Raw genomic sequence first — 121,896 nt, forward strand, 5'->3', positions numbered from 1 at the left:
GTCTCAGAGGATTATACTTTTTCCAAAAACAGCCAGTTTGTACAACAACCAGAACACACTGTGTATCAGTTAAAGGAGTCAATTTGTGGAGTGAATGCAGTGAAAAAATGAAAACATGCAGATCACTTTAACAGTTCAAACAGATGTATATAAATCTTATTCTAAGTAAATAAAAGAGTAAGATGGAAGCAAATTTAAACAAATAAAAAATGTGTTGTGTTTTTTTGTTTGTTTTATTGTAATGCACTTTATTTTCTTCATTTTTTTTCTACACATGCTCTAACAGATAAGACTATAAATGTGCAAAAACTAAGACGTAGGACTAGAAAAGTTTTCTGACTTCATCCTACACCCTTTCCAACAAGGTATAATGATCTATGTTATTAGAGTTGTCTCTTTAATTTTTTTGTTTTCTCTGTTTAAAACACATCATACAGCTTATTTATCTCTGTTTTGTTTTGTTTTGTCTTTAACCTGTTCAAAAAACAAATGAATGAAATTAAATAAACCAGATGTCAGTGCCAAATGGCATGAACCAACTGTCTGTACGCCTGAGCTAGAAGCTAAAACACAGGCTAAAATGACATAAAGGGCTAAAACATGAGCTAAAAGCTAAAACATTAGCAAAAGGCTGACACAAGCTAAAAGCTAGAGCACAAGCTAAAGGTTAAAATGCATGTTCAAGGCTTAAAAAAACAGAGAGGCTTAAACATGAGCCAAAACACAGGCTAAAAGCTAAAGCATGAGCTAAAGGCTAAAACACAGGCTAAAGGCTAAAACACAAGGTAAAAGCTCAAACACAAGCTAAAGGCTAAAACACAGGCTAAAGGCTAAAACACAAGCAAAAAGCTAAAACACAAGCTAAAGGCTAAAACACATGCTAGAGGCTAAAACACAGCCTAAAGCCTAAAACAAGAGCTAAAGGCTAGAACCCAGGTAAATCTGTTTGTGCTGATGTTGGCTCCAACCCACAGTCAGCAGTTATTCTGCAGTGGTCTGTTCAAACTTGAGAGTCTATCAATAAAATAAAGAGCCAGGTTACGTTAGCTCTGCTTGGTGAGGTTGGAGTTGGTAGATGAGCTCTGGTAGGACAGAACCAGGATTCACTAACGTTACACGTTACAGACACGTCTCAGAGCACCGGGCTGTGAGGAGAGAGAAATATAGCAGCTGCTAAACTACGCTACAAACTGACAAACTGTTAGCTTGTTGTCAGGTTTCAGAGTGTAGCTCTACCTAACTGTTGATAAACACCTTACCTCGTGGAGCTGGATCTGGGAAAAAGTTGACTTGAACAAAGAAAAGTCAAGTTAAAAAGAAGATCTGACTCCGTGCCAAAAGGTGGCGCTGTAGTCTGTTTACAACAGACCCTCCTCCTAGTACCTTTAAATAAACACTATGAGTTATATTGATCAGACACTTAGTTTTATATTTTTTGAGTATTTATAAGTTTCATTATGGCTAGGGTTAGATTTTTAACATTCAGGTCTGTCCATAGCACCACCCCCTGCCAGACCTCCAGAGGGCTGACCAATCAGAGGGAAGAGGGTTTGTGGAGCGGAAAAGAGATAGCAGCTAAAACAAAATGTTTCAGACGGAGGCTGAAATCAAAAGAAGAGAGAAAAATAGGGTTTTTGTTGAGCTGTTAATCCTGTTAAGATACTACGGGGGCACCAGAGGGACAAAATAAAGAGTAAAAAAAGCACGATACCCCCTCTTTAACATCCTCTCAAGGAATTTATTCTTACATGAGAGTACAAAAAGTTCAATTATAGACTTAATAGTTGGCAGTTTGCTTCAATTCCATTATAATTTTTTTTAATATTCAAGTAAATTAAGTTTTCTTTATCTTGGGACCAAACTGAGGTCAGATAAATGTCAGAGTACGATGGATCCAGGAGCTGCCCAGTATTCCTCATTAATTGCTGGCGTTGAGCCTGTAAAATCATATTTCTTGTGTATTTCACCTCTATCCTTCATTGTCTTTGCCGTGCTGTTTTTGGCCGGCGTGCTGCCCGGACTCGGACACGATGACGCGTGGACCACCTGTTGACTTACGCACAGAGCCAGGCAGCGAGCTGATAGGATCACGACCCCTACCAGCCTCATATATGGGAACACACGACGGCTGAGGCAGCGCCTGCTGCCTCCTCGATGACCGTAACCACAGAAGAGGAGAAAACCCGTGTGTGTCTCGTGTGTGTCCTCCTTCAGTGGTCTTTTACTCATCCAAACCGAGCAGACACGCTCCCTGAGTCGTCAGAGGAAGCTGGTAGCAGAGGTGCTTTGATTCCATCAGGAAACACCCTCCATTGTTCAGCACTGGTAGCAAACCCACGCCCAGGCTCTGGCCTCAAATAAAACCGTCATGTTACACCATCGCTCATCCTCTGACAGCTGCTGCGTGCTTTAATATAGCCTTCACATTTCCGGTTTGCATTCCATTCCCATTTTGGGAATTTAGGGAATATGAAGCAACAACGTTCATCACTGAAGGTACAAGTCTGAGAATCAGTCAAAACGACAGAGGAGGCCTTCTTTGGGTGATTAATGATGATTTAGGGGGAGTTTTTAAGACATTTTAAAAGTTTAAGGTCGAGTCTGCAGGATTTTCCTAAAAAATAAAAAAAAAGTCGTCAGTGTCTGTGTCTGCCTCAACCCCTCCTCTGCCTGGATGTTGATGTTTTGGTTGTATCAAGATGTTTCTTGGCAAGAAGTAGGCGTGGTTACCTCAGCCAATCACAGAGTAATTACAGGGTAAGGCTTGGCTTGACTTTCACTCGCTTTCAAGAGCTTGGGTCGACGCGAGTTAGCTTTCTGCTAACCAGGTATGTGTCAAATACACGTGGTTAGCTTGTATTAACATGTTAAGTCAGGTGCACGGCTCTCGAGTCTCTCCCATGTAGAAACACAATGCTACAGGTGGTTGCTGGGGTAGTGAGTGCATTCACATAGTTGCGGTCGGAGGCTGTGGGTGTGGGCTGCAGCTGGCCCTGAGCCCAGGAGGAGGAGCCCAGTTTGAATGTTGAGTTTATGAACAAGTAACGGAAATTTCTAGGGGTGTAACGAAATGGTCAATTCACGAAACAATTCGAAATACTCACGAAATAAAGATTATAGAAAATCCCAAACAGAAGGAAATTGTGCAAAAATCTTATTTTCTTTATTTTCTTCCAAATATACAATAAATATTACTTTATCAGTAGATAAATGCTCTTTGAAAAAAACAAATTTTTTGTTTTTTTTTCCCCTTAATTCATTGGCTATAAAAAAGCCTATACTCTGTGTTATGTCTTTTGCTCGCTAACTAGCTTTCCGTGTAGCTTCCAGTAGCTTCTCTTTGTGACGTTGCAAGTGGTACACCATGGTTGTTGTACTCCCTGTAGTATAGGGCGAACTGTAGCGGCATATTTCGCACACGGTTGTTGTTTTGTCCACAATCTTCTCACCGTTCTCACCGTCTGTTACATGGGAAGCCAAATTAGGTCCACACAACCAATTTATTTGACGAAGGAGCGTCAGCTAATTCCTCCACATCTTCCTCCATTTTGAAGCGAGTGTCAGGGTACGGTAGGCGATTTTATTTCATCATTTTTTATTTCACACCCCTAGAAATTTCTGCAGACCCTACCTTTAAACTATAGTCTTTCTTCATAGTAGTTTCTTTGAGCTAGCGTGCTCATCCTCCAAACCTCTGGATCATTTAAGATGCACGGGGATGCAAAAGAGGAAAAAACTGAGAGGGAAGAAAGCAGGAGCAAGACGACAGAGTTTGGGGGATGCAGTATAATTTTTCCTGTCTTGTTTCTGTCTTGTAGGCATCCTGGTTCATCAAACGACTTGGACCACCTACACTAAGCTCAGACAAAAATCACATCCCCATCACGTTATGAAATCCACCTACAGAGCGTTTACGTGAAGTGGGGGGAGGATGTGTCATGACTTCAATCAGCTGGAGGCAGCAGGTTTACAGAGGACATGGCAAAGATCAGGACGGTTAAGCCCTTTAACACCTCTCATGTCCCTGGATAGCTTTAAGGATGTGAGGCTTTGACTAAAAGAAGCTCAAACACTCATTTTATAAAAAGGCACCAGATCCTCAAAGATCCTCAAAGATCCATCCTTGAAGTGAAATTCATCTTCATCGCGAGGCCTTTATCTTTGTCTTCTTTGTTAGATCTTTGTTGTCATCTCAAGATCTTTACACGGTCCATCTACGTGTGGAGGTCCATTTTTGTTGCAAGATTAATCTTTGTCAAGTGATTTTTGTCTTTGTCATGAGATCTTTATCTTCATCCTGAAATCTTTGCCTTCTTTATCCTGAGATCTTCTTCATTGTCACGCCATCTTTGTCGTAGTTGCTGAAGTGATGAGATCATCATCCCCTTACTGGTTGATGGCACTTTTTGGGGGACGGGGCCTCAACGACAAAGTCTTTTGTGTCCGTTGCTCCACCCCTTACAGGGTTCCAATGGGCTGGCTAATCAGAAGGAAAGGGGTTTGTTGAGCAGGGAGCCTTAAAGAGACAGTAGCGTTTCAAACATCGGCTGGATGTTTGGGCTCTAAATCGTGTTACTGTACTACAGGAGCTCTGAAGGGACACTGAAACACTGAAAGAAAACACTTTTTTTTTTTTTGCAAGAGTAAATGTTGAAACTATAACACAATTAACTACTAAAGTTGCCAAATTACTGACCCGTACCATCCCACTTTTTGGGACCCTTCTAATGGGGTGCCAGACCCTGATCCAGCCCCAGAAGACTGAACACTGTGACAGGCAGGGGTGTGCCTAGAATTTTCAGACTTGGGTGCCCTAACCACAGCACTGGGGATTATGTGAGTCCAAAATCCAATACAGTTAATTTTACTTGTTTTAATGACAAATACAGGATTAACTGGCTACAGTTTTAACAAAAAATAAATAAACTAATAAAAAGCAAACTAGACTAAAACAAAATATTAAAATTAATTTACAAACGCAAGACATACTGTATGTCTTGGGTTTATATTTGTTGTGCAGAATCACCCCATGTAACACAGATTTTTTCTTATTATGTGTTTTTTTTCTGTTATGTTTTTGTTGTTTTTTATTCACTTTTCCTGACTTATCCGCTTTTTCCTTTTGTTTATTTATTTATTTTCGTTTAGATTTATTCTGTTTTGTTCTGCATAAATTTATAAAAACGTGAAAAGACTAATCAATCTATGGGCAATACGTACAAATGCTTGTGAATGTGTGACCCTAAATAATTTTTTTTTAAATAAGAAAAAGAAAAAAAATAATTTAAAGCTTCAAAATGTAAAAAAAAAAATGAAAAAAAAGATTTTATTTATTTTTTCCTTCAATTTGATGTCTAGGTTTTTTTTATATTTAATGTGAAAATTTAATTACCAAAAAAAATAAACTTGGTAAGTTTGCCTAACTTTCAAAAACTTGCAAAAAATTTGCAAAAAATTTAAACAATTTTAAAGTTTGCAAAAATTTGCAAAAAAATAAAGATTCAAATTTTCAACAATTTGCAAAAGTTTGGAAAATTTGTTTGACATTTTATTCATTTGTAATTGCTTCAAAACTTTACAAAATAATATTTCAAACAATTTTTATATTTTAAAATTTTTCAAGCAATTTTGAATTTTTTCGTTTTTCCATTACAATAAAACCTGTAGACCAATTAATATTCATTATAATCACAATCACACAGTTTTGGCAAATCATGATCCTCTATGAGGCCGTGGTGGGTGTTGGCAGCTGCTGAATGTAATTAATAAAGTCACTTGTAATCTAATTTAGCTACTGTTAAAATCAAGGAGTAATCAGTAATCAGATTACCTTTTTAAGGTAACTGCAGTAACACTGGCTGCTTCTGTTTAACTCCAAACCGAGGACTAAAATACTCCCCATCGTGCTCTCAGATGAACTCTTAACGGTTTAACGTGGTTACACAATCACTGGGAGCTTGGACTCTAATGAATCAGGACTGGGTTTTGGACCGAGCCCTGTTGTTGTTGTGATCCGGGCCCAGCAAACTGTAACAAACTCCAAAGTAAGAGCAGCTTCTGAACTAATCCTTTGTTCGGAGCAGCGGGGGGGGAGATCGGGTACAAAGTCGTGCTCTCCATCGCTCTGAGCAAAGGCTCTCATGCAAATCTCAGGCCGCTGTGTCCAAACACCGCTGCAGAAACACACTCACTCATTAATTCCCGTTCGTATCCCGGGCTGTGGGAAGCAGGGATCTGGGTGCAGAGTGTGTAAAACGAGGCCTCTGTCTTTTCATGTGCGATAGAGTTTCCTCACCTCTTACCGCCATTCAGAGGGATTAGAAGGAGAAACCAGTCAGTGGTTACTCGTCTGGCCTTCCCCCCGCCGAGCCAATTCTCACTCTCTCAAGACGTACGGTCGCTGCAAAGCCTCGGGCTGAAACATAATCTGCAGCTCTGCGCAGCAAATCACACGGGCTCTCTGGGAAACAATGCAGCCAGGTACTGTAAGGTGGGGAGGGGGTGAAAGGGTGAGGGCTCACAGGATGGAGTGGAGGGTATGAGCTGAAATGGATACACGCTGCGTTTGACAACTTCAGGATTGAAACAAGACATCACCGTCGACGTACAGGCCTAGAAACAGGAGGAAGGGTCACATCCAGAGGATTTTATTAGTTATCAGAGAGTCACACGACTGGAAACACAGAACAAGCCTTCAAAGAGGCGAAGATTCAGCTTCGCAGGGTCACTCTTTGCACCAAAACACCGGTCAATCTCTGCTGTTTTATACCCACAGTCGAGTGTTTCAGCCATGGTAATGCAACTTTCTCCATACATCAATGCTCTGATGCTCATCCCATCTGTCAATAAAGCCTGCCACCGCTCTACTTCACCTCCTACAACATCAACAGCCCACCAACTTTCCATGCACCTGTGGCTAACCTCAAGTTTTACAGCCCTGGGAAGATAACTACATCTACAAAAAGACTAATCTGGAAGAAAATACAGATTTTAATTCTGTGTGGATGGATTCATTTAACTGACAACGTTAAATTTTTTTAAATGTATTGCAATAAAAAAAAAATTCAACAACTTTTGCAAATATTTAAATTTGACAGATTTGATGTAGGTCACAAGTTGTGATACCATCATTTTTTATTTTTTGAAAACTTTTAAAAAAAAGCAATTTTTAAAAATTTCTAAAAATAAAAAAAGTTTGAACATATCTTTTAAATTTCACAATTTTTTTCTAGTTTTTTTTTTTTCAAATCCTTGCATATTTATTAAAGTTTTATTTCAAAAATTTTGATTTTTGCAAAATTTAGCCATTTTTTGAAATGTAAAATTGTAGAAACTTTTTGTAAATTTAAAATGTTAGCTAATTTTTAAATGAGAAAGTTTTAGCAATCTAGTGAAATGTCAAAATTATTTTGCAATTTTTTAAATTTTTTTTTTTTTTTTTGCAAATTGTTTAAAAAATATTGTTTTATTTTTATTTTTTCAAAATTTTTGCTAATTTTGAAATTGACAGTTTAACAATTTTGCAAATTTTTTAAGTTTTAGAAATTTCTAAGTTTTAATGCTGCAGAAACCAGTGGTTTTGGGGACTAAAAGGTCCTGCGAGAGGCGGCATGAACCCTGTACAGGTCACCAGCCTATCACAGGGCAGCGAGCAGCAGCTCTTTACCAATCAGACGTTCAGAAAGGGCGGCTCTGAAACCCTGAACCTGTGTTTTTAAGCTCTGATACCTCACACTTCAACATCACAGGGAAACGGCGTGTAGGGGTTAAATCCTGAAAGAGGAGATAAGTAAGAACAAAGAGAGCTGTCGAACGCTGTCAAAACAAAACCTCCTGTCTCACCCTCATGGACGGAGAGCAGACACTCCTCAGCCTCTCTGAGATTAGGAACAGAGACTTCTGTAGACTAAACTATCACACAACCTGCTCCGGCACCAGGCGCGGCCTTCAGGCGTGACGGCAGCGTGTGTGTTTCTGTGCTTCGTTAATATTTGGCTGCGTCTGCTGCATTCCACACATGTTGGGAATCTGGAGAATCAGAGTTTGCTCAGGGACAAAAGAGACTCAAGCCGATTTACAACAAAATGTCAGCATCCAACAGTCTGTCTCTGCTTGAACTAATTTTCTCCAAAATAAACCTCTGAAATTAGAAAATGCATGATTTACTGTGTGCAACGTGCAATCGAAAATTGGATTTATAATAGGAGTAGATGGGACAATTTTTGTCCTCCAGTTACCTGAAAGGTGAGTGAATTAAGAATCTGACACTGAAAAACTTGCAATGCATCTAAAACCAGTTTAACTACTAATCTTATACTTATTTTAAACTGATCTTGAAAAAAAATATCTCCAGCCCTCCAACGTTTATTCTCTGCATAATAACTCTTTTTTTTGTGTATTTAAAAAAAAAAAAGAAATGATATCATGCAATCAAATGGGCATTAAAAGTGTTAACATAAGAGAAAAAAAACAACAACTGCTGTCTTCTTCTCTGCCTGACTTCAGGTAGATTTCAGGACCTGTATAGAAAACCCTCGTGGTGAGACATTAGCAGATAAGAAATGATTAAATTGTCTGGTATTATCAAAACGTGTTACCAAATTCAAAATTTCTTCAAAAGTTTTTAAGTTTTTGCAAATTTCTGAAGTTTCAAGCCCTAAAATATTTTTTGTAAATTTGAAATAATAACTGCATTAATTTCTGAAAAAAATTGGGTATATATTTTTCAAAAAAAATATTTTTTTTTAAGATAAAAATTTCCATTTTGCGTTTCTTAATTCAAAATTGTTTAGTACTTTTGTAGATTTTTGCAAGTTTTTAAATTTTTTTTTTTTTGTGATCACAAGTTTTTAAATTTTTGCAAATTATTTAAAAAGTTAAAAAATGCAATTTTGTCATACAATAAAATTGTAAAAAAAAAAAAAAATTGGTTTATTCAAATGTTTGCAAATTTTTAATGAGAAAGAGTCTGCATTTTTTTTTATTTCAAAATTGTATAAAATTTTGCAATATTTGAAATTGAATTGTTCAAATTTTGCAAATTATTGAAAAACTTTTTTTTCGGAATTTTTGGCAATTTTTGCAAATTTTAAAATTGTTTGAAAGTTTTTTTTTTCTTTTGGAAAAAAACACAGGCCCTATAGAAAACCGTGTTTTGCTTTTCTGTCCCTGAAAACCTGCCGTAGCCAAACATGGCCATTCGTTGCCTCTGCCTCAGTAAACAGGACCTGCAGTTTTGTAAATATAAAAAGCTTTTTTTCACTTAATAAAAAGAAAACTAAAGTTTAGGGGGATTATTCTTCACTTATTTTAACATACTTCACAAACGTATAAACATTCAATCTCATTTCCACTGTTTCCACTTCTACGTACTGCTCCTTTAAAGGAGAAGCTCAATCCAAATGTTTTGCCCTGTAGTGACCTCCATGCTGTGGTTTCTGTCTCCTTTGTGCTCACCTTTCTTCATTATAATCTACCATTAATTCATTAGACCAGTTTGGTGGGATGCTGTTTGGAAACAGGGCGTGATGATTTTTCCAACATGATTTTCTCAAACCGCACACAGCTCCACCCACTGAGCAGCTCTTTAGTTTGTCTTTATGCAGAGTTTATTCGTTACAGAACCATGAGGATAAATAATGAGCTGAAAATGCATCACTGAAATATCCAAAGACATAAAACCTGTGACGCCCTCACTGCGCTCATATAAACCTTATGATGTCGACTTAACTGTGAGTCATGTGCTCTGGAAAAAGGCGGGAAAACACAACTATCAGATCATCTCACCAGGACTTAATCTCCTCTTTAAAAAGTCATTTTCCTCATGCTTCCTGTCTGAATTCTACCCCCTGCTTCCTGAATTTGTTCCTCTCCAAGCTGCTTCCTGAAATTTATGAGGTTCATTTCAGAGCTGCTTCCCTCAGACTCTTTTTCTTTCTCTGGACAAACTATTGACCATGCATGATGATTTATACCACCATGGAGATGTTTGTTTAAAGAAGGATCTTAAAACATGGCTTTCATTTAGCTTTTTGTGCCACCTGTTCAGTGACTTTGCAGAAACCAAGTTTCAAGTGCAAGTTTCTTTGAGTTTCTACAGCAAAAAGTGGAATCAAAGCGCTAAAAGTCTTTGCAGTGATTTTCTCTACATAAATGAACACCATATCACAAATAACAACAGGCTGCATGCATACAGAGCAGCTCTTGACGAACTCTCTCTTGTTCAGGTGAATTTGGGGTAATACTATGCAGGACGAAAACTGCCAAAATAAGAAATAAATAAATCTAGTTAAAAAAATAAATTAAAAAAAATAAATAAATAATATATATATATATATATATATATATATATATATATATATATATATATATATATATATATATATATATATATATATATATATATATATATGGGAATAAATTAAAAGATAAATTAAAGTGAAAATAGAAACAAAAATAAAAAAAAATATAAAATGAGTAAATTATAAATTAATTAATCGAAGTAAAAATAAAAATAAAATATATTTATACATTATAAAATCAATCAATTGTTAATAAAAGTAAACAAAAAATGTGAAAATATAATTGGATATCAATAAATAAATTCAAAAAGGGCTCTGCTCTCAAATTTAGTTATTTTCTGGCACATCTAGTCCATTCCCACACTCACTTGTTGACCAACCAGCAGGCGAACAGTATGACCCCGGACACATGTAGATCACCCCCTCATTTTACTAAATCCCTTCTGTGTTTCATGCCAACATTCTCTGCAGCAAAGGAAAAAAAATAAAAATAAAAAAACAAGACCACAGTGCTTTTATTTATTTATCTATTTTTATTGATATTTAATTCTACTTTTTTATTTACTTCCACATTATTTTTTTTATTTATTTCCATATTTATTTTTCCACTTATTTTTTATTTTTTGTTTTATTTCCATTTATATATATTTTTTTGTATTTAATTTTTTTTTTTAGTTTTTTTGTTGTATTCATTTTTATTTTCACTTTAATTTTATTTTTAATTTTGGCAGTTTTGATACTCCATGTAATAACAGCAGAATTTGCTTTTTTGTCTTGCTTACAAAGATGGAGAAGTCTGAAATTTCTTCCCTGGTACGACATAAGGATCTAAAAATAAATCCTGAGAAGCACATTGTCTGCTTTTTAAATAATTAATTTGCATTTTTTGCATTTATTAAGTATGTTTTACAATGCAAAAATAGAATGATCCAAAGGAGGCATGTGAGAAGGTCATGTGGTCTGATGAGACCAATATGGAACTATTACATAGTTAGCTGTAGCTTTGGCAGAGTTAGCTAGGTCGTTATAACGAGTGATTTCAAAATGCAACCAACAATTCACAACATGGCTAATAATTTTTACACTTTATACTTTCTTGTTTTGCTGCTGTAACTCTGAATTTCCCTTCAGGGAGTAATAAAGTACATTTTATTCTATTCTACCAGAACTCTTGAATCTGAGCAGCTTCTCGTCTTTATCTTCTGGATTTCTGCAGAGCGCCTCAGCGATCATCATCCCACCATGGCTGAGCATCTCTGCCTCCTCTGCTCTGCTCTCTGCTGGGAGCCATCTCCTGCTCACACAGGAAATCTGTTCACGCTCAGAGAGCAGCACATCTTTCCAATAACTCCACTGTGCGCTGAAACTTCTGCCTGGGTTTGTTCTCCGGGTGTCTTCATAACGCACGACTGGCACGCCGAGACGGTTTCCAGGAGCTTGTTACTTCCAACTTATTAGCAACCTGAGAAAGCGCATGCAGCTCTCGTAGGAGAATAATTGATACTAAGTGGTGGGATTAAATCGGTGTTATGGTGACAAATTAGTTTTGGCTTTTCTTTCTTTGACTCGGCGCTCGGAGGACGACGAATCCTGAGGAGCAGAAAACATGTCAGCGCTGCTCGAGCACTCTGAACACAAGTTGCTTCATACGAACATGTCTCATGTATCAGCTGAAGAAGATCCCTGAACAGGCCGACAGGTCCGGACACATTCAGGGATTCTCTTCGCCATCGGGGACGTGTGAGGGTTGTTAATCACCGATGCCAGCCGAGGGAGGATTTCTTCACTCCACCCGAACTCTGAGCGGCGTCCAGGCCTTTAAAGTCTCCTCTTCTCTCTTACAGGTGGTTTGTCAACGTCTGCCAGACACCAAATGTTTAATTACACAAAGTGTTTCCAACAAGCCTGTAAATCAGTGATTGGCATGTGGTCTGGTTTCAGTACAGGTGCTGAAAACGTCTCAGAGCGCAAATATGAGAGTGTGTTTGTATGGTGTAAGATGTGTGTATTCTTCACACGTCTGAGGTCAGCAGGAGCTGGGTTAACACGATGAAGGCCTGTAATTTGTTGCTGAGCACGTTTGTGACTCAAAGTGATGCTGAGGGCACTCAGCAGAAATGGAAGTGAGATGGTTTTCCTCTCCTTTACGTTGTCCTCAAACAAACTGACGAAGCTCGAATTCACAACAAACTCTCCAGGAAAAACATCCCAGGAATAAACGACCAAACCATGGCAAAGAAAGCAGATCTGTTGACTCACAGCTGATTAAATCAAATTAAAAGACTTAACCTGTGTCAATAAACTGATCACAGCTGAGCCAGGAATTCCTGCAGGTGTTGGAGCCCGACAGGAAGCTACAGGTGATTCTTTAAAGAGGGGTACTGTAGGTTTGTCTGAAATGCTTCATTTTAGCTGCTGTCTCTTTAAGGCGACCCTCACTCTGATTGGCCAGCCCTCTGGAGGCCTGTCACAGGGCGGAGCTATGGGCAGACTTCACACAATGATATGATGCAGTGATGTGAAGAAGATTTGTTTTTATCAGACTGCAGCGCCACCTTCTGGCCTGGAGTCTCACACACACTGTGGTGAAGACGTGAGTCTGAATGAGGCGTTTGTTTGTTTTGAAAATGAATGGAGGTCAGATCTTCTTTTTAACTCGAATTTTCTTTGTGCAATACAGAGCTGACGAGACCTCACTTCATTTTTTTAATACTTCATCAGCAGGCGTGGTGCTGTCATAGATCAGGGGTCTGCAAACTTTACTTTAAAAGGAGCCATTTTTCCTCATCTCAGCTGGATTAAAGTCATTCAGGAGACACAAAATCCGCTTTATCTTCACAATAAAGACAAAAAAAGTGTGCAAAATTCTTTACATAGTAAAAACCTGGTAAATAATTATCTTAACAAGATGTTTTTTGTGTTTATAAAATTTTACATGTGGTGTCTTAGTTCTTTTTTTTAATTTAAAAATACTTTTCAAAAATGATTTGTAATGTCATAAATTCAATAAATTTGCAAAATGTATGAAGTTTCAATAAGTTGCAAACTTTTTATTCTTTTTAATTGCTAAATGTTTTTAAAAAAATAAAATGTGCAATGTGCAAATTTTGCAAAATTTCTGAAAATGTTGATTTTTTTAAAAATTGGCAGAATGTCATAAATAATAACATAAATAAAATAAAATGTTATACATTGTAAAAATCTATTAAATAAATAAACTTTTTTTGTTTATAAAACTGTACATGTAATGTCTTAACTTTTTATTTTTAAAAGAGTTGCAAATATTAAAAAAATACAAATTTGTAATTTCATAAATGTCCGTGATTTGCAAAAGTAATTCAATTTCAATATGTTGCAAAATCTTTTTTTTCTAAATAAATAAATTGATTAAAATGTGCCACAGTTTGCAAATGTAAAACATTTTGAATGTTTAAAAAAATGCTAAAATTTTGAACATTTCCAAAATTTTAAGAAATTCAAGAAAATTTCAAATTTGCATTTTTTTTAAAAATGTGCAAAATATTTTTTTTTTTATTTTGCAAAAATGTTTAAAAAAGGTTGCAAAAACTTTCCCAAAATGACTAAAAGTCTCAAAAAAAAGTTAAAGCTCTATTGCAAGAGGTGATGAATATTTAGTTCAACAATTAAAAAAAAAAAATTAACAAAATTTTAATGCATACTTTATTTAGTGTCAATTCTTTAACCATCAATATCCTCTGTAAGAAAAATAAAAATTATTTATTTCAATAATATTTTTAAAGCTACAAGGAGCCACTGCAGAGGAGTCAAAGAGCTGCATGAGGCTCCAGAGCCACAGGTTGAAGACTGTTGTCATAGAGACATTGATGTGCCATAAATCAGTCTGCCCTGATCGGGAAGTGAAAAAGTAGCTTTCAGGAATAATCAATATTCTCCATCATTTTTGGATCAAGGTTTCATGACGACTGCGTGTTACTGGAAGGAGCTACAGTGACATCATTTCCCTCAGTGAAGCGAATGTCGTGGACATTTATCATATTCTGCAGCAGAAGTTGCCTCTGTGCTCTTTTTTACCCACATCCTGAGAGTTTATTTTATTGAATGTATTAAATGTAGAGGAAAGAGTGTGAGGTGTTACCTGTGTGAGCTCAGGTCTTTAAAGGAAACATTTGTTTCTCTCTCACCGTCTCCTCTCAAACATGTTCAGACTGTTTCTGTCAGAGCTGCACCGACGCAGTAACCAAACAGTGAATTAACACCTCTTCAGTCCTGACACACAGAGAAAATTACAGCATAATCACATCAAGTGTTTCCTCCCCCACCTTTACTACTCAGCAAACAATTACATGGATTAGCAGCTACGCTTTGCATAACGCACATCTGTGCCTTTAATGGACCTAATATCTGTGGAAACACACGGCCTGGCGTCGGCTGATTCGCTCGCAGTCTGTATGAGCGGAGACAGGACAAAAACCCTCCTCTCAGAAACACTTCACATGGATTAGACCAGGACCAGTCACAGCTCTGAGTGAGTTTCCTCAGAGTCAAACCCAGATTTATCCTCTCAGAGCGGAAATCAGAGTTAATTTCTGAACAGGACGGAGCGACAGCTGCTTCTCTCAGAGCGGGCACAAGCCGTCCTCTGATGAAATATAAGAACATTTCCTCTCATCAGGTGAAACGCTCGTAAAAAGAAGAGCAGAGCGACTTGTTTTAGCATCAGATGATTTACTCTTTATGTGCTCACAGCCCACTGTTTCCTCTTTCCAGCCATGAACGGCGTTTAGCTCGACTCACAGTGATTCATCAGATCATCTCCGATCGTTTGGAGGAATGAGCACATTTCCTGATTTTACTACACTTCAGATTGAGTCAAACCCTCTCACTTCCTTTTTAAAGAGGGGATATTCTGCTTTCCCATGTTTCAAACATAAGTTTAAAGAACCAGAGCTGGATGTTCAAACTGAGCGTGTGCAGATTTTCAAACCTCTACATGTTCATATGTTGTATCCACAAACTCCGATCTGAAAATAGCTCCAGATCTTAAAGTGATTGGTGACACATTAGAAAGGTGGGCCTCAAACACCAAGGTCTGCCCATAAATCTGCTCCCTGACAGGCCTCGAGAGGGCTGGCCAATCAGAGGGAAGGGGGTTTGTGAAACAGGGAGCTTTAAAACGACAAATTTTTTTGAGCTGGCAGACAATAAAAGCATTACAAAAAAACAACATACCCCCTCTTTAAAGTCCCTGTGAGGAGTTTCTAAGTGATCTTAAAAAGTCTCCCTTCTAGATATTTTCCTGATCCTGATCCACACTTTAAAGTAAGATCAATAAGATCAAGGGTCTTCAACCTGTGGCTCTGGAGCCTCATGCGGCCCTTTGACTCCTTTGCAGTGGCTCCATTTTATTTTTCTTACACTTTCTGACACTAAATAAAGTGAGTGAACATGCATTACCTATTGCGAAAAAGCTTTATATATTTTTTTAGACTTTTGTTAATTTTTTGGAAATTACTGCAAATTTTTTAAATTTCATTTTGTTGACATTTTTTTGATTTTAGCAAATTTCAAATTTTCTTGAATATCTGAAAATTTTGCTTTTTTTTTGCAAATTTATGAAACTTTGGCAAATTTTTGTACATTTTGCAATCTTTGGCATAACTTAATTTTATTTGATTAAAAAAAAAATTGCCAATTTTGAAATTTTAATTTTTTTTAAACGTGTTGTAACTTAATAAAATTTAAATCATTGTGCTATTTTCTGAGATTTATGAAATTACATTTTTTTTTACTTTTTTGATATTTGCAAATCTTTAAAAAATAAAAAGACATCACATCCACAGTATAATAAACACAAAAAACTTGTTAAAATGTATATTTATTAGATTTTTAGTATGAATAATATTTTTAACTTTCTGACTGTAATCTACACTTTTTCTTACAGGGGGGTCATGATGATTAAAGACACTGACACTAAATAAAGTATGCATTAACATTTTGTTGAACTTAATATGCATCCTTGCAATAAAGCTTAACAATGTTTTTCGATTGTTAATTTGGGGGAAATTTTAGCGAATTTTTTAATTTTCTTTTTTTTTTTACATTTTTGTTTTTTTAAAAAAAGGTTAATACTTTGTAAATTTTTTAAATTTTAGCAAACTCCAAATTTTCTTGAATTTATGAAAAGTTTTTTGTACTTTCAAAAGTTCTGTACTTTTTGCAAACTTTGGCACATTTTTATTTTACTATATTTAAAAAAATATTTCCAATTTCAGAAAGTTTTTGCAACTTATTGAAATGTAATTAGTTTTGCAAATTTCTGACATTTATTACATTATGATTTTTTCTGTTTATCAATATTTGAAAATCTTTCAAAAATAAAAAGATACCACATGTACAGTTTTATAAGCACAAAAAAACTTGTTTAGATATTTATTTACTAGATTTTTACAATGATTAATATTCTAACCTTTCCAACTGTAATCTACACTTTAAAAATGAGATTATCAGCTCCAATAAAGATTATTCCTAAATGCTACTTTTAGCTTCCTAATTGGGTCGGACAGCACCGGGGAGACTCTGGGCCAGAAGGTGGCGCTGCTGACAACAATAAGCCACAAGAACTAAAAGTTCAAAAAGCCAAAAGCTGGTGAAGTATTGGGATGAGGGGTTTCTAAGAATAAAAATGTAATGTTTTTTTTTGTTTGTTTGTTTTTAAACAGATTCCAAGTTTTCAGAAGGATCTTTCTGGACCTGGTCTGAACCTGGCCTCATGTGGAAAGTCCCTCTGACGTAACTAAAGGTTTGTGGAATTTAAACTACAATGTTTGTCACTGAGAGAAGAGTTAAGATAACCAAAACAAGCTAATATTTAGCCCGAGCGAGGGCCAAAGGTAAATTCTTTCAGTCTGGGGAATGTAGGGAATGCAGGAAGCGTTACTGGATGAGTTACCACGGCTCACTAATCAACTTTAAATTAGCTCACACAGAGTCAAACAGAGATAATGCACAGTTAGGATCTTTATTTTGACTCTTTCACAGCTGATAGTCGAATCATTGGATGGCTCATTGTGCTCAGGGTCAGGAGCTGGAGTCACGACTCACACTCCATAAAGAAAGTCTCAGTGAAATGACACAGACAGAAAAACAGAGAGCCTGTTCCTTAATTTTCTTCAGACTTGTCTCTGGAAATCCATAAGTTTTTATCTCAGCTGTGGATCGAAACAAACGCTTTACAGCTCATGAACAGAAACCTCCGCGGCGTCTTAAAGGAACAATGTTCGATACACGGAGAATCAATTACTGTGCCTGCGTTGTCTTTCTTGATCTGAGCGGCTTTGCTGTAATCCTTGAAAAGCTCTGCTCTTGTACGCCGTCGACCCTTCAGGTAACAAGCTGCTGCTGCTGCTCGAGGCTTTGTGTGAGAGGAGCAGAACGTTCAGCACAACAACAGATGCTGATCACGCTGCAGCTTCATCCCCTCATCTCCTCATTTCTGATCTTTCCCTTTAGTCTTTCATATTCACTTCTGTTCAATTCAAAAAGGAAACTCATGTTCTATATAATCAGAACACACAGAGTGAAACAGCAACCATTTCTTTAAATTGTGATAATTATGGTTCAAAGTTAATGAAAACACTACATTTAGTTTCTTAATAAATGAGAATCTAGTGGAAAAAGTTGAAGGGGGTCAGCTGCTGCTGTTAGTCTACTGTGGTTTCTGAAGTCCAGAGTCAACGCAGACCTTTGCCAGGACATTTCAGAGTGCTTCATGCTTCATCTGCTCACAAACTTTGTGGGGGTTTCATTTTCCAACAGGACTTGGATCTTGCCGACAACGCCAAAAGAACCCAAACCAATTAAATGACTACAATGTGTTAACGTTTATACAACGTATGACAAGGGTCTTCAACCTGTGGCTCTGGAGCCTCATGCAGCTCTTTAACTCCTTTGCAGAGGCTTCTTGTAGCTTTAAAATGTATCATTGAAATAAAGAATTTGTATATTTTTTCGAGATGGAATGATGATTAAAGACACTGACACTTAAAAAAAACATGCATTAACATCTGTTAAACTAAATATGCATTATATCATGCAATGTGGCTTTCATTGTTTTGATTTGTTTTTTTTTTGCCAATTTTTTTTTAACTTTTTGAAATTTTTGAATTTAATTTTCATCTTTTTTTAAATAGAAAAAAAAACATTTTTTTAAAAATATTTTGAAAATTTTTATATATTTTTTAATTCCATTTTTTGAGTTTCTGCAAATCTTTGCAAACTATGTAATTTTTATTTTAAAAAAGGAGACCAAAAAAAAACCTTTTTTTCAATTTTCACAAAATTTGAAAATGTAGCAATTTTTGCAAAATACTTTTTTTCATTCTTTTTCCAACTTTTGACATTCTGGCAAATTTTTTGAATTTCATTTTTGATTTTTTTCAAACAGAAAAAAAAAACATTTTTTTAATATTTTGGAAAAAATTTCTATTCCTTTTTTAATTCCATTTTTTTTAGATTCTGCAAATCTTTGCAAAATACTTTTTTCTTTTTTTTCCCAACTTTTGACATTCTGGCAAATTTTTTGAATTTCAAAATTTTGGGAATTTTCACTTAGTTTTGCACCTTTTTTAAATGTAATGTTTCAAAATCATTATGCTATTTTTTTAATTGTAACTTATTTAAATTTTATAAATTCTAAAAAATGTATGAAATTTATGACAATTTTTTTTTCATTTTTTAAACAAATACAAATAATTCTAAAAATTAAAAAAAAACTAAGACACCACATGTACAATTTTATCAACACATGAAACATCTTGCTTAGAAAATTATTCAACAGACTTTTTACTATATAAAGAATTTTATACATTTTTTGTCTTTATCGTGAAGATAAAGTTGATTTTGTGGCTCCTGAATGACTTTAATCCAGGTGAGCTGAGGAAAAAATGAGTAAAGGTTGCAGACCCTTGATCTATGAGTTTCACTCTTTCACTACTGAAATAGTGAAACTATTTTTCCATTATATCCCAATAACCTGAGATGCCTCTGTATATAAACCCTCAAACTGCCACTTTAGCACCTGAGGTTTGTTATTCAGAGATTCAGAGGTGTCTGTACTTTCCCAGTCATCCTTCAGCTGACTGTGACAGTGTGTTATAAACCACTGATGTGTGTTATCTGGTGACCATGTGGGTTTAGTATGTGACCGTAATCATAGAGCTGTAGCTGGAGTGGGACCTTGAAGACCGAGCACATGTCCCTGCTGTCAGCGGCGGACGTCACTCTTTGTGATGATTCATAGAGACGCTGTGCTCAGATAGAGATCAGAGGGATCGTGATTCACAGCTGCAGTCGCTGTCATCAGCACAGCGTGAGGACAAATCACACCGACGTTTGTCTGGATCACAGATTCAAGGTCGTGGTGGTGACACTGGATTCCCGTAGTGCTGTTGTTCATTTCTCATGAGTTCTCCGAAAGTTTTAAAACAATCGGTGACAAAGTTCTGTATCAAGCTCCAACTCTTAAATTTAACTTATTTTATCATTTTAACCACACATTTAACATTTAAGTTATCATCTCAATTAATTTGACATCAATAACACTTTAACCCACAGATATAATGCTCTGGATTTGTGTTAGCATGTCTGTAAAGGAGTCCATTCGTCTGTTTCTGCAGAGAGACAAACACTTATCAGTCTTTCATGAAATCTGCAGAGAAACACATGCTAAAACCAGCCTGATCCTTTAAATGCACTGAAGCTTTAACCAATGAGAAATGTTGGCTGGAGCCAAACGACGTATGCCAGCATGTAAAGGGAAATATGAAAGCAGCCATTGTTGCGCAGCTGCTTGTGCAGCACTTTCTCTCTGACAGATTTATGGAGCTGCTTTATAAACTTGTTGGAAATCATTCAGGAGCCGCTTTTGAAACCTGACGGCAGAGTGTGTGTATGAGTGTGTGTGTGTCTGTGTGTGTGTGAGGCTGAGGAGGGGTTCTGTGGTTTATATCTCGTCTCAGGATCCTCTGGCTGACCTTATTGTTTTCAGTGAATCTGCATCTTAAAGACGGCGTGTTGTTGCCAAAGGAGGTCAACACCCAACTGTGTCTGTGTTTTTCTTTACACAACCTGAAAACAAAAGACACTGTTCAGCTAAAAAAAGATCAGTAATTAAAATATAAACAGTTTAATTTGGTGACTTCATGAGACGTAACAACATCAGGAGAATGAATGAATGAATATTAGATCTTCTTTTAACTCCACTTTTCTTTGTTCAACTTTTTCCCAGATCCAGCTTCACGAGGTAAGGTATTTATCAACAGTTAGCTATAGCTACACTTTGAAGCCTGACAACAAGCTAACTTTGTCAGTTTGTAGCGTAGTTTAGCAGCTGCTATATTTCTCTCTCCTCACAGCCCGGTGCTCTGAGACGTGTCTGTAAAGTGTAACGTTAGTGAATCCTGGTTCTGTCCTACCAGAGCTCATCTACCAACTCCAACCTCACCAAGCAGAGCTAACGTAACCTGGCTCTTCATTTTATTGATAGACTCTCAAGTTTGAACAGACCACTGCAGAATAACTGCTGACTGTGGGTTGGAGGCTACATTAGCACAAACACGTTAACCTGGGGTTTTAGCCTTTAGCTTGTGTTTTTGTCTTTCGCTCATGTTTTAGCCTTTAGGTAATGTTTTAGCCTTTAGCCTGTGTTTTCGCCTTTAGCTTGTGTTTAAGCCTGAAGTTAGTGTTTCAGCCTTTAGCTTGAGTTTAAGCCTTTAGCTTGTGCTTTTAGCCTTTAGTTAATGTTGTAGTCTTTAGCTTTTATTTTTAGCCTTTAGCTAATGTTGAAGCCTTTAGCTTGTGTTTTAGCCTTAATATCATGTTTTAGCCTTTAGCTTAAGTTTTAGCTTTTGGCTTGTGTTTAAGCCTTTAGCTTGTGCTTTTAGCCTTTAGCTTGAGTTTTGGCCTTCAGCTTATGTTGAAGCCTTTAGCTTGAATTTTAGCCTTAACATCGTGTTTTAGCCTTTAGCCTGTAGTTTGAGTTTTAACCTTTGACTTGTTTTGGAGCTTTAAGCCTCTGTTTTAGCCTTCAGCTTGGGTTTTTGCCATTGAAGCTTGTGTTTTAGCATTTAGCCTGTGTTTTAGCTTGTGTTTTAGCTTTTAGCCTATATTTTAGCCAGTAGGTTGTGTTTTAGCCTTTAACTTGTGTTTTTGACTTTAGCTTGTGATTAAGCCTTTAGCTAGTTTTGTGGTTTTTGTGAGTGTTTTTGCCTTTAGCTTGTGTTTAAGCCTGAAGTGAGTGCTTTAGCCTTTAGCCTGTGTTAAGCCTTTTAGCTCATGTTTGAGCCTTTAGCTTGTGTTTTAGCCTTTAGAATGTGTTTTTGGCTTTAGCCTGTGTTTTAGACTTTTAGCTTTTGTTTTAGCCTTAAGCTTGTGTTCTAGCTTTTTAGCTTGTGTTTTAGCCTTTAGCTTATGGTATCAGCCTTTAGCTTGTATTTTAGCCATTGGCTGAGACTTTTTCCATTACACTTTAAAGGTCCCATGAAGTTTATAAAAAAAAGTAGGTATCTGGAGAAAAAAAATGTTATTGCAATACACCACCAGACCAGTAGAGGGCAGTCAGATAATGAATAAGGTTAAATTTTAACCCTAGAAAGGGACATAGTTCTTACATCAGTTTCTAGTTCCTGATTTATTTAATTTATACAAACGATCTTTTTTAACCATCTATACCGAGCTGTGTGTCTGCTGACGTCACCTTGAGGCAATTTGAATCTCAGCTGCAGATACTCCTAAAAAAAAAATGTTTTTCTGTGTTTTCTTTTCTGTGTGTGTGTGTGTGTGCCGATTCCCCCTGAAGTGTGAGTGTATTCAGCAGGTTTTAAGAGCCCATTCATCCCCGCCCGTGACCACGAAGCTCATTCCTTACAAACTGAGAGGAGCCTGGATGTGGTGGGAGAGTGTTGGAGTGTTCATACCCACACATCCCCCCCTGGGCCCTCTTACAGTCACAGCCTCTAAATCTGTTTGGAAAGCTTACGTAAGCCAGGACGAGGCCACAGTGCCAAGTCCCATCAAACCCGAGGGGGTACCCTGTTTGAATAAAAATTCAGAGAGGAGACGGTGAATATGTTTGACCTTTTGTGAGGCGCGCGGCGAGGAGCTGCCTCCTGAGCTCTCCGGGGCATTAACCTTATCGTACAGTCTCATAACGGCCTGTTGGCTGCTCAGAATATTTATCCTGTGGCTCAGGTTCATCGGATGCTGATGTTTCTCTCCAGCAGGGCTTCAGGGAACAGGAAGCATCTCTGAGTCGCTCACGTCTTCATGGACTCAGCTGGTCAGAGACGGATACTACCAGCATGACACTGCCCTCCAGCATCATGGCCTCCAGCATGTTGGTCCTACAGAGCCAGAGTCTCAGAGTACAGACCTGATGGTTTACAGTCAGCAAAGACAGGATGGATCAGAAACCAAGGTACAACACCATCTGCTCTCAGATTTCTGTTATGAATGATCTACAACACTGAGGTGTTTTTCTCTGCTTGCCCTGCAGCAATACAAGCAAAAGAAGACCATCAACACATAACACACCACTTTCCTAACCCTAACATAGCTACAGAGACAGAACCAGACTTGCAGATCTGCACCCTTTATTTCCCTAATCACAACACTACAGCAGTTTTGAACCCTATCAGGGGTTGGCTGTCAAACATCCTAGGCCAAAGCTTGGTCCCCACTGTCCCAAGAACTCTATCACTGAAAACACATCTCTTAGAAAGCAGACACCGCCCAATTACCTCCCGACTGTTTCTTCTCTTCCAAAGCGAACATGTTTTTAAAAAGTGATGATAAAGTGATGATACAGTGATGTCAGATTGGGGCGACACATTCACAGCAAACAGACTTCACTACCATGTACTGCATTACATGAGTGAGACAATTAAGCTATTAAAAGCTAAAGTTAAGCTAATGTTACAGTATTCAAAAGCTATATTATGTAGCGTCTGAATACTGTAACGTAAGCTTATCATAGCTCATGTAGCTAATGAAGCTCCTGAATGCAGCTTGTCTGTCTAATCATTCATGAAATGCAGTTCATTATAGTTAAGTCTGTTTACTTTTGGTATTCTTCAAAAAGTTGTAAAGGTAAATTAAATTTAAAAAACTTTAAAAAAAAAACTTTGCAAATGTATTCGATTTAAAATTGTTTAAAATGTTGCATATTTTTTAGGTTAAAAGATTTTTATAATTTTTGCAAATTACTGTTTATTTTTTAAACAAACATTTCCAAAATTTTATTTATTTATTAATGTAATTGTGTACCTAATTATTAATTTATTTATAAATAATTTTTGAAATTTCAAATTGTTTAAAATCTTTAAAATCTTTTAAGTTAAACTTTTTAAAAAATGTTTTGCTAATTATTATTATAAATAAAAAAATAACAATTCCAAAATTTTAGGTATTTATTTACTTTTTAATTTAGTTATCTTTCATTTTTCAGATTTCAAATTGTCAAAAATGTTTGCATATCTAAGTTAAATGATTTTAATAAATCTTCCCAAATCATTGTTTTTTATAATTTTTATGTTTTTTTGTACTGATTTATTTATTCATTATTTTGAAATTTCAAATTGTTTGAAATTTTTGTAAATTTTTTAATCCAAGAAAAAATGTTTGTTGTTGGGGGTTTTTTTTTCAACTTTGTTTTGGAATTTGAAATCCCAATTAACTTTTTTGCTGTTATTTTTGAATGTTCAAGATTTGTTAAAGGTTTTTGAATTAGCTTTAGAAATATTTGCAAATGTATCAGTCATTTTATTTAAATCCATGCAATGTTTTAAATTTTAAAAGTTTTAGAAATATTTGCTATGTTTAAGTTTAATTTTTCCTTCAATTTTTTAAAATTTCAAAAACGCTTGAAAAATTTACTAATTAATATAAAAGTAGTTACCTATACATCACAGGTGTTATTTAATAAATTCAAAAAACATCTCATTTAGGTAACTTTTCACTACATTTTAACTTTGAACAGAATTTTATACAGTCTTTATTGGTAAGGTAAAGTAGATTTTGTGGCTGCTGAATGATTTTAATCCAGGTGAGCTGAGGAAAAATGGCTCAGCTATGGGCAGACCTTGGTGTTTGAGGCCCATCAGTTTTAACATGTCGTGAACTAATTAAAAGATCCTTTTGAAGATTTTGTGAAGACGTGGTGATAATTTTAGAAAGGAGGTGTTTTGATCAGTTTTCAGACAGATTCAGGGATTTCTACAACATGTGAATATGGAAAGGTTTGAAGATCTGCACATGCTCAGTCTGAACATCCAGGATTCTTACTTTATATCCATTTTTAACACATGGGAAATCAGAATACCTCCTCTTCAAGGCATAGCAGGTGTGTCTCAGTCATGAGACGGGATCAGCAGGAAGTTTTTAGTTTAACACACCTTTACCTGTGAGATTCTCCCAGTGGGTAATATTAGGATGCTAACAGGAGTGTATAGCGCTCATGGGCTGGATCTTATGTCACACAACAATGGTTGACATACCTTAAAACATTCACCTGAGAGACTCACAACATGCAGCCTACACCTGCCCTCTCTCATGTTACAGGACATACAGGTTTTTCTCCTCACCCTGGGTACCTGATAACTGAACAATGAGGGCTGGATTTATTCTGTATCATTCTCAACGCTGCTGTTACACAAGGATGGTTTCCTGAAACACGTTGCTCCGGTCCGTGCCAGACCTGCTGGGCCTCAGCTGTAGCTGTGCTCTCCTGAGGATCCTCCTCTGCGTGAACGGACTCCAGCAGAAAGCAGAGCATTAGGATTCAACATGAGACCCACAGACGACGATCAGCTCGTCCAATAACATCGGCACATTATCAACCATTAGTGGAGTAATGTGTGGACGGAGCGGGTTTCAGACTGGAGCTCCTCGTAATGTAAAGAAAAAGACACCTGAGCCAATCCTGGGCGGTCTGTACGACCCAAACCCAGAGCGACGCTTTAATCTGGCGAGGAGGAGCAGAGATGAGCCTGTCAGCAAGTCGGGGCAATTATGGAGTATTTACAGTCTTTATGTGCTGAGATCGCTCCGTAGCCTCCAGACAAACCAAATTGGCTCGGTCTAGTTCTCGGGTTTACGTTCTATTAAAACACAATTAAAGATAAACCCATAATGACATGTTTAAATCTGACTTTCTGATGTTACAGAGCGGCTAACATTACAGAGGGAGCAGCCAAAGAAACGTCAGAGAGGATAAAACCAGAGCAGACGATCAAACAACCAACTCTCCCACGTTAAAGATGTCATGTGATGCTTTAAATTAGCCTGGAGGGAAAGTATTGATAGGTAAGTGCACCAAAGTGACATGATAAAACCTGTTCGTTAAAGCCATTATATAGGCTGACTCTTACTTTTTGTTAGACATATGGGATTTTATATATACACCACACGCAAAGGTCTATATCAGCATAAACAGGTATAAAAAGTAGATATAAGGTATTAAAGAGGCTTAAAGTAGCTTAAAGAGGGGGTATTCTGATTTTTCACGTGTTAAAAATGGATATTAAGTAAGAATCCTGGATGTTCAGACTGAGCATGTGCAGATCTTCAAAACTCTACATATTCATATTGTTGTAGAAATTCCTGATTTTGTCTGTAAACTGATCGGGCCTCAAACACAAAGGTCTTCTCATAGCTCCGCCCCCACTAGGCCTCCAGATGGCTGACCAATCAGAGGAAAGTAGGTTTTCTGTCAGCTCAGTTCTCCTCTCAGGTTAAAGTGTCAAACAGTCAGACACTAACTCATTTAAAGAGGGGGTAGTTTGATTTTCCATTAAGTTAAAAAAAATGATAAAGGGCAGGCCTCAAACACCAAGGTCTGTCAGGACAGAGGGAGTTTGTGGAGCGAGGAGCCTTAAAGAGACAGCAGCTAAAACAAAGCATCTCAGACAGAGGCTGAAATAAGAGTTTTCTAAAGTAGTGGTTTTCAAAGTGAGGGGCGTGACCCTCTGGAGGGCCGCCAGGGAACACAAGGGGGGCCTCAGAAAATTGGAGGGAGGGGGAAAATAGAATTTATTTATTTATTTAATTTTTATTAACATTTACATTTATTTATTTTCATATTTTTTAATATATATTTTTTTACTTTTTATATTTATTTTATTTTTTATATTAATTTATGTATTTATTATTTTTTAATTTATTTATCTATTTTCTTTTCTGTTTTTTTTTTTTTTTATTTGGTAAGCGTTTGTCCTGGATATGTAAATATCTGTTCCAACCTGGCAGTTTTCACCTGTTATTAAGTTATCTAAAAAACTGTACTGAGCTTTAAGGCTCTTCCCCTGTCAAACTACTGACTACATGTCAGAAAGGAGTATCCCACCTTGGCTCTTAAGTGCTTCGTCCTTTTTGCAACAACCTACTTGTGTGAGTCTGTCTTTTGTTTGTTAATTATTTCCCAATTTAAACAAATGTAGTAATTATTGAAAAGTGAATAAAAGTTAGAAAAAGTATTCTTAAAGTTGATATTTCTTTATATTTTTTAAAGCGTGGTCTGTTGGTTTTCAAAGGGGGTCCCCTGGCAGAAGCAAATGCTGTTTAATGGGCCTCGGTATAGTAGAGTTTTGGAACAGAGAGGGATTATTTTTAGCTAACATGTGTAAAGATACTATGGAGGCACCAGAAGGACAGAATAAAGACTGAAAAAAAACAAAAACAATAACCCCTCTTTAAGGTTTTTAGGGGTTGAAAATGTGAGGTTGAAACTCTGAAAGACCTCACAAAAAAAGAAATAAAACATTTTTTTTTTCAATTTTTTAGACGAAAAAAAAAATTTTTTTTTCATTTTTTAATATCTATTTTTAATTATTTTTCTATTTTTTATCTACTTTATCTATTTTTTGATTTTATTTTCATTATTTTTATTATTATTATTATTATTATTATTATTATTATTATTATTATTATTAATTTTTTTTTTTTTTTTTACTTTTTTTTTTTTTCTTTCAAGACTGCTTGTTTCATGCACCTCCATATCTGATTTACCTTGTTCTCTGGTGTCCATGAAAACAGTGAGGCTGGAATCAAACCAAGGAAAATCTGCAAATGTGAAAAGATAAACTGTTTCTTTACTTGTTTTTACTGTTTGGGTAAAAAATATATGCTTTGATTCTCCGCTCCTGGAGTCAGAGGCCAAACTGTCACATCCACAGACATTTCAGACACACCCATCAGTCATTTGTTGCCAGCAACAGTGAGCAGTGTTTACCGGGACAAATGGTCTGATTAACGTAATCTCTAAAAACAGCCTGTCAGGAAAGTGGATTTCATTAGTCCGGGTTTCAGGAAACAAGTTTGAGTTTTGATGAGTTTATTTGCTAAATGATCCGAGCTATCCACAGCCAGCTAATAGCCTGCTAAGATTTATCTGAAGCTTTGTCTGACTTCACTTTGGACCAAGAGGATGAATCTAACCCCTCTGCTGCTGCCTGCAAAGAAAAAAAGAAACACAACATTTCCCCTATCCTCCTAACTTTTCTCTATTCATTGAATCTTTCTCTTCATCATCGCTTTGGGTTATTTTTACTCCTCTCCTGAGCTCGGTAATCTTTCTGTTCATCTGGGCTGAAGACGCATTATGAAGGAGCCGCTCATCCGAGAAATGTACGTCGATGATTCATCTTAACTTATTTTGCTGTACATCTCCGCGAGAGGCATGAACAGCGAGTTCTTCAACAGCACGGCGGTGATATAAGAGGATGACAAAGTGATTCTGTCAAACGCACGACGCCGCTCTGTTTGTCACTGTCCTGGATACTTTAGCGTGCATCATACTTTGATGCTTGTTCCCTTCACTGTTGGCTGCGTGCACGGCAGTAATCGAGGAAGTTTAACTTGTTTTTATGTACAATAAACAAGAAAAAAACCTTACATGCTGTAGTGTGGTGTCCTTGTCCTCATTCTACGTTACTCAACCTGGATGCTTGTAGGTAGTGTGGTATCTATATCACTCAGATCTCCTGTTTCTGTGCCTTTATATACAGAAAAAATCACACAATAGATGAATTATAAAACTCCTATTCTGTAGTGCTGTGGTGGAACTCAGCTAAAAGATTGGTGAGTGCCATATGTGCAAATAGAAGCCATCTGGATGCCCTTCCAGTGGATAAAATCTACATAAAACCCTCCTCTATGCCCTTCCATTGGATAAGGTAAGAACAAAGTACAAACTGGATGCTCTTTCCAGTGAATAAAATGCAAACAAAGTGCCAACTGGATAACCTCCCTATGTTCAAATAGGAAAAGTGCCCTCTGGATGCTCTACTGTAAAAAAAATTAACTAACAAATTGCCTACTGGGCTGACTTCCAGCAGACAAAATGAACAAAATGTCCCCCACTGGATCCCGTTCACTAGGGCTGCAGCGATTAGTCGACGTAATCGACTAGTCGACGATAAAAATTCATCGACGCAAATTTTAACAGTCGACGCGTCGTATTATTGTTTTTATTGTGGTTGTCACATGGTGAAATCAAATACCAGGGGGTAATACTCATTTGTAACTTCAGTTCACAGCATGAGGTGCTGTGTTATTGGATACTTCTATGGGAAAAGATCACTAAGTTCATACGTGAGGAATACTGATGAGGAAAAATCTCCGCTTCCAGAGAGCGCTGTGCGCTGACGGAGGCTCTGCATCTCCGGCTTGGACAGCCTGACAGCTCCCGGAGTTTAGCGTCTGATAACGTGATTTAGAGAGTCTCCTTCACTCTCTGTTACAGACAGTTTTTCAGGATCTGAGTCACAAACTAGTGTCCAAACTCCCCGAACTTTTGAAAAGAGAGGACATTTATCTGATATGGATCTCTCACTCTCAAGCTCACACTGCACCAGTAACACTCAGCGGGGAGGAGGAGGGGCGGAGTGCGCATGAGCGAAATAGCTCACGTAGAGAAACGAAACTAAACGCGTTGTCATGGAGAGCTGGGAGAGAGTCAGGTGGGATCATACAGAGAGCAAAGCCCCAATGAGCAAATAAACATTAGAAAACAAGCACAAAGTCACTAATAAGCGGTCTGTCCAACACTGAACAACAAATTCATTTCCCTCTTACCTGCTTCATTCATTTTGAGATTTATTTAATTTTTTTGTACAGTAGGCTACTTAAATTTTTTATGCCATCATGAATGAAATAAAGACAAACAAACAGACATGACACAGGGCTGACCAATCAGAGGTGAGAACCTAAATCTGGGTAAATGCAGTGAAAATGCAACACACAGGTTGAATTATAAAGGTCTGCACATTTTAAAGGACAAATTAGGTTGAAACACAAAATAATTGTGATTAATCAAAAAAATAGTCGATAGATTAGTTGACTTTAAAAATAGTTGTTAGTTGCAGCCCTGTTGGACTGTAAGAGTAAACAGACTGGCCTTTTTTTTTTTATAATTTTATTCTATATTTTGCATTTTGCTGTTTAAAACGGTGTTGTTTAATCAGCTGTTATGAGAGAGATCGTTTTGGCATGTATTTGGATACATTATGGTTTTGAAATAATCGAACAACAGAAAAATAATCATTAGACTAATCGTCCAATTAATCGTTAGATTAGTCGACTAATTGATAAAATAATCGCCCGATTAATCGTTTTAAAAATAATCGTTTACCCCCAGCCCTACCGTTCACAAGTATAAATATCTAGGAAATACTTTCTGGATGCTCTTCCTGTCAATGTGTAATCAGAAGGCAAACTTGAAGTGCTCTCTGGATGCCTTTCCAGCAGATAGAGATCAAGCAAAGAGTCATCTGGAAGATTTAAGTGGAAACATATGCAAATAAGGTACCTTCAAGACAGCCTTTAGTTGATAAAGTTCAAAGAGCCACCTGGATGCCCTTACAGTTCATTAATAGACACCCATATAATGGAAATAATGCAAACAAAGTGTCTTCTGGATGCTTCAAAAATATACAATACAGATTGCCCTCGAGATGCCTCTACAATGTAAAAAACATACACAAAGCAGCGTCTGGATGCCCTTCCAGTGGATAAAATCTACATAAAAATTCCCCTCTATGCCCTTCTAATGGATAAAGTGAGAACAAAGTATCAACTGGATGCCCTTCCAATGGATAAAATGCAGATATTGTGCTCTCAAGATGCCCCCTACATGCCCTTCCATTAATAAAGTTTAAACAAGAGCCCACCGGATGCCCTACTATAAAGAAAGATCCAACAGGTTACCATCTAGATGCCTTTTCTGGTGTAGAAAAATTTAAACAAACACCTTCTGGATGCCCTTCCATTTTATTAAGTGCAGTGAACGTGCCCACGTTTTAAAAAAGTAAATAATTAATTAAAAAATTAATTAACTAATTAATTCATCAATTAATTAATCAATTAAAAACAACAACAACAAAAATGAGTGGTTATTTAATTTTCATTTTAAGATTAAAAAATAATTTGAATTCCAAGGCATTTTTCTTAATTAAGGAGAAGAGATAAGCAAAACGTAAAATTCTGGTTGATTTTCATATTTTGTTTGTGAAAAGAAGAAATAAAATGTTGGAGGACAGAAACAAAATTAACACTTTTAACACTTTTTTGAATATTGTACGACCAGAAGTTGTAAGATATTTTACCCTGAGCTACGGAAACCACACATAGAAGTCATTTAAGTCTTGTTTTGTGAAGAACTGTTAAAGGCCACGTGAGCGTTGATGAGGGAGTGAAAATATTTGAGCTAAGTGTTGATCCCAACACTCCTGCTCCTCTGTAACACCTCACAGCAGACGAGAATAAACCGTTTTTCACAACCACTGGAGGTAAGAGGATAACGTCAACGTCATCCTAAGGACACATGACCCACGCTGCTGTCATTTCACTGAGAGCTCGTCACGGTCTGAAGACGACTCAAGAGGAGATGGAAGTGTGCGGGGTTGGTTATTAACGTTTCGGGTCTCTGATTGGTGGTCTGTTACTATCTTCAACGCCATCACATGTCAGCATATTTGTGCAGTTTAAGGCAGAAAACACAAGAGAAATAAAATGAGTATCTTTATTTCTAGGACGTGAGGTTTTGGTGCGTTACCGTGGCCTCGACCGAACATTGGTTTCTCAAATCAGAACGTCTTAACACGGACACGAGCTGATAAAATGTCCCAACACCAGCTGTTATTTATTGATTATAATTAATCCAATGTTCCCAGGAATAATGCTCTGATGAGTTTTTGGTGGTGGGGGATCTATACTGCAGAATCTCATTAAACCAGACGCAGAAAGTCAGGAATTAAACAGCACACGTGATGAGACTCAGTGAGAGCTGACAGCACGCCAGGCGACACTTTCACACATTTAACAGGACGAAACACAAAGGGAGATGAAGCCACCTCCTCTTCACACCTTTACACTCAGTTCCACCTCAAACTGAAGCTAATAGGGTTTCATGGGTTATACATCAGCTCCAGGTATAAATAACATTTTTATTCATCAAACGTTGGACGGGCTGATCAGTCACCTCCTGCTGTGACTGAAGGGTTTAAAGAAAGAAGATTTTTTTAGGCAGAGAGACCAAAACCATAGATTTAAAGCAGCTATATGCAGCTATAGATATCTCTTAATTCATTATACACAACCATGAAAACCGAGTGTGAGTCCAAATTTGGGTTATAGTGACTCACTGAGGTTACGCCATAATTTGGGATTAGTCTTTAAAGAGAGTCTGATCTTTTGCCGAGAATCCCTCATTTTCTTTTCTTTGTCGTGATGTATTTTAGTGTTTTAGCGATTTTAAGTCTCATAATCAGCAGGATCACGTTATGAATGAACACACACAGTCACACACACAAAATGAGATCAGACTTTCCCAGAACTTCTGAAAAAGACCAGACACAAAACACAAAACAAAACCAAAGCTCATAAAAAGATTTTTATCTTAAAGCTCCTGCGAGGAGTTTGAACTGTTTCTGAAAAAGGCTGAAATTAAAATGTGCGTTTCAATCAGAAAAACTCTTCCAACGGTTGTACAGATCAGGTCTGTATGGAAGCTCATTTATGCCAGAAGAAAAAAAAATAAAAAAGCATAAGCATTCATAATTAGAAATCATAAAAACTTATAATAATTATGACATAAAAAGTCAAAATGATGAGATTTACAAAGTCATAATTACAAGATAAAAAATCATCATGGGATGAAATGTTGAAATTATAAGGTCAAAATGTCATTATTTTGAGATTAAAAAGTCAAAATTATTGGAAAAAATCGAAATTATGAGATAAAAAAGAAGTAATAAAATAAAATTGAAATTATAAGATCTCAGAGCCATGGGATAAAAAGTCAAAATTATAAGATTTAGGTCATAATAATGAGACTGATGTCAAAATCGTAAGTTAAAAAGTCCAACTCACAAGATTAAGAGGTAAAAAGTCACATTAATGAGATAAGTAAAATCATATGTATGGAAATTGGAAGTTAATTTTAGGAGATTAAAAAGTAGGAATTATGAAATTAAAAAGTAATAATTATGGAATAAAAAGATGAAATTATAAGATAAAAGTCATAATAAAGGGATAAATAGTTAAAATTTTGAGATTAACAATCAAAATTATGAGATTAAATTGAAACTGTGGATTAAAAAACTGTATTTAGATGATGAAAAGTCCAAATTATGAGATGCAAAAAGCCATAATCATACGATTAAAGTTGCATTTGTGAGATAAAAAGTCAAAATTGCGAGATTAAAAATTAAAAATATTAGAGAAAAATTCAAAATTATGAAATTAAAAATTCTAAATCATTAAATTAAACATCAAAATTATAAGAGAAAAAGTGTAAATTATTAGAGAAAAAGTCATAATGTCAAAATTATGAGATAAACAGTAAAAAATTATGAGAAAAAAATGTATAATTATAAGATTAAAAAAGTCATTATGAGATAGTACAAAGTCATAATTACAATATAAAAAGTCATAATGAGATGAAATGTTGAAATTATGAGGTCAAAATGTCATTATTATGAGATGAAAACATCCAAAATATGGGATTAAAAGTGAGATATAAAAGTCATGATTACGTTTTTTATGGTCAAAAGTCATATAAACGTTGAAATTACGAGACAAAAAGTCCAATTTTGAGATTAAAAAATTTGTAATTATGAGATAAAAAGTCATAATTGCGAAAAAATTGAAATCAAAAAGTACAAAGTCACATTGATGAGAATGATAAAGCCATAGTTATAAGATTAAAAGTCAATATCATGAGATTCAAAATTCAAAATCAAAAGATAAAACATCAAAAACAAGATAGACAAAGTGGTAATTATGAGTTTAAAAGTCATAAATATGAGATCAATGTCAAAATTATGAGATAAAATAGTGAATTAAAAAGTTGTAGCGAAATGATAAAAAGTCAAAATTATGAGATGAAAAAAGTCATGATCATAAGTTAAAAAGTCGATATAATGAGATTAAAAATTTGGGTTAGAACCTGAAGTCCACTGATCTACTTTTTGTCTGATTCTTTAATTAATCGAAAAGATCTTGGCCTGATTAAGTGATTATTAAATGATTGATCGTTCCTCTACTGAGAATATCTGAGCAGTATTTCCAAACCTTTCTCAGCTTTTTGTTTCTACCTGACTGAAAAACACTCTGAGTGTTTGGTGTGAAGTGGATTCATCTTTCCTTTCATGCTCTCCTCCTCGGACTAAGTGCCCGAGCGTCACGCCCACGCTTCGCCATCTTCCATCAGCCCTGATGAAAAAGGTGAGAGGGCGCAGTCCCAGCTGGTGCCTCCTCTGCTTGGTCTCTGAGAGGTTTCAGAGCTGCTTGATCTGTGTTTTAAGAACAAATAAAATCACTCTGATGGAGACAGGAAGGACGCGGGTCCTGCTGAGTCCCTGCTCCGACTAAAAACCTGCACAGCCAGGGAACAGCGTCCCAGTCTGCTGTGGGCGACCTCTCTGGATTTAAAGCCAATAAAAGATGGAGGCATCAGCTGAGACATGAGCAGTCTGTCCTTACATATAAACCAGAGCGTGCTGTGACTAATTACCACCTTTGTCACGTTGGTGTCGCTCACAGCGTGTCAGTGGAGAGCTGCACCACGGGCGGCGTGATCAGGCCGTGGAGAGTGAAGAGACGCTCTGATTGAAGCCGAGGAGCGAGAAGCGAGGCTGTGAGGGCGAGAAACAAGTCAAGTCATCCTGGCTTTATGAAAGAGGGACTTCAGGATAATGATGCACTAACACCAGCAGATGGCGCTGTAATCCAAGTAATTCTGAGACGCCTCATCCTCTGTTGAGTCTCTGTTGAGTGTTTGGAAACAAGCTTCAAACAGGAAGGCAGACCATACTTTTATCATCCAACGAAAGGAAAATTTTATGTGCCTTTCTTTCGTCTTTATTTTGTCCCTCTGGGGCCACCATAGTGTCTTAACATGATTTAAAGCTAAAAAAAAAAATCAGTATTCTCCTCTCCTTGGTGTTTTAGAAAACTTTCACTTCAGCCTCTGTCTGAAACACTCTGTTTTAGCTGCTGTCTCTTTAATGTGAACCCCCCTCACTCTGATTGGCCAGCCCTCCAGAGGTCTGCCAGGGGGTGGAGCTACAGGCAGACCTTGGTGTTTGAGGCCCAGAATCAGAATCAGAAATATTTTATTAACCAGCCCTCTTAAAATACATAACCTACCTTTGGATGACAAAGAGTTTTATTATTTGTAGCATAAAAATAATTAAATAAAAATAAAGAGTCAAATCTATTCATAAATTATGTTGTAGTTTTGTTTAAAGGCTTATAATTCTGTTCTTTAGAGTTAAATATAAATTTATTTACCTTTTTTAAAATTAGTTTTAACTTAATTTTTTTGTCTATTTTACTAACTTCCCTGCTTCAATCAGTTTTTTTAATTCTGTAATTTAAATTTTATTTTTTACATTATTGTCCTCTTTTATTGCTTTAGTCTTTTTTTTAATGTTTTAATTGTCTTATTTGTTTCCTTACGTATATTTTTTTGGGTTCCGTTTTGTTTTTTGTGTTTTGTTTTTTTGTTTGTCTTTTTTTTGGTATTGTTTTGTTATCCAATTTTATTCTTTTTCTTGGTCTTGTTCTTCCTTACATTTTTCGGTTCGCTACCCTGCCTTCAAACTTTGTCCGATTTTTATTATTCAGATTTTAAAATGTTAAAATATTCAGCTCCTTTAGAAGAGGATTAGGGCCACTGAAAAAGAAAATAAATACTTTTTTTATTAGAAAAAAAAGTCAAAAGCCATTAAAAAAAAATTAAACTTTTTTTTTTCTCAGAACTCATAATTCTGACTTTAATCTCAAAATTCTGAATTTTTTCTTAGAAAAGAAAATCAAAATGAAAAACAATGGCTGTAGTATTGTTTTATGTCAGTGGCCCTAATCCTCTTTCATATGATTGCTGTGATTTTTCTCATCTCTATCCTCTAAACCTTTTGATATATTCAGCTTTTTCTAACTAAATTTGCCCCATTAAAATGAATGGAAATTTCAGCTTTACTGCCTAAATCTGTCACTTACTTACACACAAACTTTAACATGTACTTACTTGTTTCTTTCATTTTCCTGTTTCAGCTTCAGCTTTTGCTGCAAGGAAATGCAGTTTCTCAGGTCTTGAGTTTATATTTTTATTTTACCCTCAGTGCCAGTGTTTCCACAGTTCCTCAGTTCATTCTCACAGATTTTAATCATGTTGAGCTTTTTTATGCACTAGGAGTGTGTGTGTGTTGGGGGGAAGGGTTGTGTGTTGATGTGTGTTTACTAGGGGGTTGTTGGGTAATTTCATTTTGATTTTATCCATTTCCTGTTGGTCAAGCACTTGGTGTTTTCATGTTTCTATTTGAAAAGTGTCATATAAATAAATCTGATTGATTGATTGATTGATTAGAGCCACAGGCAGAATTTCTCATTAACCTTTAATTATTTCAGTGTGAAGCTGTTTGAAGTATGTGAACATTGATCCTTGAGGGAAATGATACTGAGACCATGCCGCTCCCTAGTGGACTCATCAGGAACTGTCTCAATATAAACCCCACTTCTTTGATTTCTCCCATCCCAGCCTCCCTCCTCTGACAGCTCCCTGCTCTCCTGTATATTTGTATTTATTGATAGCGTCTGTGTAAGAAGCACCAGGAGGTGGAAACCAAACTCTGTCCTGTCAGATTTATGGACCGCCGTGGACTGCAGGGAGCCCAGAGAGCCGGGCTGCAGTTTGTTTTGGCCCCATACAGCAGGAGAAAACCTCCTGGTCTGTCTGCTTCTGACTGGAGGAGGAACAAGATTAAACAGTGATTGATCCGTGAGTCTCTGAAGACCAATATCTGCTCCTGAAACATGCAGATTTATTTATTTTATTGATATAATGCTGTTCTTTATAGTATTGTTCTTTCTATACCTGAAGCTAACGCGGTCTGGCTCTGAGACAGAACAGATATCACTGCGTTTAATGCAAAGCAGCGACCTTTTGACCTGTTCTTCTTTTCAGTCCTGACAATCAGAGCTCATGTTTAATCTTTTTGAGCCAAGCTCGTTTGGATCTGGACTAGAGAAATGAAGCAGGTAATGAAGTTTCAGAAAAACGCAGTTCCTCAAGTGTCCACTAGAGCCTGGCTGCAAAAGCACCACAAACTGTACACACACACACACACCCATTCAAAGCAATTCTAAGCAAAAGAAAAAAGAAATACAGCTTGGTTAAAAAAGCTAATTTCCCCATCAGCACCAACTGTAAGATCTTAAGATTTACGAGTTTGTTCAATCAGAGGCACAACTGACCTAGCTAACAGGTGGTCAACCCTGCTTCTTTACCTCACACCATTCCTCCATCAAGGTCCGGCTGAGTTCAGCATCCTGCGCTGAGAGGCTTCAGTATTCTGTATCAAAAACAGATGGGTGACATCACACACCACATCCGTTTATTACACAGCGTATACATGAGTTTCATTTCAAAGTCACAGCCAGGATACCAAAGGAGTGGCTTCAGGACAACTCTATGAATGTCCTTGACCAATGCTGTTGCTGGGTTAGCACAGCTAGCTCGTCCATCTTATTGGAGATAGATCTTACATTCCCAATAACGATGGATGGAAGGACAGGTCCATGTCGTCACTTCTCAGCTCACACCTGAGAACCAGCACGTCGTCCTCACCTCCTTCTCCTCACCTTGTGGGTAACATCCAGCCTTGCACTAGTTAGCATTGACATGCTACAGGCTGCTAACAGCTGATTTCACATGTAAACAATGCAGCCATGGTTACATGTAGGATCTACAGACAAACACAGGAGAAAAGTAGTAAAAATATCACCGAAGACAAAACTAGTTTGGTGTCCATGACCAACAAATGAGCCATACAAAGTGATGACCCACTCCAAATACAAAGATGACGAAAAAGAGACAAAAAAAATTACAAGAAAAGGACAGAAAAGAGAGAGCTGCTGCAAAAGGCAGCCATAGCCAACAGGCGCCTAGCAACAATTTAACAAAATGAAAATCTGTTGCTCCACTTCTGCTCTTAGCATTCACCAACACACCAGATGATCGGCCCAACTCTACTTCAGTGGAAATCTATCAAAAGCGGCTTCTGGACAAGACAGTTATAGCGCCACCTACAGTCCCTCAGTGTATCCGTCTAAATACAGATTTTTTTTCTCTGCGTTTTTGCTTTTTGGGGTGAAACGTTGAATAAACAGGCCTTTAGTTAAATAGTTATGGCTAGAGAGCACGTACCTGGGGTCTATGGTTTTCAGCAGGTGGATTAACAGTTTTTACTGTATATATGGGTACAATATCTTTGGCGATGTGCAACCAAACATCTCATTCTTGTTAGTTAATTTGATTTTTCTGTTTTTTTTAAATGGTCTCCTCCAAAAAGCTTGAACTAATCAATGAAATTGATTTATTGTCCTGGCCGAACTGAATATAAATTATACACAAGTTAAAGATATTGAAGAGACATACTCTTGAGAACAAGATGAGTGTTCCTGTTCTTCCTGAAGAAACAAAGCATGATTGTGTTTTGTATCAAAGAGCCACATGCAAATCACAAAGACAACAAAATGCTGGATGTTTCCATCCGTTTGCTTTTTGTTTACTGTGACATGTTTTTCTTTTTTGTTGGAATTATTAACGGGAATCGTTGATCTAAATAAGGGCGGCTTTGCTGCATGTCTGCTTCTCATCAGCTGTCTTTCTGGCAAAGGTAAAATGCCCCAAAAGTAACTTAAAATCAATTTCTGTTTACCTGAAGCTAAAGAAAAAGTGATGATTTTTTTCAAAACCATCCTAGTCCTGGTCCGGCACACTGGATTACGGCTGTAACTGAGTCTGTGTTTGATGGATTAATGAGTCTGTGGCAGCCGTCGGTCTTGTGGTTAAACTCTGAGGAGCGGCGGCCTGACGCGGTGTCAGTCAGAGCTGGTGTGCAGCGCAGAGATGAACTCACTGATTGGGTAATCGTTGGTTGGATTCTGCGTTGGTCACGGTGGATTGGACTACATTTACCACGGGAACCCTGCATGAAGCTTTCCCACAATAACTCTGCCAGCAAATGCCCTGCATGTTCAGGGTCCACGCCAACACACCGCCATGCACACACAGGATACACTTCCACACACCCTCACACACACACATACATCTCTCTGGGAACTGGACTCCAGCTCTGACTGACAGGCAGCAGCACAGACTCCAGTCCAGTCCGGTCCCGGCTCTTCCTAATTGGATTTGTGAGGCATCCCGCCGCAGGCCTCTAATAGCCTCTTGTAAGCCACCCAGGGCCCAAACTTGGCCCACTTACTCCCCACTCAGAGAATAAGTTACCTCCTGAAAAGCCTTTTTGGCTTCAGAGCCGCGTCCTCTGGGATATTAGGCTCTTGTAGATTTTGAGGAACTTTGACAAAAATGTCAGAACAACAGGACAAACACACGGAGGAGAAAAGGAGACGAAAGGAGGGAGAAAGCCAAGTGTTTGTGGTCATAAAATTTGGAACATTATTTATCTGACTTCCTGAACAAGCCGGCGTTTAACGTTTCAGCCCACATGAGACAAGAGACGTGGATGTGATGTCAAGAGTCATCAGAGAGGTTATCGTTCGCTACATCAGGCTTCATGGAGTTTAGCTCTGAGAGGGCTTTGGATACGGTCGGGCAGGCTGTAATTTAGAGGCAATTACCAAGAGCTATTAACTCAAATACGAGTCAAATTTCCCTCTGATAGCCGAAAACGAGAACACTTTATGAACGGACTAATCAAAAACAACAAATTCCTGCAGCTGTTACACTGACACGGGTAATTGGTGAATGACTTCAGGTCAATCAAAGGAGATAAATCAGTGAATTCCATGATAAATTTTAAATTTTTAAGCTTTTTTTTTTAAACTGAAACTCTGGCACTGTCGCCAGTCCTTTTATGCTTGTTTCACCTCCAGTGTCAAGGTTTCACCCCTTTATAGTTCTTTTGTCTGAAAAAAAAAAAAAATTCCCGCCTTTATTGAGTCACATGACCAGCTGCACGGAACCCCTAATCAGTGTGACATCATCACCAACTGCTGCAGAGTGAGGAGTGAAACTGACTAAAGTTTTAGAAACAACAACTCATATAGGCTACAATTTTCACCAAATCTCTAATAAAAAGGTATTTTTTTAGGAAATTTTTCAATTTTTCAGAAATTTTCCATGTCATTTTTTAAGCTGTACGACTTTTAATTTTTTGTGTAGATTTAGATTTAGATTTATTGTGTAGATTTATTGTGTAGACACCCAAAGGCAGCAGCTTGTGTGGTGCTGCATCCTCCTTTCCCAGTCACTATAATTGGGGGAGCTGAAAGGGCTTCACCAACTTTAAGAGCTCGTCATTCGAAAACCATTTCTGAAACAACAAATTCCCACACAGCTTTTGTGAAGCGGGGTTCACGCTGTCATCTCAACGAATTTCAAGCCAATACCATTTGTGGTGTCAGAGAAGATCATTTTTGTTGCAAGAGCAAAAATGTGGCCAAATTTTATATTGAAAGGCAAATTGCTGGCTTCCTGTTTGAGATAGGTCTGGGATGTCAATGTATGATTTGTGCGTCTCAATGAAACAAACGTTTTGACGTGGGTTTGATCTCTTTACGACATTTCTTCTGCCCGCTAGAGCCATTTTAGTGTGCCTAGGTGGCGTTAGAGAGCAAATTATGAGATGCTGGGGTTCAAGTTTGGTATCATAAGTCCCTTCAGGCATGGACCCCAAAAAGCACTTATAGAAAGAAATTGAACTCTAATCTAAGAGTTTATGTCTTATTTTTACTTAAATTGTCTTTTATCTTTAAAGTATGAGCCACATTTACCTGACAAGTCCAGAAAAACATCTGATTAAAGGATATTTAACGACAAAATAAAGCCTGAATATCAAAATACAAGAGACATAACATAAACCTTGACTGGTCAGATCCTTAATTTTATTCAAAATTTAAATTGAGTTTGTCAGTTTAAACAATGAGAAATTCAGTTTCAGACACTCTTTTAATTTCTACTTCATTTAAAAAGACTTAACAGCTTTTTTGTGTATCAATTCCCATGTATTATCAATATAATTAGTATAAATTTATTTTGGATGATGATCAGTGTTTGTTGACATGAATTTATAACCACCTTTTAGTAGGGATGGGTACTGAGTTAGTTACTGTTATAGGTACCAACTGAATTCCACCAAGTACCAATTCACATAAAATCAAACGATACCATGTTTAGGTACCTGAATACATCCTTGTGACTGTGAGGGAGTGGAAGAGTAGAAGATTTTCCGAGCTGGACGTGAACACAGCATTGCAAGGTTAAATATTGAGAAATAAATGTTAGATCTGAGATTTTAGTATGAACAAATTAATATTTATTGCCACTTTAACACACACAAAATTGCTGCAAATTGTTGGTGTATCGTTTCAAAGGTAAAAGGTCCCCATCTCTACTCCCCCACATATAAAAAAAAAGTATTCTTTTTAGATTATTTGAAACTCCATGAGTTACTATTTTAAAATAAAGAACAGGGAGGTCTGACAGGCAACAGATTGATGAGCAGCATGCTGACTGAGGTGTCACACTTGAGCAGTCCACTAGAGGGCAGCGAAGGGTAAAACAGTCAGACCTCAGGAGTCCCAGACATGAAACCTCGTCCTGTTCTCTCCCTGCACAGAGCAGTGAATCAGGGGCATTTCATTGACACAGATTATTACATAGACCAGAGCTGCAAATCCAGTTAAAGCTGTTTGTGTCTCCCACCCAGTTAGCTCCATTTAACATCTGTTTGTATAAAAGGAGGATAAAAGTAGTAGTTTAGCAGCTGCTATATTTCTCTCTCCTCACAGCCCGGTGCTTGGAGACGTGTCTGTAACGTGTAACGTTAGTGAATCCTGGTTCTGTCCTACCAGAGCTCATCTACCAACTCCAGCCTCACCAGAGCTAACGTAACCTGGCTCTTCATTTTATTGATAGACTCTCAAGTTTGAACAGACCACTGCAGAATAACTGCTGACTGTGGGTTGGAGGAAACATTAGCACAAACACATTACCCTGGGTTTTAGCTTTTAGCTCGTTTTTTAGCCTTTAACTTCTGTTGTAGCCATTAGCTTGTGTTTTAGCCTTTGGCTTTTGTTTTAGCTATAGCCCCTGTTGTAGCAATTAGCTTGTGTTCTGGCTGTGAGCTTGTGTTTTAGCCTTTAGCAAATATTTTATCCTTTACCTTGTGTTTTAGCCCTTAGCCTGTTTTTTAGCCTAAAGCTTTTTTATTAGCCTTAAGCCTGTGTTTTAGCCTTTGGCTTGTTAGTAAGCCAATAGCCTGTGTTTGATCCTTTAGCTTGTGTTTTATGCTTCACCCTGTGTTTTCGCCTTTGGCCTCCATTTTAGTGTTTAGCTTGTAAGTTAGCCAATAGCCTGTGTTTAATCCTTTAGCTTGTGATTTAGCCTTTAGCCTGTGTTTCTGCATTTGCCTCGTGTTTTAGTCTTAAGCCAATATTTTTCCTTTACCTTGTGTTTTAGCCTTTAGCTTGTGTTTTATGCTCTACTCTATTTTAGCCTTTAGCCCCTATGTTAGCATGTATTTTGGCCTATAGTCTGTGTTTTAGCCTTTAGCTTGTGTTTAGTTTTGAAGTTTTTTAACCTTCTGTCCTTTTTCTGTCTGACAGTTAGGCTCCAGTGTCCACCATCACTACAAAATTAATCACAGAAATAGTTTTCAGCTGTGTCGTAGATCGATCTGGTCCTGCTCGACCCGATCAGGAAGCTAAGAAGTAGCATTTAGGAATAACCTATATTGGTGCTGGTAATCTCATTTTAAAGTGTGGATCAGGATCAGGCAGAAATCTAGAAGAGACTTTTTCGAGATCACTTGAAAATATAAATAATTTAGCAAACCTAATAAAGCCAAAGTAAAAGATGACTTTTTGATATGATAAACAAGTAGTCGTGCTGGTTTCAGGAGGTGAAGTTAAAGCTGCACCCAAACAAAAACAGAGAAAACAGCTCAGTGAGGAAATGTGTTCTCTGTTGTTCCCGCTGTATGATTTAACCACAGTTTGAAGAGTCTTATTTTTAATGGCATCTTAACTGCGGTCAGAGATTATTTCCCTGAGCCTGAGCCAGGCTGATGATTCATAGACATCCACGCAGAGTAAAGAAGAAGAAGAAGAAGAAGAAGAAGAAGAAGAGGAAGAAGAGGAACATCAGCGCTGAGTGATTCAAAGAACAACAGCGAGCAGACAGCCAGCGTTCATCTCTGCTGTGGAACATACGTGACCGACCGCTCCATTTCTCAGCCGCCACAGCGTTTGATCTCAATATTTCTTCATGTGTGTGAGTCTGTGAGAGTGTGTGTTTGCACATACACACAAACACACACAGGCCAGTCCTCCCCCACATGAGGTGGAGCGGGAAGTAGGGAGGCAGGGGAGGGGAGCTCTTATATTAATGGCTGCGGTTAACCTGAGGGGGTCAAACCCATTGGAGCTGTTGATGGATCTGGTCTGCGGGAGCTTTCTCCCTCAAACTCTCTCTGTGCATCTCACACACACACACACACACACTGGATCATCAGTTTCTGGTTGCTCAGTCTGTGGCAGAGAGATGAAGATGAAGATGAGGCAGGAGATAAGAGGAACGAGGTGTCAGAGATGGTGGGAAAAGAACACGTTTAGATACAAAGATGTTTTTCAGAGGCTGAGGAGGAAGACATCATGTGAATCAGGGGTCTCTGCTAACATTAAAGAGGGGGTATAGTGCTATTGTTAATAAGAATCTCGTCCTGTCCCGATCCCCAATATCGGATTGGGACGGTTTTTGCATTATTTGTTTCTTAAGTATCGGTGATCGGCGATTCTGGCCGATCCTCTCAACCGATCATTCACGTTAGCTGTTATAAAGCCAAAATTGCTGCCGAGCGCTATAAGTGTGCCCAACCTCATTAAGCAAGGTATGGTACCGTGACGTATACAGCAATAGCAACTGTTTTACAGCACCCTACGGTAACTCTATGGGGACAAACGGCTCAAAGGGCGCAAAGCCTGTTAGCTTAGCGCTAACAACTCTGTGGCTTCAGTGTCACAAGTGTGGAAATAAATCAAAATAGAAAGCGAAGACAGACCAACAACCACATTTAAACTCTGCAATCTTTTCAAGAGTCGTTCAGGTCGACCGAAACATCCTGAAACAACATACAATGGTCGTTCACTTACCGAGGAAAGGCTGCTCCGCTGTTTCTGGGGTGTAATAGAAGGATAAATATCCACAGAGAGAGGACGACAGCGGCCAAAAAGCTCTGAGAAGAAGGTGGGACGCAGGTTTATGTCAGCTCAGTTATCCACGGTAAGTCCTTCCGTTCAGACACTTGGTTTAACAGCCTGCTTCACTGCAGCAGTTGATGGTGGTATCAGTTTTACACAGAAGTTTGTCCTGTGTTTCTGCTGAGCCTCACAGCACACCAGATTGATCCCTTGCAATGGAAGGTTCAAGTCAGTTTAAGTTGAATAAATATTTCCATTAAAGTGGAAAAACATGAGATAGTTCCGTTGGTGTCTAATATGAACGTTCGAAGTCTCTCACCGTCTTCTGAGAGATGCGTTCAGGGCAGCCTCTGATTTTAGCGTGCTGTATCACATGCTAAATTTTGTCCACCTTTCAGGGTTTGCTGAAAGCCTTAAGAAACGTAGATTTTTTTTTCAACTAAATTTAGCAAGCAAACAGGTCATTTTCTGCTAATTTTCTGAGAAGACATGAAATTCAAAGCAATGTTGATGAAATTCTCCCGCCTCATGCGTCATGTTAAGACACGTTTCCAGCTTTGTATGAGATACATTCAGGTACCCTTGGAAATTTGAGAATCTGACGATTACCCCAGTGTTTTCAGATTTTAGACAGGACAATTGGTTGTAAATGCCAGTCTTTTAAAGATAAGTGGTATTTTGATCCCGCCGACGGGTTTGGGATCCATAGGGTTCTAACCTCAAAACTAGCTGGACTTAGTTCAATGGACTTAATAAGCTTTAACTATTATTTTTTACAATTCAGTATTGTTAACACACAAAAAAAAAACTGTGCTGCTTCACTTTCTCATTTCTTCAGTAGAGTCTATTGCCAAACCAAAAATGCAGATCCCTAATTGTTAGTCTTTATTCTGTCCCCCTCTTGCCCCTGTAGCATCTTTACATGATGCACAGTTTTAAAACAAATTTTAAATTAAAAAATCCTAATTTTTCTCTCTCTGGTGTTTTAGAAAGGCTTTATTTGAGCCGCTATCTGAAATGCTTCATTTGAGGTCCCGTCTCTTTAATGTGAACCCCCCTCCTTCTGATTGGACAGCCCCCCTGGAGGCCTGTTGGAAGGGACAAGCGATAAGAAGAGCTTGAAAGCCACGCCCCTTCAAAGTGTCATAAACCAGTTAGGAGCTCCTTATGTGATGACCTCATCATTCCAGCAAGCAAATTTAATTAAAAAAAAAATAAAAAATTAAGTGACAAAACCAAAAATGTAAAAATTAGTAAATTTGTGGCACAGTAATTTTGTTACATTATCAACAAGTTTTAACATTTGGGGCTTATTTACATTTCTTTTTAAAATTTTAATTACATTTCAGGTTGTTGATAGATAAAGGGCTCTTCAACATGTTGAACTTTGCTTTTGATATGGGACCTGATGGGAAGAGACTAACTTTTGGGACCCGCCTCTAGTGGCAACTCGAGGAACTGCAGTTTATTAGGACCACTTTTTCAAAGGCTAGCTTTTTAAGTCGTCTTTTAAGTTACATGCAACCATTTGTAATCCAGTTTAATGCTAATAATTTAAAAAAGCTCTTTAGAGTGTGGAAAATATGGGAATTATTGTTCATTTATTTTAAGATAATTCAAATACAGATGTAAACATCATATCTCATTTCACCGTTTCTGTTCGGACACATGCTGAAAACTTCTACACACTGCTCCTTTAAATTAAACCATGAGGGTTAGCAATGCAGCAGATGTTCACCTTTAGAAAACAGCCAACTGTTCCCATGGAGACTCCAGGATGAGATCCTCCTTGTTTTGATGCCTGCTGATAAAATACTTGTGTTTGTGCGCTTTAAACGGCAGTAACCAGGAAGTACGCAGAGGAAACAAACTTGTTTCTTAACTCAAACATCTGACACAAGTTAGAGTCCTAATTAAATCAAGCCTACCGTTCCTATAGACGTGGTTTCCTTCAGATAGCATCCAGCGCTCAGCGTGATCTCAGAGCCAAACAAAGGGATGAAGTCAGAGGAAAGGGAAGAAGACATGCTCCCAATTAGGTGATAGTGTGATGGATTAAAGCGCTGCATGTTTGAGCAGGAACGTGGAGCGTTGGGGCCTAATGGGAAAGGCTCGGCTACTATTGATGAATGAAGAGATTAACTGTGTTTAATGAGCTGACAGCACTCTTCCAGACTACAAAGTTGAGCCTGATTTCAGATGGAGCTCACCGGCTAACGCTGCTCTCTCTGTGTATTTTTCTTGAGTGGTCTCTTCCTACAAGTAGCATCTGTGTAACCAGGGCTTCAGCTTTGTCCCAGAGCAAATTAATGAGCCTCAAAAAGAGTTTCAGGTCCCCTGATCCTCAGCCTGGAGAGTGATCTGATCGACGACTTTCTGTCATGTGATGCAGGATGTGCTGACATGCTTTAAAAGACGTCTGTAGCTGTGCTAAAACATGCAGCAGCTGGACGCGCTAAATAAAATAAAATAAAATGAAACACACACCACCTTTGAATCATTTCTCTGGAGCACCTGGCTTAAGCTGCTAACTGTTTCAAGAGCCTGCTCCAAAGTGTTTGAAAGGACAGTTAAAGATTTGCTGTAGTTTGATTAGCTGCACCTGCTAGCTTCATTTGTACGTGGTAGCTTAAAGAGGGGTATTATTCACTGATGCCATAGTTCAAACATGGATAAAGTACCAGTGCTAGTGAAGCAAAACACTTGCTATATACAAAAAAGAAAAGAAGAACAGAAACAGATATTCATGAAATCCCAAAATAAGGATCTATGGGCCTCAAACGCCAAGTTCTGCCCTTTGCTCCGCCCCCCACAGGCTTCAAAAGGACTAGCCAGTCAGAGTGAAGGGGGTTTGGAGGGGAAGGGCTTTAAAGAGACAGCTAGCTGAAACCAAATTTTTCAGAGAGAGATCAAAATTATAGATACTACAGAGCACCAGAGGGATCGAATACAGGCTTTAAAAAAAACACAATACCCCCTCTTTAAAGTGAAAAAGATTAGACTTATGCTAGTGTAGAAATATCAGTCAGATTTATGAAAATGTGATTTAAAGAATGATTCTGTTAACCCAGTAAAGGCAGATTATAAAGCTCTGTCTTTTTTGTCCATTTCTTGTAATTTTTTTGTCAAACTGGTTTTGTCTTCAGTGATGTTTTACTATTTTTGCTCCTGTGCTTGTCTGGAGATCCTACATGTAACCATGGCTGCATTGCTTACACGTGAAATCAGCTGTTAGCAGCCTGTAGCATATCAATGCTAACTGGTGCAAGGCCCGATGTTTCCCACAAGGTGAGGAGAAGGAGGTGAGGACGACGTGCTGGTTCTCAGGTGTGAGTCTGTCCTTCTATCCATCGTAAGATCTATCTCCAATAAGATGGACGAGCTAGCCATGCTAACCCAGCAACAGAGGGAGAGTAGCATCATGCTATTCACAGACATGGCTAACAGAGCTAACACCAGACACCAACGCCACATTGGAAGAGCTTCACCTGCTGTGAGCAGACAGGATCCAGGAGACAGAGACTGAACAGACTGCTGAAGAAGCTCAGTCCTGGACCCTGTGGAGGTGGAGGCTGGCTGACTGGACAATGATGGACAAGCTGTCAGCATCTATTTTCTTATGGACCTTTTTGCACTTTCTATACGCTTTCTTACTTTGGTTTTCTTGATTGCTGCTGTGTCTCCTGAATTTTCCCTCAATCACTCCGAGAGCTCAGAAGGTTCCGGAATGTGGTGACATCACAAAGACAGACAGCTCTCTGTTCTTGACAATGAACATTCTAGAACCTCACTGATGGAGCTGCAGCATAAAGGCTGTGTAAATATGGACGTAGTCTCTGTGACGTCACCTGTCTGTTCCTGATGCAGTGAATTAAAGCTAATCCATGGATGCAGCCATACTGAATATGACGCAGGCTGTGAGCTTCCTTTCTAACAGCTATAGGGCCGCTGTCAGTCACATGAGCTGAGCAGTGTCTCTGATTGGACAATCAGACGATCCTAATATCTTCTAAACCACCAAGTTAGAAAAAAAACTGACCCCAGCTGTTTTTTGAACCAGGCTGTAAACATGTTTTTAATGCTGTAAAAGTCTGTTTTGATGGCTGGTTCTGGTTTATAACTAGTCCAGAATCAAACTGCTCCAGGTTTGGATCTTTTTTTTCTGGTTTCAGTCTTTCCAGAGGAAGGTGCAGTCACGCTGGATTCAGTTAACATTCATTTATTCTGTTTGAGACATCCATTTACAACACAAACAATTCAACAACCTGCCTGCATCCTGAGCCTGTGACACAGCTCAGACGACACACACACACAAACGCACACACACGTCAGGACCACGAGTCAGTTTGAGCCCACGCTGCTCGTCTTCAGTCCTGAGCCGCATCCAGGGAGGAAGACGAAGGTGGAGGAGCGTATTCACAGTGCTGAGAGGAGCAGTGGTTTGGAGACCCCTCCGTGGGATCGAAGCTTTTTCATATTCAACCTCATTTTTGTGTTTTTGCTAAAGGTAACTTTCCTGGTCCTCATTAGAAATAAAAACGATTGATTTTATCAAACCCTGAGGTCAAATTTACCCCAAAAACTGACATCTAAGCAATTTTATGACCTTATTCTAGGTTAAAAAAGTCTTATTAGGCTTAATCTGAAACACATTCACCTGACAAGTCCGGAAAAATGTCTCATTTCATGATGTCAAAAGGTACCTGACTCCACTCTCTACACAATCCAGGCCTCATTTTTTGTCTTTTAGTCTTCTATAAGTGACGTTTGGGGCATTAAAAGTCTCCTCCTGAACGGTTTTGACTGTTATCACGTTGATTGTCCTGTAAATGTAAACAAAGGCACTCAGGAACACGGGATCCTCTACCTGACGGTCTGGTTTTCAGCTCAGAGGCCTCAGAGTGGATTGAAGTGACGTGAGGACTCAGATGTTGTCCATCTTTCCTAAAAGAGTCTTTCCAAAACGGTTTCAGTCCACGGTGATTGTCACGGCGTCATGGCTTTCAGATCCATCAGGACCATCTTTGGCAGCTTTGAGGGGACACAGGATCTGGTTTTCCTCTGCAGAGCCTCGAGTCAAAGAATGAGGGTGGGGATAAAAATGCAGCACGCTAACATCAAGCAGAGCACGTTGGTTATGAGTCACAGCGAGTCCGTGGTGACAGGAAGCTGATCACATGGCCCATGAGATGTTAGCGGCGTGCTCCTTGGCTTTCATCCGCAGCACGGCGATGCTGGACGAGCGCCGCTCGAACTCGGGCTTGGTCTCAAACGGGTGGTGGCCGTTGGAGGCTGGCGCCAGGAGGGAGTCTGCGCTGAAAAAGTTGTTGAGGGACACGTGGCCGAACTGGTTCTGCTGGTTGGGGAAGCTGACGTAGCCGTGGTCTGCGGCGCCGGTGGCGGAGCGAGGGGAGTGAGGGTAGGAGGTGACGCAGGGAGGGGAGCCCCGAGGAAGCATGCAGGAGGAGACCACGGAGCCGGCCGGGGAGGAGCTGGGCCACAGGTTGTTGGGGATCTGTCAGAGGAAGAAGGAGAAGGAGAGTCTGATTAAGCACGAAGAAAAACGTTCAACATCTCAAACGAGCGCTTAGAGAGGCATGGCTGAAAACGGCTTCTCCTCCTATAGAGGGAGGGAACTCATCCTGCACATGCTCAGTCTGATTTCACACACAGGACAAACTGAAAACGCTGCTAAAGGGAAAGTATTTCAGGATTTTCGGTAACTGCTGAGGAAAAATAATTAAAATAAAATAAATTATATTTATAATAATAATAAATAAAACAAAATAGATAACTTAAAAATAAATATACATATTTTTATATAATAAAAATAAAATTAAGAAATAAAAAAAATAAAATTCAAAATATAAAACAAAAATAAAATAAAATTTATAATTTAAAAAATAAACATTTTTTTCATAGAATAAAAATAAAATTAAGAAATGAAAAAATAAAATTTTAAATAAAAAACAAAAAATTAAATAAAATAAAAAAAATTAAAATGAAAATATTAAAAAATGAAAAAATATATATTATATATTTTCCAATGTTATTATTTCTATTTACCACCTAGCTGTGTGAAATACTTGATTCTGATTGGTCAAAAAAAGGAGAAGACTTTAAAAACTGCCTGACAGAAAACTCAATCAAGGTAAAGGCATTAACAACACAAACTGGTTTGTTTATGATGTCTGATGAAGATTAACGTCACCATCAGTTTACACACCAAGGATTAAAGCTCGCTGAGTTTATGTAAAAGCATTTTAAAAGCTCAGGAGGATGTTGTTTTTGATTTTCTAAACTTAAAGTAGTTTCTGAAGAAGAGTTGAAGTTTGTAGCAGCTGTTTCCAACATGATGCTAGTTTGTTGTTGTTTATTTTCCACCTCTATAGCTTAACACTGGTTAACACTGCTCCTCACATTCTCCTTTCTTTCACATACAGGAAGGCAGTGTTCCAGGGGTGGATCTACAGGGGGGCCCAAATTTTTTCTTCTTTTTTTTTTTTTTTAAATTACGTCTTTCATTTTTAGTCTTTGTTTACAAGCTGGGTTAAAAAAGTTGAGATGTCAGGTCCCCTGAACAACTCAAAAAGCTGACTCACATGTGATGTTCTTTTTGGGGGAAATATGGCTCCAGATTTAGTCTATAGACTTCATCACCATCATCATCATCATTCAACATTTTCACTTGGTCTGGTTTTAAAAAAGTGAACTAAAAATTAAAAATATTGAAAAATCCTAATTTAAATCGAATTAACATCCCAAAAACCATTAAAGATGTTAGGGTCCTGATCTCTTATGTGTGCTGCTGAGTGTGTGTGTGTGTGTGTGTGTGTGTGTATGCGCCAGGTGTGTGGGGTTTTTTTCCCTCCTCCCAGGCTGCCAGGTGGTGCAGGTGATTGGGGTTTACTCAGCATCCACCAATAAGGAGCGGAGCTCGGACAGAGGGAGAAGATTTCAGAAGGCTAGCTGGAGTTTCAGTCGGGAGCGGCTGACCTGCTGTGGCCTGTCGCCCGAAAGTCTTGTCTGTGCTCGGCTCTTTAGTGGAGACCGTTGTGAATTTGTTTTAGTGATTATCTGTTCCGAAGTTGTTTGTTTGTTAACCGAATTTAATTTGATAAAGAAACCTTAGTTGTATCCTTCTTTTTACCATTTGTTTCATATAACATTTCTAATTTACCTGTAACACCTGGTTTATGTTACTTCCTTTACCCCCTTAAGAGCTGTGGTTGTAACAGAATCGAATCGGGATAAAAGAATATCGTCCCAGCTCTGATCACTGCTATGCTCAAAAGTTCCCCGAAGCACGAAATAAGAGATGAACTTGATTTTCTTTTATTTTTAAAGATAAAAAAAATAAAATGTCAGTTTTCAGAGGAATAATCCTGCTCAATCATCTCCTCTGGGCCTTTATACATGTGTGTCAGTGTCTGTGTCTGCCTCAACCCCCTCCTCCGCCTGGATGTTGATGTTTTGGTTCTATCGGAACATTTCTGGGTGGAAACTAGACGTGGTTACATCAGCCAATCACTGAACACCCAGTGCCTTATCAGAGCAGCTACGATAGTGGACGTAGCACAACAAAGTGAAACATAACAAAAGCCAAACAGGTCAAACTTTTTCCTAAACTTTTTACAGTTCTGTATTTAAACTTTTCAAGCTTTTACCGCTGAAATTCCCTCCTAAACTTGCAGTAATCTGTTACAGTGTGTGGCTACAGGAGCTGGGATCAAACCCTTGAGATGATCCACTCCTCCACTGATCCACAGCCTCTCAGTGTCACTGTGGAGGGTTTCAGTCCTGGCTCCTGACTCACAATGTGGAACAGAGAAGAAGAAGAAGAAGAAGAAGAAGAAGAAGAAGAAGAAGAAGAAGAAGGAGACGTCTGCAGAAATAACTTTAAAATGAATCATCAGTTCAGTCACACTAACTGTACGATCACTACACACTTTAATGTGTCGTCATTATCATCAATGCTTCTTCAAATTAGGGATTTTCTCCCCACAGACTCTAAAAGCTTGAAGAAAAAACACTTTAAAGAGTCAGTCCCTTATTTTTTTTTCACAACTTAAGACAAACGTTAATTGTAAAACTTTACTCTGAGATTTTTCCACCTTGCTTTAGTTGTTTTCATGAAGTTGTTTTTACCAGCACAGAAAATGTTTAACAAATAAAGTTATTTCTAGTATTCTCATCGAAAATCTTTTTATTTCCAAATGTTTTTCTTTCTTTGCCTGGGACATTTTCCACATTTTATTTTTGTTTGTTTTTGTATCTGAATTTGATTTAATTTGATTTTACTTTATTTATTTCATTCTGTCAAAAAATAAACAAAACATTTAGTACAAAAAAAAACCATATAATTTATATATACTAAAGAAGAAACGTTCTTGTTATGTCTCTCAAAAATAAAATTTACAAATCACCTAAGGCAAAAATTTAAAAAGAACTTCAGGCCAACATTTCATATTATTATTATTATTATGTTTGGCCCTTTTTAAAACAGCATCCCTCTTTAAATCACCCACACATTGTTTTTAAGGAAAAACTTGAGTTGAGTTTAGTTTATTTGTTTAGCTCAAGTTTATTACAAGTACAAAACTGAGCAAGGTGGGAACGAAGCTTCTGCAAGCTTGTACGGAGTTCCACAATTTTTACTAACTTTAAGAAGTTGCGGTAAGAATAACACCAGATTTTTATTTTTTTTTTAATAAGTATTTTCTGCATTGAAATGATGCATATTTACAAAAAACTTTATGAAACAAGTTGTCCAAACCGGCCGATTTATGAAATGTGATAAAAAATATATATATATATCATAAAAAATATTAAAAAGCAATATTTTTTGTGGATTGTTTTAATAAACATCTCAGTTCCTGAATTTAACATTTTCTGTCTGTTTAATGGGTCAGGCTTTAAAGTTTGGGGGGTGTATTATTTGTATACACACACACACACACAAATGTCAGTTTATTCGCTGTGTTTCAGAATCCTTCGAAACATATGTATCATAAAATCTTCCGCGGAGCTCAGTATCAGCAGAATATCGTCCCGTCTGAATTTAATCAAAGCGTGTAAGTGAGCGATAACCTCGGTTTAGATTTCTGTTATTTGATTCCTGGTCCAGACCTGAGTTTAATAACGTCAGTAATCTCGTTAAAACGTGAAACCGTTCTCAAAACTTATAGAAGCGATTTTTTCAATTAAAGAGAAACATTATTTTTTTCATGCGTTGCAGCAACGAGCTTCCGTATAATTTTGATATAATTTTGATATAATTTTAAGATATTTGCAGGACATATGCAAGTTTATATCGACCATGATGAAGTCATGAAAGTTTCCTCAGCGTGTTTTTTAGTCACTTGGAGGAAAAAGTTTGGATGAATCAGCATAAAGCTCACCAAAGGTCTTAGATTCTGTTTCCTTTAATTAAACTAAAGCTAAACTTCTCTTTATTTAAATACTTTTAAATTATTTTAATGACAACCTTTCCAACTTCTCTCCATTAAATACAAAAAATAAAAATTAAAAACAATGTAAGATAACTTTTTCTGAGTCTGACGCACCTTGTGTTGCTCTTTTCCTTAAATTGCCGTAAACTTGATCAAATTTGCCCGTTTTTCTTTAAAGTCAGGCATCATAAATCAGACTCTCCTTTAAGGTTTTTTTTTTTAGATTTCTCTAAATTTGAGAATTATCCAACAAAACGAGACAGAAATCTCTAACTTCCTTTCCTTCAAGGAAATTTAGAAATTAAATTTTAATTTAAGTGTTTTTATTATTATTATTATTATTATTATTATTATTATTCCATAGTTTTAATTTTTCAGATTATTTAAACTCTAATATTTTTGTCTTTTTTTTAGTTTTTTTCTTTTTATCTTTGGACGGTTTCCTGGCCGTAGTTCTCACACACACACACACACACACACACACACACACACACACACACACACACACACACACACACACACACACACACACACACACACTTCTATATCACTTAAAACTCTTCTTAATTATATGTTTTTGTTTTTTGGGTGATTAAGTAGATTCTAAAAAAAAAAAATGTTTCTAAATGAGCTGAAGGAAACATTCACAGTGAAATGTTTTTAGTTAGCAGCTAATTTATTTTAACGTCCCCCAAAGACAGAGAGTGTGTGTGAGTGTGTATGAAAGTGTGTGTGTGTTATAGCTACATCAGCTTCACCTGGATTATTCACTCTGATGTGATAAATCTATTCTGATTTCCCCAGAGTTCAATAAAACCCAGAGCTTGAGAAAAACTGAGATCAGTCAAATTACACTTCAAAACACTCAGGAGGAAGTTTAAGGGAATAAAAATGGGATTTGGAGTGGAGGGATAGCTCCAAAATGCTGAAATAAACTTTAATTCAGCTGAATCTGATGATTTTTGTTCCAAATAGAAGAAAACTTTTTGCCAAATGTTGGTCGTTGATTAAATTTAATTTAGAGAAGTGAGTGTGCTGGTCCAGAACTGGAATCCACGTCCACTGAGTTTAGGGGACAAAAGCGTGCAGAGTGCCAGCCCAGTTCCTCCAGGACGGTTTAATGACAGAGATGAGGATCAGCTGAGAGCAGAGGGCACGGCCGGCCTCCATCAGAAACATGTGTGGAGAAACTGAGCTGGACTCTCTCAGGTTTTTACACTTCTTCCTCTTTAAATCTGCTCTGTCACTCCGAGGAGGTATCTCTCCAACACTCTGAGGCCTAATCTCAGTTTGTGATAGAAAACACCCTCACAAAGCCTCAAACTGACACCGAGCATCTCCTCTCACCTCATCTTGTACCTGACCTTTGTTCCAAACGGTAAGATGAATGTTCAGCCAATGAAATCTGATATAAGACCATTAATTCAGCGCTGACACCTCACACAGGCTCTAATCAGGGCCCGGCCTCTTATCTGAAGAAGGCTTTCATAACAAGTGATGGATGGAGGCGCAATGACAGGCGCTGATTTATGCAGATTAAAACTTTCATTTATTGTTGGAGGGAGGAGGAGAGCTTCAAGAAGAGTGACGCATTACGCACCACCGCCTACATACTTTTTTTTCTTTGAGTTTGAGGAGTAAAAATCCCTTCAGAGGCTCATTTAGAAGTGAAAATATGAGCAGTAAGCGTCGTAAAAAGACGCCGGGCGGACTCGCCTGTGTGTAGCTTTCCGTCCTCGGTAACACGGACAGGTCGTAGGTGGCTGCGAAGTGAGTTTTGGCTTGTTGGATCTGCCCGTAGCGCTCTCTTTTCCTCCATTTTGCTCTTCTGTTCTGAAACCAGACCTGGAGAGAAACAGAAAAATGGTTAGCTTATGCTCCAAATGCGCAAAAACGGAATCTGGAGAAATTCTCGTGGAAAAAAACACATTTCTGAAAAATTAACAGCAAATAAAAAAAAAATAGATGAAAAAAAATGTTTTTTTTATTTATAGAAAAAAAGCAAAGGATTTTTCTCAGTCGCAGCAGAGATTTGATCACATTAGCTAAATTACGCATTCGGTGTTTTTACGCACGGTGGTGTTTTCTCGCTAATTTCCTCCTCTTGGTTTATTCGATTTAAATCTCCCTCAACATGATTTTAAAACCAACAAAGCTTAAATTACTTTGATTTAAAGTTTCTCTTTCCGACCTGCACTCTGGCCTCCGTCAGCTCCGTCCTCATGGCCAGCTGCTCCCTCACGTAAACATCTGGATAGTGCGTTTTCTGGAACACCTTCTCCAGCTCCTCCAGCTGCGCGCTGGTGAAGGTGGTCCGGTGTCTCCTCTTTTTGCTGCTGGACACGTTGCTGTCACATTTGTCGGCCATGTCGTCCAAATCCGGCTTCTCCTGGCCGGAGGTCACCGGAGAGGCCCGCAGGGTGCAACAGCTGTCCATCGACCTGCCGAGGTCCGAGTGCAAAGTGTCGTCGTCCGGTTTTGGCACGCCGTAGCTACCTGAAACCAAAGAATGATGAATGTTTGTTTTAAAATTTTAGCTTTTATTCCAATAACTGCTGCAAGTTTAACTGTTGCATCATCTGCATTTTTTAACCAACGATAAATGCTGAATGTGTCGAAAAGATCAGAGATTACTTGAGCACGTTTTACCAAGAAAACATCAACTGAACAAGAAAAGTTTGCAAAAAAAAATGCAGATTTCTCTCAAACATGTCTCCAAACATCATCTGATTTGGCTCAAAGAGTAAAAAGTGAGGGAAACGCCTCTTACGCACCGTTCTGGTCTCCGCAGGGCGAGGAGCGGTGATCCCCGCTCTGCAGCCCGAAGGCCTGCACGCATTTCGGGGAGGACTTGGTGAAGTACTGCGCGCCGTCCAGGCTCTCCATGACTTGCTCCATGTAGTAATCGCTGGCCTTCATGGCTTGGTTTTTCAGCGCAAACTTGTCCTCCATGTACTCCATCACCCTGAGCCGCTCGCTGCAGCAGGAGTCAGCATAAAGGAGCGAAACCGGTCTCCTCCGGAGCGACGCGTCCTAATGCAATAATTCGCCAATGGAGTTAATTTGCGCTGTCTTGAAGGAACTACGTCTTTATAGCCCCCAAAGAGAGTGAGAGCCTTAAAGAGCCCCCCACCCTCCCTCCCCTTCTCTCTGATTATGAAGCAGCACCAACTCCTCCCACGAGCTGAGCCCAAAGCGAGCAGCGTGGAGAGGATCTGGACCCGGGGCGCGTCAGGGAGGAACAGTCAGAGGTGACTTTAACTCACAGACACAGACAGACTCTGGTTTACCTGCTGCTGCTGCTGCTGCTCACAGGTAGTAACGACAAGATTTAATCTGAGGCTGTGGAAACTTCAGGAAGCTGCTCGATCGCTGCGTTTTTAAAGTGTTTAAACAAAATGCAAACCTCTAAAATTAACGATATAACTCACAAAAATTCAAACAAAAATTATAATTAATTCAGCCTTAATTTTCAGCCAATGAGAAGGCGTTATTCTGCTATAATCAGCAAACGTGTAAACCCTCTTTACGGTGAGAGCGGCCTCTGTGCGTAAAGGGATAATTTCATAATTATTTCTGATTAACAAGAATTGTTATTTTATTTTTTTATTATCAAAATCTGTTTTAAAAAAATGAAAAAATGTCACAAACGAAAAACGGCAACGTGCTGAAAATAATTTTAATTATTTTTCATGAGCAAAATAAAAGTTTCGTTTTACGCATGTGCTATAATTCGACCATGATTTTTAGAAAAAAAAACTTAAAGTATTATTTTTATCTTATTTTGACACGTGTTCACATAAGTAAAGCAAACAGGAAGTCCAAAGTATTTAATTAAAATCAATAAATGACGAAAACCGGAAGAAAAAAAACTTTGCCGCGGGAAAAACTTTGCACCATACATTTTAAACTTAAAATGAGATTCTTATTTTGCAGAGTTGTCTCACTGTGGTGTCACTTTTCTGACTTATTTCATCAAAAAAAAGAAAAAAAAAATCCAGAGATCTGGAGATGTTGGATCGTTTTGCGCATGTGCGTCTTCAGAATGTAAAACTTATACTTACGCATTTGCAGGGGCGTAGCTACAGTTAGGCAAACACAGGCAGTTGCCAGGGCCCCCAAAGCATCTCTTAAAAACTGATTTATGAAGTTCTCTTCAATTGAAAGCATTTCTTTTTTCTAAATCTTACTTCACATGCTTCAAAATCCATCAAAAGGCTTAATCTTTAATGATGGTTTTGGGTACTCCCCCTCCCTTCTTATTCAATGGGCTATTCCATGTTACAACACATCTGAACATTTGATTCAGGAAGAAAGTGGTAAAAAACCCTTTTTTTCCCATTTTTTTCTTATTTTCAACCAAGTCAGAAATAAAACCAATGTTGCTCTGAGATCTGAGATAAACATATAAGACTTTTAGGATTTTAAGGACTTTATCTAGCCCAGGAAACAGGATCATTTTCTCTAAATCAAACTTTTTGAGTTGGTGATAAACATTATTGTACAAAATCTCTTTTTTGGAAACATAACTCACTGGACAGGGGGTCAAATAAAAATACATTAACTCTAAAATAATAGTACCAAAAAGTATGGTAACTGTAAATATCACCTCTTTCAGGAGATTTTTTTCCAGTTTGATGTTGTGCTTGATATTTACATATTTTTTCTTTAATAAATTATTTTTTCAATATTTACCTATTCTAATGTTTTTCACTTCATCCTTTCTTGTTTGTTCCTGTTACTCTGTAAATTCCCCACTGTGGGACAAATAAGCTGTCATTGACCATAAAAGATTTCAAATCCAGGACAAAGTGGACTAAATGATGGATTCACTTTTTTCTAAATCAAACTAAAGTACAGAACTTGAGGAAATGCATTTAGTTGTGTTAAGTTACCATGTACAAGATTAGCACTGTCTCATACCTTGATTCTGGGAAAGAGACAGTGGACCCAGGGAAGGCCAGTCTAGCTCTGAGGAAGAGGAGTTAAAAGCACATGGAGGGCCCCATTGACGGGGTTTGCCTTGGGCCCCACAACGACTAAATACGCCCCTGTGCATTTGGGTCAGGGATTTACAAATAAAAATCCAAACATTTCCCTCAAAACAGAACAATAATTTCTGAATGAATCCTCTTTTCTACTTTTTGAGATAAAGAAAACATTAAAAAGTTTCAGGCCCAGAAATAAAACCTGAGTCAAGCTTTCCTGAATTTTAACTTTTCAAAATAAAATAAGAAAAACATCAAGTCGAGATAGAAATCTGACATCCACAAGCTCTGACTGTGAAGTCTGGATGATTTCAGGTCAGGTTAAAGACCAAACATCCTCCTCCTGCTCACACACTCACACACACACACACTCTGCAGGGCGCTGTGCAGTGTAAGGCCAGGCCCAGCCGTAGTGGAGGCGTTATGTTACCACTAACCACCTCCACGTCCCCGCACCACCTGCCACGCTCACCATGCGTGCAGCTTTGGTTCGCTCTGGGGTCAGTGGCAGTTACCTGGAGCTTCTCGGTGCCACAGGAGGAAAATAAAAACAAACAGGGTAGCAGGAGGTGGAGGTGGAGGTGGCTCACGCTGAGGAGAAAATGTGAAAAGTTCACTGAGGTTTTGGTGGGACGCAGAGTCCAGATTCCTGCCATGATAGACGGCGTGGAGGGTTTGGTCCCCCTTCAGGCCGATTTGTCAGTCACACAGCCAATCTGTCGCTTCAAATCAAAGCGTGTCCGCACATCACGCAGCCTCAGCACGCTCAGAGTGGACGGAGCTAATTATCAGAGTCTCAACCTGTTTGATCAGCGGCCAATAAAACAAAAGCAGAGCCGGAGAGGCCAAAACCTGCCACTTCAGAAGGCACAAACATGACATCATGGCGCTCAGAGCCACCCCGGGGTCTAATTCAATCTATCCAGACAGATTCAAGCTTTGGCCAGCCGCTAAACACGAAGACAAGCAGAGTTTATTTTCCCCACAAAGCCAGAGTTTTGATGCAGCTTATGAATGTCATCTGAGCCCGCGGAGCGTTTGGCTGGGACGAGCCGAACAAGTGAAAGCAGCAGATTCGTGCTTCGGGAGTTTGTTTTGATTTTGTTTGTTTGTCTTTTTGTTTTTCCAGGAGTCAGGCATTCCTGAGCGCTGACAGGCCTCCGCTCTCTGTCACTTGACAGAGTCATCTGGGTTCACCGAGAGACGTTAAACAAGTCACCTATGAGTGAAAGCAGAGCCTCGCTGCCAGCCAGCGCCAAACGGATCCAGATGCCGTGATACACAATATGACGGCTTTAAATGACGGCACAAAGAGTCCGACGGGAAGATTTCTCCTTCAGCGCACGCAGGGACACACCAGCACAAGTCCAATCACGAAAGTCATACAACTTTTCTCTTTTACTGTGAAATTCACGACAGGAAATGCACGATTTAGCTTCACACCTCGTTGTCGAAGCTTCTGTGTTTTTCTAACCAGTTAATTTAAAACACAAAGTTCATCATTAGAAGCACAAACACAGAAAGGACCAATAAAAACGCAGGGAAATCAGAATCTGTAAACAGTTTGGTTTGAAATAATGGACTCCAGAAGAAAAGCCAGGAAGTGCCCTCGCTCCAGATATTACATCCTGAAACATGATGCAGATTATTCACAGGACGAGATCTTTCATTTATTTCTCAAAATTCTGCACAAAAAGTTTCATAATAACAACAAGGGGGAAAAATGACAAGAGCAAGGCTGGAGCCACATATATCAGTACAAAACACCACCAGAGTTGAAGACATTAAAACCCAAACCCAAAAAGGATCCATACTCTGCTCCTTTCCTGCAGTTTAATCTGGATCATTGATGTCTTCATGAAATGGTAGTAGCATGTTTTGGTCCAAAAAGCCAATAAATCAAGCACAGCAGCATTGTTTCCAGGCTCTCATAGCCCCTCTGTTCAGAACGCTCCGATTTAGTGGGCGTGGCCTTCATATGTAAATGAGCCACCGCTGATACCGCCCCGCTCTTCCACATCACTGAGAGCGGCGCCACGAGCTCCGAGTGCACAATGTTTAGAAAACAGAGAAGCTCGTTTACCGTAACATTACAGGCTAAAACAACAGGCTAACTGCAGCTAAAGTTAGCATCCTGAAGCTAACACAGAGACAGGAGGGACACTGAGGAAAAGCTCTTCCATCTGCTCCACAGCACACAGCATTTAAAATACTCACATTTCCAGGGTCCCAGGTTTGTTGGAGGATGGTTGGTAATGCGCCTGGATTCAGGACCAGTCTATTGGCTAGCCCTCTGTTGGACTGTCCAAAGTTGGAAAAGCAGTCGGCAGTGAAGTGACTAGCACACACATGCACAGTTTTACTGAGTGTAGCTGGAACATTTCCTGATAAATGAACTCTAGACACTTAGTCTGTCTTCTTCTGAGATGGGAAGCTTGAGCATGGAACTATGTGGCTGTTTACAGCCAAAAACAGAGCAGTGATGGATCTTCAACTTAGGCATTCTCAGGGAGTGGGCTGGGAGGAGGTTCTGGTATCTGCTCTGGTGGACCAATCAGGTCAGACTTGCTCCTGATTGGTCAAAAAAGGGACTCTCTGACGTCAGCAAATCCCTAAAATCCAAACAGCTGGTTTTAGGTCTGGATTTTACATTCACAAGCTCTACTAAGAACAGGTTTGGTCATTAAATATCACATTTTGTGGGCTGGGAGGAAAGACAAAGACCCACAAATTTCACTAAAAGACTTATTAAAGTGATTTTTGCATAATATGGGACCTTTAAAACTTGGATAGAAAACATCATCACGTATGGCTAGCTGCTTCTTATTTAATTTTTGTTGCATTTCACACAGTATGGTGGGCATAAATGGGCCTGGAGTAGTTTACAGAATCCGTCCCACAGTGTCCGTCTCACAGTCAGCAGAAACCTACAGTACAGATCATTTGTAGTGTAAGTTTCAGGCTCTCTGGGTCCAGGGGGGGTTCAGATCCAGAGAGTCCCTCTGCCAGACTGAATGTGACAGCGTTTGCTGACTTGAGGTCAGGCTGGCAGGGCGGTGCGGGCTAACGGGGACATTCTTCATCTTATCTAAACGTGCGGTGGAGCGCTCGTTTCAGCAGGCCGTGGATTTGAGAGGTCTAAGGTTACATTTAATTTACCCACAATCCTCAGAGTAAACAAAGCTAATAAAGTCTCCTGGACGACGCTTACACGACTCCCACAGCCTGGGAAAATCCACGCTATCAAAGAAATACACGGATTAGTGTTAGTGCCTGTTTTTTCATCAGGGATCTTTAATAAAGACCTGATTTCCTTCATACCACAGCTGTGTCGGGACGCAGAAACGCCCTCTTCACGTCCCCCAGAGAGCCCGCAGAGAGCGCCTCGCCCCGCAGGACCACGGCGCTCTCCGGTTTCACAACAAGACCTCCACATCTCTGGCATGAGCCACTCTCCAGAAGACAGAAATCCCCCCACCAGCGCGCGTACAGTCAAAACACGCCCTCCAGACATGCGTTAAGTGAAAGATAGAAGGAAAATAAATAGAGGAGCGACGTGCATTTCCTGCCAGGCAGCCACTCTGCTGCTCCGCTTATTTGTTTTGACATTCATTAAGTTATCGTTTCCAGGCGGTGCAGCGACGAGGAGCGGCGAGGAGCTGCCAGGCCTGAGGTTCGCCGCCTGTGGACGGGCCGGACGCCTCGGCTCTCTGGACTCAAACAGACAGACACGGACGCTGTGATCCAGGAAAACACGGCTCTAATTCTAACACCAACGTTTGCTCTCTGCAGGAGCTAAAAATAGACTCATGATGGTCCCTGAAACCTCTGGGTCTCATTAAACCAAAGAGGAGCTGTAAAACCAGATCTCTTCCCATGGACACAAACTGATGAGCGTATTTCTTCACATGCAGCTCAAAGCTGCAGCTCAGCATTTTTAAGAAGCAGGAATCCACAGAAACTGGAGGCTCTGGCTCGTGTTTCCTCACGTTACTCGTCCACATTTCTCTGAGAGTCTGTGATTTTGATCCACGTGGTGCAGACTTCAGATCCAGGCAGCGTCACCTGAGCAGAGGGGATGGAAGTGCCTGAAGATATTTAGGCTGCTGCAGGTCCGATCCAGCTTCATTTGTTTGTAGAAGAAGGTTCTGGACCAAGGGTCTTCAACCTGTGGCTCTGGGGCCTCATGGAGCACTTTGAGTCCTTTGCAGTGGCTCCTCATAGCTTATAAAAAAGTATAATTGAAAAAAAAAAATTCTTTAATTTTCTTCAGAGGGCATTGATGATAACAGACATAGACACAAAAAAAGTTTATAGAAATTATTATTTTTTAACTTTTTCCATATATTTTTAATATTTTTCTAAAATTCAAATTATTTGAAATTCAAGTTTAAAAGATTTTTTTTTTTATTTTGAAAATTATCGACATTTTTACAAGTTTTTCAAATTCCAAATTTTTTATTTTTATTTTTTTAATTTTTTGAATTTACAATGACATTCAAAAACTAAGGTTTTTTTTCCAATTTATTAGAAATTACTTTTTTAATTTTTGATTTTTTTTTTTTAATTTTTGCCATGTTTTAGATTCTGAAATTTTGGGGAAGTTTTCAAATTTTTACAGTGTTTTGGATTTCAAAAAAATTTGAAATTTTTAAAAGTGTATAAAATGTCAATTTTTTACAATAGTTTTGCAACGTTTTACACTAAAACAAAACTGAAACTTTTGCAATGTATTAAATATTGAAAAATAGACATTACAAATTGTTTGAAATTTTTTTTCAAGATTTTTTTTCAATTTTTAAAAATTACTGACATTTTCCCAAGTTTTTTAAAACTCCAAATTACAGATTTTTTTTTTTTATTAAAAATTCATGCCTTTTTTTTCTAATTGTTGCAATATTTGGACATTTCAAAACTGTTTTGGGAAAAAACTGGAAATTTATTAGATTATTTTCTTATTTTTTAAAAAATTGTAAAATTGAGCCCAAAAACATTTAAATTTTTAAAAATTAATTGAAAAGAAAAAAATTTAGACATCATATGTACAATTTAAAAATTCAATCACCTTCTCGTTTGGATACCTCTCAATAGATTTTAACTATATATTGAATTTTATCCCCTTTTTTGTCTTTATAGTGAAGATAAAGTAGATTTTGTGTCTCCTGAATGACTTTAATCCAGGTGAGTTGAGTAAAAATGGCTCCTATCAAAGTAAAGGTTGCAGACTCCTGGTCAGGAGAGTATGTGGAGTTGAACTGAACAGCTGCAGGGGGGGAAATGCCATCATATTATCAACGAAAATAAAGTTTCTTTCACGCCCACAGATCCTCAGCGCTCTAAATCCAAAGAAACAGATAAAAACTTTTCAGCGTGTCTTCCTTGAAGCTACCTTCAGGTTTTACTTGAGCACTCTGTCCCTCTTCTTCCCTCCTCCCCAGCCGCCGCTCAGCTGGACCGGGTTGTCCCTGAAGGAGATGCGCTCCTTTTTGGACGGAGCAGACGAGTCTCGTTTTGGAGAAGGGATTTCTTTTTCTGGAGACAGAGAAGGAAAAGTTTTCAGGGAGTTAAAATTTGAATCTTTCCATGGGAGGATGCAGAGACGATGCTTGTAAAAGTGTCTTTAAAAGCTTAAACTTTTCATACATAGACAGGACATGGTCTGGGTCTGAGTAGACCTGGGTCTGAGCAGGTATCCCTCCTCCTGTCCTTTTCACCTGGAGATCACTACAAAGTTTTCCAAACACACAGAACAAAGGCGGCACTCCTCCCTGGCGTGATGCGTTCCACGTGTAGAGACAGAGCCGGCGGTCTCCTCAGCCGCCCCACACACGGAGCAAACAGCAGGGAGGGCTGAGGAGGAGGTGGGGGGGCCTGGGAGGCCCGGCAGGTACTGACCCAGCTCTGAGTCTCTGCACAGCGTGCTCCCTGGATAGAATAACCACGACTCACACGTCACGTCTGATCACACCTTTGTAGTTTCTGATCCGACTCGTGTTGGAGGAGATCTCTGCTTTTTCCCTGAGATGCAGCTCGGAGATAAAACCGCTGCAGCCTTGTGTTTGTTTTCAGAGCGCGTTTGGTGGCGGACAGACTTTTGTCTGCGTCTCTGTCCTGAATGAAAGCAGAGCCTGACACACGTGTTGCTAATGTTGGACCATTAGACGCACAGAGATAAACAAATGGACACAAGTTTGACCCGACCGCTGTGACCAAACAAAATGTTTTCCTTCATTCTGCAGAATGAAGCAGCAGATATGCAACTTCAGATATTTCTATGAGGCTGTAAGCTCATTTCATGACCCTGATCCAGCATTTAGACAGTATCACACTGCTGTAGGTTATTTAAGAAGATTTTACTTTAAACCTTCACTTTGATGCAGGCGTACCGCTTCAGAGGAGTTAAAGGAGCAGTACGTAGAAGTTTTCAGCATGTGTCAGAACAGAAATAGTGGAAATAAGATAAAAAGGTTATCTCCATTTGTGAAGTATCTTAAAATAAATGAACAATAATCCCCATAAAACTTTATTTTTCTTTTTTTTAAGTAGCAAAAAAGCTTTTTATATTCATATGACTGTGGGTCCTGTTTACAGAGGCAGACATAATGAACGGCCATGTTTGTCTATGGCAGGTTTTAGGGACAGAAAGAGCGAAACACGGTGTTCAATATGAGACTGGATGCTGGTCCTGAAACCTATCTGGAAGTCAGGAGGAGAAGAAGAGAAGGGGTGGTTGTTCTTTTTACAGTAGAAGAAGAAGAAGAAGAAGAAGAAGAAGAAGAAGAAGAAGAAGAGTAGGAAAGAATTGGTATTGAGAGTATTTTCTGATGGAGAACCTCAAGCATGTATCACATGAGTGTAAATCAAGGGGCAACATCCGGTTTAGAAAAATGAAGCCTATGAGTCTGGCTGCAGAAAGACCAGAAGTCAGACAGACTTTTACAGCCTGATTCAAAAGCAGCTTGGGTCTGAAAGGCTGATTTTACTATCGGCACACACTGTACGGCGAGTGTTTTTTTTTTTTCTAACTTGGCCGTTTAAAAGATATTAGGATCGTCTGATCGACCAATGAGAGGCAAACATCAGGTCACGTGACTCACAGGCACCCTATCTCCTTGCCAATCAGAGTTGCTGTGTTGCATGTAACCATGGATGCATTGTTTACATGTGAAATCAGCTGTTAGCAGCCTGTAGCATGGCAATGCTAACTAGTGCGAGGCCAGATGTCTTCCCACAAGGTGAGGAGAAGGAGGTGAGGATGACGTAATGGTTCTCAGGTGTGAGCTAAGAAGTGACGACATGGACCTGTCCTTCCATCCATCGTTATTGGGAACGTAAGATCTATCTCCAATAAGATGGACGAGCTAGCCGTGCTAACCCAGCAACACAGGAGATACAAGAAGGTGGAGTAGCATCATGCTATTCACAGGCATGGCTAACAGAGCTAACACCAGACACCAACACCACATGTGAAGAGCTTCACCTGCTGTGAGCAGACAGGATCCAGGAGACAGAGACTGAACAGACTGCTGAAGAAGCTCAGTCCTGGACCCTGTGGAGGTGGAGGCTGGCTGACTGGACAATGATGGACAAGCTGTCAGCATCTATTTTCTTATGGAGCTTTTTACACTTTCTATACACTTTCTCACTTTTGTTTTCCTGATTGCTGCTGTGGCTCATCCTGGAAACTGTCTTTCTGATTCTTTCTTCACATGTTCATGAATAAAAAAAACTTTTAGGAGGTATTTATGTTGAATCACAAAAATTAAAGCTGGATTAAAACAATAATATGCTTTCTAAAGAATTTCTGGTCTTGGCTGGTTGAGATTTTGCGCCCGTGTCTGCAGCACAAAGCCCATCAGATGCCCTTTCAAAGTTTATGAAATATCTAATTGGCCCTTTGAGAAGAGTTATTTCCTTACGCACACATTCATATTTCAATTTGGCCGGGATAACTTCAGTAAGTGGCGTTTTCATGCAGACAAAGCGTCGCTCTTCTTCTCCTCGGAGGCTGATCTCAGAGACAGAACAACACGACACTCACTCCTTCTGCTGCTGCACCTCGTGGATATCATTTTGAAACCATCACTGGAATCTAATTAGGCTTCGTTAACGTGGACAGGGCCTTCCTTCACTGGGACGGCGGACCTCGTGGTCATCTGCTCGCAGACCGTCAGTAGCATCTTTGTCACTCAAACTCCTGAGCCCCACGTCTGCTGACAGAGGAGTCAGTCATTCTTCTCTGAGAGGACTGAGAGGTTTTCTTTTGCTTTCTGCCAGCTTCCTGTCTTCACGGCACCCTGTCCCCGGACCGACCTTCGTGCCCCCCTTCCCTCCCCTTCCCCGGCGAGCGGTGGCCTCAGTCTGGGCTTGATAAGCAGCAGCAGCATTTATTCCTGGCTCTGCGACCTCAGGTCTTTGTGACCCAGGACTCTTAGGTACAAGTGTGCAAACAGGAACATTTGAGCACACATACAAGTATTGAACAAATCAACTTTTTCTCAGCATTTATTTCCAAAGCTGCAATTCAAACAAAAATTCTCCCAGACATTGGTATTAACTCAAATAATCCACACATGAAAAGAAATCACAACGTTCAGGTCCATAAATAATGATTATGGTGAATTAAGTACGATAACACAGGAAAAAAGTATTGAACACACCATGGAAAGGCTGAATACTTTGGACAGGAAATGCACCATACCACCTGAAATCTGTCAGTAATTATTACTTGAACTTCCAATTAGTGCAAACCAACATCAGCTGGGCTAGAGCAAATTGATGGTCCTATAAAAAAGGTGTTTTTTCACCAAGCAGTTAAATAGCACACACCTCATGATGGGTAAAGGCAAAGAGCTCTCTGAAGACATTCACAACCTGATTGTTGCTCTGCATCAGAATGGAACTGGTTACAGACTTATATCAAAGCACCTGAATATTCCAGTCAGCACCGTTGGGGCCATTATTCACAAGTGGAAGAAGCACCACCTTACCATCAACAGGCCACGCACAGGAGCTCCTTGAAGATTTCTGACCAGGGAGTCAGAAAGATAGTCAGAAGAGTACTCAACCAGCCAAGGACCACCCTGAAAGTGCTCCAGAAAGACTTGGAGGCAGCAGGTACAATTGTTACAGAGAAAACAATAGGCAATGCACTCCACCACCATGGCCTCTATGGACGCTCAGCCCGCAAGACTCCATTCCTCAAGAAAAGGCATGTTGAAGCTGGTTTAAAGTTTGCTAAACAGCATCTTGACAAGCCTGTAGAATACTGGGAGAATGTTGTCTGGTCAGATGAGACCAAAACTGAACTTTTGGGCTGTCATACTACAGACCATGTTTGGAGGAGAAATGGCCAAAAAACACTACACCAACAGTGAAGTTTGGAGGTGAAGCATCATGGCATGGGGTTGTTTCTCATCTCATGGTGTTGGCAAACTTCATATAACTGACGGAGCAATGAATGGAGCCATGTATGGGGAAATTCTTGATCTGAATCTGCTGCCATCCACCAGGATGATGAAGATGAGACGTGGCTGGACCTTCCAGCAGGACAACCATCCAAAGCACACGGCAAAGTTGACTCTCAAATGGTTTCAGAAAAAGAAAATCAATCTGTTAGAACGGCCTGGTCAATCACCTGACTTCAATCCAACTGAACATTTGTGGAAAGAAGTAAAGAAAAGGGTTCAGCAGAGGGCACCAAAGAATATTCCAGATTTAAAGACTTCAAAGACTTTCACATAATCATTATTTATGGACCTGAACGTTGTGATTTCTTGTCATGTGTGGATTATTTGAGTTAATACCAATGTCTGGGAGAAATTTTGTTTGAATTGCATCTTGTAAAACCAGTGGCTGAATAAATACTTTCTTTCCCCACTGTAAGTCAGGATCATAGCTCATCTTAAAAAGCTACATATTAACAGAAACTGCAGAAACATTTCCAAACTGTTTTTGGGTGGGGTTGTGTCTCTGTTTCAGAACATTTCGTGACTTTTTCTTCTTTTATTTTGAGTTTAAACGTTGTTTTTTATACTCGATGTGGATGAAGTTTTCCAGACTCACTTGTATGACCCGATGCGTTGCTGTGAGGGGAGCTGCTCTCTCTGCTTTTGGCCCACAATCCGCTGCCGTGATGTTGACGTTCAGAGTATCCAGGATCTGCCTGCACACACACACAAACACACATAAAGGAGGCCCAACATGACACGACTCACGCAAGCAGTTCAGCGTTTGACAAACATTGGACAGGCAGCGGCTCTGGGGTCTGAAGTATCTGAGGACAGGAGCAGGGAGGGGGAGGCGGTGACGGTAACTCAAAGTGCTCCCTGACTGCACGGGGAGACCTGCAGCTCCCACTTCAAAGACCTCTCAGCATCAGCATCGCTCTGCAGCTCAGCCGCGCTGCTGCAAAGTGACACCGGGGTTTCTGCAAGTACCGCGCAGAAATCTCAGCCGGTTGATCCGATTGGAAGTGTCACTGCCTCCCCCCTCTCCTCCCTTTCCTCCCCCTCTGACTCCTCTAACTGGGAGCTCCAGGGGAGGGGACGAACACACCAGGACGAGGCTCTGACTGCTGAATGTAAATACTGCATACCTCCACATACATGCAGGGACATAAACGCCCCCAGAAGAAAAGATTCAAGTCAAGATTCAGCGTCACTCACCACCAGCTGCACTCTGCCTCCGTTCAGGACGCCCGCACTGAGCTCGGGTAAGAAATGAAGACTGAGGAGCAGGAAACAGGGACAAGGAGAAACATGGAAAGAGTTAAACTGTAAAAACTCTGCTTATTTCCATCAATTCAGCATTTTCAAATCTTCATTTCTGCAGTTTTCTCCTCTGATGGGATATTACAGTAACAAAGAGCAGGCAAAGCTGTAATGTCGTCTTAATGGGGTCAAAGGTTAAAGGATCCATAACTAACTACCATCAAGTAAATCCAAAAAAGAGGCAGAGACACTGGTTGGTGTCCAGGCACACTGAAAACTTTCTCGTAAGCCTCAAAAACTTTCAAAGCAGCTACATGTGAACACAGTAAAACTCTATTGAGCCCCAAGAAATCTTTGAAGTCCCAAAAACTTTCTAGTTAGTTTAAAAAGTTTTAAGTGAGCTACAGGAGTAACTTATTGACAAAGGAAAACTTTCTTTGAAGCTCTGAAAATTAACTGAAAGCTATGAAACTTTCTCATGATCTGCAAAAAAAATCTCATGGGCTCCAAAACCTTCCTCATAGGTTTCAAAAACTTTTACATGAACTATGAAATTTCTAATCAGCACTGAAAATTTCTCATGAGCTCCAAAAACTTTCTCATAGGCTAAAATGGTTACTTGTAAACACAGGAAAAACTTCTCTAGGGCTCAAAAAAACTTTTGTACAAGGCCAAAAAACTTTCTCATGAGTTCTGAAATCTTTCTCATAAGCTCAAAAACTTTTCATTAGCGGCAAAAACTTTCTCATGACATCCACAAACTTTCTCATGAGTTCCAAAATTTTTCTCATGAGTTGCAAAAACTTTCTCAGAAGCTGCAAAGATTTTCTCATTAGCTCCAAAAACTTTGTCATGGGCCAAAATGGTTACTGATAAACACAGGACAAATTTCTCAGAAGCTCCAAAAAACCTCTGACTTCCAAAAAAATTTCTGACAAGGTCCAAATACTTTCTCATACACTCTAAAAACTTTCTCATGAGTTTAAAAAACTTTTTCAAAAGCTCCACAAACTTTTTCGTAAGCTGCAAAACTTTCTCATAAGCTGCAAAAACTTTCTCATAAGCTGCAAAAACTTTCTCATGAGTTTAAAAAACTTTTTCAAAAGCTCCACAAACTTTTTCGTAAGCTGCAAAACTTTCTCATTAGCTGCAAAAACTTTCTCATAAGCTGCAAAAACTTTCTCATGACATCCACAAACTTATTCATGAGTTCAAACGTTTTTCTCATGAGCTCCAAAAATTTTCTCTTGGGCTAAAATGGTAACTTGTGAACACAGGAGAAATTTCTCAGAAGCTCCAAAAAACTTCTCTAGGGTTTAGAAAAACTTTCTGACAATGTCCAAAAACTTTCTCATACACTCCAAAAACTTTCTCATGAGTTTCAAAATCTTTCTCAAAAGCTCCACAAACTTTTTCACGACCTGCAAAACTTTTCTCATAGGCTCCAAAGATTTTCATATTAGCTCCAAAAACTTCCTCCTAGCTACAAAACCTGATATGAGCTCGAAAAACTTCTCAGAAGCTCCAAAAAGCTTCTCAAGAGCTCTGAAAAACTTTCTGATGAGGTCCACAAACTTTCTCATACACTCTAAAACTTTTTCATTGGTTCCTAAATCTTTCTCAAGAGCTCGACAAACTTTCTTTTAAGCTGCAAAACGTTCTCATAAGCTCAAAAACTTTCTTACGAGGTCTACAATCTTTCTTAAGAGTTCAACAAACCTTCTCATACCCTCCAAAAAAGTTCTCATGAGTTCCAAAATTTTTCTCTTGCGCTGTAAAAACTTTCTTGGAAGCCACAAAACTTTCTCATCTGCTCCAAAGATTTTCTCATGAGCTACAAAACCTGATATGAGCTCGAAAAAACTTCTCAGAAGCTCCAAAAAGCTTCTAAAGAGCTCTGAAAAACTTTCTGACAAGGTCCCCAAACTTTCTCATACACTCCAAAACATTTTTATGTGTTCCCAAATCTTTCTCAAGAGTTCAAAAAACTTTCTCATAAGCTGCAAAACTTTCTCATTAGCTCCAAAAAAATTTCTCATGAGTTCCAAAATTTTTCTCATGTGCTGTAAAAAATTTCTCACAAGCCGCAAAACTTTTCTCATTAGCTTTGGAAATTTCTCATGAGCTCAAAACACTTTCGTATTGCTCCAAAAACATTTTCATGATCTGAAACTGTCATGAGCTTCAAAAGCCTCTGAATGAGCTCTAAAAACTTTCTTGTGGGCTTCAAAAAACTTTCTTTTGTGCCATGAAACCTTTTTCAAAGCCATGAAACTTTCTCATGAGCTCCAAAAAAGTTTCTTTGAGCTATAAAACTTTCTTGTTAGTTTTAAAAACTTTCCTTGTACCATACAATACTTAATGGGTGAGCACTAAAAACTATCTTGAGAGCACGGAAGAGTTTCTCTTTCAGCGATGGAAAACTGGTATTGATATACTGAAAAATATAAAATAGAGGTTATTTTTTTGATCCAGCCATGTAAACAGGAAGTGTTTGATCTGTTTTTATTTGTTGAAGACTCCTGAGGTGACTAAACCAGGATAACCAGGGTATGAGAGGCTTGAGGAAACACAGAAACCACAGGTAGACTCATTTTCAGTGAAACTAAGTTTCTTAGGATCGGTCTTTTTGTGGGTTTTCACAGAAGGGGGTCCAAAACTGAAAAGCAACACGCCTCTTCCTCCTCACCTCTCTGAGTCCCTGTCAGACTGAGCAGCCTGAGCAGCCTGAGCGTGAAGCCACTGCTGAGCTCGATCCTGCTTCACCCGCTCCAGCTCCACCTCGCCGCCTGCCCGGGACAGAAACACCAAATGAACTTCACAGGAAATTATCTCAGACTCATCCTGACAGACGGAGAAAGTTAGAGCAAAAGGTGTCAGGTTTCAAAATGACCTGATGCTCATAAAACACAGCAGAGGAGAAGCCGGTGACGAAGCTTTTATGGTGTAAACAGCTCATAAAAACAGCCGCTCAGTGAAAGCAGCCACGGCTCCCGCCTGAGGAGGGCTCGCTGGTCAGCAGCTCTGTGTTTGTGTTTGGGCTTAAGAGTCTGGATCTGCTGGAGAAAGTTAGTGTAACTCATTTAAAGTTGTTAAAAGATGAAGAAGGAATAATCTGACGCCTGACAGAGATCAGGTTTATGTGAAAATCAAAGCCACACAAAGAAACGTGCAGAGCAGCTGATTTACGACTTGTACTGACATCCTATAATCGCGCAGTAATTCAAAGTAAACATTTATGTTGTGCTGACAGTAATGCGGCCGGGTGTAAACTGATAATGAGTTTTGACAGCCCACTGCTGGAACTAATGATGCATTTATTTAAGCCATTCACTCGCTTTTGCTGAGCCGTAAAAAGGAGAAAAACTGCGTCACACTTTTCATGGCTTAATTGCAAAGCTCCACTAAAAATGTCAAGTGATAGATTCTCCCCTCGGGGCGGCAGAGGCCGGGAAATAGCTGCTCACACGTCCTAAAGAGGACGGAGAGGCCGGGCACGGGCCGAGCAGAGACAGACGGCACAGATAAGGAGGAAAGTAGACGTGTTTCATCACAGGATTAAAGACGTGGGACAGAAATCTGAGATTCAGGATGAGCACGATGAAGAAAACTCACTTCTGACCCTCCACAAACCCCCTCCTGACCCCCTCATCCTCCCCCAGCCCCCTCCAGGGCTCCTCCAGGACTCCTCCAGGACGTCAGGAGGGGGTCTGCAGGAGTCACGCTTGTTAAGAGAGGCTCTTCAGCACATTAAGCAATCTCATCCGAACTGAGAGCTCAGGCTTTCTATCACAGAGGAGGAGGAGGAGGAGGGAGGAGGAGGAGGCTTTGGCCTGAAGCAGACCTGAGTTTACAGACTGTGCTCAAACTTCTTCTTAACGATTTAAAAACTGGTGCAAATACTGATAAGTGCCATAATCATATAATCTGTTTCATCATGATGTGACTGTGAGTTTAATGAGTATTTCTGAGATTCTGGAGCAGGAAGACGCCAAAACAAGCGGCGAGAGGAACAATCAGCACACCCAGACTTCAGTCAGCTTAGATAAACACACTTTGGACATGAAACACAGAGGAAGCCAAACTGTGAAGTTAACATCAGTTTCCAACTTCAGCAAAGTCGGCTATTTGAAAACCATCAAGTCACTCTGTGGGGAGATACAGACTCCATTTCCCATGAGCACCATCACCCACCAGGGGTCTGCAACCTTTACTTTAATAGGAGCCTTTTTTCCTCAGCTCACCTGGATTAAAGTCATTCAGGACACACAAAATCTCCTTTATCTTCACAATAAAGACAAAAAAGTGGATAAAATTCAATGAAAAGTTAAAATCTAGTGAGAAGTTATCTAAAAAGAATTTTTTTTTACTTTAAACATTTTTTACAGGTGATGTGTTAGTTTTTTTCAATACATTTGCAAATTTTGAAATTAACAAAAATCGAAATATTTGGACATTCAACCAAATATCAAATATTTCAAAGAAATTAAAATTTCAAAAAATAGCAAAAAAAAAAATTAAATTTGACATATTTGCTAAATTTTCAAAAAAAAATTAAATGAAAAAAACAATTTTTAAATTAAAAAATTGCAATAAATTAAAAATTTTTGAAATTCAATAGATTTTCAAAAATTTAAGTAATTAAAAATAAAACAAATTTTTTAAATCTGATTTTTTTTCAAAAAATGTGAAAAAAAAAACATTTTAAAAATCAAAAAGTTGCAAGTATTTCCATTTTTCATAATGTTAAAAATTTCCAAAGATTACACTTTTTTTTTGAAATTTACAAAAGTAAAAAATATTTCAATTTTTTAAATCTTAAAAATTTCCAAAAATTAAAAAAAAAAAAATTACCAAAAGTTGCCAAAATCCTTTTATTTTTAAATGTTAGAAATTTGCAAAAATACTGAAAACTTGCCAAAAAAAAATCCTTAAAAAAATTCAATCAATTTTGAAATTTCAGAAAACTTTGAATTCAAAAACTGGGAAAAACTATAACAAATATCCAAAATAATATCTGAATTTTTTTATATACGTTGATAATATCGCTTCACACATCTTTATTTTTTCTTTGCTTTTGTCTTACCACATTTTAATCATGTATATATAGCTGGCATGCTGGCAATTAAATAAATCCATCCACACAAAATTTAAGTCAGCTGTCAAAAAGTACAATCACTTGGTATTTTGTCTACAAAAGCAGAGCCAAGTTTTCTAAAGTGAGCCTTCAAGAAAACAAAACATTTATTTAAAATGCTGTAATCGCAGCAGGACGTGTTCAAGAAAGCTACAACCAACAGCAACGCGGCAGGGCTAAAGAAATCGCCTGTGCTACAAAGTCTTTTTCAGAGGAAGCATTTCTGAAGCAGTAGTTGCATTAATTTGACATTTAGCTACATGTTAAACTGTCTTACACTTACATTTGGCCCTTTGAGAGAATCCATTGTGCTGATGTGACCCTCAGTGAAAATGAGTTTGACACCCCTGACTAAGAAAGTCCGCACAGGGCCTTTAAGAAGTGTCCTCAGGGGCTCATAAATCAGGAGAGTGATCGACTTTTTAGAAGAAAGGAACAAATACTTGAGACATAACCATGAATAAACCCAATAACAGCATCCTTTGATCACTGAGCGTATTAACGTTTGTCAGAAGACAAAGAAAACGCTTGAACGCTGAAACGCTCTGTCAAGTTGATGTTCGACAGACTCGCTGTTTAACTCTGACCTTTACTTCAAACCGTGACGTTTGGACGCAGTCTGACCAAACTTAAAGCTGAGGTTTACTCTGAACTTTTTCTGGCTGCATGTTGGACCCGTCCTGTTTTCGTGACATTTGCAGAACGACAGAGGAACCCGAGTGTGTCTGAAACTGAAGGATCTGACTCAGAGTCTCTGGTCCGTTTCGGTGACTGACTCTGGATCTGCATGTTTCTCCTCAAACACACACTGAGGAGGAGGAGGAGGAGGAGGAGGAGGAGGAGGAGGAGGAGGAGGAGGCTCCGCTGGCTGACATAAATAGAAGCTCCGGGGCTCGCAGGGAGAAATTGAAGGCACATGAATGGTGGTAAATACTCTGACATGAAGTGATTTTGGATGACGGATGATAAACAAGACGATTGTGTTTCAGCCGGACTTTGTAGATGACTTGAAGTGTGAAATCGAGTTAAGTGCTCAGGAGGCAGGGGTTCCAGGCTGAAATAAAAATATATACCCTGGTGTCCCTCTGACATGACGGATGTTTGGTGGAGCTGGATCCCAGTTTGGATGGAAGGAGGAGGAGGAGGTTGGAGGAGTGTGTGCGCCAAAGGGGGGGTGGGTGGAAAGTAAGAGGAGAAACGCTCGGAGGCATGAAACATCTTCAACATCTGCTGACAGCAGAAACTCCTCGATTCAGACCCCGTGAAAAAAAAGAAAAAGAAAGAGGAAAGTGTAGGGCTTTATTTTTCTGCCTTAAAGAGAAAATGTCTGGTGGCTCCGCTCCACTCTCCCGCTCTGTATCTCCCTCTCCGGGTATGTAAGACGATACCCATTTCAAGTGGGTTACTCATGTCCAGCACATCCACACAAAGAGCCCGGATAAAATAAACACGCCGCGTCGGATATCTTGGAAAGAATCTGTCATGGGTTTGGGGCTAATCACCTCCAGAAGGGGCTTGACTCAGAGCCTGAAACGTTAGCCCCTGTCGGGGAGCGCAGGCTGGGCTGGGCCGGGCAGGCTAGGCCCCGGGCACTGGGGATGGATCCGGAGGAGGGGGGGCCTCCACAGGTCAGGACCAGGCTGGCTGGGTCCACTGACAGATGATGGGGTCTCTAACATCCCTGCTCTGCTGTCTCCTGATCACTGATGTGGATCCTCACTTGATGAATGATCAGAGAAGGTGGAGCTCAGAGATGGATGGAGCGGACAGACAGAGCTCTTACAGGTGGAGGCTTCTTGGATGGAGCAGCGTCTTTCCTGCCAGTTGGCTGAGAGCTCATCCTCTCCACACTCTGCATCAGCACGATCTCAGTGACAGAGATCAGTGCGATGGTCAGGCCGTCAGAAAAGGAAACTCAAAAGTAGGATGATCACATTAACTCTTCTTTGGCTGAAAACCAGACTAACAGCGGTGAAACACTAAAAGTAAAATTCTCCACAGCTGAGAAAGTCAGAAAGCTCCTCAGGATCATTAGAAGCTCCAGCTTTCCCATAAGAAGCAAAAACTTCCTCATTAGCTCCAAAAACTGTCTTGTGAGCTCTAATTTTTTGTCTCGAGAGCTCCAAAAACTTTCTTTCTAGCTCCAAAAAACTCTAATGAGCTATGAAACTCTCCCATTTGATACAAAAACTTTCTCATGACTTCCAAAAACTTTCATTTGAGCTGCAAAACTTTTCTTGTGAGACATGAAACTTTCTCATGAACTTTCTCATGAAAAATCTTCCTTTTCAGTCCCTAAACTTTTCTTGTTAGCTCCAAAAACTGTCCTATGAGCTCTAAAATGTTCTCGAGAGCTCCAAAAACTTTCTTCCTAGCGCCAAAAAACTCTAATGGGTAATGAAATTTTCTCATAAGCTCAAAAAACTTTCTCTAAAGTTCCAAAAAACTTCTCATGAGCTCGAAAATATTTCTTTGAGCTCCAAAACTTTTCTTGTTTGCTCCAAGAACTTCCTCATGAGCTCCAAAAAGCCTTCCTTTGAGCTACAAATTTTTCTTTGGAGCCCCAATAAACTTTCAAACTAAACCAAAAAAAAAATTGAGAGCTGTTGAAAGTTTCTAATGAGCTCCAAGAGTATTTCTTTTGAGTTCCAAAACTTTACATATGAGGGCTAAACTTTTTTCTTGAGAGCTCCAAAAACATTCTCCCTAGATCTAAAAAACTCCCATGAGCTATGAAACTCTCTGATTGGATACAAAAACTTTCTCAAAAGCTCAAAAACCTCTCATTTAAGTTCCAGAAAACCTTTCTTTGAGCTCCAAAACTTTTTCTGTGAGACATATATCTTTGTCATGAGCTACAAAAAACTTTTTCATGAGCTACAAAAAAAAACTTACTTTAAGCTACACAATTTTTCTTAGAAGCTCCCATAAACTTTCTTAATTCAAAACTTTCCTTGTGAGCAATGAACCTTTCTCATGAGCTCCAAGAATATTTCATTTACGTTTCATACTTTTCTTGTGAGCTCAAAACTTTTTCTTGAGAGCTCAAAAAAACTTTCTTCCTGGCTCCAAAAGAACCTCTTATGAGCTATGAAGCTTTCTCATCAGATACAAAACTTTTTCATAAGCTCAAAAAAAAATCTTTGGAGTTACAAAAACAAACTTTCTAATGAGCTCCAAAACATTTCTTGTGAGATTTAAAAACTGTTTTATGAGCTCTAAAATTTTTCTTGACAGCTCCAAAAACTTTCTCCCGAGCATTAAAAACTCCAATAACCTATGGAATGTTCTCATTAGATACAAAAACTTTCTCATACTCCCCAAAAAAATCATTTTAAGTTCCAAAGAAACTTCTTCATCTTCATCTTCAGCTCCAAAACTTTCATATGAGCATTGAAACTTTCTCACAAGCTGCAAAAATATAAGTCTTTTGAGTTCCAAAACTTTTTTGTGAGCTCTAAACTTTTTCTTGAGAGTTCCAAAAACTTTCTTCTGAGCTCCAAAACTTTTCCAGTGAGCTATGAAACATTCTCATGACCTCCAAATTTTTTTTATTTGAGTTCTGTCACTGCACTATGCAAACTTTCTTGTGAGCTATTCAACTTTCTCAAGAGCTCCAAAAATATTTCTTTAGAGTTCAGAAACTTTTCTTGTTAGCTCCAAAACTTTCTTATGAGCTCCAAAAAGCAAAACAAAACAAACAAAAGATTTTCTCATGAGCTACAAAACTTTTTATGTGAGTCCCAAAATCTTTCTTGAGAGCAATAAAACTTTCTAATGAGCCATGAAACTTTTCTGATTAGCTTCCAAAGTATTCTTGTCCGCACTGGAAACTTACAGAGGTCAAGTCATGAAATATCTCCTGAAATCAGTCATTTATAAATGTAAATGTTCTTCTTTATGAAGAACAAAAATATGTCAATATTAACTAAACCGGGGTATAATTTGATGTAAAACCCTGCAAACAGAAAAGGTTTGATCTGTTTTTCACATTTCTTTGTTGAAGACCCTGAGTTGACTGAACCAGGATAACAACGAATTAATTTAGGGAACACAGAAACATGTGACCACAGGTAGACTCTCTTTCAGCTAAATGATGGATCTCAGGTCTTTGGTCTATTGGTCACCATTATCTTTGGGGTCGCGGGATTAAGTTTGAGATTTCTTCACAAATGTTTTACTTTAAAATAAAATAACGTAAAGATAAAAGTAAACAAAACTGTCTCAAAATGAAAACACCACCCTCATGGCAGCTTTGGACTTGGAGGGGTCAGCTCCCGGAGCGCCGTGCTCTCCTCATGTGAGGCCTTGACCCTGCAGGGTGGAGGTGGGGAGGAAAAGATGGAGACAGACCCTCATGATAAAAGCCGACTCCCCCCATCCTCCGCCCTGCCCTCCCTCCAGCTCTTCCCTCCCTTTTATGTCTGTCTGGATGTCACCATGTCAGATCATCTCTCCACCTCAGGGCAGAGCAGGAGGCCAGAGCAGGAGGCCAGAGCAGGAGGCCAGAGCAGGAGGCCAGGGCAGGAGGAAGGAGTCAGCTCCTCCTCAGACTGAGACGGGGTTAAACTTCAGTTTCACAGCCAGCTGAAAACTCCTCACAGCAGCTTTAATGGAAGCTGCAGCTGTCTGTAATGTTTCTGTGCAATCAGTGCTGACAGTGTTTAACTGGAGCTAACGCTACGCTAACCTGACGAGCAGAGCTCTCTGTCCAAACACTCGGACAGGAGCCTGCATGCTCAAACTGCGGGATGTGAAGGCTCTGTTGTACGTCAGTGTGTCAAGAGCAGTTTTGTCCAGTCAGAGTCGCTTGGAAGGCCTCTGAAGACCAGATAGTAAATAATGAGCATGTTCAATATTTGTGTCTAGAAACCCCATAATGCATGCCCACATTCCCGCCGTCTCCATGAATTTTCCCATGATCATTTTTCTTTATTGAGAAAGAAAGAAAGAGGCCAAAAAGAACCATCATGTCGTCCTCACCTCCTTCTTTTCCCCTTGTGGGAAACATCCAGCCTTGCACCAGTTAGCATTGACATGCTACAGGCTGCTAACAGCTGATTTCACATGTAAACAATGCAGCCATGGTTACATGTAGGATCTCCAGACAAACACAGGAGAAAATTAGTAAAAATATCACTGAAGACAAAACTAGTTTGGTGTCCACGACCAACACATGAACCAAACAAAGTAATGATCCACTCCAAATACAAAGATGATGAAAAAGAGTCTACAAGTCTACAAAAAGACAAATATGAAAAAAAATAAAGATTTCAATTTTTGTGAGGCTGGATTTAAAATTTTTTGCAAATTAATAAAATTGCAAAATATTTTAAAATTTTCCTGAAATTTTTAAAGTTTCTTATTGTTTAAAATTTTTGAAAAATGTTGAAATTTAAAATGTTTTTTGATTTTTTTTGCGGATATTTTAAATTCCCCAAAACTTAGATTTTTTTTTTTTGCTAATTAGTACTTTTTATAGATTTTTCTTCAATTTTTGAAATTTCAAAATTTGGATCTTTTTGCAAATTTTTGTGACATTTTAATTTTTTTATTTTTTTTTAACTTTTGTGCAAACTTTCGAAAAGTCTTTTTTTAAGGATTTTAAAAGTTAAATTTTTTTCAACTCACAGTTTTATAAAAATTCAGATTTTTTTTAAGTTTTTGCAAATTTTTTACATTTTGAAATTTATTTAAACATCTCAGACATCACATGTACCAATTTAATAAATTTTAAAATACTTCTTTAGATCATTCTTCACTAAATTTTAACCTTGTATAGAATTTTTTCCACTTTTTTGTCTTTGTTGTGAAGATAAAGTAGATTTTGTGTCTCCTGAATGGCTTTAATCCAGGTGAGTTAAAGAAAAATGGCTCCTATGAAAGTAAAGTTTGCAGACCCCTTGATTGGCTTTCAGAATCTTTGAATCTGTGAGGGATGTTTCCAGCACCTCGTTGAATCTCTGCCACCAAGAATTAAGGCTAATAAAGCTGCTGGTAAGTGCATATGAAGCCAAAATCTTGAAAACATTCTTTCATTTTTTTTCTTTTTTCATCACTTTCTGAATATTTGCCTTTTCGTTGCAGCTCCTCCGGTGGCCATCAATAATCCATAACCATGTTTGGAGGAATTCTCCAATTGTTTTTTCACGTTTTCTTAGATTCAAAGAGGTACAAACGTGTAAACAGTCCTACCTTTTACATAATTTCTGTTGTGATTCCCTCGCCTCTTCTGCGCCCCCGCTGGATCCCCCTGGTAACTGCAGTTTCTGAATAAGGTCCAATGTGCTGAAGGGTCTGTATGAGAGTAAGATAGACAGAGAGCAGGTCAAAGAAGGACAAGTTAGGTTAAAACCAGAAGCAGAAACCAGAACCTCACATTCGGAAAGTATTAGCCGGGCGCTCTGGTTCCTCTGAGGCGGGTGCCATCAGGAGTTAGAGCAGACGTAGACCTGTGAGTCCGTGGAGCGACGTGACGGGAGCTCTGCTGTTGGAATCATGCATCTGAACGTGTGATCAAAGAGCAGCCTCCCTCTACATGACGGTGGCATGATAACCGTGGCAGGACTACCGTTTCTTGGAGCGCAGCAGAGGTGAGGTCACCTTTTACAGCAGCGGCTCCAAACCACTACAATGACTGCTAATGAAAATCATCACGGGACGACTTGACATGGAGTTTCTTGGCAGTGGTGATTTCCTTTGCTAGATCTCAAATGAGGGCCAATAGGAGTGGACAGGCTGTGCCTCTGCTGTCTGTTACGGCTCGTTAACGTACGCGGGGTGGAAAGGTTCGCTGCTGTTAGAGCGTGGATGGAGAACAAAGGCAAGACGCAATAATTACAGCCCAGTTTCCCCTCCCAGAAACAGATTTATGTCCTCAGAGTTCCTCATGTACTGTAGGAGATATTTAGGAAGGAAAACATGAAAACTTAGACCAGGGGTCTGAAAACTTTACTTGCATAGGAGCCATTTTTCCTCAGCTCACCTGGATTAAAGTCAATCAGGAGCCACAAAATCTACTTTATCTTCACAATAAAGGCAAAAAAGTGTTTAAAATTCTATACGTGGTTAAAATATAGTGATTTATTATCCAAACAAGAAGTATTTTGAATTTATGTGATTGTAGATGTGATGAATACAGTTGGTTTTTATTTTTCAATAATTATGTAAAAAATTAAATGAATTTTGAAATGTCAAAAAATTTGCTGAATTTTAACCATGTGGCTTCTTTTTTTTAATGCAAGTTTACAACAAATTTTAAAATTTCAAAAACTTGCAGAAATAAAAAAATTCAAAAGATTTGCCTTAAAAATTTAAAAAAAATTGTAGGTTAAAAAAAAATTGCAAATATTTAACAAAAGAATGAAATATTTACAAGATAAAAATTGATAAAAATTTGCAAAAATTTGAAAAAAAATTTAAATGTCAAATTTATTTTTTTCCAATACATTTTGAATTAAAAAAATGTATAGTTATTAAAAAAAGAAACATCAAAATTTACAAAAAATATGAATAAAAATGAAATTTCAGAAATTTGCAAAAAATTAATAAAAAATGAAGTATAAATAAGCATACAATTGCTTAAATTTAAAAAATGTGCAAAAAATAATAAAAATGAAATTTAAGCATTTCATAAAAATGTCAAACAATTAAAAACTTCAAAAAAATTATAAAATAAAAAGAATTACAATTTAATTTATTTGCAAAAAAATAAAAAAGTTTTAAAAAATCCTGAATTTGATTACACATATTGATATCACTAAACTCATCAATTTTTGTTGTTTTCTCATGTCTTGCCACATTTCAAGCCTGTATATCAAACTGACGCGTTGTCAGTTAAATGAATCCATTCACATAGAATTGAAATCTGTATTTTCTTCCAGATTAGTCTTTTTGTAGATGTAGTTATCTTCCCAGGGCTGTAAAACTTGAGGTTAGCCACAGGTGCATGGAAAGTTGGTGGGCTGTTGATGTTTTTCAACTAAATGTTAACACAGGATTTTCTTTAGTGTCATTGTCTTTAATCATCAACACCCTCTGTAAGAAAAATAAAAATTCTTTATTTCAACAATATTTTTTAAAGCTACAAGGAGACACTGCAGAGGAGTCAAAGAGCCACAAGTTGAAGACCCTTGGTTTAGAACATAATCTGCCTTTTTCATCTCTGTATATTGTGCCAAACATGGATCAAGATGACCTAAAAGCATGGATGTTGTTTCCCCCTCCAACAGTCCAAATGCACATGAACTGAGTGAGAAGGACATTGGTATAAATAGAACTTTTCTGATTCGTTAAATGCTAATTGGACACACTGTGCTGATAATCAAATTGATTTCACAACCCAAACACAATAACTCAATCCCTCTTTTTTCACCCATAAATCCTCAGAACACCCACCACGTCTTTTCTTCGGCTGCTGCTTCTTGGACTTCATCTTCTGAGCCCTCCTGAGCATCATTAGAGCCGTGTGGCTTTGAGTGAAGCCCCTGGAAAAGTAAAAACAAAACTTTCTCAAACAGAAGAGCACAAACACATACAGAATCTCGGTACAGATAGGTATCACAAAGAAAAAGATGATTTACCATTCCTCAAGAATCTTCTCTGATTTTTCAGCCAGACCACTCGGCACGGGTGTTAGGGGAGGTTTACTCCTGAAAACAAAATGATAGCTTGAGAAAGCAGGGCATACACCTTTGTTTTGTATCCTCAAGTCCTTAAATCACACCCATCCAGTGTGAACAGTTTTCTCTACCTGACGGAGCTCGCTGGGGAAACTCTCTGCCCTCCAAAGTCCTCCTGTTCCTCCTGCTCCTCCCGCTCCTCATCCACCCAGGCCTGTTTTGACCTCCATACATGTTGAGGAGGGAGTATGTACCGAGAGGGTTCAGGAAGCTGAAAAACACATAAATCTCTGTCAGGAACAATTTACAGCTCTACCACAAAGTCATTTTCAAAAAGAAGGTTGTTTTTCCTGTCATGTCAAGGTTGAGATATTTTTGGAAACAAATGATACAGATGATCTTTGTTGGTGTTTGAGTGTAAATACTGATGAGGGTAACTGGGAGGTGATATGGATCCATACAATCTCTATCTGTAATCCTGAGAGATTAACACAATTCAGAATCCTGCATACATACAAATAATGCAAAATGAAACATGATTAATATCCACAGAAACCCTGAGATTAATCTGATTCAGGATTTTAATCATTTGACAGAAACTCAAAACAAATCCAAGTCAATTGTTGTTTTTCGACAGATAGACTTTACCTACGGACTTTATTAAGCCCAAGAGAAATGTGTGATTAATCATGATTAATCATGATTAATCACAGAATAGACATAATTAACTTAATTATTTTCTGTAATCACTTGACAGCACTAACAAACAGTAATACATCCCAAAAAATTGCACATCATGTGACGTTGATGTACTGTAGTAGACCATCTAGTGTCTTAAAGTGGTTATGGCAATATATTGAGTTGGTTGGAACCTTGCCATAGTTTTGAGCCAGCCGCAAGTCTGCACCTAAGTTTTCTTTCATTTATCTGTTAGTGTTTCAACATTTGGAGTTTTCGGTACTTTCTGACAAAGTGTAATTTTCATATGTTTCTGTGATGAAAGTTAAAATTCTATAATGAAGCCGAAGTTATACCGATTTAGGCTAACTGCTAGCATATGAGTGCAATTTCTGATATATGTTAGCAGCAAGCTAGCACTATTTTTGTTTATATGGTTTTTGGTAAATAAGGAAATTTATACCATGTTGAATGTACTAAATTATAAATCTCCTTTCAGAGAGTAAGGTATATTTCTTTGTTAGTTCAATTCTTCAGTAAAACTTAAAGCTTAAATCCTGAATCAGAGTTCACTTGGAAAATGTTTTGTAAAACTGAATATGCATCAGATCTGTCAATAAAGCTTTCAAATGTTTAAAAGATCTTTGCTAAATTTTGTATTTTTTTTGCATATTCTTTGAATTTTAAGTTTTGTTGAATTCTTGAAAATTTAGAAAAAAAAATCCAAATTTTAAAACACTTTGCAATTTTTTATTTTATTTTATTTTTGCAATTTTTAAAAAAATATTTAAATTCCTTTTTTTTTTTTTAAATGCAATCTTTTAAAAAAATATTTTTTTTTTCATAATGAAGCAAAATTTTGAAGCTTGATTTATTTTTTGCAAATTTATGAAATTTCATCACATTTTTTGACATTTCAACATTTTTGAAAAAAATTGACACTAATTGAAATTTAATATATTCATAACATTTATTTATGACATTAGAAATTTCTTATTTATTTCTAAAGATTTGCAAATTTATCTAAAATGAAAAAACTTAGACGTCACATGTACAATTTTATTGACATAAAAAACTTCTTGGTTATAGAATTATTTACTAGATTTTTACTTTGTTTAGAACTTTATCCACTTTTTTTAATTATGAAGATAAAGTAGATTTTGTGGCTCCTGAATGACTTTAATCCAGGTGAGCTGAGGAAAAATGGCTCCTATGAAAGAAAAGGTTGCAGACACCTGGTGTAAAGAAGAGCTAAGGAAATGGTTTAGCACAAATGCTAAAGATATCATGGACTGAAACATTTCTCATTGATTCTCAACAGGAACCAGCTTTCAATTCCCATCAGGATGTAATGATCTTTTGAACCATGTTGATTTCTGCTGTAAAAATCAGCTTTTTGAATGGGTGTGTATGTGGTTTCTGCTGTTTCTGCAGACGTCCTCTAGGGGACACCCCTGGAACTGCAGTTTTAGTTGACACTTGGAAAAAAAATCCATCTACAATCAAATTTAGTCAAAATTAACTTATATTTTTTTCTTTTAACTGTAGCGAGGTTTAATTCTGAAGAAATGCCCGTGTTCGAGTCGAGCTAGCAGCTTAATCACTCTCATGCTCCCGCTTTCTCACGGCCGAAGTGTGAAACTACAAACTCTGATGTATACCTCTGTGTCAACACATGCAGGCTGGCCACCGCAGCAGCTGCACCACATCAGCGGGCCTACAGCGACTGCCATGATGTACAGCGCTGAGCGCGTTCCAAAGAAAAGATCCAACAAGAGGTAAAAGAAGGAAAAAACCTCAGCGACAGACCGCCTGCATGAAAAACGACATCTGCTGGTGCAGAGCAACCTCCAGACCTCCAGGAACAGATCTTGTTTTTAAAGAGAGTAAATCCAAAGATCAATCAGGGAGGGTGAGAAGAAACCAGAGGGGGGCGATAACAAGAAATAAGTCTTCACACACACACAGGCTGGTCATTAACAAAACATGTAAGTGTGTTACATACGGCATGAGGATGTTTGCTTTACCTCCAGAGACAGCTGCTGCTCTGATACGCTCACACATCTGGATGGAGGGTCTTCAGGAAGTGGGGTCCAGTCTTTCTCCAGTGCTGCCTTTGTTAACACACACACATTTTTAAATATATATAGCTATATTTATGCCACAATATATGTGCAGCACCAAATAAAATACATTGAACATCAATGTCAGTACGACGTAGAGCAGTAAAGGGAGTTCTGCAGTGTCAAGAACAGGTTCAGATTGATAGCAAGATAATATTATTAGATATGTGTTTTTATGAGGATGGGTGAGTGAGTAGGTTGTTGTAAGTCTGTGGTTCAAGAAAAAAAAAATTAACACACAAAAACACAGGAAGGGTAAAAAAACCTCTATAACTAAAAAATGCTCAGAAGCTGCTGCGTGACAGATGCTCTGAGCAGAATAAAATAATATTATAATATGTTTCTTTGGTCCTAACGGTGTTACATTGACAAAGGAGGACCTTTAAGTAACTAATACTAAGCTAGAGTGTCCATTTGACAGCTCTCTACACTCATTGGTAAAAACTTCATGTGGAAGCCCTAAAGAACATGATTTAAAGAAATATTTTTTCTGTTACCTTTAGATCTTGACTTATTTTTCCTGTTATTTCAAGAAAACAAAGCTTGTTTTCTCAAGATCTCGAGAAAAATAAGTCGAGATCTCAAGAAAGCACCTGAAATAACTTGTTATCTAAAGAAAACAGAGGAAATATATTTTATAAAACCATGGCCTTTTAGGGCTTCCATACATTCAACCGACAAGTCCAGAAAAATGTCTTTATTCAGGGTTTTAAAAGACAAAAATGACATCTGAGTTGACCTATGGCTAAGTCCCGCCCTCAAACAAGATGAGCCAATCACAGTGCGTACAGCCATTCCCATACACTCAGACAGTCTCTGCTTGGACATCCATTGAAATACATCACAGCAAGTCAGTTTTCGTCTGGTTTTATGAAGTTTTCTGGGATTTTAAGTTTAAAAATGGTCAAACTCTAACACAAGGTGTCCTGTGAGGCTGGGTGACAGGGTGTATTCTAACCCTTTGCTCAGACACGTGAACAGAGAAAAGTGTCTTCTTTGGATAAAGTTGTGCAGTCGACCACAACATCAGCTGTGTGAATCAAATGAAAAAGGATGTCTCCATCTGCTCTAAGGTCAGCTGACATCGTATCTGAGGCATCAGACTGTGACTGTGCTGTAAAGACATATAAATTTATCTTTAAAATCTCTTGCATTAGCTTAAGTACGCAAGTGTCCAAGCAAGTGGACAGATATTAGGTGGACAGACATTTTTAGCAGAGAAATCCAGCAATTCCCCAATTTTACATTGATCCTAAAATCTGTTTCTGTTTATTTATAGCTTGACTTATTATTTCCTATCTATATCCAGTCCATTTTTGATCATAAGCTCGGCCCCAAACTAACTTTTCATTTAATATCAAAGTCAAATCTATATTTTGAATAACAGCAGTCAAATTTGCTCGTTAGCAGTCAAACCAGGTTACCTGAGGTTGGATAAAGAAGGCACATTTAATTACACAGCCCCAGACAACGCAGGTGTTTTCGTGTAAAGTGTGACCTTGTAATCTGGTGACTTGTTAATCACATAGACTGTACATAGAGTGGACAGCGTGGCTCCACCATTTCTTCCCATTGTACTGTTTGAAGCCAAAATTCCCCCGTCACAGGAGCAGCCATTGGCAGCCAGAGCCTGCACAGTAGAGACTGTGAGGGATTCTGGGAGAATCTGAGTGGAGCTGGGTGACAAAAGTAATAAAAAAATTTTTTCTTTCGCGAGTCGACATATTTTACAATCCCTGAAACAAATACACAAAAACGTCAGCTGTCAATCATTGTTAAACGTTACGTAAAACCTAATTTTTAACCTCTAATAACTAATGAAAACAAAACTTTTCAGAAAAAAGAGGACTTGGATACAAGACAGCCAAATGATATCTTCAAATCACCACAACAATCAGATGTGAGAAACATTTCTACCAGGTGTATTCATTTTTTAAAGTTTGACTACAGCCCATCTGGAATGACTGGGGAGATGGATTTTTTGAACTACACTGCAGCCAGCCACCAGGAGGAGCAGTTTTTGTGGCGACCTCACTTTGAGCCGAGCAAGATGACATTTTTTTTACAGTCTCTGGTTAATCACTGACACCTTCGGCTGAGAGTCGCCAGTTAGCATGGTCGCTATTAGCTCCAAAACACTGGTTGCTTTGTTACCATCCTAACTTGGTAGACGTTGCCACTTTTGTAGAGTATCGTTTCCAACAACTGGCTACAAAACAACCGTACTTTTTTATGCTGATAACAGGTTAAATTTAGTGTTTAAAAAATGCTAACCCTCCTGAATGAATGGAGCTAAACGCTGCTTCTGCGGTCAAGATGTGTGCAGATTTTTTGGGATGACGTGAACCGATGAACTGTACAATCATCACACCAGAATCTCTCGGTCTCTTCTTGTCAAATGCTACAGTCGGTGTCCTGCATGTTTCCCTGATCATGTGTGCTGCAGTTGAAGGTTTGTGTTCCTGTAGGTTTATATATTCTCCCCTGTCCTGGTTTAAGAGTCGTCCTGGGAATGGGGTGAGGACTTAGTGAACCATGAACGTGAGCGTGAGGAACACATGAACTTGTGTGCATACCTCATCAAAGACAAATTCATCCACGTCCACCTCCTCGAAGGTGTCGTCCTCTCCGGTGTCGGAGCACGTGACGGCAGCCAGAGCAGATGCGAGCCTCCTCCTCAGAGCGTAGCCCCTCCAAAGCGCCTGGAGGTAAACAGAAGACGCTGCGTGAATCACGGGGCGTACGTAAATATTGTGTGTTATCCCATCAGGGAGATAAAACACGTCAACCTCTCTTTTAATTGCTGAGCGTTGTGCTGTCTGAACTCTGCGTGACTCCGGGCTGCTCTGAGACAAATGGAGCTCCAGTGTGCCTCTAAATCCTCTAATTCCCAACGGGCTGAGGAGAGGAAGGGGGGCACGCTTCACTTTAGGAATCCTACAACTCTTACCACCGCACTTCTTTGTAATCTGATTAATCACTCCGTATCCCTCCAACACACACCATCCCGCTACACCCGGACCCCCACCTTCTTCCCCACAGAGCCCAGCAGGCCCATCAAACACTTTGTGTGTTGAAAAGGGATTTGGGAGAAGTGGTGAGTAGCATGTTTTTCAGAACAGCAGCCTACACCTACAGTGTATGTAGAGGATTAAGCCAATAAGCCTCCGCAGCACGTATGAGGCCTGGAGATGGATGTTCAGCCGTGAGAGGGGACCAGATATCACACACATGAAAGGTGCTCCAGACATCACCTACGACACTGAGGGATCTGAGCTGCCAGGACATCCACAGCTTAAAGGTAGAGTACGCAGAAATATCTGACATCTAGTGGATTGATTCTGCTCAACCCGTCATGAATTCATGGAGCCACCAGCAAAACACAAATTTATGCACAAGTTTGTCCGTTCAGTGAAATGCAAGCAATGCAAGCAATGCAAGCCGATAAACCGCAGCCTCCTCTCTCCTCCACTGCACCGGGAGTCCTTCCTGAGTCGTCATATTGAAGGCTGTCCCAAAGCGATAATTGTGCTTGTAGGAGACAGGAGAGAGGAAACACGAGAGCAGGCTTTGCGGAAGCCATTTCACTTACAAACATGCCCTTATATGAAATAGCCCTCACTGATTGGATGCTGGAGTGGCTCAGATTTCTCTACATGAAGCTGATGTGCTGTTTAGTGTAAAAATAGCTTCACTTTAAGACTGCCAGAAACTTTTCAACAATGCTAAAAAAAAAAAAAAAAACTGTGCATAGTTCTGCTGAATTCAGTCTGGGGGCTGGCCAGTCAGAGGAAAGAGGGTGTGTGGAGCACCATTATGGGTGTTTTTAGAGTTATTGGTATTATTCTGCCTCAGATGCTAGCAAAGATTTTCTGATAAAAAAAATTATCTTAAAAAAAAATAATAATAATGAAAATGTTTTTTTCAAAGAAACATTTGACATCTTAAATTTCTTTTTTTTTACTTTTTTAAATTTCAATTATTTTTTAAATTGATGCAAAATTTTAACATTTTGAAATGTCTCTAAATTGTTGAAAAAAATGATGAAAATCCATTTTTTACAAATGTTTAAAATTTTATTTTTTTGCAATTTGCAATTTTTTTAATTCAATTTTTTAAAATTCAATTAATCTTAACATTCAATTATTTTTATTATTTTTTGCAGACTTAAGAATTTTTTTTCAAATTTACCTAATTTCACTTGTAAAAATGCATTTTTTAAATTAAAATTTATTTGTGATTTTTTAAATATTGTGGAAATTTTGATTTTTTTTTAAAATCCAATTCTAATCTTTTAGCAGATTGATTAAAAATAAAAAACTTAGACATAAGATACATTTGTAAATTTCAACAACTTCTCTTTTAGAGAATTCATTTGTTCGAACTCATTTCAACATATTGTTATGATTTTCTTTTTTCATCTTCTTCTTTTGTACGCTTTTGCCGCACTATTACTTCAACAAAAATTTCACCAGTTTTCATTGTTCAAATTTTTAACTATGACTATTTCGCTTTTTCAGGACACAGATGCTATGACTTTTTCTCATCTCTAACCCTTACACTTTTAAAATCAATCAGCTCTCTCTTACAAAATTCCCCCCTTTAAAATGAATGGGAAGTTCAGCTTTACTGCCTAATTCTCTCTGAACTTTGAGATGCTATAACTTCATCATACTTCCACTTACAGACTTCATTTTTACTCTAAAATGTTTGCTGGTCTTTCAGCTATTCGTGTATGATGCAACTTTTTTAACAGTTTTTGAGATTTCACTACTAAAGAAACAGTTTTTACAGTGCATGACACAAGGCTGCTGCTGAGACGATACAACTTTCTCAAACAAGCTGTTGTGAATTCAAGAATCTTCACCCTAGAAACATAAAAAATACATCAAAACCTTCCCTGGCTTCTCCTGCTTCTAACAAATGGAGTATCTTAGCTAAACATTGTACCATTTGGCCAAAAAATGCCCAAATGTGAGACAAAACCTCATTTTCCCATAACCTGCTGCAATGTTAATTTTGGCCCACATCTTCAGCCCGGCTCTGTGCATAACTACATTTTTGGCTCACTGTCCTGTGCTCATTTCCGGCTCTACAGACACGCAAAACACATCACTATTTTTTTCAGACTCTTGACGTTCTTACAATGTAACTTTTTTTTACTGATAAGTCTTTCCATTTTGCTACACAGGCAGGAAATTCAGCTTCGCTTGTTTACTCTCTGTCTCAGACAAAAGTCAAACAGGCGCAGCGCTCCGCAGCCTAACGAACAGGTTACCATGGAAACCTTTCATCTCATACAGCTTTTTACACTAACTAATCAAAAATATTCAGCTCCTGAATGATCCCTCTTTTTCTTTATTCCACATTTTCAGCCCTGTTTCGCTTTTAGCATTTTTTCTTTCATTTTCCTTCTTCAGCTTCAGCATTTCATTGATTTGCTGCAAAGAAATGCAATTTCTCTAGTTTTACCTGGATGACAGTTGCAGCGTAATCGTTGCCAGCAGCCTTCCTCTTAATAACAGCAGATCCTGACTCTGGCTCTCCTCCCGTGATGTTCCCACATTTTTGCTTGTATTTCCTCCACAGCTGCTGAATCACGACTGCTGCGTTCCTGCTCACACACAGACAGAAACACACACAGAGTCCGGGATTTACATGATGTCATAGCCTCTCTGTCTTTCAGAAACACGAATTTATTTCTGAGATGACATCTCGAGAGCGGGTCTCTGGGGAGTAACGGCCTGTCAGAGCCACCCTTCATATGAGAAATCTACAGTCCTCCCAAAGATAGCGCGGTGTTAATGATGAAGCTGCGTGTTAAAATGAGTAAGATGTTCAGTATTTTCTGCTGTAAATCACTAAAAGGAGGCTCCAATGATGACAAATGCTCTGCAACAGAAACTAATAAAAGGCCGACTGCTATAAAAAGAGCGATATCAAAAGGTCCATGATGTCCACTCCTGTCCTGTGGAGGAATTTGGAGGCTGTCCACACGAACACAACATCAGCATCTTTCACTGTAGGGTTGGACTAAATGGATGCACACATGTGTACAACATGAACCCAGAACATTTTGTGACTTACTGGTGAAGGTTGGACACAGGAACCACTTCCTGAATTCCTCCTGCTGACTTCCCCTCTGAGGTCCAGTAGTTGCATCCAGTGACGTTTCTATTTAAGATAACTGGTGCAGTATTCCCAGTGAACTCCATTTCCAGGTCCTGGGTGTGTATCAACTTATCAGCTGTTTGGCCTGCAGCCTTGTGTTGATCAGGAACTGAGGTGTCACCGTATTCGTGGGCAAATCTTTGGTCCACAGCGAGCTGTAGAGCCTCAGAGAAATGTCTGCAGGAGGCCTTCACAGCATCCAAAGGAGAGAAGGCCTCGCTGTAGACACACATAGCAAAGAGTATGTTGGTTTGTTGTTAGTGGTTTTTGTTTTAAGTCTTATTCACAGCAAAAACTGAAAGCGAATAAAGCGTTTGTGTCTTATCTTCACAAAAACTAATCAGCCACATTCACCGTGTTTCTGAATGAAAGGGGAGCATGAAGGAGGAGAACAGAAATGGGCTGAGAATAGATCCCTGTGGTACACCAACCTGAAAACTAATTAAAGAAAAACTGGAATTTGCCAAAATGACAGAAAATGTTTTACTGGACAGGTATAAACAGAAAAGTTTTAAGGCTTTTCCTTTGAGATAAATTTCAAGATGGTGGGATAAAATGTTGCTTTAATGTGGCACATGCCTGGCTTATGTTGTTTGGCTTATAAGGTGAGTACACAGGAAATAAATATATGTTAAAAAAAAAAAAGAAAAAAAAAATCACAAAAAGGCTGATAAGGCCCAAAAACCCTTTTTCGACATTTTAAGTCAAGAATACAAATGAAAAAAACACTTACAGGATATTTTCTCCTAAAAGATGCCATACGAACAGCCCCTGTCAAAGTTCTTGAAATACTTTATTTTAATGTAGTATTTTTTTTAATTTTTTTTTTTTTACATCATTGACAATTTTCTTAGATGTCTACAACCAATGTAGGCATAATTTTCATTTTAATATCTTGATATCAGAGGTTTTTCTACACTTGCCAGGTGAATGTGCCTCGTATTACGCCTAATGAGACTGTTCTGGCAAGAAATAAGACATTTACACTTGATTAGATTACTTTTTTTGGCAGTGTTTCGTATGGTAGCCTTAAGAGGCAAAAAAGTAGAACAACATTATTCTGAAAGTGTTTTTTGTTTGCTTGTTTTTTGTTCTTGTTTTTTTTTGTGCTGTCGCTGTTGTTTTATGTTTTGTTTCGTTTTGTTCATTTTGTTGACCAAAACACGAGGAAAAGCACATTTTTGAAAGCTTCATCATTCTTTTTTGGGTCAACTGTTTTATGCATCCTTTTTACTTCCTTTGAAAGAAAAAATATATAAGCCATGCATGAGTCACATAAAAGTATCATTATCATTTATGACCGGGTGTGAACTGGTTTTTGATATATTTTTAGTTGATTTCTGTGTTGTTGTTTTTAAAGTCTGGATCATATGACCAATAACATTGAAGAGATACAAGCTGTTTGTCATTTACAGTGCAGGGAAAGTCACTTTGATTTTTCAAATAGGAAAATCCAATCTGTAATGCTAAACTAGGGGCTGAAGTTTGTCCTAATGAGTCTGAGGAGCTTCACCAGTTCATCTGAGGATATCTAACCGAGCTGTCTGTCTGACTCCTGCTCTGTGTCCCTTAATCCCAGATAATGTCTCATTCATGGAGGGGATAAACCCACTACAAAGCCAGCTCATTACTAACTTAATGATTCTATTAGCCCTGCTCCTCCCCCCCCGCCCCGTCCTGAAGCCTCAGGGCCCAGAGACTCCTCTGGACCCAGTCAGTCTGCAGGGCCACTAGCCTTAGGTAGTCCAGCTTCTTCCCCACAAAGACCCAGCTCTTCAGTCTCAGCGGGACCAGAGAGGGATGAGTCAGGGGGTCCAGAAGGATTGTGACCCTGCTGACACCAGTCTCCCGTACCTGCTGGTTAACTGCAGGGTCACTATCGAAGCCTACCACTGACTCAGAGAGCAGGAGGGAGGATGTTCAGCACTGTTAGGGCTGCAGAGAAAATGATGAGTGCTCAACGATTATATATGTAAGGTTGCTGTGGTTTTAGTTTGTATCTGAAGTTTTGAAGCAGGGAAGAGTCAGTCAACAAAACACAACTAGAAAATGAATTTCAGTAACAAACTGTGGGAATGCACTACTGAAAACATGTTGGACTGTTCCTCACTACCTGGTTATTTTCCTATATAAGCCCAATGCAAACTGAAACACATACTGAGGCTTTAAAACAGATCAAAACATTTATGATACTAAAATCTCACAGCAGCCCTGACTTTCTCACTTTCTTCACACAAATTTGTGACCTGATCCTGATCCTCAGAATATTTCTCTTCACCTCCAGTCTCTTATTTTTATGAGTGGCCTTAACACATCATGGTATTTATGTGCTTTCTCTTGAATATCTCATGTTAAAAAATATTTTTTTAAAAATACAGCGCTTTTTTTCCTTTATCAACAGGGAACAAAGTTTTCCTTATAGCCAAGAAGACAGACCGTACATTTATCCAATAAGCAACAATTGTAGTCGCCCATGGGTTCCTACCTTTTCTGTTTTCTTTTTTGTTTTCTTGTTTTTTTTCTTTTTTTTTGCTGTTGTTGCAACATTTTCTTTTTGATTTATTTTTTTTTCTTTTTTGTCATTTTTGTTTTCGTTGTCATTTTTTTGGTTGATTTTTTTTCTTTTTTTGTTGATTCTTTTTGTTGTGTTTTCTTTATTCTTATTGGAATTTTTTGGGGGGGGTTCTTTTTTCTTTTTGTCAATTTTTTTTTCTTTTTGTCATTTTCTTTTTCTCAATTTTTTTTTGTCAAGGTTTCATTGCTGTGATTTTTTTGTTAATGTCATTTTTTTATTTAAATCAATTTATTTTGTTGTGTTTTCTTTATTCTTTTTGTATATTTTTGTTGGGTTTCTTTTTTCTTTTTGTCAAGTTTTTTTATTTTGTTGTGTTTTTTTTCTTTTTGTCATTTTCTTTTTTTGCCAAGTTTTCTTTTTTGTTGTGTTTTTTTCTCTGTCATTTTTTGGGCTGTTTGTTTTACTTTTCGTTTTCTTTTTTTTGTCAAGTTTGTCCTATTTCTTGGTCAAGTTTTCTTATTTTAGTTGTGATCACTTTTCCCTTTTTTTGGCTGTTTTTGACATGCTTTTTATTTTTCCATGTCTTTTTGTTATTGTTGAGTTTTTGTTTTTCTTTTGAAGTTTTCCTTTTGAGGTCACATTCTTTAATTGTCCTGTCTTTTGTTTTATTATTTTTTATGTTGTTGTTGTCTTTTTATAATATTGTGTGTGTTGGGGGTTGTTGTTGCTGTTGTGTCGTTTTATTTTTGTTTTTGGCAGGTTTTGTTGTGGTTTTCCTTTATTTTGTTCTGTTTGCGTATTTCTTGTTGCTTAATTCTTTAGTGTTGTTTTTTTTGGTAGTTATGTTTTGCACTTCAGGGCCACCTTAGAAATCTGGTATCAGGAATGTAACCTCCTGAAGGCTGCACTTTATGATAAATGTGTAAATACAAATGGATTAAAGACCAAAAACGCTGGAAAAGAATACAAATACTTTTCTTTTGAATAATTAGACTTTCAGATTAAAATGCCAAACAATCTTGAGTTGTTGTTTTTTTTTACAGTGGAGTTCTAAAGCACTGAAAGGCGTGTTTTCTGTGTTTTGGTTTTGCCTGTTGTTTGTAGTTTTAGAAAGACATTTGAATTGCCAAGACCAACTTATAAAAAAGGAAAAATAAGTTTTTATATTCAGTATAAAACAGGAGACCTCTGCCTCCAACCCTCACCCTCTCCCCACCTTCCTGAACAGGCAGCTCTGGACTGACGTGTGGCACTCTCCTCACCTCCTCTACAGCCCGGTCAGACACGAGGTCAGGCCAGGGGTTAAATGGCTGTGTCGGCCCTGGCTAAGCCACCAGAATGGCTCATTGTCCAGAGGCCAGGGGGGTAGAGGGCACACAGCGAGGGGTGAGGTAAAGGGAGCGCCACGCTACCCCAGAGCCATAGGAGTCCTCAGCGTGACCCGAGCAGGAAGCCGCGGCCACGTTTCATCTTTTGTGCTGTGTAATTTGGAAAGGTCACGAAGATAAGCGGAAAGCTGACCACTGCTTTAAGTGTTGGTGGTCCGACGCACACGGGAGCGTGGATGTGTGCGTCGGCCGGTGACATCGAAGGAGAAGTGAAAATAGATGGACGTTGTCTTTAGGCTCACTACGCCCTGCGTGTCAGACATAACAAGAGGATAGCTCACATTCCTGACTCCACGTCGGACTCGGACGGGCAGGAGATGAAAGGTGGAGAGGGAACTCTAGGGTGAGGCGTTAGCTTAGCTTAGCTTAGCTTAGCTTTATAGTCTGTCTGGTTGGTTTTATTCGAGCCAGGTTTGACATTTGTGTCACCTTTGTTGAGATGCTTTCCATCTTTTTTGTTGTCAGCAATATTCATTAAACACAAAACGATTTAAAATTCAAAGGTTTCAAATTTAAAAAGCAAAGCTACTCCTCTCTGCTTCCTCTTGAGAAAGAAAAATCTCCTTTTATAGCACAACAGTAGAATTAATATGGAAAACTGAGTAAATGATGCACTCATTACTGTTTTTTTCTCCAAAGAAAACTCAAAAAACACGTTTAAAAGAACAAATCTCTCCCTTCTTTCCCGTCGGGGGTTTCCAAAGCGCTTGAGAAATGTGTCCTCTAACATTTCTGGGACAGATGATGTAAGTGTGTTTTCTAACTGAGCGGAAAATTGGCAGAGCTAAAGGATGATCTATGCTGTCAGTATCTGAGAAAACTATCATGATGAAAACAAAGCGGAGTTTAAAACCAGCTCCTCTGATCACTTTCTGATCCTGTTTCTCACAAACAGTCCGTCGCCCGTCTCTTACCTGAGCTCCCTGCTGTGCCGCTGCTCTAACTCCTGAGTCTGCTGAAGATGAGCCTGACAGAGAGCCAGGAAGCTGCCTGGGTGCAGGCTGACCTGTTGGACAGCAGGGGGCGATAGAGAGGAGTCTGTCTGCTGGTCATCGATGGCCTTCAGACCGGGCAGTGCTCTCCGAAGACTGGCTCTGAAAAGGAGGAAATCTTATATGAATTATGAGCAAGAATTAAGACGGTGATTTAAAATTTTGTTTCAGTAATCAAAAAGCCAAATGTGTCGACTTTTAAACACACTCTGTTCTAAAAATAACACTAGATCTACACCAGGCTCGCTGAAATCATGAGGTTATCACATAATGATCTCCTAAGCGGCTAATGACACATTGGAAGGAGTGGGGCCTCAAACACCAAGGTCTGCCTATAGCTCCGCCCCCTGTAAGGCTTCCAGAGGGCTGGCCAGTCAGAGGGAAGGGGGTCTGCTTTAAAGAGAAAGCAGCTAAAACAGTGTTTCAAACTGAGACTGAGATAAGAGTTTTCTAGAACACCAGTGACAGGAAAATGGCTGATGATTATAGACACTGACACTAAATAAAATCCTGTGTTAACATTCATTATACATGCTTGATATGTGGCAAGACGTTAAATAACAAAAACAATAATGAGTAGAGGTGTTGTCAATACATGTAATCAAATTCAAGTATTCCATCAAACATTTCTAATTCTTTTACTAATTTTTTACTAAATTTTCATAATTTTTTTACAAATTTTTGGAATTCCATAGTATTTTTTCTTTATTTTTGCAAACTCTTGAAATTTCAATTTTTGGACAGTTTAACAATTTTTAGAACATTTTTTGCAAGTTTTTAGAATTTCAAATTTTTTGTTTTCTCTATTTCCTAATTCAATTTTTTGGGGGTAATTTCAACATTTTTTGGCACTTTCCAATTATTTTGAAAAAAAAAATTCAAATTTCATTTTTTTAAATCATTTCCTTATTTCATTAATTTTTTGCAAAATTAAGAAATTTCTTTTTTTGACAGTTTTATAAATTTTGATTTCTTTTTTGTCTTGCAAATTTTTTTAGAATTTGAATTTTTTATTGTTTTTACAATTTTCTTATTCCAATTATTTAAAATTTCAACATTTATTGGAACTTTGCAATCATTTTATATATTTCTACTGTTGTCAAATTTTCAAAATTTAGTTTTTTTATTTTATTATTTCCTTTTTTTCAATTTTGACAATTGAATATTTTTTACATTTAAAAAAAATCAAAAATTGTAAAACTTTCAACGCTTTTTTTTATTTTTGAGAATTTATTAAAAACAAAAAACTAAGACATCACACATTCAATTTTTTAAATGAAAAAAAAACTAGTTTTGATAACCATTTACTAGATTTTTACTTGGTTAAGAATTGTATCGCTGTTTTTGTCCTCATTGTGGAGATAACGTAGGTTAAATTAGAAAAGTTTTGAAAAATTTCAATAACTTTACAATTTGACGAATTTGAAAAAGTTGGGCAAATTTTAAAGGAATTTTTTGAAAAACTGCGAGTTTCCAATAAATGTTGAAATTTCTCCTTTATTGAGGTGAGCTGAGGAAAAATTGCTACTATGAAAGTAAAGGTTGCAGACCCCTGGTCATGGAGGATGTCAGATTTATCTCCAATAAGATGGACAAGCTAGCCGTGCTAACCCAACACCAGAAGGAATACCAGAAGGCAGAGTAGTATCATGCTATTCACAGACATGGCTAACAGAGCTAACAGCAGACACCAACGCCAACTTGGAAGAGCTTCACCTGCTGTGAGATGGATTCTCTAAACAAAAAACCTGCTTTTGAAACTGTCTGAATCCATTTTACTTTAGAGTAAAACACTAATCTGTTTAAGGAGGATCTGATGAACTTATTTCTGGGGAGAATTATAAAAGTCTAAAAAAAGAAGCTGATACAGTTGAGTACTGACTTTATATCCTCTCCTATCACTTTCACTTTAGATAAATGCAACAACAAACGCTGATGAAAACGACATGGGATCTTGGACGGGCTGTGTGTTAGGGGGAGAGGTAACCACGGCCTGAGGCTAAGGATGTCCGAGCAGAGGAATCCCAACTATCTGCCAGAGAAACAGACTCGGAGCGTCCACCAGCCCAGGCCAAATGTGGTCAGCGTTCAGTGGGAAAATGTGGATCTGGAAACTCTACAGGACGCTGGGGACAACAGGAACAATAAAACCAGTAAAAGAGAAAAGCCCTCAGGCTACGCTGATACATTTCAACCATTAAGAGCAACTGTTTCTTTTTTAGATTGCCTCTCACAGCAGCATATGCTCTTAAAAGCTGTCACCAGAGGCAGATAAAACATGCAGTCAGCAGCTCGCAATGTGCTCTTTGTGAATATTTGAGTTTTTCTTATTTCACGCTGCAAAAACAAGTTTTTCATGCAGTCTGTGTACCAGAAACACTTTCCTGATCCAGGTACAGATTGTGACTTCTCTTTTCGACTCTTGCAGGAAGTTTGAAGCGTATACGCTGCTCATAAAGTGACTGGATGCCACGCAGAGCTCTCCGTCTTTGCCACCCTGAAACAAAGACACGAGGACAGGGTCTGTGTATCCTCAGAGGGTTTTTGATGTGGCCCACTTGGTCTCTCCGACACAGATCGGGATTAGATTCCAACCCTTCGGGCATGTTGTCTGGATGACTGGCTGTAGATCCTTTCCATCGGTGCATGAGCTCACTGAGGTGGGGGACGTAATTCAATTGAGGATTAGACGCCACTTTGACACACTTGGGAGCAAAGGAGCGGGCCGTATGTCCTCAATAATTAGATGCCATCAGTGGTGGATGTTTACGGTTGATGACTTCTATTAAATAATTGAAGTCACTGAGTTTTGGTTTCGTTGTCACAGCGTCTGTGACTCTCCTGCTGTGGGAACGCACCAACAGGCTGATCCAAAAGCTGACAAATACGATGCTAAATTATGTATCTTCTGCCAGTTCATCCCAAACCAGCTCCATAGAGTCTGAGTCTGCAGACTGAGACTGTGCTGGCAGTTTGTTCCCAAGCTTACGCTCTTCTTATTTCACCTTAAAGTCAGGGGTCTGCAACCTTAACTTTCAAAAGAGACATTTTTCCTCTGCTCACCTGGATTAAAGCCATTCAGGAGACACAAAATCTACTTTATCTTCACAATAAAGACAAAAAAGTGGATAAAATTCTATACATGATGAAAATCTAGCAAATAATTATCTAAACAGGAAGTACTTTAAATTCATGAAATTGTACATGTGATGTCTCAATCTTTTTTTATTTTTAGAACATTTGCAAAAAATAATAAATTTCAAAATGTCGAATTTGATGAATTTGAAAAAATTTGACAAATTTAAAAATAAATTGTTAAGAAAAATTGCGAGGTTTCCAATAAATGTTGAAATTTCAAAACATTTGAATTAGGAAATGTAAAAAATATTTTTTTTCTTTTTTTTAACAACAGACCATGTGGTAAAGTTGAATGATGATTATTTGAACTGATACGGAACTGATGCCCATTACCTGGCAATCAGTATCAATACTCAATGGTACCAATTTTCTGTATTTTTGTGTGTGTCTATGTGGTGCTAATATTGATTTGTTTAATAATAAAACCTCAGGAGCACAGATAGCCTGGTGGTCTTGGTCATGCTCTTTGAGGTTTACCCTTGCGCAGGTGGCCCAGGTCAGAATCCAGCCTGTGGCCTTTTCCCCACATGTCACTCTCTACTCTATTCACTGTCCTCTTCTCTCTGACTAGAGGGATAAAAATCCCCCAAAATAACTTAAATAAAGTCTCAAAGTTTTTCAATTTAACACATTTATTCTCAATATACAAACTTGTAATGCTGTATCCAGGACCAGCATGGAAAATTGCCTACTGTTCTATTCCATTCAATTCCAAGGATGTGTTTAGGTAAAGAAACATGGTGCTGTTTGATTTTACGTGAATCGGCACTCAGCTCGGATATCAGCGTGTCTGGCTGATATCTCCACATGGATGAAGAAACGCCACCTTCAGATAAATCTGTCCAAACTGAGCTCATTGTCCTTCCTGCTTGTCCCTCGGTTCAACCACAGATCAGTGTCCTGCTTGAGTCCAATCACAGTGTGCCACAAATTCTGCCAGAAATGTGGGTGTCCTGACTGATGACCAGCTGACCTTTGAGGTTTACGTGGCCTCGATTGCTACAACTCCCTCCTAGCAGGCCTCCATGTGTGTATTTAAACAAGATTACCCAGAATGCAGCAGCTCATCTGGTCTTTAACCAGCCCCAAACAGCACACGTCACCCCGTCGTTAATCTCTCTTCACTGGCTTCTAGTAGCAGCTACAATCAAATTCAGAGCTCTTCTTCTGGCTTACAAAACATTGTCTCCTTCCTTCCTGGGTCCCTCATCCAGGTCTACACTCCTTCTGGTCCTCTACGCTCTGCTTGTGAAAGACGGCTGGAGCAGCTCCGAATCTCTAGCCAGACTCTTCTCCTCTGTTGTTCCCAAATGGTGAATGAATTACCTAACTCTATACAATCCACAGAGTCCCTTTCTACTTTAAGAGGTGTCTGAAGACTCATCTGTTCAGGGAACACTTAGACCCTAATCTGAGCCTTCTCCTCTTTGTCCTCAGAGGTAGAATGAGTCAGAAGGTCTCAGACCCAGCTCTTAATGAATTTCTAGCACTGATTACTGAATGTTTTTGACGATGATTTTGCAGCGATTATTGTGGTTTGTTATGGACACATTACTTTATTTGTCACACTAACTAAGGTTTTCCTTCTGTCTAGATCCTTGCTTGTGTTGTACGTCACTTTAGACAAACGTGTCTGCTAAATGAAACTGTAGAACTGTACTACAGACAAAAATTGGCAGGTACCTGTAAAAGTACCTAAATCTGTACCCATCCCTAATCAGGAGCCATAATTCCCTAAAACTGCACATCACATGAGAGTAGGGATGGGTACCTTTCACATTTGAAACAATACGGTTCAGGTGCCCGGTACCCTGCTATTGATATCGGTACTCAATGGTACCAATTTTCAGTACTTTTTAGTGTTTTTGTGTTAAAAAAAAAAATCAATTTGTTTGATAATAAAACTTTTTTTTTCAAATTAAACATATTTATTATTCAGTTTATATCCTTGTAATGCTGTGTTCATGTCAAGCATGGAAAATCACCTACTCTTCCACTCCCTCACGGTTACAAGGATGTGTTTAGGTACCTAAAGATGGTACCTTAAGATTTTACCTTTTATTTTAATACACTGCAAAAAAAATGAAATGTTATTAAGTGTTTTTGTCCTATTTTAAGTAAAAAATGTCTTTTTACACTCTACATGAGCCACATTCAACTGACCAGTCCAGAAAAATGTCTTGTTTCAAGTTATTTAAAGACTAAAATAAGGTCAGAATTGCTGTAACAAGTAAAAAAAAATTGCCAATGGAACAAGAAAAATTTGCTTAAAAATTTGCTTAAAACTAAAATAATGTCTTAAAACAAGTAACTTTTCTCTTATTCCATTAGCAGATTTTTTTAACTTCGTTTTGTCTTTAAATAACCTAAAATAAGATATTTTTTCTGGACTGGTCAGGTGAATGTGGCTCAGATTAAGTCTAAAATATAATTTTCTATTGAAAATAAGACCAAAACACTCCATAGTCAAAAAACAAAAACAAAAGATTTTTGAACAAAAATTCAGGATTCCAAAAATGTAAAATAAAATTCCCGAGTTTTATGTAGATCGATTTTTTCTCCTCCACCTGGATCGTCTGAATCGTCGTTTCTCACAGTGAAACCTGAATCATTAATCCCTCTCTGTGCGCTATCTGCGCTTGGACGTGAACCTGAGCTTTTCCTAAATTGATATAAATGTCTCTCCTCCTTTCTGAGGGGGAAACACTGTTCTGGCCTCACATTCCTCCATCCTCCTCCTCCTCCTCCTCCTCCTCCTCCTCCTCCTCCTCCTCCTCCTCCACCCCCCTGAACGAGCTCAGGTCCGTATTTCATTCAGTGAAGACTTCCTCCAAAACACGTGCTCCTAAAGCGTCTCTGATTCATCAGGGCTGGAGTTTTTCTTCTGCGGATCAGGGGGAGAGTAATTCTCAGCGCTCTCCTTTTGGTGCTTTAATTTAGCCGCTGTTATCGCTGGCTCGGGATGAAAGGGTCGGGGCATGAGGGTGGAAACACAGAGGGTTAATTCCACTGTTGGCACGGGGAGGTTAAGTAAAGTTCAGAGAAATATAAAGGTAATGTTTCAGCTGAGGCTTAAGACAAGTCGAGGAGTGCGCCGTGTTTTCAGAGAGGAGAGGAAATCTACGATAAACTGAGCTGAAATATTCAAAGTGTGTGAGACTGACTCTCAGAAAAAAGGTCAGAATGAGACAAAAGAAAGCCTGAAAACAACAGGAAAGATGAGGTTATACAAACAACATCTTTAAACAAACACTCTGAGGAGTTTTGGACGGGTTAGCGAGGTTTAGCTTTTCATATTTTGCCGTTTGTCGCAGGGCGTGAGGAGCTCTGAGGAGCTCTAAGGAGTCAAACAATCCAGCAAACAGTAACAGCTGACATCATTGCTCATGACAGGCCAACAGAGGCATGAAAATCGAAAGTGGTCGCTGCATATTTTTCACATCAACTCATTGCGACTGTCGTAACGCGGCTGAAATGTTTGGGCACGATAAGTGAAAGAGCAAATTGAAGCGAAGGGATAATTGATTTCTCTGTTGTTTCAATATCTGGGGGAATTACCAGCGCTTAGTGGGAAGTGCGTACGCTCGGGTGTCGGTGGCACGTCGCGGTAATCTAATAGCGGACGTGGATCACAGTGCTAATCCTGGGAAGTGGACAGGAAGGCCTGGAGCTCGGCAGGAATGTTTAGACTACCTGGGCCAATAGACTGAATCTGTGATGGAGGAATGGAGGCTTTGAACATCCGTCACAGTGAGACGAGGATATTTCAAAACTTCAACGTATGTCCAAAGAATTTTCAGCAAGAACAACGGAAATTTCTGATTACGCTATCTTGATTTGAGCTGGAGGAGGTGGAGGGAGAGGAGTGGAAACTAAAGGAGCGTTTGAATCAGTTTATATTTTTTTACAGCCTCACCTCCACCCGCCCTCCTGCTGGAGAGGATTCCCCGTGAGATGAAGCTCCCGCAGGAGCAGACACGTCTCCAGACTCTCCGTCACGTTCTGCAGCTCTGAGACAGAAAAACAGATTTAGGTTTTAGGTCTATCCCTCATTTCTACACTAAAAAACTGAAATCTTATCAAGTGTTTTTGACTTATTTTCAGTAGAAAATATCTTTTCAGACTTAATATAAGCCACACTCACCTGACCAGTCCAGAAAAATGTCTGATTTGAAGTTATTCAAAGACAAAAATGAGGTCAAGTAAAAACAAATCTGACAATAGGAGAAAGAAAAATGTGCTCATCATTTTTCTTGAAATTAAAATAATATGTCAATACAAGCAATTTTTCTCTTAGCCCCATTAGCAGATTTTTTTAACTTGTTATAACAATTCAGATCTCATTTCAGTCTTGGAATAACTAAAAACAAGGTGAATGTGGCTCCTATTGAGTCTAAAAAGACATTTTTAATAAGAATAAGACAAAAACACTTGATAAGATTCCTGTTATTTACAGTGTATGTGCTATTTAAAGTGGCCATACATGTGTTTTGTGTATCTGTGAACTCACTTAATGCATCTTACACTACAAAAACTGAAATCCTTCCCAAGTTTTTTTTCTTATTTTGGTTAAAAAATGTCTTCATGGACAAAATGTGAGCCACACTCACCTGGCAAGTCCAGAAAAATGTCTGATTTCATGACATTAAAAGACACACTGCAAAAAACTAATATCTTATCAAGTGTTTTTGTCTTATTTTAAGTAAAAAATGTCTTTTTAGACTGTATATATGCGACATTCGACTGATCAGTCCAGAAAAATGTCTTGTTTCAAGTTATTAAAAGACAAAAATGAGGTCTGCATTGCTGTAACAAGGAAAAATAAATAGATAAAACTAGAATAATGTCTTAATACAAGCAACTTTTCTCTTTTTCCATTGGCAGATTTTCTTATTTGTTACAGAAATTCAGACCTCATTTTTGTCTTTAAATAACTTGAAATAAGACACGTTTTATGGACTGGTCAGATTTTATGGCTTATATCAAGCCAAGAAAGACATTTTCTATGAAAATAAGACGAAAATACTTGATAAGATTTTAGTTTTTACAGTGTACCAGATTATTCAAAGGTGGAAGAAATAACCACAAATGTGTTTTGTGTATCTGTGAACTCACTTGATGTATTTTACGCTGTAAAAACAGAAATCATAACCAGGTTTTGTTTCTTATTTTAGTTAAAAATGTCTTATTTAACAAACAAAATATGAGCCACACTCACCAGACAATTCCAGAAAAATGATTTCATGATATTAAAAGACAAAACTGACAAAAAACTGAAATCTTATCAAGTGTTTTTGTCTTATTTTAAGTAAAAATTGTCTTAATACACTTAATGTAAGCCACATTCACCTGATCAGCGCAGAAAAATGTCTTGTTTCAAGTTGTTTAAAGACAAAAATGAGGTATGAAAATCTGCCAATGGAACAAGAAAAATTTGCTTGAATCTAGAATAATGTCTCAATACCAGTAACTTTTTTCCTGTCCATTGGCAGATTTTTTAACTTTTCACAAACAATTCAGACCTAATTTTTGTCCTTAAATAACTTGAAATAAGAAATTTTTCTGGACTGGTCAGGTGAATCAAGCCTAAAAAGACATTTTCTACAAACAATTAGACAAAACCACTTGATAAGATTCCAGTTTTTCCAGTGCAAAAATGACTAAAAAAAAGGAAAAAAAAATCTGCCTGGGGAATTAGAAAAAGTACTTGTTCAGTTTTATTGTCTTTAGGTATTATTCTTACTTTAAGAAACTCAACGAGCATTTTTGTCCTTCCCCATAAGCAAATTTTTTTCCATCTTACTTTTTTCTCTTGATACAACATTTTCCATCACCTATTCACAAACCAGTGCAAAAAGGACAGGGTGTGTTTCACTGGTTTTGATACATCTCTGAAATATAAATATGTCGGAAACTTGACACAGAAACTGAGTCTCTACTTATAATAACAATAATTAAATAATGATAATGTCTCTACATTTGATTTTACTGTGCATAAAAATTAATTTTGCCTTTTTTTTAAAATGCAGCTAAAGCTTATTTTATAGATATGTTGGTTTCTTTTAATGTTCTCATGTCAGAAACTGAAATTTGATCAAGTGTTTGTGTCTTATTGTTTTAGTTCAAATGGTTTATTGGTCTTAATCTGAGCACTAATTTTCTGACAAGTCCAGAAAATGTCTGAGTTCAAGATATTAAAGACAAAAAATGATTTTTTATCAATTTTTTATTTATTTATTTAGGGGTTTTTTTGTATCAAAACACTATTTAAACTTTTTACAAACCAAGCACATTTTCTTCACCTTAATTTTCTAAGAAATTCAGGTTTAAATTTTGTCTTGAATAAAACATTTTCCTGGACTCGTCAGCTCAGAGTGGCTCAGACTATTATCACTATTTTCATATTCTGTTCAATAAAAGATTTATTATAAATTCTACTGAGTCAGTATTTACTAAAAATGAGACACAAACACATGCTTAAAATCTGAGTCTTTGCAGAGTATTTTTTTCTGGGTGATACTTTTTATTCTAGGAAAGTCAGTATGGAGCTAATATGTACCCAGACTTCATAATGCACTCTTCACTCTGAAAGTCATTTGCACCTGTTATACCTTCCTCTGTCTGCTTTTACTAATTTCACAGCCATCATGTTGTTCTCCAATATTTACTTAGCATTTTAATAATAAGTATTTCAGTATACTATTACCTAAGTTATTGTTTTCTACTTTTTATTTTCCTGGATTAAGTATTTTAGCATTTTAAACAGCAGGCTAAATTAAATCAAAATACTATCTGCCTGTCTGAGCTGTTTGTTTTCTCATCTTTGTCTTCAGTTGTTTACGTTGTTTACAGCCTTTACTTGCCAAGTTTTTTAAGTGAATTAAAAAGTTCCACATTGATTAGACTGAATCAGACATTTATTTTTCATAAATATTGTCCTTTTTTAAGAGTCAGATTTGTGGCAGAGAAGGAATTAAAGCAGAGAGAGGAGCAGCTGGATTTACAGAGTCTCTCAGCAGGGATAATAATCTTTGTATATTCAACTAGGAATCAAAAATAAAAAAGAAAAACTAAAAAATCTCTTTAAAAAACCTGCCCAGCAGCAGTTTTAGCTTTCATGATGAGTAAATTAGACTTGAACAACCTGATACCTGACAAGCAGTTGAAGCGAAGATCCAGAAATGACAGGGACACAGCGTCAGACAGGGAGGGCAGCTGGGTGAGACTGCAAACACACACACACACACACACACACACACACAGGTTTCAAACTTGCTGAAGGTATGTGACTTTCTGACTAAAAAACCACTGAGATCCACTTTAAAAAGAGGTGTGAATGTACCGGTTTTGTGCCGCAGAGAGACGCTGCAGGAGGGGGAGCCAGCAGTCTGCGAGGCTCTGCAGAGACCAGATGCTGTTGTCGTCCAGGCGCAGGTCTCGGAGGAGGACGTGGTTGTTGAGAGCCGGGGGCTGAAGGACAAACAGAGCGGAGGTGTCGGTCAGCGCTGGTCACACTCCAGGGTTACACTAACTTTATACTGCCGCAGCCGCCGCTCCGACAACAGCGAGAGCGACCTCATCCATCACTGTCGCTGCTTCAGGCCGACTGTGCTCAAAGTCTGAGAGACAGACACGAGTTAACCTCTGCAGAGACTCACGGCTGGATGAAAACTACCAGCTCTTTTTCTAACGTGGATCTAATCTAGTGTTAGTCTTACTATATGAGCCACTTCCACCTGAAAAGTCCAGAAAAACATTGTTATTCAAGGTTTAAGGGACAAAAATGACACATGAATTGCCTGCAAAAAGTAAAAAGATCGGCACTTGTTAGGTTTTTGTCATCAAAACTTTATTCTTAGTTACTTTCTTACCTCATTGGCAGGATTTTTTTTACTTTTGCAAGAAATTCAGGTGTCATTTTTGACTGTTAACATCTCAAAATAAGACATTTTCTGGACGTTAAGATGTGAAAACTTCCTCAGATTTTTATTTTGTAACTTTTTGACTTCTGAGATTTGCCCGTTACGTGACAGCTTCTACCTGTGCATGGTGACTTTCTTTATCTTTCCTGTTTTAAATCAACCCAGGTTAGACTTAAAGCATTTAGCTAAATAGTTTTAAGACCAATTAATCCAAGCAAAAGTTTGATTTACCAGGAACTTTGCAGAAAAAAAGTTTTCTCTTGGTTTAATTCATGCTGGACAAGATGAGTATACATGAAGAAAAGCCTGTGTGACGCTTAAAGTTATGATATGAAAAAAAAAACAGGTCAAAGTGAGACCACATCTTTCTTTAACTCAGAGACAGGAGAGAGAAGAGAGTAAGTCCCTGAACATCTCTGTCTAATGGAGGTGAGACGGTTTGAGGACAGCAGAGCTGAGACAAACTGTGAAATGAGGAAACACCAACAAGGACTAACCAGCACATTCAATACGCAAGAGGAAAGAGTGGGAGCGTTAAAATACACTGCAAAAAACTGAAATCTTATCAAGTGTTTTCATCTTATTTTTAGTGAAAGTTGTCTTCTTATAATCAATATGAGCCACATTCAACTGACAAGACATGTTTCTGCACTGGTCAGGTGAATGTAGCTCATATTGAGTCTAATTAAGTCTAATAGCTAAAACAAGCGTTAAGAGCTTAAATAACAAGCTAAACGCTGAAACACTAGCTTGCAGTTAAAACGCTAGCAAAAGGCTAAAACAAGCAATAAACTGTTAAAAACAGGGGCTAAAGACTCAAACACTAGCTAACAGCTAAAATACGAACTAAAGGCTAAAATAAGTGTAAAAAGCCTAAATAACAAGCTGAAGGCTTAAACAATAGCTTAAAGTGATACTCCGGGATGGAACAAGTTAGGTCCTATCACAAGGTTTAGGGCAGAAATTACCCCTACAGCAGTGTTTTTGTGCAGCAGAAGCCCAGAGCGCTCACACCAAACACCCCCTCCCTGCTCCTCTGCAGGTTTCCTCTGCACTCAGACGGGGCCATATTTTACTTGACCAAAAACACAAATCTCTTTATCCTGGCAAACTACCTGCGTTTGTTTATATCTGGCACACCACGCGTGGACTGATACACTAAGCGGCGAGCGCCTCGTACCAGGCGGAGGTAGCACCGTTTTACGACACGATGAGAACTAGAGCCTTATTTAGCGGTGTTTTTGTGTGAAAGTAACGTGCTGAAAATTCTCTAAATAAAGCGTGAATGCAGACTGATATCAGATTTTTTTGGGTGGGAGTCCGTTTATTTGTGTTTTTGGTCAAGTAAAATATGGCCCCGTCTGAGTGCAGAGGAAACCTGCAGAGGAGCAGGGAGGGGGTGTTTGGTGCGGGCGCTCTGGGCTTCTGCTGCACAAAAACACTGCTGTAGGGGGAATTTCTGCCCTAAACCTTGTGATAGGACCCAACTTGTTCCATCACAGGGTATCACCTTAAGACTAAAACCCTAGCTAAAGGCTAAAACAAGCAATAAACTCTTAAAAACAGAGGCTAAAGGCTCAAACACCAGCTTAAGGCTAAAACACAAGCTAAAGCTAAAGGCTTAAAAAATAAGATACAGGCTAAAACAAGAATAAAGTTTTACACAAGAAAAAAGCAAAGACACAAGCCAAAGGCTTAAACACAAGCTATAGCCTATAACAAGCATTCAAAGCTTAATCATTAGCTAAAAGCTAAAACACAAGCTTGAGGCAACAACACAAGCTAGGGGCCGAAACACAAGCTTGAGGCTTTAACACAAGCTTCAGGCTAAAACATGAGCCTATAGATAAAACTTAAGCTAAAGGCTAAAACACAAGCTAACAGCTAAAACACAAGCTAAAGGCTAAAACAAGAGTTAAAAGCTGAAAAACAGGGGCTAAAGACTCAAACACTAGGTAAAGGCTTAAACACTACCTCACAGCTAAAACACAAGCTAAAGGTTATTAGTGTCTTTAAATTACACTTTTTTTTTTTTTTGCCTTTTACTCAAAACATTACCAGTCTTATTCCACAGTAGAGCAGGTTATTATTTAACACTTGTATCAGATCTGATACCCAAAGCCCAGGTACCGGTACCGGGACCAGAAAAGTCCCACCTGTTCTTTGCATCCCTAATCTTTCAGTGAGTTTAACTGCAGGAGATCTAGACCATATATTTATTTTTTTATGTAACACACAGACTCGTGAATGTGAATATGAAAATGTTTTTTCTGCATCATGCTGATGTTAAAAAATATTCATGAACTGAAAAAATCCTTTTCTTTTTTGTCGTCTGCAGAAAAACAAACTTTAAATGTCATCAAAACCAAAGAGAGACCTGATGGAGTTATTCTCCCTTTACCTCCGTCAGGCTGTTGGCTCTCAGGTCCAGGGTGCTCAGCAGACCACAGCTCTCCACGCCCTCCACCCTGAGCAGGTGGTTGTGTGAGCAGTCCAGGTGGAGCAGAGTATAGACGTCCTTCAGCCCCTTGGTGCTGATCAGCTGGTTGTGATCCAGAGACAGCTTCTGTAGTCTCTTCATGGACTCCAGACCAGCTTCAGAGGATGAAAACAGAAACACTGAGAGATCTGAGGAGCATCAAACGTCCTGGGTTTAAAGTGAGTCAGAAAGTGTCTCAGTGATCAAACGAACGTGTCGATGCATTTAACCTCTGGCCCCACCAACATCTTTTTATGACTGCAGCCTCAGGGTGGCTTCAGCTCATAAATCACCTTCAGAGCTCATTACAGTGAAGGGACTGAGGCTCAGGGCTGAAAAGAGGGGGGATGCTGCCCTCTTGAGGATGTTTGCAGACACTCACCGATGCGGGTGATGGAGTTGTGTGAGAGCTCCAGAGCCTCCAGGTTTTCAGCCCCCGTTAAACCGTGGATGGACGTCAGTTTGTTGTGGTTCAGGTTGAGAACTCGTAGACTCGTCAGGTTTTCACAGTCGATGAAGGAGATTTCATTTTCCTGTAGAAAAAAGTTTTAAACAACACAATCTCTCATTGTTTCGAAGCAGGGGTGTTCAGACTTTTATCAAAGAGGGAAGCATTCAGTTTTTTTTAAATAACAAAGGTGAATCTCCACCTGGACGTCGATGTAGCTCAGCTGTGGTAACTGGTTGATTCCCTCCAGAGATCTGAGGCCACAGCGTCTGAGGGTGAGGGACTGAAGCTGGGAACACTGGGAGAGAGTGGACAAGCTGCAGCCAGGAAGGTCCTCCAGGGTCACTGAGGTCACCTGGAAGAAAAGTAAAAAAACAGTGGAGGGAGCTGTAGATTTTTGCAAACTAGTTAGAAAGGAGTTAGGGCTCATGTTTGAAGCCTTTTCAACCAGATTGATTTACAGCATGTCTAAGTCTCTATGACAACACCACGCCAGCTGATGAAGTTTAGTAGAGAGAAGAGAAATCTGAGTTTTTCTCTGCTGAAAACGATTTCTGCGATTAATTTTGTAGTGATGGTGGACACTGGAGCCTAACTGTCGGACAGAAAAAGGACAAAAGAGCAGAAGAAAGAGAAACAGGAGAGAGATAGAGCACAAGCTAAAGGCTAAAACACCAGGAAAAGGCCGAAACACATGCTAACAGCTCAAACACCAGCTAAGGCTAAAATAAGGGCTGAAGGCTGAAACACAACCTGGAGGCTAAAATACCAGCGAAAGGCTAAACATAGGCTTAAGACTAAAACTCAAGCTAAAGGCTAAAACATGAGCAAAAGGCTAAAACAAGGGCTAAAGGCTAAAATACAAGCTAAGGGCTAAAACACCAGATAAAGGCCAACACACAAGCTAGGAGCTAAAACATGGACTAAAGGCTCACACATGTGCTAAAGACTGAATCACAAGCTAAAAAGCAAAAACACCAGCAAAAGGCTAAAATATGAGCAAAAGGCCTAAACACAAGCTTAATGCTAAAACACAACCTGGACGCTTAAGCATGACCTTAAGGCTAAAACACAAGCTAAAGGCACGTGTTGAACTGCATTCATTTTTCCATCCTCTTCATCACTATGTTTACAGTGCAAACAGTCTGACGGCACATTAGCACATATGTTCTGGTCCTGCACTAAACTCCACAGATTCTGGTGCAGAGTTTTCCATTTTTACTCAATATTGTTTTTCTTTTTAATGTTTGTGTTTGTATGTATGTATGTGCATGTATATATAACCGATATATGTAGATATGTGTGTATGTGTGTGTGTGTGTGTGTGTGTGTGTGTGTGTATGTATGTGTATATATGTATATGCATGTTTTATATTTTTATTTTCATTTTATTAGTCTGCTTTACTGGAGAGGGGTGGTAAGAAAGGGTTAAATGTTTAGGCTGTTATTTGCCTAGTTATTTTCTGTTTAGTTTTTCTGATGTTCTGTTCTGTTCTGTTCTGTACATCTAAAATTGAATAAAGAGAGTATTTAAAAAAAAAAATACTTAAAAAAAAAACACAAGCTAAAGGCTAAAACAGGGGCTCAAGGCTAAAATACAAGCTACAGGCTAAAGTACAGGCTAAAGGCTTAAATACAGGCTGGGGGCTAAAACACAGGCTACAGGCTTTAAAACAAGCTAAAGGCAAAAATACAAGCTAAGAGTTAAAACACCAGATAAAGGCTAAACACAACCTGAAGGTTAAAACACAAGCGAAAGGCTAAAAGACAAGCTAAAGGCTAAAACCCAGGTTAATGTGTTTGTGCTAATGTTGTCTCCAACCCACAGTCAGCAGTTATTCTGCAGTGGTCTGTTCAAACTTGAGAGTCTATCAATAAAATGAAGAGCCAGGTTACGTTAGCTCTGCTTAGTGAGGTTGGAGTTGGTAGATGAGCTCTGGTAGGACAGAACCAGGATTCACTAACGTTACACGTTACAGACACGTCTCAGAGCACCGGGCTGTGAGGAGAGAGAAATATAGCCGGCTCAGTATCTTACCTCTTTGAGGGATTTCCAGCTCGGGGACTGAAGCAGGAGGTCTGCACAGAGAGGAGGCCGCCCGCTGACCTCCCCAGCCCTCCTCACCTGTCGACCCTCCTGATGAGACACTTTCTGCTTCCTCCTGTTCTGGAGGGAGAGTTTGGACCAGGAGGTGCACTCCTTCATCCAGGACAGCCTCTTCTGCTCCGCGTGCTCAGGGAGGAACACAGGTAGAGACGTGGCGTTTGAGGAGATTTCATCCATCTCTTTCTCCCGCAGCTCATCTTCTCCTGTCAGGCTCACCTCCTCTCCTTTGTCTTCAATAGCCTGGTTTCCACTTTCCTCCTCCTCTTTCTTTCTCTCCTCATCTTTTTTATCCTCCTCTTTTCTTTCATCCACATCAAACCCTTGGAGCTTTTTTCCATCTCCTGATTTTTCGTGATCCTCCTCACCTATGAGCCTCACTGTTTCTTCTCCTTCATCTGTTTTTCTTTCCCCTTTTTCCCTCCTCTGTTCTTCTTCTCCATCTTTTTTCTCCTCCTCCTCTCTTCTTTCATCTCTCCTCACCTCCTCTTCTCCTTGATTTCCAGTTTCTCCTCTCTTCCCCTCGTCTTTGTTCATCTCCTCCTGAGTGATTGTTTTTCTCTCCGTCTCCTCGTTCATCTTCAGGATCATCTCACCCTCCTTTTTCCTTTCTCTCTTTTTTTCTCCCATCTCTCCTTCACACCTCCTCTTTTCTGAAACTACCTCATGTTTTCCCTCTTCTCTCTTCCTGTCCTCCTTCCTCTCATCCTCCTTTTCCTTCCTCTGTGTCTTCTCTTCTTCTTTAACCCCAGCTTTTCTCTTCTTTAGCTCTTCCTCTAGTCTGAAATTTTCTTCCTTTATCTTCCTCCTCTCTTTCTCCTCCTGGATCATTTCTTCCTCTCTTTTTCTCTCTTCTCTCTCCATCCTCCTGACCTCCTCTGTCCTTCTCTTCTCTTCATCTCTTTTCTCTTTCTCCTCTTTCTTTTTCATTAATCTCATTTCATCCTCAAGCTTCTTTTTCTCCTTCTCTCTCCCCTTCTTTTCCTCCATCTCCATCCTCCTCTTTTCCTCCTCCACCTTCTTCCTCTCCTCTTCTTTTTTCAGTTTAATTTCTTCTATTTTTCTCTCTTCATCTTTTTTCATTCTTTTCCTCTCCTCCTCCTTTTTAAGTCTCCTCTGCTCCTCTTCGATCTTTTTCCTCTCTGCGTCTTGTTTCAGTTTCATCTCTTCTATTTTTCTCTCTTCATCTTCTTTCCTTCTTCTTTCCTCCTCCACTCTTTTCTTCTCCTCCTCCTCTTTCAGTCTCCTCTGCTCCGCTTCGATCTTCTTCTTCTCTTCTTCTTGTTTCAGTTTCATTTCTTCTTTTTTTCTCTCTTCATCTTTCTTCCTTCTTTCCGCCTCCTCCACTCTTTTCCTTTCTGCTTCTTTCTTCATCCTCTGCTCCTCCTCATCCTTTAGTCTCCTCTGCTCCTCTTCAATCCTCTTCCTCTCCTCCTCCACTCGTCTCTGCAGGCCACTGATCACTTCCTGTTCAGAAGGAAAACCAGCAGTTCAATTAGGATTAAGAAAAATAAATTTACAGTTTAAATAGTTAATTTCTAAATTTTCCAACAGTAAAGGCAAACACTTCTCTTAACAGTCGTTAGTTTTTTTTTCTCCAAAACTCCTGGAATCATACAACAGAGGAAAAGAGTCACATTAAAGAAATTTTATTAAGATCATAAACAAGATTATTCTAAAAAAATTGCAAATAAAATAAAAAAAATTTACGAGTGAAAATTCATAAATTAAAGAAAAAAAAATGGATTCACAAGAATAAATGTATACATTTTTTTTCTATTAAAATTGTAATTATTATTACAATTATTATTATTACTATTATTATTATTGTTATAATTATTATTATTTAAAAAAAATCCATTACTTTATTAGAAGAAAAAAGTGATCAATTTGTGTGAAAAAAATCTTAAACTTACAAAATATAGTCATACATTCATTTAAGATTATTATTATTATTATTATTTTATTATTTTTATTATTATTATTATTACTACCATTATTATTATTATGTTATTTTATTTTTTTATTTTATTTATTTTTCTTAAATTATCCATTTCTTTATTTTTAAAAAGTCATAGATTTGCATGAAAAAAAAAAACTTAAACCTACAAAATATAAAGTCAAAAATTTATGAGAACAAAGTTATAAATTAACAAAAATAAAGTTGTCAATTTACCCAAAATTGTTATTTATTTAAGAGACAAAAGTCTTCAATTTATGAGAAAAAAAGTCAAGTATTCCAAGGAACAAGTCACGAATTAACGCTATATAAGTCATAAATTTTTCCAATAAAAATTCATACATTTATGAGAAAAACGTCATAAAATTATGAGGATAAAGCCTTTTAAATATAAGAATCAAGTTGTTAAATACAAGAAAAAATCAAACATTTTAGAGATTATACTTATTATCTCTGTCTTTTGCAAGAGGTCTTAGAAACATTGAATAAAAAACATGGACGGCTCGTTTAGAGGAAAATACGTTTGTAGCTCTCAGTCTACCTCGCTGTGATTGCAGAGAGGGGTGGATTTGCAAAATTAATGTACCACTGTTGAGTTATTGTTTAGGAAAATATGAATCTGTGAGTACCTTCCTAACTCTAGCAGAGTTCTTCACTTAGTTTTTAACCAGCTCTGAAACAAAACAAGTTTCTTCATATAAATTTAGCACGTCTGATTTTTGTTAGACCTTGTTTCACAGTGACACGTTATTTCTAATCCACTGTGTGAGAGGACTCAGGCCCACCTGCTGAAGCTGCAGCTCCTGTTCAAGCTTCTCTTGAGCTTTCTTCTCCATCAGCTCCAGCTCGTTCTGCTGACGCTGCAAACACAGAGAAAGGATGCTTCTAAACACTTTAGGGCGCTTCTGTGTGGACAGCTCAAGGTCTATAATAAATAAAAACATATGAAAAAGAAAAACTAATGCCACGCAAAAACTAATGGACTCACCTTCTCCGCCTCTCTGATCCTCTTCAGCTCCTTCTGAAAATCATCTTCAGTTTGTCTCCAGAGCTCCTCCTTTTTCACCTCCTCACCCAGAGGGACATCGAGGAGTTTGGTTTCAAGCATCAAACTCTCCTCGACCTCCTCATGATCACCTGTTTCAGCTTCACCTGAGAAATGGAAAAAAGAGATGATGTTTAGTTTAGAAAGCAGAAAATAATTTTGATTTATGTTTTTTTTCTTCTCTATCTCATTGTTCCATATTTTTAATGCCTCCCTTTTTCCACCTGTCATCATCCCCCTCTTTTCTTCTTTAGCTTTTATCTTTCTGTCTTTACAAAATCACACTCAGGTCACTCCCACGCATCTTCTTCTGCTAAATATTTATTTCTCCCGCTGATTTTCTGCCACATTATTATATGTCAGAGCTCTTTGCAAACATTTGTTCTTAGAGGTTTTATAGAAATAAAGTTATTATTATAAAACACAGTAGCTCCATAACTAATATTATTTCCTGTTTGTTCCTACAGTTCACACACATTGATTCTGCTTAAAATACAAATTTCCCCTCTGTAAAATGCACTGGCTTATATATTTGATTACCTGCTACTGGTAACCAGAAACAAACAGTAAAATACTCCCATAGCAGTAATAAACAGTAACAACAACAAAAAAATCACTGCATTAGTGTTTCATTTCTTCTTTAGCTTGTTAAGCTCCACAAATATTGAAAAAAATAATTACATCTTCATAAAAAAATAAAAAATAAAAAATAAAAAAATAAATAATAATAATAATAATAATAATAATAATAATAATAATAATAATAATAATAATAATAATAATAATAATGCTTTTACTTTATTTTCACACAAAAAAATATGTCCACATTTTTTTTATTATAACTATTTTTTCTAAGAAAAAAAGTCAGAATATTTCCATTTTTATTATCATTTTTTAATGGTTATAACAGTAATAAAATTGAAAAAATAGTACTTAAAAAAATCATCAGTGAGGAACTGTGTTTGGATTTGTTGATTTCATAACTTTTCACTATGCGTCCAAACAATGCAAACTGCACGCTTTTCGAAATAAGAGCAACACAGTTTTATGCGTGAGCGAAATATAAATATTTTTTTCATTTGTGTTCTAATTCAGTGATTTTCAAATGGGGGTACTTGACAATTGTTAATAAAAAGTTACATAACAACAAATCTTTAAAAATCTGATTAAAAGAATTAATGAAAATAATGCAACATCAAACAGGTCACCATTTCTAAATTAAGCATATTCATTCATAAAATATATCATTTGTAAATCTGCTTGGACTCAATGGCCTCTGTCTGTTGGCGTCAATTGTTCAGCGAGAGAGCACGTATATTAGCATGCTAACAATAGCTCAGCCAGGAGGAAAATAATGCACAGGTGGTTGAAACGAGACAAAGCAGTTTGGGAAAATGAGGGGGATGATGAAGACACCATCAAAAAGAAAACAAAAAAAGTGATGTAAGAAAATATTTTCAGTATTTGGAATAATATATTCTTTGTATCCATGTTATTTTCCCATATCATAACTTTTTCTCATCATACAAGGGGGGCACTTGGCTGAAATTGTATTTAAAAGGGGGTACGCAAAACAAAAAAGGCCAGACAGGGGCACATATAGGGCTGAATTTGGTCCAAGGGAAAGTAGACTGTGTGTCATTCTTCTCCTGTTTGTCCATAACCCATTAAATGCAGCTCATCACAAAGACAGTTTTAGTTTTAACACAAAGTGGAATAAAAGAAAACTTAATCTAAGGATTGTTCTTGTTAAACTCAGATCTGAGTCTGCTTTGTTTTATTAGTAATGAGTGACCACACATCAGTCTCTTAAAGACAAAACAAAGAAAATGGGACAACAGTGACCTCTTGTGGACAACAGCTTAATCACAAATTAACAAACAGTTGCTTGCTGCAACTAATAAAAGATGTGCATGAGTTGTGCATTTTATTCACAAACTGGTTTAACATTTTAAACCTCTGGCATCAATAAAGCAATGTACTTCCTCATCATGTACTCTACCTTCACTGTCGGGCCAATCCTGTGTGGGAGGTGCACGGAGAAGGTGGTTATCAGAGGAAGAGTTGTTCACAGAGGTTTCTGGGTCACAAAAAACCTGTTTTGGGTTAAAAAAGAAAAATTGGGATTAGTCATGTTTTGGGTAGGCCATAGAATAAGAGACTAAAGAGGCTTTACCTGCTCATTCACTGTCATCCTGTCCTCAGTGTGATGTGATGCAAAGAAGTCTTCAAGAAAAGCAAAGAAGATACAGGTTTGCATAAACCATAACACTGATGCTGCATGATTATCTCATTAATTCTCATGCTGTACCTTCAGGTTCCTCAAGGATGAGCTTCTCACACACTGCCGCTCGGCTCTTTGAGCTCTGAAAGTAGCTGAGGAGAGACGAAGGAATATCATCTTCATCCTGGTGTCAGAGAGATGGCTGATGTTAGTTTAAAGTCATTTAAGGTGATTCTTTGTGTATGGCAAGAATATAACCTATTAATCTTTAATGAACAAACATCAGGAGATGAATCAAACTACATTATGACTTCAAAAAAACGGACAAATGGTGTAAACAGCTCATATAGAAAGGGTTTTTAATACGTTTAACCTTCATTAAACACTGAAGAATGATTCAGAGCATGCCTTCATTTACAGTGACATTAAAAGTACAATCATTTGAGTCTTTAAACAACTATAAAAAAAACAGAAAAGAAAAGGGCTGAGAAATATCATTGCTGATTATCCTATTTAGCATCATGGACATTAAATCTTTGCTGAATAAATCTAAGGGTTTATTGTTGATGTCTGGGTTTACAGAAATGTTAATGTGTATTAACATTTCCCTTCAGTCTAATTTAACTCATTTTATCAAGTTAATATTCTGTTTTATGTCTGCATGGATAGTTGGTTGTTGCTTCTTTCTCCTGGAGCATTTGAGTATTTTGTTCGTACACATGGCTGAATATAAGACCACTTTTGAATATTGCTATTTTATTGCACTTAAAGTTGATATTTTCGTTTTTTTTTTACTCAATACTATTTTGTGTCAGTCACTTTGGGACGTGTTAAATAATATTCTGGCTACCATTAATACTGATTTGATGTTTTGTTGCTGCCCAAACATAAACAAATTCTATGAAAATCCACTTTTATATAACGTCATTTTTTAAAATCTAATTAAAAACGTTGAACAAAGAAAATAAAACAGCTCATAAAACGAGATGCTAAGAGCAGTTAGCCTAAATTAGCTCGCTTGTTGTCGACAGCTAGCAGCCGCTAAATTAAATTAAACACTTCTAAATTATAATAAAATAATCTTTTATTTAACTGTCCTGGTTAAAACAGGGGTTTCTACTCACCGTCTCTTCTTTAAATGGTGAACTGTCCTGCTTCTCTGTTCTTTCGTTGGTGTCACAAACTTGGTTGTCATTTAGCTTCCTCCTGTTTGTGTCATAGTTATCGTTAGCCTGCGTCATCGTTTGTTTCACGGCCTGATTCATTAAAACATCAGAGGCGTCAAATTATTACTTCGTGGCGTGATTAATATCCATAGGTTGACTTTTATTAAAATAATACTTTATAAAAACGGGTCATTTTAATTTGCTAACCCAAGAAACTAGTGACCAGGAAAAGCTCCTCCGGCGTCTGGATGTTAGGTCTGTATCCATGGCAACAGTGTGAAGCCGGTCGAGGGACAAACAGTGCAAAAAGCAAAGGGGACCAAACCAGGAGAGATACAGACGGATATCTTTAAAGATAACTATAGATAGAGATATAGATATAGATACAAATCTTTATAGATAACTATCAAGATATCTAAAAGTCAAAAGTATTTCTATTGTACCCACAGGGGAATTAGTTTGCAGCTGACAATAATATTCCCCATTATTGTGATAAGAGAGGGTAAAAAGATTTAAAAAAAAAAAAAAAAAAAAAAAAAAAAAAAAGAAAAGAAAAAAAAGGAAACATTAAAGACATTAAAGATACATAGATGGATAGACACAAAGACTTACACCTGAAAACATGGTGTGGGGCTTCAAATGATTTTTTTGGACTGCAGTAGGGGGGAAAAAAATGTATATGTGTATTTCTAATTTTAATAGTTTTTTTTTTTTTTTTTTTTTTTTATTACAAAACAATTCAACACATGGTTGGTTTTTCCAAAGCAAATACTGAAAAAAAAAGAAAAAAAGAAAAAGAAAAGAAAATCTCATCAAGTGTTTCTTTTTTTTTTTTTAATACTTTTAGTTTGGAAAAAAAAATAGACTTAAAATGAGTCACAGTCACCTGACCAGTCCATAAAAATGTTGTATTTCAAGTTATTTAAAACCAAAAATGAGGTCTGAATGGCTTGTAATAAGTAAATAAAATCTGCTGTTAGGTGAATGCACTTCTTATCAAGTCTAATAAGACAATTTTTTACTAAAAATAGGACAAAAACACTTGATAAGATTTCAGCTTTTGCAGGGAAGACTCTTGTTGAGGAGTGGTGGATTTTTTTCCCCTTTTTCATGTCTTAATTTTGTCTTTAGCAGCATTGAAAAAAATGTAATAAGTTCATGTTTATGTTGAGGAACAAAAAGAGCAGAGATGAGAAGAACGCTTTGTCAACAAGTCAGCAAACTACCTAAGAGGATTAGTAGCACAGAAAAAAAATATGTCCAATTTTTTATTACATTTTTTTCTCAGAATTTAGAGATCATGATCAGAATTTTTTTTTATTTTTTTTTTTTTTCTTAGAAAAAAATTGGGGGGAAAAATGACTTTTTTCTTTTTTTTTTCCAGTGGCCCTAATTATCTTCCATGGCAAACCTGTAGCTACTCCCAAATAGGATTGAGGCAACCATTCTTTATTGTTTATATTTTTAAGTTTTTAAAGGTAAAGTTACTCTTAAGTAACTTTGCCTAAGTACATGTCTGATCTGATTTAGGTTAATTCAACATTCACAGGCCCTGTGACAGCAAAACAGGACGCAATGAAAAATGTTTAAAAAAAAAAAGTGTGTCCGGGTAAGAAATAAGATCAATATTTTGAACACTTCTTCTCAACCCCTTACATAATCCATAAACATAAATGATCTTTTCATACTTTCGTTACATTTACGGCAGTTTTTGTTGATTTTTCTTTAATATTTTTGTTTCATTTTGCTAAGTTGAAGTTATGTGAAAGCAGAGGTGGATCCAGTGGTTCTCCATCAGCTCCAGTTCCCATCTTTGTCCCCAAAAGGTGCAATGAGTGCACTGAGAACTGAGGAGCTGCTCTGCTGTAAAATGCGGTGTCATGAACCTGCGTGGGGGCATTTTGGCCGTCTCCGAGGGGTCAAGGAGCCTAAAACCTTGTAGGTGAGTCACAAGACCAGAGGAACAAAAAACGTGTTTGGCTGCGAACAATGCTCAGTATTTCCAGCACATTTCTCATCACAAAGACCGGTTCCTCTCTCCCGTGGTGAAGCTCTGCACTCGTGCTGGACTCCGTCTCTTTGAGGAGATTCCAGTAGCCCACACAGGTTTTCCCATGCACATTCCCAAGGGCTGTCTAAAAGGAGCCCAGTCTCCTTCCTCACTTTCAAAGAAGAACAGCGTGTCCTCCATGCTCAGGAGACATACGGAGGCCTGTTCTCCCGTCTCGTGACGGCCCGGGATGAAAACAAAACAACACAATGGCGCCGTATAGGTGCAAGTTTTCCTTCAAAGGCCCAAAGTGAATTCCTCAGCCACAATGAGAGGCAGCACATGTACATCACTTGTGTGGCCTCTGTAAGGTCAACGCGATCAAAACCTTCACATGTCAGGCACAGAGGAGCTTCATACGGGTCGCCGCGGGTCACGGCACCACTTCAGTCCAGGTCTGACGGGCAGAAACAGGACACTCCGGAGCTGCACACATTGTTGGAGTCAAACTGCCTGTCCCTTGTGTTTGATTAGGTCCTCTAAGAATCATTGACCAAGTTCAATTGCTCAAAAAGGC

General features: G+C 38.3%; 2 protein-coding genes across 2 annotated transcripts; both read right to left on the reverse strand.

The window, feature by feature from the left end:
* Positions 1-48,453: 48,453 nt before the first annotated feature.
* On the reverse strand, positions 48,454-56,561 carry alx1 (ALX homeobox 1). The gene is made up of 4 exons (XM_074678163.1): positions 56,293-56,561; positions 55,710-56,014; positions 55,235-55,363; positions 48,454-49,581 (listed from the first exon to the last, which is right to left on the reverse strand). The coding sequence occupies exons 1-4, from the start codon at positions 56,477-56,479 to the stop codon at positions 49,240-49,242; spliced, it is 963 nt and encodes a 320-aa protein (XP_074534264.1). The 5' UTR covers positions 56,480-56,561; the 3' UTR covers positions 48,454-49,239.
* Positions 56,562-59,009: 2,448 nt separating this feature from the next.
* Positions 59,010-119,596, reverse strand: lrriq1 (leucine-rich repeats and IQ motif containing 1). The gene is made up of 30 exons (XM_074677876.1): positions 119,288-119,596; positions 118,251-118,347; positions 118,116-118,165; positions 117,942-118,035; positions 115,883-116,046; positions 115,680-115,754; positions 112,869-114,401; positions 111,033-111,185; positions 110,765-110,915; positions 110,305-110,498; positions 107,324-107,451; positions 107,133-107,206; positions 103,898-103,991; positions 96,766-96,945; positions 91,865-92,167; positions 91,250-91,391; positions 88,354-88,479; positions 85,682-85,768; positions 83,108-83,247; positions 82,938-83,006; positions 82,753-82,841; positions 80,551-80,652; positions 76,139-76,207; positions 75,858-76,008; positions 72,841-72,928; positions 71,908-72,062; positions 69,174-69,234; positions 68,572-68,671; positions 63,896-64,038; positions 59,010-62,730 (listed from the first exon to the last, which is right to left on the reverse strand). Exons 1-29 carry the CDS (start codon positions 119,426-119,428, stop codon positions 63,905-63,907), a joined length of 4,944 nt encoding a protein of 1,647 aa, XP_074533977.1. The 5' UTR covers positions 119,429-119,596; the 3' UTR covers positions 59,010-62,730; positions 63,896-63,904.
* Between the last annotated feature and the right edge of the window lie 2,300 nt (positions 119,597-121,896).

Source organism: Halichoeres trimaculatus, unplaced genomic scaffold (genome assembly GCF_033239565.1).
Source record: "Halichoeres trimaculatus isolate MK-OKI-2021-1 unplaced genomic scaffold, fHalTri1.1 fHalTri1_scaffold_10, whole genome shotgun sequence".
Taxonomy (NCBI): Eukaryota; Metazoa; Chordata; class Actinopteri; order Labriformes; family Labridae; genus Halichoeres; species Halichoeres trimaculatus.

What these genes read in the sequence shown, in the direction of transcription:
- alx1 (XM_074678163.1), bottom strand. Translation starts at nt 56,479, where the DNA reads ATGGAGTACATGGAGGACAAGTTTGCGCTGAAAAACCAAGCCATGAAG. An exon ending in TGACGGAGGCCAGAGTGCAG is followed by an intron (nt 55,364 to 55,709) that starts GTCGGAAAGAGA and finishes GTTTCTCTCCAG; the next exon opens with GTCTGGTTTCAGAACAGAAG. An exon ending in GGACGGAAAGCTACACACAG is followed by an intron (nt 49,582 to 55,234) that starts GCGAGTCCGCCC and finishes TTCCTCTGACAG; the next exon opens with ATCCCCAACAACCTGTGGCC.
- lrriq1 (XM_074677876.1), bottom strand. Translation starts at nt 119,428, where the DNA reads ATGAATCAGGCCGTGAAACAAACGATGACGCAGGCTAACGATAACTAT. An exon ending in GGATGACAGTGAATGAGCAG is followed by an intron (nt 118,036 to 118,115) that starts GTAAAGCCTCTT and finishes AACCCAAAACAG; the next exon opens with GTTTTTTGTGACCCAGAAAC. An exon ending in CAGCAGGAGGGCGGGTGGAG is followed by an intron (nt 96,946 to 103,897) that starts GTGAGGCTGTAA and finishes CCTCCTTTTCAG; the next exon opens with AGCCAGTCTTCGGAGAGCAC.